The sequence below is a fragment of the Anastrepha obliqua genome, chromosome 4 (genome assembly GCF_027943255.1).
Source record: "Anastrepha obliqua isolate idAnaObli1 chromosome 4, idAnaObli1_1.0, whole genome shotgun sequence".
Taxonomy (NCBI): Eukaryota; Metazoa; Arthropoda; class Insecta; order Diptera; family Tephritidae; genus Anastrepha; species Anastrepha obliqua.
Window position 1 is genome coordinate 66,202,910 of NC_072895.1, and position 121,896 is coordinate 66,324,805.

A 121,896-nucleotide genomic window follows, 5' to 3' on the forward strand; every position below is an offset into this window, starting at 1 on the left:
CCATGCCGAATGTACAGTTCAAACTTCATGTCGATCGGGAAAAATTTATTCGATGATTGGTTCAGTCCATTTGAAAAATATAGTTTAAAAAAAAATACGCATTCAAAGTTTTCGGATCAGAATAGTAAAAAACTTAAATATTTACCTATTTTTCCCACCTTTATATTTGGAGTAAGGTTGTTTTAAGATATTAAGGCGATGCTTTAAACAAAAATATTTGATTTTTGATATTTCTACAGTGGCCCAACCCCTCAAGTGTCTCAAAATTATTACTTTAATTTCGAACTCGGTTATATTTTTTATGGAAAAGGGTTTTAGAAATAATGCATAACTGTGAAGACATTGCTCCCTTGGCATTTGCAGTAGCACTTGAAGCATTCATCGTAGCTGACAATTAGCGCGCCTTATTCCGAGCGGCAACCGTAAACAAAAAAAACCACCAAACCAATGCGCGATAATTAAAAACATTTTTTATACCAAATTAAGAAATTCCTACCTTAAGCGGACCGTGCGAGTTTGTATAATTTTCTCAACCTGGCATCGCTTAATGAATGAGCGGATTGATCGGCCTGCACCATACAGGTCGGCAAAACAGCAATTTGGTCGTTGAATTGCTCGTTTAATAATTGTTGTTAGGACATTTTCGCGTGCGAACGAACAAATTTACGTAAAAGCGATTTTTGGCACAACTAATTGTCACATAATTGTATTAATTAAATGTGAAAAAGATCTGTTTGCCGCTTTCTGCAAAATTTTAATCGCACCAAGGTAAATTGTTGCTTTGCTGATATCCCAGCGGGAAATTAAACTAAAATAAACGAGACTAAACTTTTTACAGAAAACAAAAAATAAAAATATCCTTCTTATGCAAAACTTAGCAGCTTAATAAAATTTGGTGTTTGTCTAATTAATAAAAATTTTAATTTTATAAGATTATCCCAAAAAAATTAATGAAAAGTTATCGCCTAGAAATTCATTTTTTTACCGCAGGAATATTCCAACGCGGCACACGCATATTCCCACACATACATATACATATGCATGCATACCGACATGAGCTACATATAACAGATCATTTGGTTGGCCATAAATTCGCTGTGCAGGCTGAGGTTTTGTCAGCGATTGATATCGTTATTTGTTGCTAATTAGTACTAATCACACAGACAGACGCACAGACGGACCAGCGCGTATAGAACAACTACTAGTGATTGGTAAGGCAAATACAGCTAGTTAGCTGGACAAGCCACAATTGCACACAATCACGTTTATTTACTCTCACGCACCCGCTCACGCATGCCAACACGCACACACCTTTGCCCATTTATGGACGTTGCCGAAGAATTGTGTGCATCCGCGGAGCGCAGCCTGGCCATAATAAATTTTACAGCAGCTGTGCAGTCATATCCACGCATACATATGTACGTCCTTAAGCATATATGTGCATACATACATACATCAATACATATAATAAAGCAGTTGGCAGTAAGTCACAGCTCTAAAAAGTTGTAATGAATGACTTCATAAATGGCATTTCTCCGACGTTTTACAGCTCTGCCTCTGCATTTAACGCTTCCCCCTAGTCTACCCGTTACATTCTGTCACAAGCGTACAGTTGAATTGAATGTTCATATTTTTTAATGGTTAATATGTATAATATATTGAATGCGCTTGTCAGGTCAGTATGCGTACAAGTATGGTTGGATGACATTAGGATGTTGTGAACACCTTTTTTAATTGCTTTTGGCGGAATTGCAGAAAGTTGCCCAAATATTAATATCAAATAGTTTCAACTCTTCCTCTCCCTTTTTCAGTTATATGTTAATCTGTTTATTTCTTTGTTGGCCTTTATTGTTGTGGTAGCCCGCGGGTGCTCGGAACTGCACATTTTGTGTTTCTTTCTCGGAGATAGGTGTATTAAACGGTCATTGTCTACTAGGTAAGTATGCTAGAAGGCTGGGTGTTCCATACTACGATTATTATAGAAGCCGCCGTAGCCGAATGGGTTGGTGCGTGATTACCATTCGGAATTCACTGAGAGGTCGTTGGTTCGAATCTCGGTGAAAGCAAAATTAATAAAAACATTTTTCTAATAGCATTTTTCAAACCTCCGAGTGTATTTCTGCCATGAAAAAGCTCCTCATAAAAATATCTGCCGTTCGGAGTCGGCTTGAAACTGTAGGTCCCTCCATTTGTGGAACAACATCAAGACGCACACCACAAATAGGAGGAGGAGCTCGGCCAAACACCTAACAGAAGTGTACGCGTCAATTATTATTTTTTTTTTTTTAATATATATAATACAGAAGAGAAAGAAACTATTAGACATTTCTTTTGTGAGTGTGAAAGATTAGGTAGAAGAAGACTTTTTACGCTTGGTAGTGCATTTTTAACAGACGGATGCAGCGCATCTTGTCCTAACGAAGTTAAGCTCGTTTATATTGTAAAAGCTGGTTGGCTTAAAATGAATTCCATAGTGTAAGCAGAAGTTCCAGTGACATCACAACGGACCAACGACACGTCGAAGTGAGTCCCATTAGCAGCCACCAGATCTAAACTCGCCCAAAAAGTAAACTTCGTTCGAATTTGTGAAAACTGTCTGTGAATTTGAATGAGCAACTGTTTTGTTTAAGAAGAAAATAAGATTGAAAATAACACTAAACAACAACAAGTAACCTTCACGATTCGTTTTGGGTAACAAATTGTGTTTTTGCATTCCAGTGCCTGTGGGCTGTTCACGCTCTATTGAGAGGACTTTTCGTTCTTACACCCATTTGCCTGTAACATACCCGAAAATGAAAAATACCAGGACCTATAACTGTAATCATTTTTTTTTTTCAAATAAACAATTGTTACTTTTTCAACGACACGTCTCGGTCAAACAACAAGGTAAAATCTAAATCTAAATTTTTTGTCAAAATAAAATTTTAACTTTTATATTTAACCGAAAAAAATAAAGGCAAATTTTAAATTTCATTATTAGCCGGATAATTAAAAGTTAAAGTTTGACTGTTATTTTTGTCTGTTTCTATTTATTTACTGCAGCTTTTTAGTTCACAAGTTTCAAATATGATTGACAAAAATTATAAATCTTCCGATAGGATATTTAATTTTATGTCACCTTATACAAATGTTAAATAAACAAATTCTTTCCGACTGACTTTTTGAAATGAAATTTCGACAATATCTAATATTTTCGATCCCTGACAAAAGAAAACAGATCTAATGTATCAAGCAAAAATGTGACAGATGAAAAGTCGTCGTATAAGTATTTGGCTTGGCAGAAACGTTAATATTACTTCCAAAAGTGGCGCCATTGTTTAATGGAAGCAGACAGAGGTGTACGGCTCTTCTCTTTGAGCAGAGACTAATTTGAAAACAGATTTCCGAAATAAGCGTATCGCCATTTTAAGCGTCAGTCAGGCGGCAGTCAAAACCGTGTCATCCTTTGAAGTTAAGTCATTAATAGGCCAAATTTCTTTAGACTTGAAAGCACCGGAGGACGTTGTCATAATGGGATACTATTTTTTGACTTTTATTAACTCTTATAAAACTAACTTTTTATTCAGAAAAAACAAAAAATTATATATTATATTATTACTCCACCTTAATGTACATATATGTAGGTGTATATCGGCGACTGCCGATCTGGCAAAACTTCACTTCACATTTTTATTTACGACTTTGTTGTTTTGACTGCGGCCAGTTAAGTTTAGTCTCTGTCATGGCTCTATGCAACAATTTGTTTGCATCCAAGTTTGGAAGTGCGAAAATCTACTACATTTAGAAAAACTTAACGAAGTCAAAATGGCATGAGCGTCTTTCCTGAATCGTTTTTATATCCAATCATTTATTTCATTTATCTTTTGATTTGTATGGAATTTCGCATTTTTGCGTTTGTTTGGCTGCAGTCTTTAATTACGCGTCGGTGTTTCTTTCTATGGCACTTTGTGGGTTAAATTTGACGCATTATTTGTAACACCACCGCAGCGAGAGAGGAGATTTGAAAATCACTAAACGAAAACTACTTTGACAGAGCGTGATAACATTTAGTTATAATGAATCACTAAAATATTTTATTTATCTCTACTTGAATGTGTAAGTTGAGGAAAAAAAGGTATATAAGTTCATATGCACATATACTTACCATATATATTTATGGCATATACATTTTTAAACGGCCTTTTTTCATAAAGTATTACAGTAGCTACTCACTCCACTACGACAGTTAACATAATTTTCATGCTCCAGTTTCTGTCACAAACATATTTTGAATGGATATTCATTCACCTCTATCACTGAATCCTCTGATTTTCCTAGATTCTACAGCAAAGGCGTAATTTGCCTAGTCTAGTACTGTTCCGATACTCGTTATCAGTACTCGTTAAAAGTATCGAAGGAAATTATCGATGCTACAAAAGTATCAAAGAGAAGAACTCCATACTTATTAGAATCGAACTCATTCTAAAATTCTCACCGAAAAATCTTTTTGCTATTTTATAACGGTTTGAAAATATGTCGTTAAGATTTCTCCATTCTTTTGGCCGGTTAGTCTTAACGAAAATTCGTTAAGATATTTTTTTATTTGGACGTTTTTCTTAATCAAGCACGAGATATCGGTACTGCTCTCAAAACACATAAGTCATCGCAATATATTTTTCAATCTTAAGAAGCCCTCTAATTTTCTGGGCTGCATTTTAATAATTTACGGGGTTCCTGAAGTAAATACTTTTGAATCTAGGCTCCAAAGTTGTAGCTATAGCATTGCTTCTATGGAACTCTACATCACTGAATCGTTTTTCGAAGCTCCGATGTACAATTATTGACAAACTGCTTAAGTAAATACTTTAATCACGTACTTACGTAGCTAGACAAAAACCAAAGGGATGAGGTTAGACAGATTTTGAAAGGAGGGTCAGAGGAGCTTAACAGCCTATGACGGCAAATGCTTTCTTACAAAGTGTCATCCATTACCAAATGATTAAATGTTTTCTGCAGCATTTGAAATATTCTTATATATGCCTTCTAGACACCGCCAGCCAATCAAATTATCTCGATACTGACAAGCTGCAAAACATTGTTGCTATGTTTGCTACAACAAAGTAGAAAAAATCGCGTAAATTAAAACAATTGACACCATTTAATATTTAAATGCGAGCAAACCCAACACAAATATGCTGTGAAAGATGATTTCGAAATGGGTTTATTCAATGATATTTGTGTGGCTCTTGACAAGTGTTTTAGCTGGTGTTTGTGCCTAAACACGCTAATGGCAGCAAACCCAAAAGTAAGCTGAGTTGGAAACTCCCACAGTGGGAAGAATTAAAAAAAAAAATTATAGAAACAAGCGACGAGTCGAAATCAAATTATGTATAATATATTTTTTTTTTTTTTGCATTTAATTTATTTTCACTAAAAAATGTTTTTCTTGTATTACTTTATTATTATTTTTTATTTAGAACATTGAAAGGATTTTATGCAAATCTAGTCCCGTAAACAATCTTGGTGTCCAACTTACAAAATGGGCAAGCGGTAGGCCTTCCATTTAGATTAAGGAACCCTGCCCTTGTAGGAAAGATCAGACTTGTAGAATAAGCAGACGCGTCGTCACTGAAATAGTTGAAGTTTGTAAGTGATAGCCCAGGATACTAATCGTGAGATGTAAATTTTTTGTTTGACATTTAGTTTTCCTATATACAGCGGAATATATTCGCTCAAGGAAGCGGAAGAAAAGGCATTTAGAAGCTCCATATTTAAAGTTTGCGAAACATCTTTTCATTTTTTAATGCGGTTTACACCAAGACGCAAAGTCTTTTTATCAAGAATATGCGGAAGTCGGTCATTTGGCAGTGAGTCATATGAGCTCCAAGGATGTGCAAATATTGGGGAAGCAGATTGGTTTCAATGTGGATCATGTAGTTCGGCGTGTTTGCAGGGAAAAAAATCAATTTTTAATAAAGGAACGCAAAAGTCTCTCTACTGGCTCATATTTTCTGTGCATCATAAAGCATAATCGATCTTGAGCACGCATCACAGATTTTAGTTTTTTAGAATCGGCAAGCTTGGTTTGTGGTTAATCAACACACCAAGACAGGCCCGTGCGCAGACCGGGATAAAATATGTAAATAAGCATCAGATTTCAATTTCTAAAAAACTAAAATCTGTGATGCGTGCTCAAGATCGATTATGCTTTATGGTGCACAGAAAATATGAGATCAGATGTAGGGGGGGCTCCAATTTTTGTTGCAGTCTAATATAACTTTGCTTGTGTTTATAAATTTATGACACAGTACACGCTTAAGTCACAGTTTTGGATATGATGAATCATTGATTGGTGATAAGGATAAATAATAATCAAAAACAGATTGGAATTAATTTATTTTATTTATATGCTTTATAATAACTCATCAATGTTCTCATGCTTTATTCGTATATAATTTGTTTTCGCTGTACAACAAATTACAACACAACGGAAGTCAAGGAAAAAAGTATTTATCTTGAAGTCAAACAGGCCTTTTCTGAATTGCCTATTTTTTGTTTGTTTTTCTACCGATTCATGTGAAAAAAATTTTTTTATGTCAAATTTTAATTTGACAGTCTCTATATTTTCATCGCCAAACTTCCAACTGTATGAAGCAGGAATTCTTGTACACGACCTAAACACCATACATTTAGACGTAGACAAATTAACTTTAAGGCCCCATTGAAAGCTATAATCTCATGTTGCATCTTCCATATTCTGTAGGTCAGTCGGACGATCGGCAGCAAGCAATAAGTCGCCAACGTACATTAGAAGTTTAATGCAACGGTTAGCTACATATGTACATACATAGGTATAGAGGACTGACACGAGCATAAACCAAAGGAATTCTTATCTCAAATGCATTTATGTATTGCAGGTATGGGGCCAGAAAACCACTCCCTTAACGCCAATGAATGCATTTAGTGTCACCAGCATTTCATTGTGTGCGTTACAGTTGAAAATGCGCATGTATGTACATATGTATACACAATATATTTATTTAGTTAGTCAGTCGTGACTCGCATTAAAACAGAGCAAATCAGCAAGTCGTATACGTAAAATGGCGTTTTAATTGGGGCGCGCAAACGCACGTTTACGCGCATACAGAGCCATTTTTAATCTATATACACATGATGTCATGATATATATGACACGTAAACATATACATGCATATTTGTATATGAGTAGCCATACAAATTGGTTACGCGAGCCTGTGTGAGAGCGATTTCACTTGCCACCTGCCTCACTGGTCAACGGTAAATCGATTAGCGCACGTATTAGGCGAAATATTATTGGTGATTAGTGCACCGAACATAAATTTTACAACGATTGCACCCTACAGTGCCAACTGACATTGCGTAATCTAAAAAAAAGCAGAGACAGTGCGTGGCGCGCAGCATTACCCGATCTCCCACTTGTACACCGCTTGATTGATTTTTTCCGGCTTAATGCGCCTTCATTCAGTCTACGCATTGGTAACGCGCACGCCCACCTACACTGTACTCTAGCGCCACATCGCACTCGCAAATATGGCCAAAGCCACAATAACGGCCGTGCATGTGGCAACATGCAGCACTTACTGCCGCCGCCGGTGTGTGCCACAAAAGCGCCCGCTGTGACACTTCGTTGCCGCTGCCAGGGGCATTGCTGTCATAGCCGCCTCCAACTCAACGCTCCAACCAATGTGCACCTTAGCAAGCCACCCGTCGGCAATGGTCGCCTACAGCTGCGTGCCTACTCTTGTTGTTCTCGGTCGTCATGAAGTTTGGTGACTGGCAGAGCCTTTGTGGACTGTAAGATCACTGCACAACTGACCGCCTGGCAAGCGTGCAATAATTGCCAATTACGAGGTGCAATGCCCAAAAAAGTGGCCAACGCATATGTACGTGCATGCGTTCGCGTAAGAGGAACATGACGCATTTTTCCAGATGCTCTCGTTCAGAGAGTGCATTTTATAGCCGCAACTGCATCGTTGCCGAGTTCCATAGCATTGTTGAAATTCTGGCCGCCGGCCTAGTCGCAGTCCAGTTGCCATATTTGTCACATATTCGTATTTAATATTTTCGCCGCGTTCGAGGATTTTTACGCATGCGCCTCTGCTGCAACGGCAAGTGTCCATGTACTGCAGAATATAAATTTCTAATGTGGCAACTATCAGAAATATTACATACCTACACACATACAAAGTTACCACAGCAGTGGCAGCCGGTGAGCACGTAACGTTGGACTACACCAAACATATCGACAGACTGCACTTGTTTCACTTGGCGCTTTGATGAAGTCATTAAAAATTAATTGTAAAATAAATGGCAAACTCTGCCGGCACTCGGCTTTGCGAAATTTTTTATGTTGTCTAATTAGACATACCGAGGCATATCGGCTAACGTACCTACATTTATGTATATTCTTATTTCTTCATTAATTCATATTAAATAATTTTCCCCTAAAAAAACAAATTGAATAATATTTTATGCTTGAAATCACTTTTTCACATTCGATTAAATCAGAAGCTCACAACCATGTCAACAATAAATCCGCCCACTCTAATTTTTCGTATAGTTGAGGATAAGCCGCTCCATATATGTATTAGTGTACGCGATTTCAATGACTCCCATTCACTGATTGCCTTCATCCACTGACTCAGTGGCCAATAGTTCCTCATGTTATGCCTAACGACACTGGCATGCTTGTAGAAAAATGCGTCGTTCAGATACGCACAACAATTTTTATATGCAAGTACATATAAAAGGGTTCATCAATTAGAGCATAAGAATTTTGTATTCAAAATATACAGGAAAAATTTTGATATTTGCGTTGAATTTATTCCATTAAAATTCATTATGGCTCATACGCAGGAAGTATTGATGATTTTAATTGATTCTACGAGGAGCAGGTTGTGGTCACGGTAGATAAATTATTGAAGGTGGCGACATCCGCCATCCCCTATCATTGATAATAACAGGAAAAGTGATTATACTATGCCGTTCTCTTTCTTGTCAGACTCAGAAAGTCTACATTTTCGATTAACTCCCTTTTTGATTAACTACATTTGATCCTTGTAACCGGGGATCTCTTAGAGTCACGCTTATGATAAAAAGCTTGATGCAATGCCTCCTAACCTTCGTGACTCAGAGGCGTAAAGAACGAAATATATTGGGGCAATACATGGTTGTAGTCCAAGAATGAAAAGAAAACAAGATTTGGCCATCCGAAGCAAAATTGTGAGAGTAATTTTGGCAGCTACGTCATAGGAGACTTGACGGCACAATTGTGCCCGCTCATTTCATACATATTTTTACACTCTTCGAATCAGTCGCTGTTCATGCGGCAACGTAGTAACATGGGTAGTGACTATATTGATTTTTCAGATATGACCAACGCAATATTACTTATAGGTTTCCCCAACCTCTGATGGATGCAAACCGATGTCATCTCACTGACTACGTCAGCAAATCAGCTGATTCCTTCGGTAAGAATCGATTAGCGGTTTGATGTTGATCACATCTTCGCAATATGTAAATATCGAAATTTTCTCGGGAAAAAAAGTGACACCACTAAGTCATATTTTTTGGAGGCGGTTCCGTCTGTTGAAGCGTATTTGAGACTGTTGCTTTTTAGTAATACATATTTAGCTTACTGACACACACATACAAAATATACAGAGGGTCAAAAATTAGAAAAAATAATTTTTCAATAGAATTCCGGATTTTCTTCAATATTTAGCAAAGTCCATTCAATAGCTTCACTTTTTGAGTTCATTCGATTTTTCTAGGGCGTAAGCCAAGATCGTGACGTGAAATTGATTAGAAAGTAGGCTGAGAGATTGCAAAATCCTCTGGAATGTGAGGATTGGGCACAGTGAAATACTTAAGGCTGCGTTATTTTCGATGCATTTTCTCACTACCATAGGCATATTCAATAGTAAATATGAGTGGAGGCTTATTAAGACACAAACTTAGAATAAGAACTCTTAAGGCTGCGACCACCGTCTCAGAATTTCAGTACTAAATTTTGCAAATTTCTAAAAAGGACACTTTGCGCATGACAGATCATTAAAGACATTTGGGGATGCGTTTCTATTTAAATACAAAATTTTGATGTCCCTATTGAAAACCCCTTTACGCACATATGCGCTTTTTCTGTTCGATATCTGCCGATTTGACTGATCGTGACATTTGGTAGCACTCGCCGCTGTTTGCCCTGTTAATGCTTTTTGGCAGTTGGGCTCATATTTTACTCAAACTGACACATTTCGTTCGCTCATTCATTCGTTAGCCTATTCGTACGTTGGTTCGTTCGCTCTGTCGATTGACTAGTCAGTCAAACATTTTGGCTTTTGTTATTCTACCGCAAAATTTATGATCGTCATTTATGGCATGAAAGGAGCGACTTTTGAAGTGATAAAAATATATATAGAAAAAAAAAACGAAAAGCAGTAAGCCAACTAGGCGATTAAGATAAAGCCTAATAGAATTTGAGTCATTAAACAATGAAAAGAACATTTCGAAAATGATTAATGTACATAAAAATATTTTCATTTTTCAATAAATATGTGCAATAAATTATTTAGAATTTTAGAATAGAGAATTATGTAGGTAAATGTTAATGCTGATGGGAGCATAATGCTCTGGTGAGAAGCTTATAAATGACTTAATGAAGACTACGCACATACAGGTTTGTTATTATAGGAACAGTCAGCAAAATCAAGTTACAACAGAGTATGGAGGGGAGCGAAAATTTGAAAAATCTGAAGAGTTTTAATACAATTAGGGAAATGAAGGACCACTTGTAGAGAATAGTATACCTGTAGAGCAATAGAATAGTAAAGTACAAGTGTTACGGATTTTATTTTTGCGTTTATTTAAGTTTACTATAATGAAGAGGTTGAGGGAATGGCTGTCACTGTCAAGTACTGTCACTGTCAACTACTGGAGCTGAAATAAAAAACCCATATTCAGGGACTTACTGTGAGCGCAAAGCGTACCAGTGTCGAGTAAGAAAAAGCGTCACATTTTCAAAAAACGAGACCGAAATATCTAAACGTGTAGAGCTTAAATTATGGAGGGAGCCTACTAAATGGTTGCAGCTAAAATAACAAAGACGATGAAGACTCCCTTCTATCAATCCACTATGACGGGATTGATCTCCCATTATCCCACTAATAGTAGACAACTTTTATTTAAACACAAACAATAATTATATCAATAAGTTATATATATATATATATATAATTGGCGCGTACACCCTTTTTGTGTGTTTGGCCGAGCTCCTCCTCCTATTTGTGGTGTGCGTCTTGATGTTGTTCCACAAATGGAGGAACCTACACTTTTAAGCCGACTCCGAACGGCAGACATTTTTATGAGGAGCTTTCTCATGGCAGAAATACACTCAGAGGTTTGTCATTGCCTGCCGAGGGGCGACCACTATTAGAAAAATGTTTTTCTTTTTCTTTTAATTTTGGTGTTTCACCGAGATTGGAACCTACGTTCTCTCTATGAATTCCGAATGGTAGTCACGCACCAACCCATTCGGCTACGGCGGCCGCTCAAAAAATTAATCAATTATATATTATCCGTTGCTGTTTACAACCTATTCCCACTTCTCAACCAATTTGTTGATGCCGCCAGTTCCGCCAAAAATCGACTGATCTGCTGACAAAGAACTTGTTGAGCCAGGTTTTAAGGACCTCTTTGTTAGCGAAGGAAACGCCCTGCATATGGTTTGATAGGAAGCGTAAAAAATGGTAATCGGTGGAGAATACGGTGGATGCTGAGGGAGGCCCCATTCAAGTTCTTGGAGTGCGGCTTTCACAACTTCTTCATCAATGGGTCTGGCGCTGTCGTGAAGGAGTATAGTTTGACCATGTCGATCAGGTCTTTCAGTCGAATAGCCTCATTCACTCAGTGTAGCTGGACAATGTAGAGCTCCTTGATGGCCGTGACATTCTTTTCGAACATTTCCCAGTGCACCACGCCCTTCCAATCTCACCAAACACATATCATGATCTTCTTTGTATGAAAATCTGGCTTGACTCTCGGCTTTGGCGTCTCTCCTGGAGCCACCCACCCTCTTCTTTGCTTTATACTGATCTCAATCTCCAGTGAGGGTTCGGTACAAACAGCACTGTTTATGACCACGTGTTGCTCGATAGCGGCCGAGATGCTAAGAAAAAATTTGAAGGCCACTTTCTTAGTTTTTTCGTTGAGATTGGCACCCAGACTCTCAATTTTTTTGAAAATCCCATTGAATGAAGATGATTGAGAATCTTTTTACGATCGCAGTTAATTTTTTCCGTCGATTCACGACTGGTTTGGCAACCGTTCTCCTTCGAAAGGGATTTGAGACGTTCTTCATCGAATTCAGAAGGCCTTCCGCTGCGGGACATGTCACCGACGTCAAAGTCGCCATTTTCGAACTTTGCAAACCATTTCCAAGCTGTCAACTCGCCTATGGCACCTTCTCCATAGACGCCGCAAAAGTCCCGGGCTGCTTCGGCAGCTTTTAGACCTCGATAACAAAGAAAATGTTGATTTTTGCTTCCTAGGTAATCTTTTTTTCCAAAAAAATTGGCTGATTTGTTATTGCAATATTAATAATTATTTAAAAAAAAAACTCTAGGAATACCTGGTGAATTCTGTGAAGAAGTGCTATGTAAAAACGACTGGCCTTGAGTTATAGCATGCACAGACTTCAAAAATATCAAATTTCAGAAAAATTATTTAAGGACGAGCAGATATAAATCCCGGCCTGGCGCTGAGGACGCTCAAATATATGTAACTTCGCAAATTTTACTCCGATCGTCTTAAAATTTCCACACGATATTCTTGATATGTATAACAATAAAAAATTTTAAATACCTTACCGCTCCCCCGTTCAGATGTCGTCTGTCTAATTTACGAGAAGGGTAATCTGCAGTCTGTGTCAGTAAATCAATCAGTCTTCTTTATACTGCATATAAAGTTATTGTTTTATTTGTCCTATTATTTAAATGGCGGGATAAAAAACCACAAATTGCCGAGGTATTCCACTTTATTTTTAACAACAAACTGTACTAGTCTGCCCGTTATTGTGGTAGCTTCTTCTTACCTTCTACTCAAATATGAACGAGACGTTATCAATAAAACGGTCCGCGGATGACATATGGCAAAAATAAATTTTTTGTTTTTTGGTAGGACTGTTATAAGCTTACACGGCAAATTTCAGCGTGATATGTCACAAGGTTGTTTTCTGTGGAAATTTTTTGGAAATTCAAGTTGAACAAAGAATTTGTTTGAAATTTTGTTATTCCAACAAAATTTCGGCTTCAGACGCCTTAAAACTGTTGCAGACAACTTATGGGGACTCTGCTCTATCGCGTGCACGTGTTTTCCAGTGGTACAAATCGTTCAAAGAGGGCCGTACATCAACCCAAAAAACACGCCAAAGTCGCTAAAAAATTAAGGTTATGCTGACTGTTTTTTTCGATTACGAAGGTGTGGTGCACTCGGAGTTCCTTCCGCAAGGCCGATCGGTTAACGCTGAATATTATTTAGACGTTTTAAAGCGTTTGCGCGAGAACATTCATCTTAAAAGGAAGGAATTGTGGGACAACAAGTCATGGTTCTTGCATCACGATAATGCACCAGCTCATACATCACGTCTTGTTCGCGATTATTTGAACAAAAATAATGTTAATATCGTTCCGCAAGCACCGTATTCGCCTGATATGGCTCCATGTGACTTTTTCCTGTTTCCCAAGCTCAAGTTGCCGCTCCGTGGAAAACATTTTGAGACAATTGAAGTCATAAAAGAGAATTCGAAGAACACACTCGAGCTTGACTTGTTTACACTAGCACAGAAAACAAACTATGTAACATATCACGCTGAAATTTGCCATGTAAGCTTATAACAGTCCTACCAAAAAACAAAAAATTTATTTTTGCCATATGTCATCCGCGGACCGTTTTATTGATAACGTCTCGTTCATATTTGAGCAGAAGGTATATTAATGAATCTTCAAAACACCGGGTAGGCGCGTACGTCATACCTGACTGACATATAAGCTTCGAATGAGCGTTTTCTGCGACAGACTTAAGTAAATCATCCAAAAACTGCTTGGATCTTATCAATGTGGCTTTAGACACAAGATATTCACAACACACCAAATGACCCAAAATATTTCTGTCGATTTCAAATCCGCTTTCAACAACACGAAGTGGAGTTTTCTTCATCTATTTTCATGGAGGACTGAATAATACCTATCATAATACCTATTTTTAATAATGACAATAAAAATCATGCTTTTTAAGTGCATATTGTGGCGATCACTGTCGTTCCCACGGCAATCGGTTCTACGTTATCTGAACGACTCGGATTAATATCCGCCCAAGGAGTGACAGCAGCAGCTTTGCACGTAATTGTACTGCTACAGCAGCAACATCTCTAATTTTGCAGTATTTACCTGGGAAGGCAGTAAGGCCTTTCATGATGGGTTCCAAAAGAATACTACTTATTTACGAGTGCACGGACTCCCCGAAAGCGTTCGGTAGAGTTTTAGTTTCTAAGTTAGCTTGGCTGAACTTAAAGTGAATTACATCATATCTAAGTAACCCACAATTTGCAGTTTACGCCGTTTTCTCAGCGGAATCTGGTGCTCCGCAGCGTATTATGCATACAAGGCCACTTCCTATTTATCTTATTTATTAATTACATTGGATCCTATTTCATCTCGTCTAAATTTATGTTATATGCAGCTGATCTCAAGATATGCTCTGTGGTAAAAAATGCTAGAGATTTAATAAGTCTTCAATAGAAATGAGACAATTTTCACTCCTGGTAGTCGTAGAATCGTCCGCAAATCTGAATTTCTTACGCCCGCAAAATTAAAACAGCTATATAACTAAAATGGCATTGAATTCTGAAGAAACTTTCCTAATCTTGTGATACCAAATAAGATTTCAGGCTAAACGGCTCCCTATCGTGTGACTTCTTTAATCTAAGGCTAGGAAAGATTGCTTCAAGATGAAGTCATCGTTCAAATCTCAGCGTCATACTTACATACCAATAAGACTTACAGAATGTGGCTTTAGTTCGTCGGTAGCAGACTTTATTGTCCAGTTCCCTACTTAGTCCAAAAAATAACTTGCGATCAAAAGATTGTCCGTTGGGCTTCAAGGCTGATGCTAAATTAGGTAGTCGGATACCTCAAAATTATAACCCTCAACAGTAATATGGAAGCCAACACGCGAATGCGCTACCTATTTTGATCTCACTTAAATAGGTATTTAAAAAAATGTGTTTACATTGTATGAAAAATAGGCTGATTAGAAATTTTTTAACTTAGTCATATTTTTACTGCATTCCAAGGATACTGAGAATTATACGAGTGAACTCATGAATATGCCTACTTTAATATTATTTTTATTATAATATATTACGCATTATGTGCACACATCTCAGCTCATACATACAAACATACAAGCAGCATGAAAGCTATAATAACAACACTTTCTGACCGCAACACTTCACATATGTTCTTACAAGCAGCTTTGAATGGAAATGCACTTCGGTAACTTTGAGTATATAAACTGTCTGTACAGTTATACGTGCTTATGTACAGTTATAATTGAATGTAAGTATACATATGCCATATTTCAATTGCTGGAAAATTCGTTGAGGTAAACAAGTAACCTGTTCATAGCTACACTAACCGAAATTTCTATGAATTGTGCAAAAGTCTGAAAATGTCTGATGAAGTACTGAGAATGAAAAACAAAGTAGTTAAACGAATTTCCGCATATGTAGAGAGACTTAACCATTTCATTAACGTAGCAGCTAGCTTACAAAAATGCAGGTAATTTTTTTCAGGTAGATGAAAAGTATATACATATGTATGTACAAGTATATTAATTCAAAAGTTAGTTAGATTTGGTAAATGATATTAAAGATCGAGGGATATATTTTGACTCTAAATTTATTTTCATCCCGCAGATTAATTATGTAATGTCTAAGTCTTTTGCAATAATCGGCTTTTCTATGACGCAGATCGGTATATTCTGAAGTTATTGTATTCGTCATATGGCCGTTCGATATTGACTATTTCTGTTGGAGGCCTTATCACCAAAGTCCTACATTTCTCGTCAAGAGAGCGGAGCCCAAACATAGTGAGCAAAGAAGTGGCGATTTCAAGGCGTCTTCAGTTTTACAGAAAATCAAAGTGCGCAAAAAATTTAAACATTACAGATGTGGACATTCTATCGATTAAGGTTTTTAAACTGTCATATACAAGCAGACACTTATATTGACAGCTTTTTTCCACCACTGAATTTTTCTGAAAAATATGTTCATAAAATATTTTAGAGCTGAATGCCTAATGAATAGTTTAATTTAGATTTAGTTCACATATAAAAAAATGAAGAAAAAACAATAACTTCCTAAAAATCCTATTTGAAATCACTTTTTGAGGTTTTCTTTAAAATGCGGTAAATTTGACCAGTAAAGTGGAAAGCTAGGATATTAAAATGATCATCGTGAATTTCTGCTATATATTTATATTTTCTTCTAATACATAACATAAAGATTTCTATGGCGAAAAACTGGAAACAAAAAACAATGAAAAAAAACTGAAATCGCCTAGACTATAACTTTGTTCTACAAAAACACTTTAAGGAATATATAGGCGCTTTTATTTTACAATCGAAAAAATGTAAATTTGTTTTACTATGTAATTTTATTTATGCTTAAACTAATTATATGAAATATTTTGATAGTATCTAATAAAAATTCTACGCATATGAAGCAGAGACATAAGTATGCAAAAAAAATTCATGCGTATAGGAGTTAAATAAAAAAGTTTCGTTTTTTTTTAATTTTTTCTTGTTTTTTTTTAGAGTTTCTACAGAGCCGTGTAAGCCACATGCTGCTGAAAAAAATATACACACATAAATTGTGTAAGTAAAGCTCACACCCTGCAGGCAAACCAGAAGCTAGTAAAAAAAATCTCATCAGTATTAGTACGAGTATAGTTTCGTTCAATTTAACAAAGATATCATCGCAGTGAGACAGGAATAATAACTATCATACACCGTTTTCATAGTTTAAGTCTGAATTTTTTTTAACCGAGAGTAAAAATGTTACCCCTTCTTGAAAAGAAACGGCGCATAAAATCACATGATTTTTGCATCTGAGGTACGTATAAAATATAATCAGCAATTTTATGTCGAGTACTGTGTGGATAATTTTTTTAAAATATATTCAGCAAAAAACGCGTCGTTATCTTGCTCATGCGTCGTTACCTTGCTTGAACTGCAAGCTAGAGCGCGGAACGAACGACAAAGAGGCACAATCGGCCCCCGCGTTCGGCAACGTTCGACATCTGGCTCTCTCCTACTTGAGTGAGCATATATATGTATGTATATGTATGTATATGCGCATTTGTATATAAATTCACGTATTTGTATTTGCATATGCCTTCTTCCTGTGTGCATGGTAATGAACTATTTCTCTATGAGGATTATTAATTTCATTTACTTGAAGAATTTAAAATAAAACCAATGATGATACATCATCCTTACCGAATTTTTAATTAGTGATGACTAGTTGTTAATAATACCTGTTGTTTTAATGTTTTTATTATTAATTTGTAGGATAGAATAGGTCGATGATAGGAAAAGTAGGAAATGAAAGGTAGTGTTTCGAGGGTAATGTGTCTTGAAAAAGTCAAATCGATGATGACGCCTCTTAGTGTTGTTGACTTATTAACGTCTGATGCACAATCGAAATTCAACATATCTTTCATGAATTTGATAAATGTTCCGTAATTTTTCACGTTTGTATAAAAGTAACTTGACCTATTCCATTGCGATTCCATTTACCTCCTCCTCTATATCTATCAAACAAATACAATTAAAATTTTGTTTTGAAAAATGCATCCATTCCATCAGTATTTTCTTATGACGTTGTCACGTTAAACTATTGTCAGTAAACCGACTTTACAGACAACCACTTTTTTTCATTGAAATGTCACGACAAAAGCAAATAGAAGAGGAAGAGAAAAGGACGAACTGTGGGGAACAGCCGACATGCATATGAAGCTAGAAGCATACAACGACAGATCGAATGGAACAGCTATTCGAGATAAAAAAACCCACATGAATTGTCACAGTCCTTGTAGCTATTGGGAATGTCTTTTATGAATTTTCCATCTTTACAGGGTTGAGACTAAACAAAGCTCTCTATAGAATCAGCCAAATTCTACAACTTCAATTAATTTAACAAAAAATATGTTCAAAAAAGTTATAAAACTTGTTATTATTATTACTTATTATTTATACTTATTATTAATCTTATTACTGCACTTTTTTATTGTTAGATTGTGCACTGCTCTCTCACACTATGCTGGCGAGAAACTTATTTGTAAATTCTATCATATTCTATCCTTTTCCCCCCGTTCATAATACCTACCTTTTCCCCAAAACACAATTTTAATTTTTCGAATTTCTTTTTTGTGAAAAGAAAGGAGAAAAAATTCCTTGACGCAATAATGTAATATATATATTTATTTTATTCTAGTCTTGTTCTTATTTTTATTGTTATGCACGAGCGAATTTCCCCTACTACGCCGTTCTCTGTTCATGTTTATTTATTGTTACGTCACAGCCAGAATTACTCTCACGGTTGTCGCAATCTTGTAATCGATCATTCTTGTCGGTATTGGGCAGATAAACCATCTGCCTCCTTCAAGGCATCCTTCTCAGCACAATTCTTCTCCGTAACTAGCTTTTTCCCCCTTCAGAGAAAATAGGAAAAAGAAATACATAAAAAGGTGTATAACGGTTTAAAATATAGCCTTAAATTGCTAGTCATAAAATTTCGGAACCTTATTTAAAATGTATCGAATTCACGTCCTAACTTACTACCTTCTAGAAAGGATGCAACGAAGCGCAATACTCAAGGACTTAATATGAAATTCACCAGTCTTAGACGAAGAAATGCTAACGAAGTAGTGTTTATTATAAAATTCACTAGAATCAATTCGTTAAGTTCGGATTTACCTGCAGGGTATGTACAAATCTACATATAATATATATGTATATCTGTCCTGCGCGTCAGGTGTGCGTGTTGACAAAGTGAATGTTGTGGATTAAAAATTGTATTTGCTTATTTGCGTAAAATGCGTTTAGCCTTGCTCGCCATACTCATTCACTGCAACTGGCAAACGCCAACCAGTCGATTGAACTGGTGTGTTGTACTAGTCGCCACCAGTCGTCAGCCATTTAAATGAGCCAATCAGCCAACCAGCGATTGAATACGATTCAATGTACATAATTGCATTTTCATGCGTTCAGCTCACGCGCTACGAGTATTGCACTTGACTGTATAGTATATTAACTACAGCGCCGTTTTCAAAAGTTGTTGATGTTTTATTGGCTTCACCGATTTATACTTTTGCTTGAGTTCTTAGGCAATCGTAAATACGGCATTAAATTCATATTAACACAATCCATTTTTTTTCACGCGCTTCACGACGTATAGGTTGTCCCTCAGAAGCGGTATATATATATATATATACGCATGTATGTTTTTGCAATAATCTTGAAGCACACAATTAAGCTGCGTTTCGGGTATTAACAACCAATACATTTGCACCACTCAAACATTCAAAGGCACCTCATTGAATAGTTGCATTTTTCTTAATTTGGCAGTTTTGCATTAAGAGTTCAACAGGACTTTCTTGTTTTAAAATAGACTTCATATATTTTAATTATTTTCCATTACACAAACACGTGTTCACTTCCATGGATTGAGTTGTAGTTGGGATTTTATTAGTTATACTTATATTTGGTCCCGCCTTTTCTGTGTCAATCGTTTACGCATAAGGCCATTGCAACTATGAGTTTTTCGGCTCCCCTCTTTTAAACTTGAATTTGTGTTAATAAACGTAAGTCTGTTGGTGAGAATAATATTAGAGATTTCTAATTAGTAAAAATATATGGTTCAGATTTATACCTGGTAAGAACTCAATAATTAACCTTATTTCAAGTTATTATTGTTTTATTTTTTCTTTCCTAGATGGAGTCATAACATTAGAAAGAAAATAAGTGCATTTGGACACTTTTCTCAAAAAAAGAGTTTGACAGTTGCCAAGTTGTAAACGTTTGATAACGTTGCCATATTGGAATATTTGGGAGATTAAGGTTTTGTAGATGATTAAGTTCCTCGTAAATAACAATTTGCCCTTCGGCGTCAGCTTAAAACTGCAGAAACTTTGTAGAACAACATCAAGACGCACATCAAGAACTCGGCCAAACCCCTAACAGAAGAGCGCCAATTATTTATTAATTTTTTTACTATAGTTGTACAGCGCCGGCCAAAATAATAGTAGTGTGACATATTGCCCGACATTTTGTCCTGACTATTTATTCTTTTTTATTTAGTTTTTTTTATTGCTTTTATAAAAATATAAGAAATACTACAAAAACCCATTTAACTCAATGTTTAAAGTTCTGTAAAATTTCTTCTAATATACACCCCGCTGAAAAATTATAAGCACACAACTGTTTGCTTATAAAAACATAGTTCAAACCACAAAAAAACTATAAAACGCAAAGTACAAAAAATTTGGCCAAAACTTTCAACTTTTTAGCCATGATTTAAAAAATTTTTCTGAGTATGCAGCTATATAGTACATTGAATTTAAAAAAGTGGAATTTTCAAGTTGATTTTTTTTTTGTTGACGGTGCTAGGTTTTTTCCCATATAAAAAATTCTCTAATACTTTGTATCAAGCATTTCCATTCATGTTCGGGGAATGCTGCTAGAGTGACAGTCCTTGGCCTGATATAAATCTGAGTCATTCCGGAATTGATTTTACCGAATCTTTCGCATTTTAGTAACAAAAATAAGTCTGGTGGTACCAGATCAGGTTTGAACTGCAGCTGTGACAACGTTGTCAGACCCATTTTTGCCAGCAACTCAAAAACACATCGCCACGATACAAGATCCAATTTCAGCGATTTCTTTTCGAAAATATAAAAAAAATATAAATCTACTTAGAGGGTTAGGCCAATGCCGATTATTCTTTCTTTTTTTTTTTTTTGTTTAGATAAGCTCTACATTACTAAACGTATACTAGGTGTTCTCCGGAATACTAGCAGAGAGAATCAGCTCGGTAGCGGATCAGACGTGCAAGATCTGTAATAGACCAAATTTTTGTCCCCAAAGAGAATCTAGAGCAATGCTATGAATACGATATGGATGTTCATATACTGTTCATAGATGACAGTATCATTCGAGAAAAAATCCCAGAAGCATTTACTGCACTTGGGGTCAACGGAAACTTGCTAGACTCGCAATCGTGTAAGAACACAAGAGCACACACACTCGGACACAAAATCAAAAGCCACAACTGAGCAGGAATGCCGCTACATATGTATTTAGCATTAGCACCGGAGTGAGGTAAGGTGACAACTTATCCCAAGTAATCTTTAACTTATGTCTGCACCATGCAATTAAAAACTTCACCACCTCCGGAAACGTACTCAATCGGTGAGGTTTAATAATTGCCTATTCGGATGGCATCGCCCTTGTTGCTCGAAGCAAGCGCTACCTTAACCACTTGATAACATAGAAACAACAGCAGGGAGAGTTCAAGTATTCAATGGCAAACCTCCGAGTGTATTACTGCCATGAAAAAGTTCCTCATAAAAAATATCTGCCGTTTGGAGTCGGCTTGAAACTGTAGGTCCCTCCATTTGTGGAACAATGTCAAGACGCCCGCCACAAATTGGAGGAGGAGCTCGGTCAAACACCCAAAAAGAGTGCACGCGTCAATTATATATATATAAATAATCAGAAACAACAATCGCGCTAGAAAGTGCATTTAGGACAGAATATTTGCTGCAAATAAAAATACCTTGGCCATATGCACCTACTTAAATCGACGATACTATCTAGGACTTGCAAAGTGAGTATAGATATGTAAAACAATACCTTTCCATTCATATGACTCGGAAGTGTGGTTCATGACAACACCCGAAGAAAATCTCTCAGAGAGAGAGAAAGAGCCCCAAGCTAAACCAAAGAGGTGAATACATTAATACGAACCAACGAAGAGTTACTCCAATTTATGCATGGTGAGAACATTGTCAAATTCATCAAAGCGCAGAGGCTGAGGTAGTTTCGACATGTTCTAAACATCGAAGACGCGCGTAAAACAATATTGCAGCGCAAGCCTATGATAACGAAAAGTAAAAGTCGCTCGCTTAGGTGACTAATGTATTGCATAAAAGAAGACCTACGAACGCTCAAACTAACCAACTAGAAATATCTAGCAACAGACAGAGAGGTCTGGAGGAATATCGTAGTGAAGGCTAAAGCCTACCCTGGGTTGTAACGCTAGATGAAGATGAGAATTAGATGCGAAAAACTTATAAATATTGATATTTGAATTTTTTAAGCAGCCTCTTTCTGTCTGATGCGTACCGTATCGAAAACTTTGAATACGTTTTTCTCGGAGCTAAATTTTTCACATCGGCCCGACTCTTAACTCGAACTCTATCTTGACCGATTGACTTGAAATTTTTGCTACATATTTAAAAAGTGTTGAGAGAAAAGTATTTTTTTTTATATTTTTTTTTTTAAATATTCAGTTTCTCTAAAACACCCAAAGTTGTTGCAGAAATCTTTATATCAAAAAATTTAGTGTAATCTTATAGTTAGTCACGTGTTAATCGATTTTTTACAAACAAAATATTACACGAATAATTACCTAAAAATCAGAGTTTTAGTTAAAAGTGGCGCAAAACTAATCAACCTGTCGAAAGATTTATAATACTTGCGAATGACGTTATACGTCAATCATATTTGCCACTTGTGAACTAGACAGTTGCAGTATACAAACAGAAAAGCAATGTAAAGATTAGGATTTTCATCACTAAAAACCATTTTTTTGTTTGCTTATTAAAAATTATTCAATTTTTATGATTAATTTTGCGCCACCTTAAAAACAAATGTATGTTATACAGCTTGTAACAATGGAACAAGTATAAAAAAGGACTTTTTTTAGAATTTTGATTAATTTCATTGTGCTGCTAAAATAAATTCCTAAAATATACCTAATTTTTCCTTCGCTACGGTTGCCTAACATCTTCATACGCAATCAGCTTCGCTTTAACGGCACAGCTAAATGGGTCGGAATTTTTTCTAATATATAAAATAAATAATTTAAACACCTTTGGAAACTTTAAACGCCAATTAACTGCCAATAGATCGAACGTTCTACGTTAGACTACATCATTACTCGTATAGCAACAATTTGGACAGAAAAAAACAGCAATTATGATATACACACAAAATGTAGCTGAAATTAATAATATTTTGGACAGGTCATTACGATTTGTTAGCCGCATACGCAAAGTGATAAATATTTACGCTACAAATACATACATATAGACTCCATATTTAACAACTTTAAAATTGTTTTGCATATCGCTAGTTGTCTTTTCTTTCCAATGACTAGAAAAAAATAAGCCATTTGAGTTAACGTCCGCATTTACCACTTGAAACTAAAATTCGAGCACTTCAATCAAGTGGTGGAATTCGGAATCTCTTCACTTGAATAGAATGCTAAGTAAACAACTGAACTCAATAAGTTGTTGAAATCTACAAAATGGCATAAGGTATGCTACGATCAAATGGGATTAGTAGCATACAAAATGTGAAGCAGTATCAACAAAAAAAAATGGTAGATGTGCATGAATGTATAAGTAATAGCTCAGCAGCAACAATCATTACCAAAACTATATTTCAAGCGATTTTGTATCTGCTCATAATAATATATTTTGCACAATACATAATTTTGTTAATAGTTCATATTATAATTTTGCGTATTTTCGTCAATCCCCATAACGGTTCAACGACATCTGACTTTGCTCTCGAATCGAAGCGACGTCAATGACCGAAAGTACCAAACGCCGTCAGATGCTGGTAAATTTTATACAAACCTACATATGTACGTGTACTTTTAAGCCGCTTCATTGCAGCCGCGGGTGAGCGAATACGTTTAGGCAGGGCTGCATGCTGACCTTCATCCGACAACTCAACACAGGCATTTCTGGTTTCCTCTTGTGTATTTTGCTTGTTAACTTTTTTCGTTTTGATGCTTTTTCTTAATTAAACCTTTTTAACATTGTATTCTGAAGCTTTTTTGAAATAAATTATTGGTGTGTATATTTTCACATACATACATACTTATGTGCACTCACATGCGCCTGCATGAGTACAGATATTTCTGTGCCCGAGTAGAGAGTGTATCGGAGCTCGTCCACCTTTGGCGATGTAGTTCATGGTGCTGCGTGATCGAGATATGAGATCCCGCAGATAAATAAACATTTTTATAGACGCTATTGTACAATGGAATTAAAAGCGAAAGTGTAAATTCGCCACTTTTCATTAACACTGCCCACCAACACCGGAAGTCTATACATAAACACATTTATGCGTAACTGTGCAGGTGCTGCCCATTTATAGCATCATATCTACTTATACATATATACATATGTATATGTTATGTATGTACGTGTGTATATATGTATGCATATGAGTACATAATTGTAATTGTTTAAATATCCAAGTAGTTTCATATACAGGGTATTGAGCGATTCCATGTCAAGAGATTCAAGTATTTTGGACATTGTCGTCAACTCTGCTCAAATTGAAATGAAACCATGCATCAAAGTTATCCATAAAATACAAACCTTGGTATGCTTTCGATTCAGATTAGCACATAAAATGGCTGCTCTTACACAGATCCTTCTATGAAGGAAGAGTTGTGAAAAGCACTTAAAAATAACAAAGAGTATCGAACAAAGAAGCAACCGGGTCCCTTTGCATGAGTTCCTTTTTTTTTTAAAGGAGGAATCATCGAAAGCCTAGCCCCGTCAGTATAGAATTATAATATATACCGATCCCCTCGGTACTAACGTTAGATATTTCGTCGGTAGACGGTTTAAACATTAGGCTCAAAGTCGAAAGAAGAATCTGCTTGCTACCACCCACTCTTTAGGTCATTTGATGAGAGAGTCATACCTGTCGTATCAATACCTCTAACCTGCCATAGCCCGGTCCATACCATAGGAGGTAAGTTTCTATATCTAGTATCGTCAGTTTGACTGCAAACACCTGTAGCACTAGTTGGAAGAAATAATCCTACGGCACAACCATTAATTTCTACATCGTAGGACGAGCGTAGACTATTGGCTACAGAACTTCAGGGATTTATTTACTGGTTCAAAGCTAAGTTTTCTCGTTTCATGGAGTACGAAAGCTGTCAATTCCCAATTCTTCAGACTGTAGCATGTGTGGAACAATTTCGTCTGGTGTTATTCGCTCTGCTATTTTGTTTTCTAAAAACTTTCGCTCTTCACTATATCTTGGGCAATAAAAGAAAATATGCTTTCCATTTTCATTTGCCTTGGCACAAAAAGAACATATTACTCCATCATCATGGCCATACTTGTGAAGATATTCTCTACAACAACCATGTCCCTTTTCTGCGTGATAACTGCGTCAAATAAAATTCAACATTGCCATGTTTTCTATCGACCAATACCTGCACATTTCTAATGAGTCTGTGTGTCCATCCCCTTTGGTTGTTAGATCCCAGCATCTTTACCATTTATCTAAACTCTCGTGCCTTTTTTCTTTGCCCTCCTCAGTTGTTATTTATGTGAGTAAAGAATTTTTAAAACAGTCTACGAAAAATGTCTCACAACTCTTTGAATACCTAAAAATATCCAGCTTATAAACGTAAAAAAATCGGGCACAGCACCCTTTATTGACAAATGGAAAATTTACAAGTACCTATAAAATCAATTTTATTTTCTCATTTTGCCACCAAATTCTTGAGCTTGTTCTTATTGACTCCCACTGAATTATTACATATTTTGCTCTGTTTTATCTGTTACGCTTAAATGTATTATATGTACGTATATTTTTCTCCGAATTATAATTTATGAATGTTGCTTATTTAGCTCATATTGTTGTTGCCCATTAATCCCTCGCTATAAATTTCTGAGTCTTTAATCAGCCATAATTTTTCAGTTAAAATTATACGCCTTTTTAATATTTGTGCATTAGATTGTTTTTAAATTGACTTTAACTTTTGTTTACTTCATGTAGTAGACAATTTTTTGTTCCATAAAAATATGCTTCAGTTTATTTGATGAATTTATGGCGATTCTTGCCAACCAGGTTGGGTATGTGTTTGTAATAAAATATCTATAAAAACTTTAATGAGATTTTTTAATAAGTTTCCGCCGTCGTAGATCAATAAGTTGGTGCGTAACTGCCACATGATAGCGTCCGAGTTCCAAACCCGTTGTATATTTACAGGAAGCACTAAAATGCTGAAATAAGGTTTTTTCTAATTGCGGTTGCCCTGATGGACAGGCAACCGAGCTCCTCATAAATACCATCTGCCTTTCGGTGGCAGCATAAAACTGAATCGAGGTACCGATTTTTCGAACAACATCAAGTGGAGGAGAAGTTCGGCCAAACATTCTGCAAAAGGATGTAAGCCCAGATCAGACCAACATTTATTGTTTTTGTGCTAGCCTTCCTATTTTTCAAGAATTTATGGACTTCGAAATAATTCTAGCTTGGGGTTTACCTTTGTGAATCCCTTAAACTCTACTAACTAGACTAATCTAGCTTTTCTTCGTCATCACGAGACTTAAGGGACGTTAAAGATCGGTATATTAGAAAAATTGTACAACTCTTTATTGAGATCAGAATAGGAATATTCTTATTTAATCTGGAATCCGATATATTCAATATATTTCAGCAAAATCGAAAGACTCCAGCGGAGCTTTAATCGTTTTGCTCTCAAACCACTTAACTTCTCTCACCCTTTGCCATCGAATAGTGGAGTGCTCATTGTATGCTTTTAGGGATGAAGGCACCAGAATTGAGAAAACCCAAGTTAATTAAAGCTAAGCGCCAATTATATACAAATATATATTGTACATATTGTATACATAAGTATATATATTATATATGAGGCATTCTTTCTGAACGTGAGACCCCCTGCCCCCAGAATAGATTTTGAAAAAAAGAGGTCTATGAGGGCTTAAAATGTAGGTAATTATGTTTACTTTCGAAAGCAAAGTGGCACTTCTTGAAATTCAAAATGGCGGATCCAATATGGCGGATTCAATATGGCGCAATTTTGCAGTTCGTGCATCAGATTTATGCTATTTCGTGTTTTCTTTATTTATTTTTAAGTAAAATTGTTGCATTGGATTTAATTTTACATATTTCCAAGTTAATTATTTATTTTTATTGGTCACTGATTATTCATCACATTTTTTATCATCAGTTCATAGCATAAATCTGATGCACGAACTGCAAAATTGCGCCATATTGAATCCGCCATATTGGATCCGCCATTTTGAATTTCAAGAAGTGCCACTTTGCTTTCGAAAGTAAACATAATTACCTACATTTTCAGCCCTCATAGACCTCTTTTCGTCAAAATCTATTCTGGGGGCAGGGGGTCTCACGTTCAGAAAGAATGCCCCATATATATATATATATATATATATATATATATATATACAGGTACAGTAGAAAGAATGCCCCATATATATATATATATATATATATATATATATATACAGGTACAGTAATACATTCTTAGTTACGTTATATAATCATAGACTCAATAAATGACAAAAATAAATAAACTGTCGAAGTCTTCTCTGACGTGGTTTGCTAGAAACCTGAAGCTCATTATTCAAATTTCATCGAATTCGCACCGACAACACATAAACAACGTTTTGCGAGGACTCGAAATCTTATATATATATATAATTGGTGCGTACACCCTTTTTGAGTGTTTGGCCTCCTTAGGGATAAAAATCGTTTTTTTTTTTGCATGTTATTGAAGTAAAATATTTCAAAAATACCGTGTTAAAATTGTAAGTCAATCCGAGCAAAACTTTTTAAGTTATAGAGCATAAAGCCGAGCCGCCTCAAACATCTGCCGAGATAACTTAAAACTTTAAACGCGGTTTTCTCGAACCTTTTTTTTTAAAGTGCGTAGTCATTGGCATTTGAAAACTACTCAACCGATCCTTTTGAAATTTTGCACACATATTTTACATATAAAAAACCTCCCCCCAACGTTTTTTTTTTGCCATTTTTTTTTATATTAAGGTGGTTTTACACCTACAAAATGGCGGCATTTTTTCATTAAAAATCACTTTTTACTTCAAACGACTACCAAATGGCTGAAAATGAAAATAAATCGTTAAAAGAAACGTTGGGGGGAAGTTTAACTCATACTTTAACTAAATTATTCGATTTTTTTGATTTCAGATGATTCTACGCTGAGATATGCTGACTACTGCAAAATGTATTTTGGAAAAGACGTCTACGTAAATGTGCTCTCATTCGCTCATTTTGCAGTATTTTTACATGAAAATTTTATCAAATTTTCTTGAAATGTTACTTTATAATATGCAACAACTTTTAATAAACTGACTTGAACCGTTTCGCTACAATAAATTCATGAAAAAAGTGTTTTTTTAGCGTTTATTAAATTGCGGTACCATTTTTGTCTCAATCTAACTCAATACAATGAATTAAACATTGCACCCACGGTTGAATACCCCCTTTGTAGTCCTCTGCAGTTAACCCGTTACAGTGGTTTCAGCTGTTTGACCTCCTATACGTCGCAACAATGGTCTCATGTAAGGGGCGACTTAATTTCAAGGCACCAGTGCGCCAGTAAAAAGTTAGTTAAAAAGGCGCAAACGTCGACTAGAATCCTTTTAGAACGTTAGCAGTTCCCAAACTATAACTAAATTCCCGGAACTTAATTGCCACACCTAGTATTTACAACATGTATTTGAATTTTGAAACAACAACTTTTCCTAGACAAAAAAATGTTCCCACACATTGAACCGACTGTTGTTGTTTCATTTAAATTTCGTTTCCTATCACTTTGACTTGGTCACCGTAAATATACGTATGTATGTATGTACATAAAGGAAATTGAAATTGCACAACATCTAAGGAACAGAGAACCGAATGCTTATTTCGACGAGGCCAAGAATAATAAATTTTTTTTTTACCAATTCACCTCAGTAAACAAGCGCGAAAATATACGAATGAAGGGAGAAAACTTGTTAAACGAATGAATTTTTTAATTTTCAAAATTGCTAACCAACAAAATGTATAAAAAAATGTTATTTGTAACTGATACAAATATTTGTATAACAACCAAATTGTTAGCGAACAGATGTTTAATTGGCAGTGCAAGTTCATAAAATTTGTTAATTATTAACGCTCAATGCTTTCCAACAACAATTGCAAGCGAAGCAAAACAGCGCATATAGTATGCCATTTTGAGAATATCTTGCCAGTAAGGGTATTCACACTGAATTCTTTGGTTTGTTGCTCAGTTGTTTCTTTCTTGGCTTACTAATTAGCTGTTGCGAATTATATATCGAATCAAAAAATAAGTCGACAGTACAACAAGTCAGTTAGAAAAATGTTACGAATTTCAACTGTAACGTAAAGATTGTGAATGACCGTACTATTTTTTCTTTATTTCCTTGTTTAAGTCAATGGTAACAACCTTACTGACTAGATTTACAGGATTACTGACAATAACCTAAGAACTAAATTAAATAGATAGTTTTTTTGATGAATAGTAAGACTCAATGAGTAACTTAAACCGAGGCCTTGGCAAGGCAAAATCAAGATCTAGACTTCTAGAAAGCCGGTTAAGCTCTTCAAGTCCTTTTGTAAAAGAAGGGAAATTGTGGTAATTAGTTCTGAGAACTTCAATATAAAATGGATTGTAAGAGCGAAGTACTCTATTAAGAACATTGAAACTTAATTGGCCGAGTAGATCTGTAATTTTTGTAAAAAAAATTTAACACAAGCGGTAGTTGCATTAGCTGGGAATGTTCACACGTTGAAGAAAATTTAGAATAAAAAAATTTGTAATGCGATATTATCTACACAGTTCTTTTTGGCAAAATGGGAGGATATGTTTTGTTAATCACATCACTGATATTGATTTATTTATTATTTTTTATCTATTTTAAGACTGCCATCGATTCGATGAGCTGCGCATAGACTCCGTCTTTAATATAGTTGCACAAAAAATAATCCACTGGGGTTAAATCGCAGGAAATTTGGTTTGTGTGTGGCATCTGGCACCGTCCTGTTGAAACCGCATGTCCTGTTGAAACCTATATCATTAATAATAAGCCAAAATTCAAGAGTTAACATCTCTCGATAGCGTAACCCATTGACCGTAACCGCATTTCCAGCTGGAATATCGAAATCAGGCCACATAGCGCAACAGGAAGTATTGGGCAAGAAACCATTCTTAGCAACTGCTCCTGCATTTAACTTAGCCAGACAAATGAAAATAAGCTTCGTCGAAAAATTTCATTTGTTCTATGGTCAGGTGAATGGTAGGTAGCCTCTTAAGGAATGGTAGGTAGCCTTTAAGGAACGTCGAGGAATTGACAATCTCGGATCTGGTTCAACTCTGTAACTCACAGTTGCGATGTTTTTACTTGAGCGACCAAGTCGAACACGCTCATATTAAGTACCAACCCAATCAACTCAATTTTATTGACCAAAGCACGATCTCGATTATGTTGACCGAATATATCAAGAATTTTACGAAACGTAACTATTAAAGATCCTCCATTTATGGATTAGTGGATAATCCATCTCATAGAGGATTTTATTTATTTTGCAGCGAAATTGAATTCATTGCGACTGCTGTCTGGAAAAACAAAGTTATTGTTATTTAAAAACCCTGTACTAGAAATCTCAGTTTTCAACAAAAACAAAAAAAGTACAATAATATAAAATCGAAGCAAAGCATCGAGAACTCCTCGCGGTTTTTTCGCTACCAGCAAGACTCCTCATAAATTTATCGTTTGCTTTGTTATGGGAGACCTTCTTCGATTTAAAACGAATATTTCAGAATTTTGAAAAACGTTTTGGAAAAGCTTACAAAAGATTAAATTCTTAAATCCATATCAATCATAAGCTCAAAGAAAGTAATTGCCGGCGAGACAAACAACGTATTGCCGTGGACATTAAAATTATTTCTAGACACTGTAATGTGTAAAAAATGCCAATTTTTGTTCTTTACTTCTTCTTTCTTCTTCTTTTTGGTTTTCTTCTTCTGTATGTGTTGCACATAGTCAAAAGTATTTACAAAGGCAAAAGTACAATGACTCGAAAAATTACATTTTTTTCGGTAACTCAGTGCAATTTGGAAATCTCAAATATCATCACTGTTATGAATACCACCGCTCCGCTGAAACGCTATTTTTCAATGGTTCCAGAAGTTATGGAAACCTCTATTATTAATAAAAAAAGGAAAAAATAAGAGGGTCAAGTTATTCTAAAAACATAACCAAAAGTAAAATATTCCTTTTTCAAAAATCAAATATTTTTAGTTAAATTAATTATTATTTTAATTAATCAAAATTATTTTTTTTATTTAGTAAAAAAGTTATTCAAAAACAAACTTGGATGATTAATTTAGCGCCACCATGTACTCGTATATGACTTCAAAAACTCTATACCATAATTTTCAACACTGAATTGGTCTACAAATTAATATAATATTTTTTTTTCAGATTACTTCTTATTATACTCAAACCATATACATATCTATGTATATGTACACCAATTTTTACAAGAATTGTAGACAATGTCCACAATACTTGAACTATTTGGCACAGAATCGCTCTTTCACTTTTACGATGTACAGACTTTTACATATAATCATACACCCTATGACTACAAGTATTATTCTGAACTACTATAGATTTTATTTTAAATTCACATTACACTTAATAAAGTACTAAGTTTATAAAATGATTAACATTATTTACTTTCACATTATTTTACTTATTCACATGAATTATTGGTTATTTTGAAGTCAAGCAAATGTTTAACGAAATTACTTAAATCTCTTACATGAAACTAATCACCAACCAATTACTATTTTGGCAAATAAAACGATTCTCAAATAAAACACATCCTGAACGCAGCAATTACATGATTTATCTGTGGAGAGTGGGCGCTTTGATTAGATGCGAATAACAGAACATTGAAATTGTGACTGGAAATTACTGGATGATTCATATTACCCACGTAATCCTCATTTCACACATTTGCTCCATATACCCAGAGTAGCAGAGTAGAACATCGGAATTATACAAAATTTTTTTTTTTTTTTTTGTATAGCGATAGCCTTCTTACAAGAACGGAAAACTACACAATGCATTTTTGTCAAAAAAAATGTTTCTCATAAAAACCCATTTCCTATTGGGAATAAAACTATAGATTCCTCCATGGGAGGAAATGGCATCATATAAGTATTACTATGCTTTTACACTACTAACCTAAAGTCAAGCCTTCTAGTTTTGAGCCACTAATTAACTTCTCAAATCTAGTAACTGGTATCTTTAACGTAGCGATGTCCTACGAAATGTTAATCAGCCTCTGCAACAGTATTATACCAGTTAATGAATTGGTTTAGAATGCACAAAGAAGCAATGTATATTCCATCAACACTTTTATTCGTCTAATCCTCATTGCGTGCATCTTTAAATTGAAGCCTTCTTATTTATAGTATGTAGAAAAAAATTTTTCGCAATTGGTACAATTTGAGAGCCACTCTCTTACTAGTTTCACTTCTTCCATCAAATAGTAGTTCTTAAATTGCGATGTTTACTAAGTACTTAGTATGGCTTTACGAAATTTTGGAGATCCTAGGTACATTTTTGAGCGAGCTGCTACCAAAGCTGGGTTCACACGAATGCACATGTTGTTTTTTTCGGCTTACATTCACGCACGCTTACGTAGCCTCGTTTTTTTAAACACACACGTGCACTCATGCTTTTTCACGGAACATTTCCTAGAAATGATATTTTAATTACATCAGTTGCATTTCAGATTTCATACAAACGGATTTTTAAAACATAATTATTCGTACAAGTTCCAGCTATAATGGGTATGGGAATAAGTTTCCGTCCTTTTTTAGCCAAATTACGAATTATTTAAACAACTAAATAATGCATTATATTATGTGAAGTATGTGCTATCGGAAGCTATACTTTACCCCATCTTTCCAGCAGCATATGGACTCCCCTGACGAAAAATTTGAGTTCTTTTGACTTGATCCAATCATCTCTAAGTATTTCTGGACCGTTTTAGCAACGTGTGGCCTGGCGTTGTCGTGGAGCAAAATCAATGTCCCATGTGTACCGTCCCATTCCGGCCGCTTTTCTTTAGGAGCTCAATTCAAACGCATGAGCTGCAGTCGGTAAGGATCGCCAGTGATGATTTCAGATGATTTAAGGGGTTCATAATAGATTACAGCCTTTTGATCCCACCAGATGCACAACATAACCTTTGAAGCATGAATATTTTTTTTTGCTGTTGATGGACCTGGCTCCAACAATTTCAACGCTTAGGGTTACCATAATAGGTACATTTTTCATCGCCAGTGACGATGCGACACAGAAAAACTTTTCTTTTATGCCATTCAGGAAGCATCTCACACATCACCGAACGTCTCTCGATATCCCTCTCCTTCAATTAACTGGACCATTCCCATCGCGTGCAAACGTTTACCGATGGTTGATCTGTCAACATTCAACTCTTTAGACATATTATTAAGGTATCTTCGAATTTGTTCAGTGCCCCTTCGCGATCTTTATTACTCACGTCGAAATTGCCAATTTGGTAGCGACGAAACCACTATTTACAAGTTGTATTTGATGGAGCCTGATTACCATAAAAATTGATCAATATACGACACGTTTCAGCTGCTTTTCTTTAAAAGGTAATAATGAAGCCTGACTTCACGCAAGAGCTGTTTTTTCGGGACGAACGTAGACATTTTTGACGTCAGATAAAAAAGGATCTTTACGCTTCAAACGAATATCAACTACCGCGATCGAGACCTCACATATACACCTCCAAATCACCAGTATATTACTAGAGCGAACAAAAAAATAGTATCACCAGCGTCACTTCTTTTACGAGGACGGAAACTTATTCCCATGCCCAATATTTTATATAAGAATTCATTGTAATACTCATTTCACCAAGCTTTATGTTTTTTCTAGAATTCTGTGATGAGCTAAATTGCCACCGATCTGGAAAAACAAAAACTTCATTAAAAATACCTTAATGAATCATCAAGAACATTTTAATATTGTCCAATTCATTTTTCTACAACTTTTCGAGGGAGGAGATAAGCGTCGTCATGTACATTTGTAGTTTTTTGTACCACACGTGGACAGCCTGCTCTTGGCTAAAATGTACATACATACATATATATGAAAAAAATTCGTGGATAATGAGACAAAAAAATGGCTCACGCACTTTCACGCCTGAAAAATTTGCAGTCACGCACAATCGCAACTCCCTTAATTTTTATTTTATCCCAAAATCACTTACGTTTACGAGTTAAAAAGCGTGTCACGTAAGGAATCACATATTTTACCCACCTCAAATCTCAACAGTGTCCAATTTCAAGAAATAACCTGATTGATTTCAAACTTGAAAGCGCCTATAATGCAATGCAACAGTTTTTTTTTAGAATAAGTGATCAAACAAAATGCAATTTAACACGTTTGGAATTTTTTTCTCAAAGCGAATGCCTTAAAAACCACAAAAAAACGCAACGGTAAGATAATTTAACGCAAATTTTTTTGATGTAAACAAAATTTAAATTAAGTTGTATGAAAATTTTGACTTTGAAGCAAGCAACATTTCAGCTGTCTGGCCAGTTACGGCCGTATTTGCATATCAGTAAACCGTTGGAATAATTACACAAGAAATTTTACCACACAGCCAAGTTTATGACGTACTTTATCCAACTGCATTAATTTTTACAATTTCAAAAGCCTTTAGCTCGCGACCATAAAATTTTAAACATATTCGATGTAAAAACGAAATCGGAAGAAAGTCTATGGAACTCAAAAGAAGAATATTTGTATTTTACGATGTTTTGTATCATTTTTTTTTATAAACACAAAAACGTCAAATATAGATTCAAAAAGATTTTTTTTTTTCACTTTAGGTTCCAATATCTCAAAAAATTGAGCCCGCACATCACGCCGCAAGCCTTTGGATAAGTTAACTCTGGTTTCTGGTAAAATATTATGGTTTAATTTATCAGCCCTTGTTATTTTTGCACCGCCATCAACTATTTTAAAGAAAATTAGTCTTTTTACAAAGAAAAAAATTGTTCGACCATTAATTCTCTCAAATTTCTTAAGCTACGAGTCAACTACAACACACCTTCCAGTTCGAAAAATGCCTTTATTTAACTATTATGGATTTTTTTTAATTAGCAATTTTGGAAGAATTGTTATTTAAAAAACCACTGAGGCATTTGAATGTCATTTTATAACCTCAAATCTACGTAGTACATTTTAGTAAATTGAATCGCTAGCATACGGTGCACGTTGTTATTGTTGCTGTATTGGTTTGCACCATTTTTTTTTTTTTGTTTTTCATTCCTTTTTTGTATTCAACTGCTTGATTCATTACGTTTTATTAATCCAGTTATTAGGAGCTCCTACACTCTAGTTTGACCCTTTAATACACTCGCCTATGCAATCACTTTTGCAAAAGGCAAATATTTAACAAGAAAAAATTGTAATTAAAAAACAAAACATCTAATCACCAATACTAAACGAATTTTGAAAAACAAAAAATCCACACGAGAACCTCGTAAATACTTATTTATACGTAGTAGTAAAATACAAATGCAATAGAATTCGCATTTGTTGCTCCAGCAATGGAGCTGGTAAGCACCTCATCAGCAACCGGACGTTCAGTACGTTTCAATTGTTTGTGCACACCGGATCCAGCGCAACAATTTATGTCTGTGCGATTATTCATTTTAATATAAATAATATTATTTAAAAACAAAACAAAAAAACGGCAGAAAACGCAGCAAAAATTGTATGCGCGCGTTTGTGTGTATGTGAGTATGTGAGTATCCCCACGTCAACGCGTATTTGTGATTATTCGTTTGCACCGAAAAGTTTTAAGTGTTAAGCCGAAAACCAAAAAAGCGAAGCGCATTACCTAACGAAAGCGCCAACGACGCGCACCAATCGTGGATCAACAAACGATTGGCTCCTTTGAGTCTCTCGTCAAGTCGTGATACCACCACCATTCAATCGGCTAGTGGGCTAATGGTGCGTTCGGTGTTCGGCAGTTAGGTTGGGGCCATGTGGAACCTAAGAAGTGCAACCTATGATCGAACAACTGCATTTCGACTCAAGCACGAAATTGAGCATTCTCAAATCGAGCTTAATATTTATTGTGACTGGCTCAATTGTTGTGAATGTGTAAGTGTTGATCGTTGGGAGGCCGGAACCAGCGCCAACGTGCGTGCGCTCTTGCTTATGGAATTGTGGAATTGTGAGTTCGTTTTCACTTTCAGTACGCTTTGGCAAGCTGCGCTGAATACGTGCGCGAATTCGTTTGTTCGATTTTTGGTTTTCATTGTAACGTAAAGTCATTTGTTTTTGCGTGTGTGTGTGCTGTTTTTTTTTTTACTATAGCAAAGTAGCGCGAAATAAACCTGTTCCTACACATCCTGCCCAAGGACGGCAGCGATTACGAGTATTACAGGAATATATTGAATGTATGAAATTGAAATGTGAAGAATGCGTAATGAAGTGCTTAAATAAAATAATAAAAATATAAATTAACTGATTTCAATTTAAATATTCTATTAAGTGATGTAATCAATAGTAAAAACAAATATTTCCAATTAAAAAAAGAAGGAAAATAATTTTTATTTTTTATTTTTTTTTTTAAGTATAAAGTTGAAATGTGAAAAATGCGTAACAAATAACTTCAGATAAAATTTAAAAAAAGTTAATTTAAATATTTGTAGTGCTATATTCCACAGTTTGTAAAATAAAAAAAAATTATTTGAATGTGATGAATGCCAAATGAAAAATTTGATTTCCATTAACAAAAAAATAAAGGAAAATACATACCTACTTTAATAAAAATATATTTTTTCGCACACATTGGTTTTGAAAGACTAAATTAATTATGCGATTTATGTGAATGCAAACAAAAAAAGTTATAAGAAATGTGAAATCAACTGAAGGCAAAATAAAATTGTGGAAAAATATGTGTGCAAGATGTGTAGTATACAAAATATATGTTGGAACTAATCAATACAATATTTTATGCGAATATATTAAAAAGAAACTATGTCCCAATTTTAACTATACTCAGTATGTAAAAGAGAGAATATGGCACAATTTTTCATGTGTAATGTCAAAAGTCTTAAGAATATCAGACATGCATTTGAAAATACTTTTTAAATTACCGATATGGAATTAGGGAAGTTCTTTCAAAATATAAATGAAGCATATTTTTTTTGTTTTTATGAGCGTTACCGATATGTGTGAGTTAGGTACCAACACTCTTCATTAAAAAAAACGTCTTCCGCCAAAATATTTCCGAAAAATATTAAGATTTACGTAAGCAGGACCTACTTGAGGTATGGTTTAGTTAGCTACTCAATAATTTTGAGTTATTGTGTCCAAATGTGTAACCCGATTCAAAAAAATTGTAGCACACAATTTCAAAAGCCTTCAGCTAGCGGCCGTAAAATTTTAAAACTTGTTCATGAAAAAAAGATATTGGTATAAAGTCCATGGCACTCAAAAGAAGAATACTTGAATTTTACAATGTTGTGTATCGTTTTTTTTTTTTTTGACAAAAAAATAAAAAATATAGGCCAAAACGGATTTTTCCCCTTTAGGTTAAAATATCTCAAAAAAACTGCGCCAACAGAGCGCGCTTAAAACCTTTGGATAAGTTTACCCTAGTTTCTGGTAAAATATTTTCGTTTAATTTATCGGCCCTTGTTATTTTTACAACTCTTCAACTCTTTGAAAGAAAATCGGAATTTTTACAAAAGACAAAAATTGTTCGACTATTAATTTTCTCATATTCCTTAAACTACGAACCCAACTGCAACACATCTTCCATTTTGAAAAAAGCCTTTAATTAAGGATTATGAATTTTTTCTAATCAAGCAGTTTTGGAAGGGTTGATATTTAAAATACCACTGACGGATTTGAATGCGCATTTTGCGACCTCAAATCTGTGTAGTAAATTTGACTAAATTGAATCGCTAAAATTCGTTGCTCTTTGCTATCGCTACTGTATTGGTTTGCTCACTACTTGGTTCATTGGGCTTTTTATTCCAGTTGTTAGAAGTTCCTGCACTCTAGTTTGATCCTTCAATACACTCGCATACAATCGCTTTTGCACACTTGTAGTGAAGAGTCGAAGATTTAATCTAAAATCAAAAATTTTTAAATTTCTTTACACTAATTTATTAAAAAACTGCATGTAAATATCGGAAATAAGCATTCATTAATTACCCCTATTCTGCCTGAATGCAACCAGCTAACTAATCAATTTGTATGTTCACATCCACCCATGTAACACATTTTCTATTGGTTTTGACTTGTTTTATTGCTTTATTCCTTTAGTGTAAACTAATTAATCGCAATTTATTAAATAATACCAATATGAAAACTACTCTTGCGCTTTTGATAGCAAATGCTAATTAAATGGTGGAGTTGAGCACCAAGCTCTTAAATATATAAGAAGAATAAGAGATAAAAGAGAGCAAGCAAATTTACAATAAGCGTTAATGACATCGGTATTTAGGCATCAGTATGAGTATTATTCGTTCACGTGATATGGAATTTTTTATAACAAGTTATATATGAACTAAAAGTAATATTATCTTATATTTCACCAACTCAAAGCTTTATTATTTTATAAAACAATATATTTTAATATACTGGATAATTTTTCCATTTTGTTCTGTTATGTCTGGATATCTGAGTGTAGTGCAGGCGCTAAAGGACATTGAGTATGCAAAATGTGAGGACCGCACTCTATAAATAGTTTTGAACTCAGAAAAGCTTGCAGATTATGATTCTGGATGTTGCCGGGAGATTTGATGGTCCATTTTTTTTTTACCCCACCCCCTTAGTATTCAAGTAAATGGACTGAACAAGTGCTTTGAAACCATTTCAATGATTGTTTTAGTGATAAAATTCAATTATTTCTTATGATTAAAGATAATTTTAGTTAGTCAATAAAAAAAAAAATAAAAAATAAAACACATATTTTTGATAAAAAATGATTTAATAGGAAAAAGAACATTTTTACATAAGTCATACAAAAAAATACAAATAATTAATCTCTTTTATTTTGGAAGTTATTATTAATACACTTGCACAACGAAATACAATTTAGTTGTAACTTTTTGCAAGAACAAGCCTTTGTTTGACAATTAGATGCACATTTGCAGGGTTGAATGAACAATTCCGGTAATGGTCGCTTCGTCAATTGACGTGGATACAATTTACCATCTTTTTTTTCATAGCCTAATAAGGTGTAATCAATAGGCTGTAGTACTGTTTGGTCAGAATTTATCCATATATATGTTTGTACTGAAGCTCTTAACAAATGTAAATGTATAGCATCTGATGTGCAAATTACTTTTAATAAATTTAAGCCGAAGCCGATATTTTGACAAATTAATTTATAGCGAAGTTCACCAGCAGTTAATGTTTTTTTGAGAAAAGATAGGTGCAAATGGTTTCTAATTCCGACAGTTCGACTGTTACGTATGGATTTCCTAAATGCCTAAGACCATTTTGCACAAAATCCAACGATGTAGCTTTTAAACTATTTTTTTTTTTTGAGCCCAATCTGCTAGTCGAATCGCCACCACTTAGAGAGTGTAATGCTGGCAAAATACGAGAAATGTTTTCGCCAATGGATTGAGAAGCTAAATGACACCCTGAAATGTATTTTTTCTTATAAGAACCTTCAAACCATAGACCTTTCTTCATTGAAATCATTATTATCTATAGCTCCATGAAGAAATAACGACGAATTTCGAACTATATTTTTAGGAATAAGTAATTTTCTGTCTATATCTTCACACACAATTGACCTTAGTACTTCTTTATCGATGTTTTTTAATGCTTTGTAATTAATGCAATGACCAAATTTATTCATCATATTGATTAAATTTTTCGATCGAGTCAAATGATGAATAGATTGAGCTAAAGCAATATGCTCTAGAGTCGGTTTCTCAGTAATCGTGAAGTACTATATATCATGAAACACTGATAACGCTCGTCGATCGTAATTTTCACTTAATTTTTTATTTTTAGCACTTGCATAAAAATTTGCCAATTATTCGGTAAATGATTTTTCTTTAAAAATTGTTAAATTAAAGTTTCATCACATAAAAACCCATTTGGTATTACTTCAGTACTTAATATTTCTTTACGAAGATGTTTTGCCACTTGAACAATGGAGTTTGTTGAAGTTATGGTACGAATATATTCAATGACTTGATCCAGTGATATGTTACCCATAAACACCAATGATGATTTCGATCGATCATTTGGATATGAAAATAAAACTGGTGAAAACGTTCTTAGTTATTATCTATTAGTAGTGATTTAATATCACGATTTTCTACAACTGCATCTTCTATGTCAGTGAGTTCAGCTAGTCGCTTAGCTAATGATGACACTTCAAAAGAGTGAGTTGTTAATTTATGTTTTATTTCATTAATCAGCTTCTCAAATGCCTCTATAAGAATGTCATGAGGTATTTTATTTGGAGGTCTACCTGCTGGAGTTGCTGAGTTTCTTGATAGTCGTAGATAACCACTATAATAGTGTTTATGATACCTTACTTCCATTGCAAATAAATCGGCTGGATGTTCGCAAGTGTCAATTTGTGTAAAAACATCATCTTGTCTTTTTCGGGCAATATTTAAGATTTGTTCCGCTGCTGACATTTCGGAGCACAAATAAAGTGTTTTGTTTTTATTTCTTGTTTGTTTACCCCAGATTAAACATTTTAGATCTTTATTAAATTTTAAATTTGTTCTTGATGACCTTCGGGTGCCTTGAGTCCTGACACACTAGCTTCTGCAGAGCAGGTAGAAATAGAAAAATTCTCCTGCTTTTGTAGTGCCAAATCTCGACGTCTTATCTTTTCTTTGCTAATGTAACTTACCATACAAGTTCGATGCCAGGTACATTTGTATTCAGTAAAGTCTGCATTATTTTTAATTTTCTCACTAATGTCATCTTTTCTCCAATCTGCTGCTTTCTGAATATTTATAAATGATTGTGGTTTTGGATTCATCACTAAATTACCCGTTTCATCACAAAACAAACACGAAATTTCGTATAGTTTTCGTTTCCTTATATTTATCACTTCTAAAGACATTGTCCATGTGTTTATTTAAACAAAACACTAATAAAACACTGAATTATAAGAAAACTTAGCTAAAATAATTATGTGATTACGAAAAAATAAACCGTCATGCGCCACGAAATATTTTCTTCTGACTAATACGAGTGCTATGACGCAATAAAGCTTGGACAAGGTGAAGGGCGGGGGAAAGGGAAGGGACCATCACAGCTGCCGGCAACATGTGTTTTTTTTTTGTGTAGGGTCTCAAGTAAAAGAATTTCAGAATTCAGAATTCAGAATTTCATTGTTGCCGGTCCTCACACTTTGCATACTCAGTGTCCTTTAGCGCCTGCACTATACTTGAATACTAAGGGGGTGGGGTAAAAAAAAAAATGGACCATCAAATCTCCCGGCAACATCCAGAATCATAATCTGCAAGCTTTTCTGAGCTTAAAACTATTTACAGAATGCGGTCCTCACATTTTGCATACTCAACTCCATACAGCCCCCGCTCTAGTGTAAAAAATATAATTAACTCTTTTTTTTTTGGTCTGTTCGCCAAATAATAAATAATAATAGATTTTCCCTGTAATATTTTTACGAACAGTCTTATTTAATAACATTTAATATAAAAATAAAACTTAAAATAAAAAATCGCTCGATGGTTTTAGCTGTCACGTCCCCTCCCCTCAACCCACGACTCCAAAATCAGTGTTAAAAATACCAAATCAAAATACCAAAAATCGAGATTTTTATTAATATAATTATAGTTTTAGGAAATGTTTACAAAGAATTTGTTATTTCTTTATTTACTTGTTATTTGAAATAATAATTTTATATAATTATATTACACAATCAAGGCAAGTATGTAAAGGGTTTTCCAATAAGAGGTGTTATTTTGATATTCAAAGAAAAATGTTAAATAATGAAAATAAACGTTGTCAAGATCAATACCATCCAATTCCGGCCATAAAAAATCGTTAATCACCGCTCCTACAGAAGCTTGTTTGTAGGGCGTTGTTTAATCCCTATGGTGATGATTCCTGTTGTTTAGCGACTGTTGTATACTTGCGTTTAAATCCATATACAAGTATGATAGGTAATGAGACTTTTTTGGACTTTTTGTGAAAGATAGGTTTAAGGACAACTTGAATAACTCAGCCACATGCTGACCGATTTTAACTTCTGAGGTATTATTGGAAAAGTTTTTTTTTCTCTCTTTTCTTTTCTTGAAAAATTACCCCATTACCATTACCCCATAATTCATTCTTTTTTTTTGCATGATTCTATTGATGAATTTATTTAACATTTTTATAAAAAAACTCGATTTTTAGAGGTATTTTCCAATCGGTCCAGCACAAGTAAATCTTAACATCTATCCCAAATATTTTGGTAGTCTTAAAATAACTAAATTTTATAATTCCGGTGTTTGTTATTTATAATGTTCATATTTATTTTGGGCAGTCTTTAACAACATAGAAAATGCATTTTTATCATCTGTTTCACTTATAATTTTTTTCTTTTTTTGTTCACTGTCAGGCGCAGCACAGAAAGTGATTTCGGGAAGTTTGTGAAATAACTTTTAAAAAAATATGGGTAGGAATAGAATTTATGAAAACAACGAAACAGTAGAAAAATCGGCTTGCAAGCTCATTTTCTGGATTTAAATTGTAGAAACTCACACTGAACGTACAATTTAACAGCATTTTAAAAACAAAGAATTTTTTATAATTAACTTCTTATTTCAAACAGCGACATGAAAGTTTAATTTTATGAAATTAATTTTAGGAAGCTTGCACTTAATACTTTCAACCTGTTTTTTTTTTAATTAATTGTAATTAGTACCCAAAAATTACGAATGACTTTTTGTTATTCCTCAGTTGCAACAAACAAAAACTGTGTAGTATGAAGTTGAAGACAATTGCAGTTATAGAATTTAAAATTAAATAGAAGTAAATGACTATATAAAGGGCAATTTGTGGTGAAGCTTTTTTGAAAGCGTGGTTCAAAAAATCCATACCACGTCTCACTAATGATAGATGTTTAAGCCAAGTTCCTTTAAAGTTTCTTGATTGTTTATATGAAAAGATGTTTAGTCAAAAAAAAAAAGTCACATCTATGCGTGTGGCCATCAGCATAGATGAAAGAGTTTCAGTGCTTTCAAATTTTGATGAGATTTTACACCAATGGAAAAAATTATGCCACGAATGGCAAAATGAAAGAATTCGGGAAAACAAACTGTGACCAAAGAGAAAGAATCCGAAACAAATGTACCACCTCAGAAAATGTTGACAAGCAACAATATTTATTGCTGTTTTAAACAATTTTTTGTAATATTTTTTTAATTTTTATATATAAACCACAACTTCTCAGGTAGACGAAACAGCGAATCTTGCAAGTTGAAGGAAGTTTTCGAAATCGATTGGATTTACCAAACTATGCTAGTTTTATTTTCTAAATGGATTGCCGCAAAGCTTAAAAAATCTTTGTGAAAATGCATTTGAGGAATGTAAAAACTTTTAATAGTTAAATAAGTTGCAAAGAACTTCATGAAAACACTTTCGAAAAAGAAAAGGCTTTAACAGTAAAATAAGTTGAAAATGCGCATTATTTGCATGTGTGAGCGCTCACTATGAATACAAGAAATTATTTTGTTATTAAAAAATATAAAATTAAAATTAATTAATTAAAAAAAATTAATTATAAATAAAAAGTGAATTCCTTCAAAGGCACTATTTTTTTAAATTTATTAAATAATTTATTTAAAAAAATTATCCCGAATAGCATGAAAATTATCATAAAATTAGTGCATAGTACAAACTACCAATAGGCAGAGAGGCTCTCTTAAAAATAAATAACATGGCAGATATATCATTCAATATATTTTCGACATACTCCAAATAGTTCTAAAATCTGTAGTTGTTTTCTACAGAATATTATATTTTTAACAAGTGAAATTAATGCTTATCATATGGTGTACAAATAAATTTGTTTAAATCAATTCAAAGCTAAATTAAATCTTTAATGGTGTGCGAGTTATTACAGGTGTCATTTGTATGTCTTCACCACTGCGGCTCCCATACAAACTTTTTTCGTGAAAATGTGTAACAATACTGAGCATTATATTCCCCATAAAAACAAGAACAAAAACGAATATTGAATTGTTCTGTAATCAAAAGCGAATTAGGATGTTCGGCCTTATAACAAAAACTGCTCATTGATATCTCGTATATTTATTCATGGTCAATAAAAGTAGTCAAAAGGTGTCAAATCACATAATATATGGTCAAATTATACCGCATTTCTTGATAAGATTTGGTCCAAAAAAGTTCATCCTAAAAAAATGATGCTTTTGCGCGCTTGGCATGCTGCACCAACTTATTAGCGCCATTTATTATTCGTTAAGAGGATCATATTAAACATTCAAACGCAACAATTCTGCTGATTCATTGAGCCAGATGTGAGCCTCACCGCTAAAAACAATTCCACCCTTTACAGTACATGTTTTTTACTGAACACTCGCTTTGCTAGTAAATTTCCAAAATTTGTAAAAGTTGTTCATTTGTAAATGCTTTGCCTGGTGTGTATTTATTTACTTATTTATTTAGATTAATTACAATTAAAATTATAATTAATTAAGCACCAGCTGCCAGGGCTATCGGCTTAAAATGTATGTAAATTATATGGAAGATTATTATTATTATTAGAAGGCCATTACACACTGCGACCAGAGCTGATCTATTGTGAAAGGCCTATTTTGTAACCCTAGAGTTTTAGGCTTTTTAGAAATTTTAGCACAGTTTTGGGTTTGTTGTTCCAAAGATTGCATGGAGATACTAGATACCACCAAGGTGGTGGAGTCTTTGTCTGCCCAACGCAGGACATTCACAAAGCACATGTTCTGAGCTTTCTATGTCCATTTCGCAAAAGTGGCAGACATTGGTCTCGGATAGACCAATATTGTTTAGATGGTACCTCAGGCTGCAGTGACCTGTAAGGTATCCGGTTAAAAGACGCAGATCTACTCTGTTTAGTGAGAGAAGTTTGTCAGATATTCCTTTGTTGGGACTTAGGAATAGTTTGGCTTGACGCTGACCGGCACAGTTTAGCCAGTGTGCGGCAAGTTTTCTTTCCTCCCATTTCCTAAGGAATTCATTAATGTGGCCTTTTGTCAGTCCACAGAAAGGCTCAGGACCAGTAAGTTGCATATTTGCTCCTTGTTTTGCAAGGTCGTCAGCCATTTCATTTCCCTCATGTCCTTCATGTCCCGGAATCCAACATAGTGTTACTGTGTCGAGGTTTCCTAACGTATTTAGAAGGTTTAGGCAATCATTTACCCATTTAGAGGTGATACTTGTTGATAGAAGGGCTTTTAGAGCCGCTTGGCTATCTGAAAGTATGTAGATGTGAGTACCTCTCATTTTCCTTCTAAGGCATTCTCTCACACATATTTCAATGGCATGTATTTCTGCCTGGAATATAGTTGGGTAGGATCCCATCGGAATCGATTTTTTGAATTTGGGCCCATTGATTCCTGCCCCTGTTCTACCATTTTCCAATTTGGACCCATCAGTAAACCATAGCTGGGAGCCAGGTTTGAAAGTGATAGAGTTAGTTCTCCAGTCTGTTCGTTCATTGATTATAACTTGGAAGTTCCTGAAGAGTATTGGTTTGGGTGATAGTATATTATCCCTATGAAGAATGGGACTATGTAGGAAGTCTTCTAAGATCTTAAGATATGGAAGATTAAATTAATTTATGAATATTTACAAAACTCAAAAACTCAAACATTGGTTTAATATTTTTCTTTTGTGCGAAAGTTAATAGTTCCAAGGGGTTGAGGTTGAAAAAAGAATGGATTTTTGATTTTGCAAGGAGAGGGCAATCTTTGAAAATATCTTTGATTGGTGATTTGTCCTGGGGAATTAAACCTAAGGTTGCTCATTGGCTTTACACTGCTGTCGTCAGACCCATTCTTCTATATGGAAATGTTGTCTGGTGGTGTGCTATGCAGAAAAAAACCTATTCTAATTTATTGAATAAGGTGCAGAGATCAGCGGAACTAGCAATATGTGGCGTCATGAAAACCACGCCATCCATGGCTTTGGATATCATACTACATCTGCCACCCCTAGATCTCTTCTGCAAATACTTAGCGGCCTGCTCCGCTGTAAGGCTCAAAGCGAGCTCACAATGGAAGACTGTCGGACAGGGACATTCAACCATCTTAGACTCCTACACGGATATACCCAGTGGCTGCGATTATCATCCTCCCATTCTCTGCTTCGAAAGGAATTTCCTAATGAAAATCCCTTCTAGACTGGAATGGTCTGAAGAAGATCCAACACCCAACACACCCGTTAAGATCTACACGGACGGGTCTAAAATGAATACCGGTGTAGGATCAGGGTTATTTTGCGAAGAGCTTTCTATTAGTGAATCCTTTAAACTACCGGATCAGTGTAGTGTTTTTCAAGCGGAAATAAACGCTATTCATGAAGCCTTAAAATGGCTAAAGATAAACAGAATATCATCAACGGATATCTGCATTCTATCAGACAGCCAAGCTGCCCTACGAGCCCTGGATGCATTCCAAACAACATCAAGGAGTGTCTTACGTTGTCGCCAATCTCTAAATGAGATGGCCAAACAATATCGTATAATCTTGTGCTGGGTTCCAGGCCACAGAGATATACCAGGGAACTGTAGGGCAGACCAACTTGCAAGAGAAGGTACCTGTTTGCCAGACATAAGTAATTTTATGGAGATACCTCTCGCAACTTGTAAGCTTCTCATTAAGGACGCATTAATCAGGTCTACAAATCAGAGATGGATTAGCGTTAACACCTGTGAAATTGCTAGGCAAACATGGCCAAGGCTAAATTTACGTCTGTCCAAGAGCATTATAAAACTGAATAGACTTCAAATCAGGACCTTAGTAGGGGCCCTCACAGGACATTGTCTCATAGGAAATCATGCAAGGAGATTAGGCGTATACACGCATGATTTCTGTCGTAGCTGCAGAAATGAGGAGGAGTTGGAAACAATTCAACACCTTTTTTGCACATGCCCAGCTTTAGCCAGAAGCAGGAACCGATTTTTAAAATCCTACTTCTTAACGAATATATATAATCTATACACTTTAGGTATCAACAACCTTTTACGCTTTGTCAAAAGCTCAGGATGGTTTAATATGGAGAGGGAAATGTAGCTCAGCCCCCGCGGCTTCACAACGGACCCATTTCGTGGTCTAAGTGGCATCGTTGTCTCTATGTGCGATGCGGCTGCCAAACCTAACCTAACCTAACCTTGGTGATTTGTCGGGCTATGCTGAAAATGATTTTCAAAGTCACGTGTTTATTTGGAAAGCTGGTTTGGCAGACATCAGAAGGAGAAACTGCTATACAACTACAAATACAACCGTTACAAGTGCTCAACGTAAAGTAAAGTGTTTGAAATTTAAAAAGAACACAAAATGCAATGGAAAAAGATTTTTTATTATTTGATTAAAGTAAACTAAAAAAATTGTTTGTTAAATAAACAAACTCTTTGTTCTGAGTGCTCCATTCAAATGCACTATTTTGTATAGACCTTACATTCGGTGTATGATCAAATACAGGCATAAAATACATTTGCTTCCAGAATTTTAATTAATTTATGCAGTATTATTCGTAAAAATTTTAGATTAAGCATAATCGGAAAAACCATTTACCGCGTAAGCGTTAGGATATAGGAGATAGGTATTTAGACGAGAAACACAAATTTCGTCGCTTGTGGTAGAAGAACAACTAACCTAATCTAACCTAAATTTGTCTAACGGTGAGTTTTTTTAGATGCAAAAATAGTCAATTTTGTTCGTAATCATACCCCATTGATGAACAAAATTCGTTAAGTGACAAAAATATTTTTTTTTAAAACGCTAACTCGCATTTACAACATTAATCAGAGATGAAATGGCAAAGGGACAGGTTTTTAACGTGGCAAACGTTAGTGAGAATTCTGCTCCTGAGCCCCCATATGGCCCATATTTTTTTAAGTAGTCAAATTGTTTATTTTTATGAGATAATGAAATATGAGATTTACTATTATGAGATACAATAAGGGTTTACATTTGATTAGCTTTAAATGACTTTCGCCATTTTCAAAATCAACTGAATAGCCAAAAAAAAAAAAAAAATATTAAAACAATAAAATATGAATTTCATTAAAACACAAATTTAATACAGAAATTCGCTCAAAATCAAACATCATAAAGTAATTTATTTCAATATTTATTGACTTTTAGATTCTTTAAATGTTCCTGAAAGATTGAACGAAATTAAGTTAGAAAGCCTTTTATTAGCCCATTAAGTAGCATTCGGTTTCATCAACATATATTTTGTAAATCTTATCCATTGAATTTTCATCCAAGAGACGGACTGGACCTTATTTTTTAATCTTCTTGACGTCGAGTTTTCAAGTAGTTTAGTGGAAATAAAAACCACCTGCATCACTCGTTTTACCGAAAATTATTATTTTTCTACATTGCTCTTTTTTTTTAATTCTTTCTTATTTTGACTTCTAAAGGGTTTTTCAATTGGCGCGGGTTGATTTGGGGCCCTGTGGCAGCCATTTTGTTTTGGTGACATCTGTCAAATCTTTTGTTTATTATTCAGTTGTTTATGCCAAATCATCAAGGCGAGTTACACGATTGAACAGCAGGTTCAAATGATAAAACTTTATTATCAAAATGAGTGTTCATTAACGCAAACGTTGCGCGCATTGCGCCCATTTTTCGGTAGGCGTAGTGGCCCTTCCAAATTCTTATGGCCCAAATTGAAACATATGGACCTAGACGACATGTGGTTCCAGCAGGACGGCGCTACGTGTCACACAGCAAACGCCATTTTATTCCATTTCAACATCTACCCGTCCTTATGGAAAAACCCTTTATTAATCCGAAACATGATCGGTCGGTAGAAAATAATCTCCAGTTGCTTTTCTGGTATGTTATAAATTTTAAATACTCGCTGTCTTGGTATAGCAGTTCATGAAGCCTAGCTAGTACTTTGGAGTCACCAATCGTCGTCGCCAGCCTCACCTACCGGTAAGTCCGGGAAACTTGTTGTTTCGACGTTTTGGGCCCAAAGAGAGAGGGGTGTTAGATGAGTGGGTTTATGTAGGCATATGAATAGGTGGTTAGTATCGTGCGGGATACCTTCACATGCCGGACATATATTGAGTATATCTGGATCGATTCTGAATTAGTAGGAGTTTAACCTGCTACAAGATCGAGAACGTGATTGAGCCAAAGTTACGTCCTCCTCGCGAGGCGATCGAAGCTCTGCATCTGTGATGTGATGTGTTTGGACTGCGATGGCAGCATTCAGAGGTCGAGAGCTTAACAAGATACTAAGAGACTCCCGATGAATGTCGTTTAATGTCTGTCTGTAAACTATCTGATCCAGTAGTTGCAGGTGTGTTTGATCCCTTGTGTGAATCTTATCAATATAGTCGAAGAGATATCTCCTGACGCGCTTGTAAGGTGGCTTAAGCTTCATCGAGTACCTTAGCGATAATAACCCAGCAGGAATTGCTTGCTGAACATCTTGCTATGCTCCTTAACCGGAAATATAGTAACCTCGTTGTGGAAATGGTGCAGAAAGACATCCGGAGGCATCCCGTGGCAATCTTGATGGCAGTATTCTGAAGGTTCAGAAGCGAAGCACTAGTGCCAGGCGGCCAGATGGGCGTAGCGTTATTTTGAACCAACACTTTAAACGTGCCAGCTACATTTCTTTACCTTTGTATCAAATGTCCTGGGCTAGCAACTTGAGGACCTTGTTGCGGTTTTGGACACTGCGCCGAGAAGGAGAGCAAACTGTCGAAGGTAACCCCTAAAATTTGAGGGTTGTTTACGGTCGATATTGGTGTAACGTACACTTTCACCTTTAACTGCAGTTTGACCTCCTTTGTCCAGGTGGTAAAAGGGTCCCGTGGATTTAGTGGGAAAAGCTGGAAATTCCTCGAAGTGAAAAAGCGCGAAAAGCTGGAAAGATAACATAATCGTTCATTTTGGAGCACAAGCTATCTATGTATCGTGTTCATTATCGATGTTGGTTGATTGCTATAACTTGTTAGTTATTATATAGTCATTTTTTCCTTGTTTTTGTTAGTTAGACCATTTTCATAATTATCCATAAACGACTTTCGTATACTGTTCAAATAACACTTACTTTTCACGGCTTTTAATTAACATTTTGGATTAAGGTCGGGTGATATGAAATAACTAATAAGCACGATTTTGCTATCATATTTAGTGACTTGAACCACTTCCAGAATTATAGGTAAAGTTCATCTTTCACAATATAAATATATTTGTTATAGAAAAGGATTTTTGGAAAACAAATTTGTTCTCATTATTCAAAACTCTCTTAATATGTTTACATAAAAGAAACATCAGACCTAAAGTTGCAGATTTCAGATTTGTTCATCCAACACATTGCTCCATCTAGCAATATATGTCAATTGTACCCCTCGTACTACACATCACAAGCCAATAAGGCTGTGCCTTTTTTTTGTTTTTTTTTTTTTTGCTTAATTTTACAGGGTACAGTATATGCAATTTTTCACACATTTGGCCCCGTATGATTTTATTGCAGCATTTATCTGTGATGCCTTGATTTTACGGGAAAACCCCTTGTTTTCAATGTGCATACCTACGTATGAATATAAGTGTAACGTAAGCCAGCCATTGTAATAAAACAAAAAACAAATGTGAACAAATAAATAAGTTCCAAATTAAATTGGAATAAACAAATTTTGAAACGCCTAATTGGCCAGCAATTCAGATTAAACTGCCCACAATAAAAATTGTTGACAGGTTTTTTGTTGAAACTTTAACAAAAATAAATGGAAACATGTAAACCTCCGTGTTGATGAAGAAATAAAGTGATATTGAAAATACAAATATTTGATGAAAAGATTTATTCACTTAATCTTCAAATATCGTGTAAGCGAATAAGAAAAAATTAATTTGGAGTGAAATTAATTTGGTGAAGTGAAAAAAATTCCAAAACCACTCGTTAGCGAAACGAGATCAAAATTAATATAAATAAAATGCCCCAATTTGTAAAACAACCATTTTAATTAATGCTAAAATATTTTAGTACACAATTTTATTACGGATTTTCTACTAATGTGTTTTGCTTAAAGGCAAAATGTAATAGAAAGATTTTCGAAAAAAACCAATTATTTCATTAAGTGCAGAACAAACATATTTTCACATAAAGTCACGTTCGAAATGTGCTAAATTTTTCAAGTATACTATACATACGTAGACACTACGAATTATGAGATATAATTATTTAATAAAAACTACAAATACACTCAAATTAGTTGCAAAAGTTATAAACTGAAATGTTACGTAAGAGGAAATAGTCATGAATTATGTTTAGACATAATATTAATATTTTTTTATATATTTTTTTTTTAATATTTTAAGAAAATACATATACAAGTAGGTACGTTAAGTGTGTCAGTCAAAAAATGCAACCTACTCCGATTTTGATGAAACTTGTGGTTGAAGTTGTACTACTCTAGTAGAACTAAGAAAATTAAAAAAATCTCCCGGGCGAGAGAGATTTGTGCAATGCAACATTGGCTGCAGATCGCTGCATCATTTGCCAAGCTGATCACTGCATCTCTCAAATGACTTATGAAATGGTCAATTTAAAGCGTACACAGAGTGCATACTACAGTCATTCATTGCACCCAATAATGATAGAACAAAATTGCACCCATCAGAGAGCGCGTGACGTCACCCTAGCCTAGTTGTGCAGTGTTGTCAACTCTTTGCTCTTGACAATAAATTTAATGCTTTTCCACACTCAAAATTCAAATTTTTCAGTTTGGTGTTTGGTTCTTTGTTTTAGTTTGAAGATTTCAAAATTGTAAGTAATAAAAATTATATAAATTATAAATAAAAATAGGTTCTCTGAAATCTTCTCTGAAGATTTTAGTGCTTTGAAAATTTTTTGATTCTTATAGAATTTGATGGTTTGAAAGTGCAAATCTAATTTTTTACTCCTTACTCCTTACGCAAGAATATTACATCTTCTTCCCTCAACCCTTCTTAATGTATAAAACATCTCTCCATCGTGCATTGCACCTCATCGCACCGATCTCTCTCCAAAAAAGAGCGACTCTATTCAAGCTGATTTGCATCACGCTCTACCTCTAAGAGCAACACTCATTCCAAGAATCCCCTTAAATTTATCAAAAATTGACGAGTACCTCAACTAACTTTTATTTTTATTTTTTTTGATGTTCATTTTGTTTTTATAAAAGTATATCTCATTGTCATAAAAACCATTGAAATCCAAATTTCAAATTTAAGACTAAAATTATAAAAACTCATTTAGGTTATTAGCGTGCCTAAAACATCGATTGAGTAGTTAACTTAAGACCTGGTTAGTCCTACAAAGCGGAACGCGAAATTTGATAGATTATATGACCTTAGCCTTCGTATAGGGCTATTAAAAGAAATTAACTCTATAAAAATGGCAATTAATATGATAAAACACATTATTGAATAAAATCTATTAAGTTAGTAGCCCAAATAATGGGCATCTACTTTTATGCTCTTACCAGTCCAATCCAGGCGGTGAGTAGTACATCCAGTAAAACGAGTCTGTATTTTTTCTACCCTTAAGGAATAACCGGTATAGAGAAGATCCGAAATAATGCGAAAATATTCCAGGTTGACCCTGACAAAGAAAAAGTGTAGACTTGTATGAATAAACAGATGCTACGCTACAGGGCATATGGCTACGGTATTCTTAACGGAAGTCTATGTAGCACTAGAATTTGTAGTACTAGAATTTGTCTATAGTAGTACATACTAGATGTTGTTGTGAAGCTGCACTGAAAGCCCTTGCTACTCTTCGAAATTAGGCGGTAAATGTAAGACAAACAGAACAGTGTTGAAAAACACATCAAAGTTTGTCTTATTTGGGGGCCTGGACATTGTGGAATGGCAGGGAACGAGTGGGTTGGCAAACTGGCTAATGCAAACTACCACTAGGCCTTGAACTCTTTTTAGGAATCAATTCTGCATCAATTCAACTATGGATTGACGATTTCATGAGGTCTACCTATAGAAGAAGTTGGTCTGAATTGTACTCCTGTAGAGTGGCCAAGTGCTTTGTGAAAGAACCAAACAGGAAATTCGAGACTTTTTTCTTAAAACTTAATAGGAAGGAACTGAGAGAACTGGAGAGTGTAATCACAGGACAGAATGCGTGAAGTCAGCATATGGCTATCATAGGAATCATTGGTGACTCAATATGTCTATCCTACCTTGAAAATGAGGACACTGAAGAGCATTTTCTCTGAAATTATCCGGCGTTTTCTAGAATCAGACTTAGGGTGTTGGGTTGTGATGTACTGAGTATGGATAAGGTTCATATTCTCCCTCTTCTGGATCTCTTAAGATTCATCAATGCATCCAAAAAATTTGCGGAAGAGTGACCTTAAACCAATATTGACGTCTTAACATCTATATAGTATCTATCTACCCTGTCCTCTGTTCTCTCTGCTGTAATCTATCCACAAATCTAATCTAATCTAAGGACAAACAAATAATGCACTTGCAGTTGTTCTTTAATACAAGTCCACTATACTAGGCATCCACAAATCCAATGTGCATGGGAACCTCTTTTTGAAATTGAATTAAACACGTGAGAGAGACGAATTGACAATCGGTTATTGGTTATTTATTAGATCCCTACATCTACGCAACGACACGTACTCGCAGTTGTCAGTAGGTTAGGTCGGTAGCGGTAAAAAATTGATCTCTAGGACGTGAGAAAACATTTTTACGTTATTAAACAGTACGATTCTGAGACGAAGTCTGAGATATCATGAAGTATTCTAGAGGTAACATAAATAACATCCTAGTTGGCAATGTTTGTGTGAATGAAATGAATTCTATCAGTCAGATAGTTCCCACGTTGTCACGACAGTCGGTTCGGCGTTAACGGAACGATCCGTATTTATATCCGGCCAAGGACTGCTGTCATGCTACTACAATAACCACAACAACAATACTTGAATGTGGTTAACTCTATCTATCGCTTTTGTGAAATCAGTAAATATGGTATTACACTGGTTACCATATTCAAGTAGTTTCAGGGCAAAATTGGAAGTTTTACCCTTTATAAAGCCATGTTGATGTGGTGTTAACCTTCGTAAACCTTCTCAAACATGCTCACCACAACTTACCCAATCATTGCAATCAATTAAACGATTCAAGAGTCTACGTGCACATGCATACCCTATATAAAAAGATTACTCAAAAATCAATTTTATGAGCATATTCACTAGCTATGAGACCTCAAAACAGTCAAAAATGCCGCTTTTGCCACATTTTATTAAAACTTCTTTAAAAACAAAGCAGAACAAACATTTACTCATTGTCTTAAGTTCTAACAACAATCACTTCTTCTTCTTCTTAATTGGCGCGATAATCGCTTACGCGATTTTGGCCGAGTTTAACAAAGCGCGCTAGTCATTTCTTTCAAAAATCACTTATCAGTAGACAATTTATGTCAAAGAAACAGGCAATAGACAATCATAACGATTACTGCCTTGTCTTTAGCATCTATATTCTAGAAAACAACAACACGAATTATGCGCGTAATGCTCCTATTGCCTTCGCTCTAAGAGAATTCAATGAGATCTCGAGCTCTACTCCGCTTGACTTTTCAGTGCCTAAGAATGAATTTTATGAATTTATAAACTCTTTTCTTACATTTATTTATTTAAATAAGCTCTAAGTAGCTTGTAAAAACTATAATTATGTTTTAGACTTAAATAAACGAAATAAACCAAAGTTTGCCAAGTTTCAACGAAATTGGAGAGAAAATTTTGAAAACAAAAAAATAGTCTATTAATAAACAAAGCAGTGTATAAAAAAGATATTTTTATAATAAAGCACCTTAACAAAATACTAGGTAGCGCAAAATTAGTCATCCAAATTTAGAAGTAAAAGAAATAAAATTATTTTGACCTTCATGCGCTCCAAATAATGTTCTTATGTTGCAGCTGCCTAGCTCAGAAGTGTGAAATATGATTGAGAGACGACATCATTTGAAAAAATATAAATCTTCCGATAAAGTGATTAATTTTGCGCCACCTTGCTAAAACTTTTTTCAAATAAAATGCATAAAAATTACAATAAAGTAAACAAAAAGAGTGCAGTGTTTTTATAAACAATCTTTTTCAGCTCGTCAACTAACTAAAAATCCACATAAAGTGTGTAGTATTATGAATTCAACCTCTTCAAACGTACAAAGGTACACAACTACTAACTCGTAAATGTTTGAAAAGTGAAGAATAAAATTTCGTGAAACGGAATAAATTACATAACCTAAAAATGGAACAGAATCATAAGAATCACACTTCTAATGACAATCCACGCGGCTCCGTGTCGTCCATTAAGTCTTTGGAAGTGCCACCCACACCAACGCGTTCACCTAAGAAGGTATCATTTTCAGATGAATTGCCATATAGTGAAACACCCGCCGAGGGACAAAACATTAGCACCAACAATAGCAGTGACAGTACCGACACCAACAGTCACAACGATTGTCACAAAAACAAGAGCAACAATAAAATATCCCCGCCAGCAGCCGTTACCGAGGAGGAACTAACGGCCGTAAATCACGTGTTGCTGCAAGCGGCACAGTACCTTGAAAAATTGCACGGCGCTCGCGATCAGCAACCAGAACAGTATGGCCAACAACAAACGAGCCAAAACGAAATCAACATAAACAGCGCACAAATAAATCTAAGGCAGCCACCACAAAAAGTAAGGCGCGTAGAAAGAGATGGTGGTGGTGGTGGTGGGGGACTGTCAAATGCCACAGCGAAAGAAATAAATATCAGCGATGAAATTGATAAGGTGCAAGTGCATAAATTGCCGAACATAAACACGAGTTCGATAATAGCAACAACACCGGCGGCAGCGGCAGCGGCAGCAGCAGTTAGCAGTGCAAGCGTATCACCTGCTGTGCTTGAATTAGACAACAGCATCGAGCAATCAACAACATCGATGGTACAACATCAAAAACAAGAACAAAAGCAACACCAAAACAAACTAGCCAAATCACAGCCATTAGTATCTACGAATTCAGCGCAGCCCACTGCAGTTGCAACACGAAAAACATTCACCACCTCCCTCAGCAACGTACAGCTAGAGGAGCCAACTACCTCGGCGCAATTGCAAGAGATAAGCGAAGAGCAATCTCACGTGGCCAGCTACATTGACCGCTACAACCTCAATTTAGATAAGAATTTTAGTGCGATGGAAGTGGAGGCAAGACGTGAAAAACTACGCTGGTTGCTCATATCCGAGTGCAGTGCACTGCTCGCTGAGGGCAAACACACGCGAGAGGCTTTCCGGAAATTGGTGCTGGAGAAGGTGAGTTATTTATTTGATAATAGAACTACAGCTTGTAGAGCCATGTGTGGGTAATGAATGTTTCGTTGAAGTTAGCAAGCAAAGTTGTATTCTTCTTCTTCTTTATTCAATTATAATATGTACATATATCGTTTTGCTTAGGGCCACTTGTGCGTCGTATTTTGAGATTTTCTCTAAATCAACTACATTTTGCATCAGCTCACATTCACACTCCGCACAATTACCGTATGTACATATAGATTAGTGTACATATACGAGTGTATATAGGTATATAGAGTCGAATTATCAACTTACATCCATACATATCTATACACATCATGTCGCCAAACCAAAAATTAAATATTTAAATGTGTCACACTGGTGATGGCAAAAGTCGAAAAATGTGTAATGAAGGGATTCCAATAAGCCGGTCAGTAAAGTGATATTTTCGAGTTATGTTAAGTGTTTACTGAATATTTTAAAACAGGTTTATCTGTTTTTTTCACAGTTTTTGCATTTCTTAAAAATAATCAATACAAAACTGAATGTGGTAAGCAGCAAATATAGGGTTTTCGAATAAGGGAGTGTCGAAATAGTATAAAACAAGTTGTGTGTGAAGTATTAACGAAATTCTTGTTGATTTATTTGATAGATTCATCCATGCCACTTTATGTGTAAGGTGACCAGAAAGCAGGAATAGTTTTTTTTCAATTGTTATGTTTCAGCAGTGACTGCCGTAGCCGTATATTTTGTGCGTGACTACCATTCGTAGTACCCAGGTTCGAAAACCTGGGCATGAAACACTAAAAACTCGAAAAGACTGCCTGGCAGCTGTCGCCCGCAAGTGTATTTCTGCCAAGAAACAGCTCCTCTCAAAAAAAAATTTGCCGTTCGCAGTCCGCTTAAAACTGTAGGTCCCACCATTTATAGAAAAACATCAATACCTGCCCACAAACAGGAAGGCGAGCTCGGGCAACACCCAAGTGGTCAGGCGGGGCCTATTTTTGGCTATATAAACAAACAAAATTTCCATTATTGCAGCGAACACAATCCACAGTGTTCAACCAAGCATCAATGCATCCATAAAGATGGAGTGTTTGTTGCGGTTTATGGCATGACGGCATCATCAGGCTTTATTTCTTTCATTGCTGGTCGGCCAGAGCTCGACAGCTTCGGTATACCTGAGCTGTGGTTCGAACAAGAAAGCGTTATAGGTTACACAAGCTATTCAACACTCATGCTTGTGAAACGAACGACTGGCGTCGAAAATTTCGCCGACTGCGTAAATCAATGCCAGTGAAGTCGAGGCAGCCATTTAAATGATGTACATAATGAGATGAAATTAGCTTCAAAGTAAAGGCAGAATCACATCTCAATCTCACATATGGGCACTCAAGCATCCTCAGAAACTTTGAGTTCATCCCCCCGTCGACGGATCAATGTGTGCCCCCGCTTAGTCCAAGCGGAACTTTCTCCACCCATATTTAATCAAGGGAGGAGTGGGCCGGGGGCAACACTTGGGGACAGGGCCTGGTTAACCTGTTCACGGATGGCTCAAATCTAGGATTGGAGGAGGAGTATTCTGCAAAGAGCTCCCCATCAAACTCAAATTCAGGTTACCGGATCACTGCAGTGTGTTCCAAGCAGAGGTGGCCGCAATCAAAGAAGCAACTGACTGGCTACTTCCTTGCATTATAACTGTTAAGAAGATAAATATTTACTCCGACAGCCAAGCGGCAATTAGGGCCCTACTCTTTATTATGATGCATTCGAAACTGGTCAGTGAATATCTGGCCTCTCTCTCGATTGCATCAAATTCTTCGATATAAAGATAATTTGGGTACCTGGTCACAGTGACATTGCTGGAAACTGCGAAGCCGACGAGCTGGCCAGACAAGGGACCTGTGAGGTATCGCGATCTCCTTGTGAGGTTTCGGGATCGCCTTGACAACGCGCTCTACTCCTGAAAGGATCGGCTTTGCACCAACTCAACGATCGCTGGGCAAGTACACGAACGTGTAAGGCCACGTTTGGATAGGAGGCGTTCGAGGGATATTCTGAGAATGACAAAATCTCATTTCTCAAATTTCGTAGTCATCCTCACGGGGCGCTATCCGCGGGGTATACATGCCGTGAAACTCGGAAATACTTCGGATCCTTTTTGCGTCAGCCGTAAGGAGGATGAGGTGGAGTCATCTCAGCACCTGCTTCTTAGTTGCCCAACTCTAGCGGGACTAAGATTCAAGCATCTTGGTTCCCACTTCTTTTCTGCGCCTGCTGATACAGCAGGTCTTGATATCAAAAACCTGATGAACTTCATCAGCAGCATAAAGAGGCTAACACAACCGCAAATTAGTCACCGTTCATAGTCCACAAATACCTAACCCTCCCCACCCCTTTCCTTTTCGCAATATCGTTTTTCCTTCACCTCTTTTCCCCCTCTTGCAATGGCATCACAAAGGATAAACCAAACTTCTTTCGTCCAAGTAGGCCCACTCTTTAGGCAACCATTACTACCTAACCTAAAGGCAGAGTCAATTTAATATCTCACACCGTTGTTGTTTTTATTTAAATTTCTTTCTTTTCTGATCTACCTATATAGTTATATACGGAATATCACTTCTTTCAAATGCCCGTTATGTCTTTAAACGGTGAGACGGGTTGCTCTACTGCAACTATCCAGCTGAATTTTACCAGAGTTTGAGAAGTTACTTTAAGGCCACTTGTCGATTGCAGCTTATTGGCATAGTATATATATATATATACATACGTACATCACAGCCTATTTAAAAGAGGTTTATTTAGGTGCCACCGCAATAGTTAACTCAAACAGCTGATTTTTGTTTACATTTGAGTTTTACAGTGAGTTTAACAGAGACGAAGCTGTTTGCCTGGCAGAATTAAAAAATACAATTTTATCTCTAATTAGTCAAATTATTGCTCTTCATAAGCAGCTTGAAGTACAAACTGCACGAGTGGACGCAATATATAATCTAATAGACTCAGTATGAATTCAGGCGGATCACAAATGCATATTCAATTTCAATTAAAAATAATTTCCCTTAATGTTAACTCGATCATTAATATAAATAGAAGAATAAAAGTGGGCAAATTCTTAACAGATAACTATCCAGATATAGTTTTGCTGAACGAACCCGAACTGAACACAAAGCATAAGCTAAAATTTATTAGGTAAAATTTAATCAGGATCTAGAAGAAAGAAAAGAAAACATGAAATTTGCCAAGGTTTTTAATTATACTTATAGGGTCGATTCCCTATCTTATTTAGAAGCTTGTATAATTAAAATGTATGTGCCCCCGAATAATATCGCATTTATGATTGTAGCCTATTAACCGGCAGAAAACAACAACAACGCATTGAAATCAGAACTCAGTGTAATCTTTAAAGCTCTCAACCTTCAAAACCCAAATCGTTACTATCATTACTACATATTAGCAGGCGACCTCAATAGTAATCACCATGTTTAAGCTAAGTAAAATTATTTGCGCAGTCATAGAGAAAAAAATGTACCAAAGGCCAAGGCAAAAAGTTCTACCAATACTCTTGTAAACTTCTATATATACAAGTATGTATCATTAGCGCATACACCTTTTTCGGTGATTGGCTCCTCCTCCTATTTATGCCATGCATCTTGACGTTCTTCCATTAATGGAGGGACCTACAGTTTTAAGCCGACTCCAGCTGGCAGATATTTATTATGAGGGGCTTTTACATGGCAGAACTACACTCGGAGATTTGCCATTGCCTGTCGAGGGGCGACCGCTATAAGAAAATACATATTTTTTCTTCATTTTTTGTGTTTCATTCAAGGAGATTCGAACCTACGTACTCTGAATGATAGCCACGCACCGACCCATTCGACTACGGCGACTACTTAAACTTCTTCTTCTTCTTAATTGGCGCGATAACCGCTTACGCGATTTTGGCGAGATTAACAAAGCGCGCCAGTCGTTTCTTTCTCGTGCTAACCGGCGCCAATTGGACACACCAAGTGAAGCCAAGTCCTTCTCCACCTGATCTTTCCAACGCAGAGGAGGCCTTCCTCTTCCTCTGCTACCACCAGCTGGTACCGCATCGAATACTTTCAAAGCCGGAGCGTTTGTATCAATTCGGACGACATGACCCAGCCAACGAAGCCGCTGGATCTTTATTCGCTGCGCTATGTCTATGTCGTCGTAAAGCTCATACAGTTCATCGTTCCATCGTCTACGATATTCGCTGTTGCCAACGTGCAAAGGTCCAAAAATCTTACGCAGAATCTTTCTCTCGAACACTCCAAGCGTCGCTTCATCGGATGTTGTCATCGTCCAAGCTTCTGCGCCATACGTTAGGACGGGCATGATGAGAGTCTTGTAGAGTGTTAGTTTTGTTCGTCGAGAGAGGACTTTACTGCTCAGTTGCCTACTTAGTCCAAAGTAGCACTTGTTGGCAAGAGAGATTCTACTTTGGATTTCAAGGCTGACATTGTTATCGGTGTTAATGCTGGTTCCTAAATACTCGAAGTCGTTTACAACCTCAAAATTATAACTGTCAACAGTGACGTGGGTGCCGATACGCGAGTGCGCCGACTGTTTGTTTGAAGACAGGAGGTACTTAGTTTTGTCCTCGTTCACCACCAAACCCATTCGCTTTGCCTCTTTATCCAGTTTGGAGAAGGCAAAACTAACAGCGCGGTTGTTAAGGCCGATGATGTCAATATCATCGGCATACGCCAGCAATTGTACGCTCTTATAAAAAATTGTGCCTGAGCGATTAAGTTCTGCGGCTCGTACGATACTCTCCAACATCAGGTTAAAGAAGTCACACGACAGCGAGTCACCCTGTCTGAAACCTCGTTTGGTATCAAACGGCTCGGAGAGGTCCTTCCCAATTCTGACGGCGCTGCTGGTGTTGAGCAACGTCATCTTACATAGCCGTATTAGTTTTGCGGGGATACCAAATTCAGACATAGCGGCATACAGGTAACTCCTTTCCGTACTGTCGAATGCAGCTTTGAAGTCGACGAAAAGATGGTGTGTGTCGATTCTCCTTTCATGGGTCTTTTCCAAGATTTGGCGTATTGTGAATATTTGGTCGATGGTAGACTTTCCAGGTCTAAAGCCACACTGATAAGGTCCAATCAGTTGGTTGACGGTGGGCTTCAGCCTTTCACACAATACGCTCGCTAGAACCTTATAGGCGATATTTAGAAGACTAATCCCGCGGTAATTGGCACAAATTGCAGGATCGCCCTTCTTATGGATTGGGCAGAGCACACTTAAATTCCAATCGGCAGGCATGCTTTCATCCGACCATATTCTGCATAGGAGCTGATGCATGCACCTTACCAGCTCCTCGCCGCCATGTTTGAATAGCTCAGCCGGCAGTCCGTCGGCGCCCGCGGCTTTGTTGTTCTTTAGCCGTGATATTGCTATTCTCACCTCGTCATGGTCGGGTAACGGAACGACAATTCCGTCGTCAACGATTGGGGTATCGGGATCTTCACATTCTCTATGACATGCGCAGCTGTCACCGTTTAACAGGTTCGAGAAGTGTTCCCTCCATAATTTAAGATTGCTCTGTACGTCAGTCACCAGATCGCCGTCTTTCTTCTTACAGGACAACGCCCCGGTCTTAAAACCTTCTGTAAGCCGCCGAACTTCTTAACTTACCTATCATAAAAACAGTACTGATAGAAAAAAGTAACATTCTTATACTAACATCAAAAAAACATATGTACGTCACTTCTAACAACCTTCAACTAGAAAAATGCAAAACTGAAACTTATAAATGACAATATAAAGATTCAATTTGATATCAACTCGAACACATACCTATTTCTCTTAAGCATAGCGACCCTTCAAAATTTTCAGTTATTAAAAGAACATTTCTAAAAAACGAGAACACACCAGATATTTCAAAAAGCTGACCTGGACTGCAATCTACTAGAAAAAAATTTGACAACATGCAATTTTTTCATCAAAACAGTGAGATTATACCCGACATAGTAAACTTTTATTTTGAAGGAATTCATTCTTCAAGCAGTGCAAACAGGTGCAATAATGCTTGAATAAGTTTTTAAAAACAAAAAATTTGTTCAATAGCTTTCGAGCCAAGATTTAATGCCTCCAATAATTTAACCGAAGACCAAACAGACAACCAACCTCTTTATTCATTAAAACTGAATGCAATAGCTTATGGAAACGCGGTAAAAATTTGCACACTATGTATCACTTCTTAGGAAGGTGCCCTGTACTGAAGGAAATCAGACAAAGATACTTAAATGCAGAGAAACTAAACGACGCTGAAGTAATATATATGTATACAATTGGCACTTAAACCCTTTTTGGGTGACTGGCCGAGCTCCTCCTCCTATTTGTGGCGTGCGTCTTAATGTTGTTCCACAAATATAGGGACTACAGTTTTAAATCGACTCCGAACGGCAGATTTTTTTCACTTGAATTTTTTTTTTTGAGATATCCCCACAAAAAATAGGTCAACGAAGTTAAATCAAGATAAGAATTTCGTTTAAATTAAAATGAATAACTTTTTTTTAATTCGTTGGCTGTGTGGAAAGTTAATACCTATGTCTCGCTATTGCAAAACATATTATACGTTAATGCTAAGCATCTTCCCAGCTACTTTTCCGAAGCAAAATGGCCCATTAACATTGCCAGACGACAATGGCGGGTCGAACATGGCTTTTTATGCCTTGTGCCGAACCAGTTGACTAAAAATTTTTAAATTAACTGTTTATTCTGGGAAATTTTTTTGAAATTTAGTTTTCACAGACCTCTCTTTTTGGTAGTGAATTTTAAACACTTTACGCGATACTCCAGCAAAATCGGAGTAATTTTAATAAATTTCTACCAAATATCTACTAGAAGAGGCGCCGTCGAACTGTGAAAGCTGCCGAGACAAATAATGCTAATAAAGCATTCGAGCTTGAAAGACCCTGCACGAGTACAAGTACATATAAGTGACTGCCACAGCTGTGCAAAGGACTCACCCTAATAAACATTGTAAACAAACCTTAAGTACAAACGTAAAAATATTTTTATTCAGTTAAAAAATCTGTAATGCAAAACAACTTAATTCGTTGATTAGCTAATACCTTCACGATTTTTATTATATTCACTTATCATAAGTAGATATGGTATAACGAGTTGCATATTTGCATATGTAATGATTTTAAAAATAAACATCTATAATTTTTTTAGTTCATTTGCATACAATTACTTACCATTTGCATATGTGTGTATGTGTGTATTCAAGCGATTAATAATAATGCAGACGCTCAGAATTCTTAGAAGCTGCAAGCGAATCAATGGAACTAATCACACATAAGTATGCGTGTAGCGGAATGGCTTATGAACTTTATGAAAAAATTACAGGTGCCCATGGCTTCGCTTACGTATAAAAAAATGCATTTAATAAAAACATTTACCAACTTTAAATTTGTGGAACGAGAAGCAAACTATTTCTGGTTTTAGTTGAATTTTTTTTAGTTTAAAAAATGTAGATACATACAGATATTTAGTAAAGTACTTCTCTGTGCGCAATGTTTTTATTATTGTTTGTTAACGGGTGGCACTTATGTACAAGGTGCCGCAAAATCAATCATCAATTTTGTTTTAGAATAACTTTTTTACTAAATAAAAATATGTTTTTGAGTGATGGAAATCTTGTCTGTTTGTATACCGTAGCTGTTTAGTTCACAAGGGTCACATATGATTGACGTAAGATGCCATTTACAATGTTGTACATTTTCCGATAGGGTTATTAATTTTGCGCCACCTTGTATAAATCTTGAGCTACTTACTCGGGAGCAGCCAACGCATAATTGATCGTGAAAAAAGCACTTAGTGCCCAGATCAATACCGATTTTTTAAGACAAGTTATTTGGAAGAACTAACCAACCATGGATTTAACAAGAAAATTAAGGATTAAGTTAAGCAAAAACTCAAAGATAAATAACCATGAACGGCCATGAACAGCTAATAATGCAAATTCGGCTGATTTGAAGCCAATTATTACAAAGGCTCAAAGATGTGAAGCCATTACACATTTTATTGAATATATTTCGTACTAGCTTTAACCCGCGGCCCCACTCGCGTAGGAATAGTTTTGAGGGATTTAGGATATGTATATAAAAGAATTACAAACAATAATTTCATAGAAAATATTTTTTTATTAATAACCATAATATTACAATACCCGGCATCCATTGCTATGCCTCGTTGAATAAAATCAAAACAACCAATCAGAAAAATATCAAGCAAAATTATTTTTATTAATTTTCTATCTCAAACCGTTTTTGAACTTTGCATTTGGGTCATAGTTGAACAGCTTATGCGGATTATGAAGTCTAGAGTGTGCTATAAATAGTGGGAAGCAGAAAAAACTAACATTTTTTAGATTAAATTTAAGCAAATATTCGATTATTAGTGACGAATGAGAGTGGTGGCTCGGCCTGGGGGCTGTGGCAAGGGAAAAAAACATCAAAACCATCATAAAAACATGCCTATAACCTTCATTGGGTGAAAATATGAATGTATAAAAAATTTTACGTCATTTGGTGTTGTCGTTTCGTAGTGATGCGCGGACAACGTACAGACATTCACCTTTATAGTATAGATAATAAATACTTTAAGCAGATAATACAATAAAATTTCTAATCGAATAGTCAAATAGTTTCTAAATTATGGCGGTGAGGCTTCTATTAGACGCACTGTACTTATTTTCTCACCAATACAATACCACAAACCATTCAGTTGGTATGGGAGCTACCACGTCTCTTTCTTCAACGCCGCCCATTTTTCTCCACGAGTATGGCACTGATTTTATATACATACTGGGTTCCAGTAAAGTTCGAATACTTCCAGAGATATATAGGATGAAAAATCCAGTTGATATGGGAGGTGCCACGCCCCTCTGGGCTAATCGAGGTATTTCATTATTATCGATTGGGTAGTTAAAGCGTCAAAGCATTGCAAATAAACGAGTTCTTTCGAAATTTTAAATATGAGTAAGGATGCATGGCATCCAGGCCATACCCAGTTAACAACAAAAGCTGAGGTCAAATTTTCGCCTCTTCCATTCAAGATATTAAATGCATTTTTCGAAGGCATTAAAAGTTTATACACTCACAAGTTCAATATTAGTTTTATGAAATACAGAGTGGTCCTATCCTGCGGAACTTTAACTATCAATCTTTTTTTACCCTATCAGCTAAAATAACATTGGAATAACTAAATAACTGAGGAATTGTTTGGTTAAAAATGACTAAGAAAATCTTATTTTGAGAAGAAGCCCAGCGTTTGTATTAAAAAATATAATTGTAATATTTGGGGGTCAGAAAATCCACAACTCATTATTAAATAGCTGACGCATCTGAGTCCGTCTACCAAACTTGTAACGAAAATAATGTTTTAGATACTTCAATTCATGTGCCAAATAAATCTTATACAGATTTAGGCAAAGATGGTTTCTTAAGGGTGAACAATATGATCACACAATGGAATTCAAATAAGCAATCATAGATTTTGAAACGTTCATTATTATATCAAGCAATAAGAGAAAAATGAAAAATAGTAACGTGAAGATGTTTTGGAGCAAATAGTATTGAATAATATAAGAATTCTTTTTCAGTTTTACATATTTTTATGCAAATCGCGTAACAAGTCAATTAGTTATTAATAATTAATTAATTTTCTTTCTACCTTTCGCAACAGGAGTTCCAACAAAAACTGTTCCATCTCTTCGATCTAGATGGCAATGGTTATCTGGTACAGGATCGTTGGATTGAACACCTAAAAGGACGTTTAACGTGAGTATTAGTATTTCGACTTTATTAAGAATATCAGTTTTCATGTACATTTCTATGCGATCAATAAATTAAAAATCATTTTTTTGTGCAGTCCTTTGCATACATCATATACAGATCCATGGTAAATATATACGACTTTACTACATTATCATATTAGTTGTACAACTGTTTTTGTGTTTATTTACATATGTATGTTGTCAAATTCTAACAAGGACGTACACGTTGTAACAAACACAATTAAATCCACTGCTGCGTGCGTGTACCCTGCAGTAAATCGAACTACCTCCAAACTAGTTGCGAACTGGACCATTTTTTTGACAGTGACTGAACTGTTCATTGCGGACGTGACAATTTCAGGGGCAATTGCCAAATCTTCATACATATTACTTCATACTGATTTCACAGTAAAACAATATAGTTTTTTAAGGCCTCAACCTCATTGCAAACACTGGGATTAAACTCTGCCAAAGTATTATTGTTTACATATGTAGATGGAAACCCTCAAATTACTTCCCAGTGCTATAAGTATAAAGCAAACGTATCAATAGATAGTACGCTGAAGAAATCAGTTATAATCTAGCAAACTAGGAAACTTTGAAAAACGGTGTCCAAATTTATCGAAAACAATATGGGACCAATTCTATTCTTGGGTTTCCTCGTCGGACAGGGAAAGCTTTTAGTTATATAAATTTGGTACAATTCTGAGGGTAAAGAAAATTAGCTATAGCTGTGTATAATCTCAGCTACTAATGAAAAAAACAAGAAAAAAATCTGAGGCGGCGTCTAACATTGCCAAAAAACAGTGTCCAACATTTTTTAAGTATATTTTATTTAAAATGATTTAAAAAAAAATTATAAAAATGTTAAAAAGCACCGAAGATATTTCACTTTAAATAACTCTATACCAAAATTTTCAAGATTGGATAAGTCTGAAAAATATTTAATCTTTTTCAAAATTTTTACTTCTTATTGTACTCAATCCCACAACTTTGACTTGCTCTTTGGCAACTGGTATAATACGAATCCATTTCACACCAATTTAGAAGCAATCACGAAGTGGGAGCATAAAATTTATCTGTTTATGAGGCCTTACAAAACTTTACTGCAGGGTCCAGTGCGAAATTTATGCATGTGTATGCATATTTGTATGTAGGTGTGTATTTTGTGGTACGTCAGTTTTCGACCATAATATCTTAGCTACTGCAGCAATGCTGCGTGCCGTGCTACACGATTTCCACCTACTGCTTGTGTTACGAACACAAATTCCTGTGACATGTACTACATACCATACATGCGCCACAGGCATCTCATCTCACTTAATAGTGTTAGTTGCATGCTGCCGCACGTCGGTATCACCTTTTGTTGAAGTTTTTTACAGGGCTTTTATGTATGTCGTATGTAATTTTTGACTTTGTACGCCGTCGTATGTTGCACGTATGCACTTATAAATATGTATTATGCAGATATCACTACATACTTTATTGTTTTAAAGTTCTAAGAAATTAGATATCATTTTAAATATCCTACAACTACCTCCTAAGCAAGTATGATTACTCTTAGATTGCATTGGCTCAAATTGTATTTAGATACAAGGGGGCGCAAAATTATTCACTATATCACAATCATATTTGACACTTATGAACTAGACAGCGGTAGTATACAAACAGATGTAGCAATGAAGCGCACAAAGTTATTCAAAAACAAAATTAGATATTGGGAAGACTTTTGTATGACAGGACTTTTGAAAAAAAGAGAATAGGAATTCGTTGTAATTTTCATGCGAACGATTATTTTTCAATCATTTGTAAAGGCTGTTGAGGCGTATATCTTTCCATGATTACTGAATACATTGAATGACATATGACTAATTATGATAGGTTAAATTTGACCGTAATTTGATGGCGAAGTCACAATCATTTATAAGGCATTTCCAGACTATCAAACCGCATTCCAGTATCGATCTGATTATTCATGCAATAACTCATCGGTCCTTGAATTTGTTTGGCCACCGTTTTGCAGATGCATGGGCACCTCTAGCCGTAGAATTAATGTAAAGACTCAAATTAGGCAAATATTTAGAAGCAATACTCAATTTAATTTAATTGCGCAATTTGCTGCTAGTAAGAGACAGTTGGAGGAAATCCGTAAACGACGTCTACTGAGGTTGCAAAAGATGATGGCAAATTCGATATTACATTTTATAATAAGCAATAACACGTCAAAGCGTCTATGTGACGCTAACGTCATGTTATTTTTCTGTAATATGAATGCTAAATTAATAATATCTAACAAAAATTTTAGTAGAATTATGTTTGCAAACCTCTTTTTTTTTTTTGCCGGCAACAATTTTATTTAGTTTTTACTTCACATTGGCAAGAGGAAAATCGTATTGTTGATTGAAGGCCAAAACTGTCAACAAATAGGAAGAAAAACAGGTAGGGCATAGATATTAGCTCAGATAATATAATAATTGAAAATGACGAAACTACCGGAATTATAACTTCAAGGCCAAGAGCAAAACGTCTTTGTTCATTAACAGAAAATGAAAAGCGCAGTATTATAGGGCTTGTTAAGATAGATGCAAAGATAACTGCTTCAAAAGTGAAAAATGAAATAAAGAATAAGTTTCTAAAATATATTTATTAGTACTTCAACTCTCAGCAGTCTTTAGAAAAACCGGCTTTCGCGAAAGAGTTGAAAAGGAAAGAAGGAAGCCCGAATATGATGATGTGGGTTTGTATGGCAGCTGGTGGAGTGAGAAAATTGTAGTTTATTGATTCAACAATGATAAATTTGTTTACTTAGATATTTTAAAACAAAATTCAAATAAATTCTATGCCCAATAGATCTTGTCCCTGAATTTATCTACTAAAAATATAAATATTTTTGAGAATTTTTGAAAATTTGAAGTTTTTTTATCAATGAGCGTAGACTTTTGGGATCTTTCATTTTGGCTTTTCAAATAAAATATCATACTTATAACTTCTGCTCAAATATGAACGAGACGTTATCAATAAAACGGTCCGCGGATGACATATGGCAAAAATAAATTTTTTGTTTTTTGGTAGGACTGTTATAAGCTTACATGGCAAATTTCAGCGTAATATGTCACATAGTTTGTTTTCTGTGCTATTGTAAACAAGTCAAGCTCGAGTGTGTTCTTCGAATTCTCTTTTATGACTTCAATTGTCTCAAAATGTTTTCCACGGAGCGGCAACTTGAGCTTGGGAAACAGGAAAAAGTCACATGGAGCCATATCAGGCGAATACGGTGCTTGCGGAACGATATTAACATTATTTTTGTTCAAATAATCGGGAACAAGACGTGATGTGTGAGCTGGTGCATTATCGTGATGCAAGAACCATGACTTGTTGTCCCACAATTCCTTCCTTTTAAGACGAATGTTCTCGCGCAAACACTTTAAAACGTCTAAATAATATTCAGCGTACGTTGTCTGCAACATTTTTAAGGCGTCTGAAGCCTAAATTTTGTTGGAATAACAAAATTTCACACAAATTCTTTGTTCAACTTGAATTTCCATCGTTAAATTCGAAGAACACACTCGAGCTTGACTTGTTTACAGTAGCATAGAAAACAAACTATGTGACATATCACGCTGAAATTTGCCATGTAAGCTTATAACAGTCCTACCAAAAAACAAAAAATTTATTTTTGCCATATGTCATCCGCGGACCGTTTTATTGATAACGTCTCGTTCATATTTGAGTAGAAGGTATATTATTTATTTGTTAAATGGTGTCATCGAAAATAAGTTATGCATTTTATTCAATAAATTTAATGTCTTTATAATAATCAAAAGTTTTATTTATTTGTTTTATTTTTTCTATTGCCCACAAAGAAGCGTAGACTTATGACACCAAGTGTATGCAAGTTGGAAAATAACATAAGTAGCAGAAAAAAGATTGTGCCTTCATTTAAACCTAATTAAACCTAAAAATTGTTGATCAGTATAAAAAAGCTGTACATCAAGTGGACCAAATACAAAAATATTGAATCAGCAAAACAGATTGTACTTACACAGTTTCAAGAAGAAACAGTTAAAAATTAATCAATGTAAATATTTTAAAAGAAAAACAAACAACTATCAATAATTTTTTAAATAAATGAAAATCTTTTTTAATTATTAAAAGTTCTAAGATCTCAATTAAAAATTAACGTTCCTAATTAACTACACACCAAAATTTAACATTGCCTGCTAATCTAACTTGAATTGATTTTTTTTATTTTTTGTTTTGTTAAAATGCGTATTTTATGAATGTGTATGGATTTATAAAATTTTAGTATTTTATTCGATTTAGTTGAGAATTAAATGATTTAATGCTCGATTTAAAAAAAAACAATCGATTTAATCAATTGACCTGACAATTAACGAAACTATTGTTTCTAAATCTATTGGTAGTACAGATTCTTCAGTGGAAGCGAATAATTTAAAAACAAAACTATATTACTTATATACTATATTCAGCTTCTATGTATATTATTTGCCTAAATTAAGTTTCGAAAATAAAATTTTTCAGCTAATAGCTATATACCTCGTCTGTGTTTTTATTTTAATCTCACCTTTTACTCACTCATAACAAATAGAATGCATGTTGTTGTGCAGATGTCGTGTAAACATTTAAATATTTACCTTAGAATTTACAAACCCCTGCTCTAAATATACATATACATGCATGCAAACTTTTACTTCAATTCACAGCGATGACAGGCAAATGGATTTCGCCGAACAGCTCGAGTCGGTGGCCTATGTGATTTGTGGCGAAAATAGTAAAATTACCCCGAAAAACTTTACGGAAATTTGGCAGGCGCGTGGTGTAAGTAATGTATACACATACATTGAAATAACTCATAAATTGTGCATATCTGTTTAAAGAAAAGAAAAATTAAAACTTATATACATGCATACATAAATACATAAAAAGCTATTACACATATAAAATTCACTTGTATTTCCCACACGCAGATTTTAGATAAATTGTACCGTCTGATTGATGTCGATGGCACGAATTTAATATCCACAAATCAAGTAATGGAATTCATTTCGCACCTGACCAACACACGGTAAGTATCCCACGACCGAACTAAACAAAACCGGTGGCGCATACGGACCCATTTCTATTGCATACGAATGTGCAACTCGCACGCAAATACTCGTACATACATACATACTGATGGCATTAAATTTAATGTACGAGTATGTAGTACGTGCTGAACGCTTACAAATTGCAAACAAATCGATTAACACGCCAGAATAGCACAAATGCAAGCGTCCAAGCATTCGAGCTGCATCAATGCAGCAGAACCTCTTCGTGCGTACAATCGCACAGCTTTCATTTCCATATTACCACTACTGTTACATGATCGTGGTAGGTACTCGTACGCGTTGCACATCCGACCGACCCATCGACTATACTTTAGTATCGTAGGCCGTAAGTGCAGCAAGCCAACGATTCGCTGCTCCATTAATCAGTCAGCGTCCAATACTTGAAATCTTTAATTAATCTATAATTTATTGCTCAAACACAACTAACCGAAAATGTTTTCTTCACCTGTGTGCTGACCGCTCGCCTATTGGTCCTCATGTCAGTCTGTTGGTTAATTTTTCAGCATGTCTGCGCCTACCCATAAACTTGTCTATGCTTAAGGTAGCGGTCACTATTAGCATTCAATTCCAATATATTTTCTTTTTTTGCCTTTCATTTCTTAGACCACGCACCGGTTTTGATAAGAGCTCTCTGGCGCGTCTGGAGCAACTCTTTCGCAGCACTGTGGGTAATGAGCAGGAGATACGCCGTGAAGAGTTCCAGAAAATTGTAACATCGAAAAATGTGAGGAACTAACAACAACTCTGCATATTTCACTTTTCTGCAAAGAAAATGTAACACTTTTTTATTTTTTATTTTACTTTTTGTCTTCTTTACGGCGTGGCGTGATTTTACCTTTGTGTGAATGTCTGGTTAAATCGCTGTTTGTACACAAATATCGCTCAATGCAGCCATTTTTTACTGAGCGTGTCTTTCAAATATTCGACAAGGATAACTCCGGTTCGATATCTTTGCAAGAATTCATTGATGCCATTCATCAATTCTCCGGCCAGTCAGCGGATGATAAAATACGCTTTTTGTTCAAAGTCTACGACATCGATGGTGAGTGTACATTTGCGAGTATACATACATATGTATGTGTGTACTCGTATGTATATTAACTATAGCAAACGTGCTGGTATGTAGAAGCTAAAATATTACTGTCGTGGACATTTTTATTATTCTTTAAAGCAGTTAATTTATAACATTGAACGATAAAGTCAAACTCTTTCCAAAATAACATGGTTCTGGCAATGCATTTTGGTAGAGGGGACAAAAAAATATACGTAAAATGTTATCAAAACAATTTTTCCAATACACGCTTTCGAAATCAAAACAAAAATTCACTATGCATAGTCTAATAAAACGAAGTGTGCCAACCATTTTGATGTGCGCACATTTGAAGTTTTTTTATTTTCATTTTTGCAAATATTTTTTGAAAAATTAGGCAGAATGAAAGAAAAATTACTGCTTAACTGCCAAGCCTGCTTTCTGCAACATTGTTGCTTGGCACACTCTGTAGCATTACACTATGCAATATATGTACATATGTATGTACGTATGTATGTAATATGTAAATATGTTAATATACATACATACATACATATTTTCCGTTTTGACTTATTTCTGGGTTTTAATTTGAATTTTGAGCTTTAGCATATTAAGTGACATAGTAGAATTGTACGGCAAATATTTTTGTCTTATATTTTCATGCATATCTCTTAGGAGTATTTGTTGTCCTTTCCGCACAAAAGTGACAAGGAATGTCCAACTATTGAGGAGTTGGAGGGTTAAAATATTCCACAAAAATGTTCCCCGTTGTGTATTACATAAAACTACTCAACACATCTAAAGTGTAATAATCAACTGATTTATCATAAGAATGTGCTAAGTGATGAAAACTTTGACCTCTCCAGAAATAAAATTCAGACATAAACTTTTGAATCACCGACACACGTTCGAAGGTTGCCTTTTATATTTTGGAAGCCAATACTCTTTTGCATTCGCTTGAACCAATTTTCAAAGCTCTTTTGCCACTCTGAAGTAGATACCTTCAAACCGGGCTCTTTAAAGACTTCAACAGCTTCTTCAAGCGTTGCATAACGTTGGCCCGCATTTTATTTTTGATGTTCGGGAACAAAAAAAAAATCACAAGGTGCCAAAACAGGGCTATAAGGCGGAAGACCCATTAAATCGATCTTTTGAGTGCTCCAAAACTACCTTGTGCGAGCCGATACGTAATAGCTCGAAGTGGGTTGGTGAAGGATGTTTCGTTTCGGCGATTGGTTTTCCATAGCTTAAAACTACAGGTCCCTCCATTTGTGGAACAACATGAAGCGGCACCCCCCAATAGAAGGAGGAGCTCAGGCAAGCACCGAATAAAGAGTGTAAACGCCAATTATATGCAGTCTGTCTAACAAAAGCGTGACCGACAAAATTCAAAGTTCCGTTATACGAAAAATTAAATGCTGCTAAATAGGGGAAACCTTGTCACAATATGCGTTGTGCAATTTGTTAGTTCTGTGAGAAATTTAGAAAGCGTACGTTGTTTTTGGAAAATGAACGAGTTGAAGCAATGTTCCTATGTAAACATCCGAAAGGTCCAAAGATATCACGTGCATCTGCAGCAAAAAATATACCTCTCCAAAGCAAAATCAGTAGATCATTGGTTTGTTTAAAGCAGCTTTATGGAAGAGGGTTATTAATGTATCCAAATATATACTTGTTTTTTGTCCTCTCTAGCAAAATCCTTTGACGAAGAATTGTTTTTTTTTTTGTGATAGTACATCCTGAGTAACCGATTTTTGTAATCATTCCGCGATAAATATATATTTAATATTATTAATTCTGAATATTATAATCCAAGGTGACGGCTTGATACAGCACAAAGAGTTGCATGATGTGATACGCGCTTGCATGGAGGAAAATGGTATGGAATTCTCTGAAGAACAAGTAAGCAAGTAACCAACCGCTTGTTTTTAATGAGGCATTGATTCGAGTTTTTTTAATGCATAGATTGAAGATTTGACAACCGCCATGTTCGAAGATGCAGATCCATATAATCGTGGTGAAATCACTTATGAAGCATTGAAGAACCAGATAAGCAAACACGGCGGCTTATTAGAGAATCTCAGTATAACGTGAGACAGCACTCTTAACTTATGTATTTAGTAATTGAATGTCTCAAATTGTTTTTATCAATATGCAGCATAGATCGTTGGCTAGTGCCCATGACTCAGGAAACACCTAAACCAAAGTCCAAATGTCCGCACTGGCGTGGAGGCTTACCACATCAACTCACACTGGCCTACATGAAAAATAATCAAGCGTACGTTTCGTATCTCTTCATTTATATCGCCATAAATATGTGCCTCTTCATATCACGTGCCATACAATATCGTGCTAGTAACGGATTTGTAATTGTTGCACGTGCATGTGGTAAGTATAGCCGTAGATAACACGATTTCACCTATTCCACAAAATACCTATTAAGGGGGTCTTCTGGTCTCGAGGCCCTGAAATGAAGGGTTTTTTTTGGGGATTGATTGTGACAAATCCTGTGAATATTTAAAAAAAAATTTTTTTTTATTTTAAAGGTACATGTCTTGGCTTTTAAAAAATGGTTTTGACTTTGAAAAAAATTAACACCCGCGACCTTGAAATGGCGCTGAAGACGTCCACCTCCAAACGAAACAGGTCTCTATTTTGGTCACGGTTTTTCCACCTGGGTAATCAGAAAGCAAAAATTAGATATGCGTTGTCTTCAGAGTTGCCCTGGTTAAGTGTTCCCGTGACAGATTTTTTTTTTTTTTAATTTTTTTCAAAAGTTATGCAACAATTTGCAAAAAAAATTTTTTTTTGCTCATTTTTTGAACTTTAAAAGGTTATAAAAATGGAATGAAAAAAAATTTCAAAAATCCAAAAAAACCTTTTAAGACCAAAACCATTGAAATCGGAGTATAACTACTATGAAAAGTGTGACCAAAATGCTTAAAAAACACGATTTTCGGGGAAACGCGTTTAAAGATAAAGTTTATGATAAAACGGCCGGAGGAGGGTACACTTCGGTGCCCAGAAAAATGTGAAAAAATGCGATTTTCAAAAAATCCTTTCTGTGGCGTATTCTCGCATACACATACAACAAAATTATGCAAAAAAAAATCGATTTTTTTTTTCGCTGGAGACCAGAAGACCCCCTTAAGACAGTTAAATGATGCACTCATATAATTACTGACGAACTTATGGACTATACTAAAGGGTTACCAGATAGCAATGATAGTTTTTGTAATTGTTATGTTTCAGCAGCTGTAAAAAATCCATTTAGGGTTTGCAATTTCATCATGCATTGGTTCATTCATTCATCATTGCCGAACGTATGGAAATTATTGAAAAATATTATCCAAATTCCGGTTGAATTGAAAATACAAGAATCCGAGGTTTGGTTAAAAAATTATCTTCACGAATCTTGTACGAAAAGCCTTTATGGCTCAGCGGCTTTATCAATAAAGAAAATCGACATTATCGGAATGAACACAATCCGCTAGTGTTCGACCAGGCATCAGTGCATCCAAAGAATTATGCAATATAGGTTGTTATAGCGGCATCATCGCGCCTTATTTCTTTCGAAATGAGGAAGGAGACAGCGTTACCGTTACGGTCCTCGATCTATCCTATGATGTTAACCAACTTTCTAAGGCTAGAGCTCAACAACCTGTGCTTCTCACAAGGCGGCGGTACATGCCCTACAATCGACGCAATGCTCGAAGTTGTAGTAGCAGAAATTTGGCAAATGGGTCAACTCACGATTAGCGGCATCTCAATTGGGCGTCGTGGTCGCGCGACTTGACACCCTCGATTATTTTCTCTGGGACTACTTCAAGTCCTTAGTTTACGTTAACAAGCTAATCTTTTGGGCCAACATTGCCGCACATATTTGACTGTGTCATCAAAAACCGACCGCTTGAAGCACTGTCATCGAGATGAAAGTCGCCATTTGAATGTTGTGTCATTGCAAGCATAATAATATAAATGTAGCCTTGCAATAAAGGCAGAATCAATTTAATATCTCCCACCGTTGTTGTTTTATTGAAATGTATTTTCCTTTTGTTTTTATCTGGTCACCCTATATAATGCATACATATGATAGCATACGTATGTGATAGTCTACTTTTCTAAATTAAAAACAAACACTCATAATTTTCACCCCTTCAGGACAATGCCTTAATTTCAACTGCGCCTGGATATTGGTGCTAATGTTGCGGCACTCACTCACATATCTACGTTCTCAGGGCCTCTCATCATACCTACCCTTGGACAACCACATCTACCTACACAAATTTACGGGCATCGTAGTATCCATTTTGAGTCTTATCCACACCATTGCACATCTTTTTAATTTCTCTATCATTGTTGTGAATGATCCCAAAATCAATGCCGGCCACTACACAATAGGCGAATGGCTGCTGACTGATCGTCCGGGATTGTTCGGCCTTATTCCAGGCTGTGCCAACCCCACAGGTTTGGCACTACTAATAATTTTGCTAATCATGTTCATTTGCTCGCAGCCATTTGTCAGACGCAAGGGTTCCTTCGAAGTGTTTTATTGGACTCATCTGTTGTATATACCGTTTTGGATATTATTGCTCTTTCACGGTCCAAACTTTTGGAAGTGGTTTTTGGTACCGGGACTAGTGTACATCGTAGAACGTATATTACGTTTCGTCTGGATGAAAAGTGAACATGGAAAAACTTACATCAGTTCCGGTTTACTTTTACCCTCAAAAGTCATACATTTAGTCATCAAGCGTCCATTCAATTTCAATTTCCGCCCTGGCGACTATGTTTTTGTGAATATCCCGGCTATTGCCAACTACGAATGGCACCCTTTCACCATTAGTTCGGCGCCCGAACAGGAGGATTACATGTGGCTACACATACGCACTGTGGGCGAGTGGACCAATCGATTGTATCGGTATTTTGAAAGAGAACAACAAAAATTGCAAAACGGGGAAATCGTACAACATCGTCATGCAATCCCAACCGAGCTGGTGCGTCGAGTTGATAAAAGTGAGACAAAAGCATCGCCAACGCCACAAATCGATTTCCTAGCTCAAAATCTTGCACGCTTGCATAACAAACCGAATGCACACGATGCAGCGCTGCTTTCTAATAGAGGCATCAATCAATTGCAAAATGTTCCGCTCAAACCCGCACGGAACATTCACGTACCTTCAAAATTGGCCACTGAAAACATTATCGTTCACGATGAGAACGAGGCCTCTTCGACAAAACGCACAGACCGCATACGCAGTATTAAAAAGTCATTACAACGCACTTTCTCCCGAAAGGATGTGCCAACAAAGAATGATGTTAATGGTCATTGGAATGAAGCTTTTGTTGCCGATAGTGTGGATCCAGTGAAACAGGCAGTGGATAAACGCTTGCAAAAACTGAATTCGCGTAAACCGCCGCTTGAGAAGAGTGTCTCACTGCCAGATATTGCAATCAAGACCAAAAAGAAGGAGCGCCTCAAAGCGTAAGTGTTAGAAAGCATTTAAAAACCTTACAATACATGGAAATAACTACTACTAAGATCCATACTTATATATGTACGCAAATGTGGCGTAAAATTAATCACCCTATGGGAAGATTTTTAATTTTTGCAAATGGCGTTGTACGTCAACATATTTGACACCTGTGAACTAGACAGCTGTGGAGCGCATAAAGGTCAAAATAAAAAGGTTATTTCAAAGCAAAATAGGATGGGTAATTTTGCGCCACCTTGTAAGTTTTAAGCCAATTGAAGCAACCAGCATAAGAATTTAAATGTGAAGTTGAACATTGAAGCTTTTTAGTTAACTCGAATTGCACCCTCGATTCCCAAAAACAGGAACTTTTTACAAATAGCCCTCAGTTTTACATATTGTACATATTTCAGTAATTTAGAAAAAAAGGACCGCGATGTTATTGTATTTCCTTTAAAAACCCCACAAATGGGCTTTCTTTCTATTTATAAAATATGGGTTTTGTTTGTCAAGATTGAATTTTACTGATCAAGTGCCAAAACAGTTTACGCATTAGATTTCACTGTGCGACAATTTTATAGCAACTCAAATCAGCCCGGACTTTACGAATATTTTCTGAAGGTATACCATTCAGTAAAAAACACACTCGTTGAATTTGCATAAGTTTCACCTGAGAAAACTCCTAATAACATTTTGGGAAGAATAATTGAATATTTTAATACTCTAAAGGCTTACCAAATAAGTTTTTTCAAAACGATCCTTGTAGGTCGGAGCTAATGGATTAAAATCTTAAACGAAAATGTTTCCCGTAAATTTTACTGTACACATTAAAACCTTTCATTTCGCTTAGGCATATATAATATTTTAAGCATTTTTTCCACTTTTTTAAAAACAACTTAGCCCGAGACATGAAAGCTACAGTAGACTGTAAAAAAATCAAGCTAACTTTTGCAAATCTTTTATTAGTGGATAGCTGCACTGAAAAGTGTAGCAAAAGAAGACAAAATTATAATTAACAACAATCACGTGGACGCCGAGATGTGAGTACGCTGACTGTTTATTTGATAAGAGTAGGTCGTCTTTACCTCGTTCACCTCAAAAACCATTCGCTTCATTTCTTTACAAAAGTTTAGAATAGTCAAAATTATCAAAATTAAAGGCAAGATTGTTAAGGTCGATGTTTTAATATCGTTGGCACGTGCCATTAACACTAGTTTACAGTCAAGAAAAAAAAAATTCATAAATAAAATAGGTCGCTGAGTCCCAAAACCCAAATAATAAATTTTTTTATTTATTTAATCTACCTTTTTCTTATTTGGTGATATCTCGAAAATCGGTTTAAAAAATTATGTGAATTATCAGACTTCACATAGGAATCGGGATCTCGTTCCTGTGTAAAAAATCATTAATTATTTGTAAACCAGTACCCTCTCATAAAATATGATGCAGCTGCAGCTCAAACAATTTTCTCCAGCATCAGTTTAAAGAAGTCACCCTGTCTAAAACCTTGTTTGGTATCAAACGGTTCAGAGAGGTTCTTTCGAACTTAGTTTGAACTGGTACAATGGATCAATGTCAATTTAGATGAATGTTTTAGTTAGCGGCTTATAGGCAGCTCCTTTTCATGCTGTCAAAGGCGGCTTTATCAAAAAAGAGTGTCGAGTTTTTCTTGGGACTTTGACAAGGCTTAGCGTGCCGCGAAGTCAATCTGAAATCAAAATTGTATTGTAATACAAAAATCCTTAGTAAATATAGCTGAGTAATTGGCAATGTAATTGGGTGAGTAATATCAATCTATGAAATTGAAACATGGGATCACGAAACTTAAGACAAGCTTTATTAATTAGTTTCCGAGTTCCAGAATTTTAATAATACCATTTTAGCTCACGTTTACTTTATTATACTATGATTCAGTATCCTTGCATTTTTTTTTTTTAATCATACATTGAACACTTGTCTTTTACACTAATATTTGAATCGTTATGTTTCTTTAAGTTTACGAGCGCTTGGACGTTCGGAATCAGAGCGTTCATTTGATGAATCACGAGTCAGACGAGCGCGACTCCATAGCGTTGGTTTGGCGTACTTGAGCCCACAAAATAAATCACTTGCACAGAGTTTTCGATACATGCGCAACAAGCCGACAATAATCGCTTTTAAAACACCCAGTTTAGATGAAGCAGAGCCAGTTTTCCCAACAAATTCAGGAGGTAAAATAGTTTAATTTTAAAATATGACACACTCTGCTGCAAAATTATAATACCAATGAACCATTGCCTCCTACTAAATACGAGCTGGTAAGTATCATATTTCGAAGAAACCTGTGTACTGATAATTCAACGTGTATTGGTATCGTAGTATTAGTAAAATGGCATTAACTTCTGAATCTCCGCACTGCACGAATTCCGTCGACGTGTTCCCTTCAAGGATTTTTAATTAAGTTAATATTTGTTGAAAATAGTCCAAAGCACACTCGAAAAGTACAAACAAACTTTTTAATCAGAATTTATAATAATTAAAATTTGATTTTTGGAAAAAAGAAAATTACTGTCGTCCTTGTGCATTTTCTCCATACAATTAATGCTCAACAATTTTTTATATGAAAGAAAACATCCAACAGTCAGAAAAAATAAATTAGAAAAAAAATTTTAAATTTAACACGATTTTTTAGTCACTTCAAACTTGCTTTTTATTCAGCCAAAACTCACTGGGCTATAAAATTGCATACTCTAAAATTTTCTAGAAACTCTGATTAAAGAGTTTGAAATTTTGATAAAAATTTGGTGACGTTTTTATTATTTTAATTTGCACAAAGTTTGAAAATTGTATTTACTTGGTTTTTGGAGAAGATTTTCATTTCATTTTCATGAAAACTTATGAAAGTGAAATAAAGAAAATAAAAATAAAAATAAAAAAGGAAAAACATGCCAAAGCGCGTCAATAAGAATTGCCAATATTCAAGTTTCATATAGTAGAAGAAAGTTTGAAAGTTTCATCGAAATGCTTACTGGCTAGTAAAAATTCAGGTTTCATCGTTCTTATAATTTTACAACAGAGCGATATTTTGTTGCTTAATATTTTCATTTTCTTTCATAACAGGTAAGACGGACACATTTAAGGAGCTGGAAGAAGGAAAAGGTACGAATAAATTTGTAAAATTCATCAATTTTTAGGGTAATAATAAACATATTGAATGTACGTTAGGGTGCATTTCGCTCCATACAAAAAAAACCGATTGGAATTTTAAAATTTATTATATTTCTGCTATTTTCGGAATTTTAATTATACGACTCCTAAAATATTTCGTTAAAATTTTAAGATTTGCTTGAGTTGGGCCGATTAAAAAATATCTTAAAAAATCGAGTTTTTTATAAATAAAATTAATTTTTAAAAATACTTTTCCAAAAAATTGCGTCAAATAATAGAAGGGTTTAAACTTAAGATGCCTGCATGAAAATGTTTAAGGCTTTTATGAATTTAATTAAAATAACAAGATTTTTGGATGTTATTTCAAATCGGCCCAGCTCACCTAAATCTTAATATTTTCCAAAATATGTTGGTGGAAGTCTTAAAATATAATAAATCGTATATATCCGAGCGAAAAACCGCAACTTTTGTTGGAGAGGCGCCCTAATGTACATATATATATATGTAAACAAATGAGGGTGTTCCTTATATGAGGCGATAATTATGCGCTCGTTTGCAGGAATCAGAATTCGAAAATTTTATTTACTAAAGTATTCAACGATAACCACCAGGTCAACTTGCTATATAAAAATTTAATAATTCAGGTATTTCAGAGCAGTATCTATTAACGGTATCTCAACGTTAATCAGATAGTGTTAATCCGTGTCCAATTCGCCGCAAAACAAGTAATTCGATATGAATATATACATATAGTAAGCATATTGAGAGTACGGAGTTTTGTTTTTTTTTTTGAACAAATCAAATTTCTTATTTATTATGTTTTTCAAAATAATTTACGGCCAAATTGGCGGCTACATAGTTTTTTCGTACGAAGCTTCCACTTGTTCGATCGCGTTCGATATTGGTTACCTGTTGATGTTCTTAATTTGTTGTAAACAATTTTTTTTTTTTGGTCACATATGTACAAAGTCGCTTGATCATCGCTAAATTGTTGTTGCTTTCAATTAAAAAAATTTCGTTATATGAGCAGCGGGATTCTCTGGCGAGCAGAGAAGCGCTGAATTAAAACCGGCTATTATCACGCCTTTGATACGGTACTATGTGCTAAAGGTCACATACTCCAAAGAATCTCAGAAATTCGAAATTTTTGTTTACAAATTTTCGAGGCTAGACCCTTCAGCATTAAAAATATAAATGTATAAATGTGTACAATTATATTTTTGATCCACCTAATTTCGAATTGGTTTCGGAATCGTTTAAAATTTAATTTAGTATCGATACAGTTTTCAATTATTTCAAAGTCCTTTGGATGAGCCTAAAATATAATAACTGATAATCAAAGTAAGGGACACTTTTATATATAGTACAAATGTGCACATAAGTATGTATGTAAGTTTATCTATAATTTTCATCTAGGTAATGGAGTGGATAAGCCGGCCGATACGACCATTGTAATTTCCAATTCAAGTGTATCCAAGCCTTTAGATGTAAGTAAAAACAAAGTCAAGTTCAATTAACAGCTCTATTATGTAGTACTTATATTATATATACATAAGTACAGTCTGTCTAATAGAAGCGTGACCGGCAAAGTTCAAACTAGAGTTCCGTTAGAAAAAAACATGTAAGTGCTGCAAAATGTGCTTATCCTTTTCGTAATACGCGTTGTGCAATTTGTTAGTTTTATGAGAAAGTTAGAAAGCATATATTGTTTTGGAAACTGAGTTTCGCGCATGGAAAATAATTTGAAGCAGTGATTCTATGTAAACACCCTAAAGGTGCAAAAATGTTATAGGTATCTGCAGCAAAATATTTAAAGAAGTCAAAAAAATTCATCAATAAATTCGTGCAATGGTATACCGGTCGAGGAAAAAAACAAATACTTATCCATAGCAAGATCGGAAGATTATTGATTTGTTTGTGACAAAGCCAACTTATCATTGCGTGAAGCTAAATCAATTTTAAGGAAAAGTGCTGTTAATGAATCCAAAGCCACGTTTTGTGGGTTTTTACGTGCAAAATACCTCGAATTCCGGAGTGCATTGAAAAAAGACTTGCATGGGCGTAGGTAAATTCAGGACGTAATATTCATGGACGAATATTCCTTTTGGGCAAATAGTTGCATTCGCCGGTCCTGGTGTACTCCTGTTAATTGACAACCTCCACTGTTAAACATACAGTTAAAGTTCATCCTTCGGGCTGCTTCTCTGAAAAAGAATTTAACCATTTATTTGTGTTTAATAAAATATACCAATATTATTGTTGTTAGCTGCGAAGATGTTTGGAAGAACTAGCCAAACTTGGAGTTAAAAAAAAAGCGACGATTCCAAGATAGAAGCCGAAGGTATGTAAATTGGAAACAATAAAATGGGATTGAAATGTTGGATTGGCCCTCACAGTCGCCTGATGCCAACTTTATTGAAAATGATTGGGTTAAATTAGGCAAAACCTCAAGGGAAAGCATATATGGAGGGTCAAACAGTTATCAATGCGAATTCGACTGATTTGGAGCCGATTACTTCCACAACTTGCGCAGAAATAAACACAATGCCTGGCTCGAAGATATGAAGCCATTATAGCTAGTGGTGGTGACCATTACATTGTATAAAATATATTGCACTCAATAAAAATTATATTATAAATCCATACAATGCAGTTTTTTACAATCAATTTGGTCAAATATTTTCCAAGTTATGGCGGTCACGCTTCTATTAAACTGACTGTAAGTATATTACACATGTGCTGAGATGTATCACTATGCGGTCAGAATTATATTCATTGTCCAAAAACCGAAACCCGCCGACAGCTGTTTGGTTTAACTTTTTTAGACCTATTATGTATTGGGTGAAATTAGGTAAAATTTTGTTTAGTATCGTTTTGATATACCGTTCCTCCCCCTTTTTGAGGTTTTTTTTAATTCCAAGTATAATCGAATCAATTCCTTGCATTGCGACAATTCAAAGGCAACACTGAATCGGAATAAAGAGTGAATTCGTGTTAAATCGAAATGCATATCAGACGTTAGAGTATTTTGTATTTTTTAGAAATTTTCGTTTCGATTTTTCGACATTTTTAAAATGTCAAGGTTCAAGGCACAATTATTAAAGGCACTAGGCCAACAACAATGCTTGTACGGAAAGGAATTGGCGAATTTGCCTTGTTTTATTCTGTGCTGACAGCCTCATGGACCCATCGAAAGAAAAAAAAAATAAATCAGCTGATTTACCTACACCACCTTTAATAGATTCGCCTTGCCAAGGTTTCAGAAAATTTATTTAAATACACAAATCTAACAAGGCGAGTTCACACAAGTGGTGCAGCTGATTTGTTTATTCTTTGTTATTTGTTTTAGCCTTGCCATTTGATGGTTTGAATATCAAAGGAATCGGTTTTTTTTTATTTTTTGTTTGTATTATGATTGAAATTTTGACACTCAAACTGCCATACAAGGGTTACTATTTATATTTCTGGCCTTGAGCACTTCTAGTATTTTCAGGCGCCATTTGGCATTAGAAAAGTTGCACATATTTTACCATAAACACAGTCAGCATTTTTATATGTAAGCCTTTTACTTGTTTACAGCGGCTTTAAAATGTCATTTAGGTAAAAAAAATGAAATTAGACTGTTTGTTTTTCACAATTTTCAACATGGATTAACAAGACAAGAATGCATCGAGGAACTAAAATCATTATACAGCAAGCAAGCATCATCCTTTAGGACCGCAAAATCCCGGTAAAATGAATTCTCTCGTGGTAGCTCTTCGTTCACCAACGAATTCCGGGAAAATCACTTGTTGTGCCAGGAAATATCGTTGCTGTGTGCGGAATGATTGGGCAAGATCGTTATGTCATATACCAAGAGATTGGGGCTATGGGCACTAGTATGACAAGCATCAATAAGATTTTGCATGATCACCTTGTGGTAAAAAAGGTGTACTCCAGTGTGGTCTCACACAATTTATAAAACTTACTAAAAATGCGACTAGACTAATTGCTTCGAAAATTGATTCAAACGAATGTAACAGTGTATTGATCATCATGGAGAACTTTCGAGAAACAAAGAAAAGCCGCTTGCAGCCAGTGTTCATTTTTCCATTATCAGGCCAGAAATGTAACACAAAATGCATGTGTGTGTTAGTTTTTCTCGGGTGACTCCCCTTGTATAGCCTTGATATCTAGCAAGAAATTTTTGGTAATTCAGATATGCCAAATGAAATTTTCAACAGAGTAAATTCTAAAAAAATATTTTCACCTGCTTTTAATAGAAAGAGTATTTGGACTTGTAATTGTAACTTTTACAAACAAAAAAGCATTCACAGAATTAGGAGTCCATGATTTTTTTTTCTTCTTTTCAAATAATAAAGCTGTGAGTAGGACTCACTAATTGGAATTTTTCGTTATTTGCGATCATAGCCCACTAATTTTTTAAGGGGAGGCGTATTTGACAGTGGTCTACCAGAATACATTAAAAACGCGATTTCGAAAAAAATGTAGATACGCCTTTTCTATATTAAGCCATCGATATATATACAGGGTTGGCCATATTAAACTGACCCATTGAGTAACCCTATAACTTTTTACTGTAATTTGAAATCTAAGGTTTACGTCAACAAGCCAAAGACACTAGGCGCACTTAAGGCCAATATCCGACGGGAAATAGCCGCCATATCGGCCGAGACGCTGGCCAAAACTATGGAAAACGCCGAAAAACGGGGCTATACGAGCTAAGGGCGACCACTTGCGCGATATCATATTCAAAAAGTGATGTAAACGAATCTCCTTGAACTAAATTAAATGTTTTTCACAATGAAACACAAAAAAATGTTTCTTTTTCCATATTTTTTTAATAATCACATGGGTCAGTTTAAGATGGCCAACCCTGTATGTATATTTAATTGGCGCGTACACCCTTTTTGGGTGTTTGGCCGAGCTCCTCCTCCTATTTGTGGCGTGCGTCTTGATGATGCCCAAAATATTACTAGTGAAAATATCAAAATACTTGGAGGACTCATCCCATTATTTTGTTTTTTAGTTTTTTTCAGTCCGAAATAGGTTACCTCAGTTATTTCGTATTTCATCTATAAATACATCAATTTTTTAAAGCGGAATTCGTGGCAGTAAAATTACTTTACTGGAAATTACTTAAATTCATAAATTTTTAACAGTTTTTAATTACAATAATTTAATTTGCAAACCACCGGTTTCAGAAAAACTTCAATTGCTTATTCTAGCTTGTGAATGTTTGAAATTATGTTTACTTCACGAATTTTGCCCGATGTCTTATAATTCTTCCGCACAGTAAAATTTACTAATTTACTCGCACTAATTGCTGCTCTAATACCTAGTCTAACTACCATTTTTATTTATAAATACAGAAGCAGGCTAACATTTTTCATAAATACACTGCATTCCAAAATATTTTTGTACTTTAAATAAGTACACTGCTACTTTAATATGAACTTATGTAAATGCAAACATTCTAAATTTCTAATTGGCTATGAATTGATAAATTGAATTCAAAAATCATGTTTCGAATTTCCATTAAAAGGATCCATCAGCACGCACTAAAGTTGGTCGTTTTCGCAGACCGACATTCTTGCGTTCCCTTTCGACATCCATCAAAAATCGCGGTAGCAATGGCAGTCTTCCCCTACATGGCAAAACTAACTCTGGTAGCAAGGTTACACTAGATGCAGGCGTACTAGAGGTTTGGGATTTGAACACTTGTTTACCAAATATGCTGCATAAAGCATATATGCATTTAAAACATTCGTTATTTATTTATATTTTTCGTTTTGTATAGATTTTTATCGATGGCCCATACGGTGCGCCGTCGAGTCATATATTTGGTGCTCAGCATGCTGTCCTTATCGGCACTGGTATTGGCGTTACACCGTTCGCTTCCATTTTACAATCAATAATGCATCGCTACTGGAAGGCGCGACACACCTGCCCCCGTTGTCATTTTGAATGGGCAAGTGATATACCGAAGACGGTGATGAATCTGCGAAAGGTAGATTTTTTCTGGATCAACCGCGATCAACGCTCATTCGAGTGGTTTGTTAATTTGTTATCACAACTGGAAATCGAACAGGCCGAATTGGGCGGCCCGATGGAGAGGTAACATTTTAATTTTGAATGCATAAAAAACAAGTATGTCAAAAGAATTATTTCAGATTTCTCGATATGCATATGTACATAACGAGTGCACTACAGCGTACCGATATGAAGGCGGTCGGATTGCAATTGGCTTTGGATTTACTGCATGAAAAGGTAGTTATGATGCATACTTTAAGATTTTTCAGTAATTATTTCTTTAATCATACCTTCCTTGTGTTTCAGGGCAAACGAGATCTCATCACTGGCCTTAAAACGCGCACAAATGCAGGCCGCCCAAATTGGGATAAAGTTTTCAAACAGCTGTTGGCGCAGAAGAAGGGCAAAGTCACGATTTTCTATTGTGGTCCACCACAACTTGGCAAAACGCTGCGCTACAAATGCGATCAGTATGGTTTTGCATTCCGCAAAGAATGCTTTTAATTCATAAAGAAAAAAATTTTTTGTTTTAATTTTTTATATTTAAATTTTTATTGTTGTTTCTTTTTTTATGCCAGTTTAATTACTTGTTTAGCAGTTTAACAGCTATGGTGGTTTTGGTTCAGAAATGTATTACTTAAAAAGTTGTTAAGTAGTCTTAAATGCCTCATAACGGTACTTTGCTGTGTGTTTAAGAACGTTTATGTGCATGTACATATATGCTTATAATTAATTTATTTAACTTAAAATATTGTTTGTTTGATTGAGTTATTTATTAGAAATGTAGATATGTAATTTTTACGAATCAAATATGTATGTATCTATGTAGAAAACATCATTTGTCCAAAATCATTAAATATAAATAAAGAAGCGTAATTGATTAAAAATAAAATATAATGTTCGCTCAGCCAGCAAGCCGTTATTACTTTTGTTGTTGTTGTTGTCGTTATTTTAGCTCACTAAATCCTGCTTAGAGCAGATTTGCCTACTTCACATTTTACCAACTTCTACCAACCCTTACCATTTCAATGACGTTGCCAGACGGCGAAATTCATAGTCGTAGGCAACGACCTTCTTTCGATAGTTATATCCTCATCCGTCACATTTTCCACATTGTAAAACTCACGTAACTCTGATATTGCCAATTCTTCAATTTGCGTCAGTGCTAGTGATTTGCTGCGCATGCGCTCATAATAATCCCGCTGTTTTCGTTCGTCAGCTAGAATTCGTGAAAAACTATTATCTGCGTTATTCGGCGCACTGCTGCCGCCACTTCGCATCATATTTGCGAAAGAGCTCGTATCACCAATGCTGCCCGTGGGCGGAGACACTGAGCATGCGTTCGGTGAAGTCTGTGATGAAACTCCCCAGGCGTTCGTTTGTGGAGCTGGTACATTGACGGGTTTGCTATCCGTTGTTGAAGAGGCACGCCATGATGTAGTTGATTCCGAAGTGAGTCGTTTACGCTGTTTCTGTGAAAGCTTCTCACGTGACGGAGGAGTAAAGTCTGCTAAATTCAAACTGTATCCTTTCACTGGTGTTCGAGCAGTTTCCTTCTCTGGTAACGCCACCTCAGATGTTTTAGGAGACTTTGGGATAGTTGCCATTGTATCGGAAGTTGTCTTTGTTAATGGCAATAGTTCAACCGTTGGCTTATCTTCTCCTTTTAATATTTCGTTAATTTTAAGCGAATGATCTAGAGCTTGTCGCTTCTTTTGATCTTTTTTATCGGCCACTTTCATCCAAGTACGCGCCTCCGCTTGTAGTTTTTCTGCAACCTCTGCAGCTTCTTTCGCCACTTTCGATTGAGTGTCTTGAGTTACTTTAACATTTTTTTCATTTGTATTTATTGACTCCAGCATTGAGGATATTGCGTCAAGCTCATATTGCCGTTTTGCATTCATATTGTTTCTGTTTTCCTTTAACTTCAACTTGGCTGATGTTTTCATTAAGACTTCCTGAAAATTTCAGATAGGAGAAAACAATAGCATTAATTAAAAAAAAATGTTTAAAATTATAAGTGAAGAAAAATATTGTTTTGGCCGAATGCCTTCCATGTTATAATATTAATTAATAACAAAAACATAAATAATACATAACTCACTTCGTCTTCATTCATACGATAACTTAGATCAACCCGAAAATCATCCACAAAGCTCTTTAATAATTCATCATCAACAGCGTCTGAATCGGGTGTTATCATGCGATAATCAAAGACATCCTCAAACATTTTTCTGTACTGTTCGTTTATGCACTTGAGCGCCTCTGGCTCACACATATCCAAACTTTTGCAATTCAATACTCGTGCCAGATTTTGGCAAATGAATTCTAAGCATCCCTTCTTCAAAATATCACAATTATACATGTGTGCAAAGTCCAGCATTTCTCCACACTTGCGTATGGTTAACTTATCCAATATCAGAATTTCGCAAACCTTGCGCAAGCGTTCTATAAAGAATTGATCGCAATACACAATCATATTGTACAAAAAAGTTTCTGTAAAATTTTGCTTTCGAAAGTTCTCCACATCAGAGCTGTATAAGAACTCCACAATGGGGCGCATATACTCTGGCGGTATGGTGCTCAAATTGACGCTGCTCTGTTCGGCCCATGTGTGCGTAAACATCATGTTAAAGTATTCAAGACGCGCTACTAGAATACATTTATGTGCTGGTATAACAACATCGTCACCGCAAATGATGTTCACATCGTAGAGTTCCGGAAAATCACTATGATATAAGCGGTTAAAACGGTACTTAGATACATCCATCATTTGAGGCAAGTGGAAAGGAGACTGCCGTAAAACGCTATGAATGGTAGAGTTAATTAATTATTGCCGTAGTAAATATGCTATTTGAATTTTCTAACAAACCTTTGCAAAAAATCGGCCAAATTTTTTATTTTAAACTTTTCTACAAAATGTAGGAACAAACGGCAAACGTCAATACGTTCGGCTGGACAGTCAGGACCTAAACTATGCTGAATATTGTCCAAATCTGCAATATGACATTATGAAGTACAAAAAGCTTGCATATCCATTATTTTTCACAAAATTCTCAATTGAAGTAAAATACATCTGCCCCGCTTACCATTTTCATTTGGAAATTGATTCGTGTAAATGTGCTTAAGCATCAGTTCGAACATCTTTCCTGTCATAAGTTTAAAATTTAAGTAGATGTGTTTCTCATCATATGTCTTTAGAATGTTTCGTAGGCCAGGTGCTCGAGCATATACAAACAGTTTATGCGCAGCGTATGTCTCGCTATCGACATGAAATACTACATCATGTATGGCATCAAATTCGTCCATTTCATTGTAGAGTTTCTTAAAACTATATTTTTCTGGCGTCAAATTGGGCGTTTTAAAATATTTCAGATGCGACTCCTGTAATACAGCAAATGATGTGAAATCGTCATCACAGAGTATATCAACGGCTCGATCGATACTAGAGATTCTTTGCAACTCGATACGAATCGTGTGATCCTTGGACACTTCCGTTCTATTTTGATCGCAACTACTCCAAATATTGGCCGTAGATGAAGGATGTTTTTGATTTTCCTTTTTTGTCATATACGTCGGCACCGGCACCTGCTGGCATTTGCCTTTATAGACATCACCTTCCGACAGTATGAACACTTGATTAGCTTTGTAGAAAATTTTATCTATTTGTGAGATGCGAATATGCGAAAAGTTGCACCTAAAAGAATAAAAAGATTGCATGCGACTGAAACTTCTCATTTCATACCATATTATATATACTATATACCTGTAAAAGTGTTGGGTCATTTCATACCAGAAAAAAATTACATTGGTTTGTGTTAACATAAGCAGCTTCAAAGCGGTAGCTGTCCCTTTACCAGATTTTGATACGTCACCACCAACAACGGATATGCTCTTCAACGCCTCAAAACTTTAATAAAAATATGCAAAAAAATAGTGTTAAAAATGGTGTAAAGTATTAAGAATCGGTTTCAGACATATTTAAAAACTTATATGTGACAAGAATAAGGAATTGGCTAAAAAACATTGGTCAACAGTAGGATTCAGTAAAACATTTTTTTATATTTAACAACATTTACTTTGGTGGTTTGATTAATCGCATTTTGCCATTGAAGAACAACAAAATATTGGCATCTTTGGTGTAAACAACAGTTCCGTAATTATTGCCATCCACGAAATCGATAGTGGTTTTTGGTGGCAATTTTATCTGAAAATTGGTGGATATTTATTTAGAAAAATATTTAAATTCGAATTATACTAACTTGCTTTGGAATAGGCACAGTCTTTATACCGTCATCTAAGTTCATTTGGCCATGGTTTGTACCCCACATGTAAATACATTTATCCGAGTAGGCAATTGAGTGATAGTCTCTAGCAATTACACGTAATAGATCTGAAACATTCAAATCGCGCAATGTTATCACTTCCCGAAAACTAGACAGTTTATCGCCAGCATCACGAACGCCTAACTGTTTGTCTTCATTCAACCCACATGCAAATACGGTGGAACGGTTTGTCAACAATAATGAATGTTTTCGGGAAGCGCTTATACATATTACTTTCTCTCCAACGTTTTTTATTGGAACTTTAAGTTTTTTTGGTGTTGCTAAGCTATGCTCACCACCAGTACCTGTAAAAGCCAAATAAAACGTTTATTAAAATAAATTCGCAATAACTACTTACATGCCTGAGCATAAATGTGTATTAAACGTACCTAAACGACCACCCTCTCCGTGCCCTACCGCGTAAAGCAATCCCTTCTTATCCAAAAAGAGACTATGATAAGCGCCTAGAGCTACAGAATCAATTGAAATGTGTTCCTTGCGAAAAAAGTCTACCGATTGTGGAGTATTAGTTGGTTCTGCATTGCCAGTGCCTAGGTTGTAATTTTTATTTGTACCCCAAACTAAGATTTCGTTTCTACTTGGTCTGCAATTGAAAATAAATTTAAATCCGATTTTTGAAACTTTTCAAAATCATATAGAGAACTAATAAGTTACTGTTACGGAACAATTCATCTTTTACTCTCATCAATAAATAGTAATATCACTTACACACTCGCATATTTGGGAAAATCAAGTGCTCGACAAACATTCTGCAGAGCACAACGCTTGTCCTCATCTAGTAACTCCGAACTAGCACCATAACGTAAGAGCAACACTGCGCAGTCGATGCAACCGTAATAGATAGCGCGATGAAGCGCGCTGCTGCCCGACTCATAATCGCGGCTGTTAATAATGGCTCCCTGAAAATACACAAACAATAATATGCGCTGCAAACACAATGCCAAACATACCTGATTAAGCAGCCACTCCAATATCGCATAACGATTCACCGATGCTGCCAAATGTACAGCCGACCGACCCTATAGGATGCGTACAAGTGTTTAAAAATTACATAGAAAAAATAATTAAAAACTGTTTCTACCAAATCATCTACAATATCCATGTAGTTAGCGCATGTCTTAGCTATAAATGCTCCAAGTTGATCATCATCTATTGACCGTTTAGTTAATGCTGCAGTAATCCGGTTTCCATGCTCTACACAACGGCACTTGCGAGTGCAATCATACTCGTAATTTTTAGGGGTGAATAAAGATATTTTGGCCGTCGCCATCTCCACCGTTAAACTTCTTCTCGTATGACAAAATTTACAAACACTCTACTAACAGCACCACGTATAAACAGTAGTCTAATTATAATTTTTTTTTGGGATTTGACTTAGTGGACAAAACATTCAAGCTTACACACCAAGTTATTCTACTTTGTATGTTTTATTCTCGTTTATTCATTTTGTCCTGTATTCAAATTTTCGTAAATCATTTGTGATACAGGGTAATGCACTCTCCATGTATGGAGAATGTTATTCTGCTACAACAACAATGCACAAAATAACGAATATAAGGTTAACATTGTGACACGTATATCCTATTGAAGCCAAATGTCACCTTTATCATTCTCTTAAATTTTATGCAATTAAAAATTGGCATGACGCGCTAAAAGTACTTTCATATGCCAGATTACCTCCAAAATTGACCAATCAGCTGTCAATACTGTTTTAAAAGGTTTTTCTTTATAGAAATTGCTTTGGAGTTTATTATTAACGATATGAAGACAAGACAAGGAGAAGGAATAGCTAATTTATTTGCGTAGTTGGCAGCTGTTAATAAACAGCTGGAGGAAATCCGTGAACGACATTTACTGATGTTCCAAAAAATTATGGCCGCAATACGCATGCGAAATTCGATATTACATTTTATAATAAATAATAAGAGGACAAAACGTTTAAGGGCACACGTTTTTTTCTGTCATAAAAATGCATAAATAATAAAACCTAACAAAAATATTGTTAGAATTATGTCTACAAAGATGTTTTCTTTGCCGGTATCCATTTTATTTAGTTTTTACTTTGACGTTTCTCTTAACATTCGTAAAAATAATTATCTATGTCACAGAAAATATAGGGTTGTATGTGAAAGAGTATGGTAATAATCTAGGATTATTTTATAAACTCAAATTTCGGGAGAGAAATTTTGTATGGGTAATCTCGCTTTTTAACACGTTGAGTGCCATGTGAGTCCAGGTTGGTCTCACAGTGCGAAGAGACTTTCAGGCCTCGTGGTGACACTTGGTCTCACGGTATAATGTGTGAGATTTCGGTTTGTGCTGATGCAGCTGCTTCATAGAGGCTATTAGTAGTAGTGTATTCACGCCATACTAGAGCCATTGCATTGTTTATGCTGCTTGGCCTATGGGTATGAGACCAATGTGGCATCATATGGCCCACATTTTGTTGAACAATATTCTATTGTATTATGTAAAAAAAAAATCGTGGCCGGACGAACCCCATTTTTTTTGTTGTATGGTGGCACTCAACGTGTTAATTTCGGGTTGGGAGTTAAGAACTAAAAAGTAGATAATCTACATATATGTGAACGTATTATAAGCTGTCAAAATAAAAAAACCTCAATAGTTCTAATTCCATACGTACGATGAACCACCCTTTACTTACTGCAATGCAAACAGTGTTGCACTTTCTTTACAATAACACCTAAAAACATTATCATTACATTATCCCTTGTTGTTGAAACTGAAAGATGTATCCTGCTAGATTTTCCAAACCGTCGTGCCCCGATGTTAACCGAACAATTTATAATCGATTTAGTTCCTTAAGGCGAATATCGAACAAGCCATTCGTAAGAGAACTATACACCGTCACTAATAATACGTTCACATATAGGTAAGTAGATGATCTGCTTTTTCGCGCTTAACTCAAAATCCGTAATTAAAAAGCGCGATTTCCCATACAAAATTTCTCTCCCAAAATTTGAGATTATATAATAACCCTAGATAATAACGATATTTTTCGACATACAACCCTGTGTTTTCAGTGTTATCGAAAATTATTATTACGAGTGTAAGAAAACAGGTCTGTAAACATAATTCTAATAAAATTTGTGTTGAATATTATTAATTAGGGATTCATTTTACAGAAAAAAGCGTGTGTCCATAAACGTTTTGTCCTCTTATTACTTATTATAAAATTTAATATAGAATATCCCATGCGCATTAGCAGCCAATTAATTGCGCCATTAGCTATTCCTTCTCCTTGTATTTTCTAAATGTCGTTAATAATTAAAGAAACCAAAAACACCGAAATATTCCACCAAAATAATTTCTATGAAGAAAAACCTCTCAAAGCAGTATTAATAGCTGATTGTCAATTTTGCAGGTAATCTGCCATATGTGAACGGGTAGATTAATTTGGTGGATTTGTAGGTGATTAATGCATATGTGAACGTATTATAAGGTCTTGGAAAACTGGGTTAACACTCTGTTGATCGGTCATGAGTTAACTCGTGTTTTCATGCCCAAACGTTGTGACCGATCACAATCTAACTCGTATACTTGCCAATTCTGTCAGACTATTTATTATTTATTATACGATCGATTCATTGCTACATGCAATATTTAATTTTCTTTCCCTTTATTGGAGGTTTGGCCGAGCTACTCGTCCTATTTGTGGTATGTGCCTTGATATTGCTCCAAAAATGAAGAAACCTACAGTTTTAAGCCAACTCCGATCGAACCTGTGCTCTTGTGAATGATAGTCACGCACCAACACATCCGGTTAAGGCAGCTCTAGTACTTAAAAAAAGTTATAATCCTTATTAGATTTTATATTATACTCCGATTATTTGCAAGAGCTGGTCTATAAGGAAAAACAGTTTTATTTGGCTTTTTACAGAACTCAGAAGTTTTTATATCCGGGGCGCACTAATCCTCTAGAGCTTATACCACATGGCGGCTATTTAAAACAGCGTAACGATATCGATAAGGCTAATATGTATGTCCATGCGAAATAATTCAGAATGACGAGAGAATCAGTTTATGCAAGTTTATTCATCGAATAAAATAGCCACTTCTCAACCACATTTATGGCCATAATTGTTGCAATAAGTACCATCAAAGAAAACATCCATTATAGTAATTTCTATAAAATTTGGTTCATACGTTGCACTAAATAGAACTTTCTGATTAGCAGAGCGACGAATTTCAACAAGAAATCAAATTGATTCAAGAACGACTCACAGGCAAATCTCATAGCGCAAACATCGCTAGGTATGTTTAAGGCTTTAGCACTATTTGATCTCACTAAGCTCTCATGACAAGCAAAATGTCAACAACTATTGTAAGGAGTGATGGGAGCGGATCGAAGAGTCTTATTCAAAATTTAACTCTTCACAGATTACCACCTTTTCTCAAACATCGAATATCTACCGCCTGAAGATATTTCGATACAAAGACACCTTATAACACCCTTCAACTTTGGAAACAATTCGGGAACACACCGTGCTTATTTTGTTAAAAACATTTTATTGAGCAGTGTTGTATGTGAGAATCTTTTTAATTTTTGAAGGTTGCTATCTGAAAGGTTGTGTTAGAAAAGTGGTAAGATTCAGGCAACATCTAATAATTCATTATGAAATAACAGTAATATGAAAATATATTAAGTATTTCTTACCTTACAACAGTTATAATTCGAGTAATAGCACTTTTGTGTTTTGCAACTTCATAATAAAATATTAGGCGAATATTCATATTCATTTGTTTATGTATGTAGCAGTATGCAGTCTTTGCATTTTTATTATAAATATTCATGTAAATGAAAAATTTGTCATATAACTAAACGAAAATAAAATAATATAAAGTAAATAATACGTTTATTTTAAATTATGGAATTGTCAGATATTTTGGTTGAGAACTAAGCAATTCGGATCAATGATTACAATTAACATAATTTTTTGTAATTTACAATCTTCGATACGTAAGTAATTTCCGACACATATTTGCATATGTTGTAACTTGCAATTTTCATAATTGTTTTTTAAGTTTCAATCAACGTTATGTTTGTATTGTATATGGTATTGTGTAGCTATTGTAGCTGAAATACAATGTTCGCATGCGTAATTCAATTCCAATAATTGCGACACATTTTTATACAAAAAGAAAAGCTGTGTACGCAACTCAACGCAAATCCATTTCTAAGCGAAAAAATATTTAATATTCTTAATGAATAAAAATCATTCTTGTTGTAAATAAAATTATGAGTACAAAATCTGAGCAAACACATAAACGGCATAATGATGAATGAGTAATTTATCAACTTCGTTTGAATTGTTCAACGGGCCACGCCCATATATCTAATTATGTCTAATTTCCATTATTATGGCGAACTATCATATTCTCTTACTATATGCATCATATATATTTACGTATATATAACAACGGAATACATTGAGATTAAGCAAATCTATAAATCGTATTAACGATTTCAGTATAAATTGTATCGGGTCAGTAGCTAGCATTCCGTTATTTATCTAATACACTACGCTTGAGTGCCTCCTGCAAGTCCAACTCGAATGTGTCGGCTTTAGAGTAATCAGCAGCAAATTTCTCTGAAACTTTAGTTTCTACTTCCGGATTTGACACTTTCGATAGAGTTGTGAGATTTTGTACTTTCATCAGTGATGTTGCGCCTGTTACAACCTTCGAGGACTTTGAGTCTTCGTTATTAATTAAGTTGATCGAATTATTTAGAGCAGTAGCAAAATCATTAGTAAAATTGTGACTATCACCAAATGCATCAAATTTAGCAAAATTGTTTTCTTTAGTTGTCAGTTCAGTATCAAAATTGGTCGCATTCGCATTCTTATCTTTTGTTTTAAAGAAATCATCTTCAAATGTATTGTCATTGAATTCGTCAAACATTTTAGAAGATTTTGTGATTGCTAAATTTCCTGTAGATTCTAAAGTTGTAGCGGCAACACTTTTTGAGGCACCAAAGGCATCAAATGCATCCAAATTTGTCTTGTTATCACCAAAAGCATCGAAGACATTAGCGTTTGACTTTCCAGTGTTCGCGTTTGTCTTCACATCCCGATTAGAATTATTGTCAAAATTATCATTAAATGCATCGAAAAAGGAATCACTTGTATTGGTTGTGGACTCTTGAGAGCTATTACTTTTAAAAGCCGCTTCCAGCTCACCAAATGCAGTCAATTTTCCTGCCGTTTTCGATTTCGGCGCCCCAAAAGCATCAAATTTGGCAAAGTTATCAAATAGACTGCTGGAATCACCACCAACCACGCCTCCTGTTGGAAGTGGAGGTGTAATGCTTTTTGACTTCTTACTTGAACTACTAATACTACTGTGAGTCCCAGCGCTAACACCTAAACCTGTTAAACCACCTGATATTGACGACTGTTGTGAAGGTACCGGACTGGGATTCAAATTGATTGCGTCGAATCGATCCAGAAATTCAGCACTAAGTGGGGTTGTACTTTTATTAATAGCTCCAAATTTTTGCGTATTTATGCTGTTGGCTAAAAAGGTCGTACTGGAGGTCTTAACTTTGTCATCATCTAAAAGAATAACCTTGTTGAATTATATTCATATCGTATGAAAAGCTCAGGAAAGGAAAGTATGTACATATGTAGTTAATAAGGATGAATAAAATTTAAATTCAAACTACAAAGTGCAAAAGTAAAATGAATTGAAATATCACCTGATATTTCGTCCTTAAAAACCTTCTCCGGATCTGTATCATCCTCATCATCATCCGCGAATGGGTCTTTAATACTAAATGGATCCTCATATCGATAGTCCTTGAAGGGATCATCTGAGAAGTCTGTTGGACCAATAATAATAGATGCTCGACTCTCACGGGTACTTTTACCCGCTGCTGTACCGGTTGTTACTTTGGACGCCTGTTGTAGCGGTGTGATGGAACGCGTTAAATGATCATTTAGAGACGAGGACGTAGTGGATGAATTGTTGGAAATGTTTGCAATTGCCGTTAACGTGGACACTGGCGTTGATGGTGATGCGCTTGAAACTGATACTGATGGCGATGCAAATGCGGTGGTGACTGATGTGGCACTCTTTACCTTGGCGGTGGGAGTGGTCGAGGTGGTGACAAATGAACTACTACTGCTGTTGTTTGTACTGTTAAGCGACAGGAGTGCAGATGTTGATTGTGTAGGGAATGCTATAGGCGGTGGAATGTTCGAGACCTGAAGCCGAGAAAACACCAGTTCCATTGTGCATGTGCGAATTTTTATTCAACAAAACGGATGTAAATGGAAACAAAAGAAATAAAAACCAAATCATAATAAAATACAAATTTGTTAATAAATTATAAAAAAAAGTAATAAAAAGAACATTAAAATGTAATGAATAATTCATATGTACATACATTGGCATAAAATATATACTCGTATATGTACATATTTGCAGATACATATAAGAAAAAACTACAGAAAACAAGCATGACTTTCTAAAAGAATCCAACACCGCAACTTACATATGTGTGTATGTACTTACTTGTATACACAACTACTTACGCTTATAAGCAAATTTCATTTATCGTACATACATAAGTACACAGTAATCCAATAAAGCTTGGAACTTCGTTTGACTATGTTTTTTTTTTAGTATTAATAGGACTATGAATAAGTTCGTGCGGTTTTACAACAGATGGCGTAACTTGATTATTATTCCATCGATCCACATTTCCAAACATTCATTGGAGAGCTACTGTCGTAAGGCACAAACGTCAGTATAAGTTTTTTATTTGAAGCGTAAACAACAATATTTTTACCACACTTGAAAATGTCGAATTTCGTGCCAAATAATGTGTTTTTGCGGGGAATTCTTCTTCATTATTTTAATATGAAGAAAAAAGCAGCCGAAAGTCATCGTATCTTGGTGGAAGTTTATGGTGAGCATGCTCTAGCTGAGCGAACGTGCCAGAAGTGGTTTGCACGCTTTAAAAGTGGTGATTTTGGCTTGGAAGACGAAGAACGCGAGGGTGCGCCGCCAAAGTTCATGGATACCGAATTGGAGGAATTGCTCGATCAAGATCCGGCTCAAACGCAAGAAGAGGTTGCAAAAACTTTGGGAGTTGATCAATCAACCATTTCCAAACGTTTAAAAGCCATGGGAATGATCCGAAAGGTAGGCCATTGGGTGCCGTATGAATTGAAGCCAAGAGACGTTGAACGCCGTTTTATGGCATGCGAACAACTGCTTCAACGGCACAAAAGAAAGGGTTTTTTGCATCGAATTGTGACTGGCGATGAAAAGTGGGTCCATTACGACAATCCAAAACGTCGGGCAACGTATGGATACCCTGGCCATGCTTCAACATCGACGTCGGCGCAGAATATTCATGGCCTGAAGGTTATGCTGTGTATCTGGTGGGACCAGCTGGGTGTTGTGTATTATGAGCTACTGAAACCGAATGAAACGATTACGGGGGATGTCTACCGACGACAATTGATGCGTTTGAGCCGAGCACTGCGAGAAAAACGGCCGCAATACGCCGATAGACACGACAAAGTTATTTTGCAACATGACAATGCTCGGCCACATGTTGCACAAGTGGTCAAAACATATTTAGAAACGCTCAAATGGGATGTCCTACCCCACCCGCCGTATAGTCCAGACCTTGCGCCATCCGATTACTATCTCTTCCGATCGATGCAACATGGCCTGGCTGACCAGCACTTCCGTAATTACGATGAAGTCAAAAAATGGATCGATTCGTGGATTGCGGCAAAACCGACCGAATTTTTCACAAAGGGAATCCGTGAATTGCCAGAAAGATGGGAAAAAGTAGTAGCAAGCGATGGACAATACTTTGAATATTAAATTTGTAACCATTTTACGTCAATAAAGTTTCAAATTTCGAAAAAAAACCGCACGAACTTATTCATAGTCCTATTATATAAGAACTAAACTAACGCAGTAAACATCTTCACAATCGATATTTTATTGCCAATCAAAATCGAATGCAATGAAAAAAATTCGAAGAGGAATTTTTCATTAGTATGATTTATTTCTTTTATTTTTCATATTATTTTGTGAAATGATACCATCAAATGTATTTTTACATCATTGCCATTGTCATAGTTATATTGAATTTTTATTAATAATTCCATATTCACCTCAATTTTTCATATGCTTATTAGGGCAATTTTATTTTGTTCCTTATCCCCCCCTATATATTTTTTTAATATGCGGCTATAGTTCGTCTTGTAACATACAATACAATACAATAATAAGTAATGAACGCCTTCAACGCTTAGATAAGTCTTTGCTTGCACATTCAAGGTATTGTGTGGATGCAATGTAGTCTATGAGGGAGTGTTCATTTTGCAAATATGCAATGTTGCTTAAGGATAACTTTGATGAATGTGTGAAAACGCATGAATTTTAATTTGTACATCTTTACTAAATATATAATTATATGTATGCACACATATACAATCAGTGCAATAAATGGGCTGAGCTCGAGCCTTTCAACAATTTCGGGCATTTTTGCTGCAATGAATTAAGTTTTCGAAGCGAGACTGAAAAGTTGCAGTAATGGTGGATATTTACTATGTGTGTATCATTCATTGATGAATATGAAGCATAAATGTATTTATACAGAACTCGGCAAGTTAATTGTTACCTATTCAACAAGCCATAACTTCTTTGTGTTCGATTATTTTTTGCGAATTTGAAAGCGAAAAATATACGAAAATAAGTCAAAAGTTCAGGATTCATTTATATCTCGATGTAACCACCTTTTGCCTTAAATATGGTCTAGGCCGATATAAAACGAGTGTCGTGGTGCTCGATTGTGGTCTTACGGTATTATAGCTCGTATACTGGAATATTCTTTTTTTCAAATCCTGCCCTCCAAAATGCACAAAATTTAAAAGTTCATCAGATTTACGTAGGTGGATTTCGAAAGCCATTGTGTCGAAGAAATGAAGTGCGGAACTTTGTTTTTTTAGCTATTCTTGATTCACGTGCTTTGTGCGACGGTGTCAAGTCTTGTTGCCCCCATAGCCCACGACCGAAATGTGTGTGGTGTACCCACCAGTGCAAAGTAGCTTCCAAAACATTTCCCCCATAATTGTGAGAGTTTACAAATTATTCTTTTGAGGCGAACTTTTTTTGGTGTCGTGTAATTATTGGAACTTTAAAGGCTCATTTTTGAGTATACATCAAATGCTCCGTTCAGATATCTTTAGTTCTTTGGCCATTTGATTCTCACTGCGTCGAGGTTTGCGCTCAAGCCATTTCTTCACTTTTTTAGGTCCACTTCCACTATTTTTGACAATGCTACCTACATCGTTATAACATTTTGTGTGAATTAGAAACATTCGATTCCCTTAGATGTGACTGTCCTCCTGAACAACAACTGATTGCGATTTTCTAGCCAAATACAACTCAATCACACTATTCAGTCTGAATTCCATTTGATAATTCTTATTCTAACAAATTAGCACGCAAATGATTTCTGCGGCTAATAACTAATTGTGATGAGTGCTATAGTAACGGATATTACTAGTGTAAGGTTGGTAGCACTTAATATGCCGAACCCTGTATATATAACTGGCGCATTCATCCTTTGTAAGGTACTTTCCCCGAGACGCTTCTCCAATTTACGGCGCGAGATGCTGCCGCCTCGATAGTTATCATGAGAAGCTTCTCTTTACAGAATTGCACTCGGAGTGATCTATTAGAAAATAACCAACAGAATGGTAGTCAAGCAAAAATTCAATTTAAACAATTTAAAGGTCACCTTTGGAGACTGTAGGAGACTAGAGGGATCTGGTTTTTATAAGTTTTCAATCGTTACTTAAGCGTAAATTAATACTGAGTTCTGCGTTCCCACGGCAGTCGGTTCTACGTTAGCGCAACGACCCGGATTTATATCCGGCCAAGGACTGTCACTTCCCCATATATGTATGGGAATGATTATGCTGCAACAACAACAACAACCGAGTTTCTGCCATCTTTTATTATCAATATCATCGAAGAAACTTTCTAAAGTCGTTAAGTGTTTATTTTTATAGCAGCCTTGCCTTAAACCGATAAGCCAATTAAGCGTGCTTTTCGAAGTCATCTAACGGTAGGCCGCCGATAGAGTGACTGCGAAAATATGTATATACACACGTATATACTTCTGGATAAAATGCGTTATGGTATTTTTTATTATATTCCAGAAATGGTATCGCTCTCAAGAAGTCAAGTCTCATCGTCTTAAAGCATAACCATTTAAATGCTACCACGTTTTATAAAGCGCTCCCAGCTTGGCGGACAATGGCAATTCATAGCAAGCAGCTCTCTCTTGTAAGACACAATTAGAGGAAGAAACTAGGTCAGTTCATTCATAAATAACAATCTAATACATAAATTTGTTGTAGTGAAGTGAATCCTACTTTGTCAATGCAGAATTTTGCAAACGAATAATTATTGAAAATTGAATTAATTAAATTCTTACTGCAAAAATCAATGTTAAAAGCAATCTATATAACTAATGTCAGCACTTGCGCAAAATTACAGTAGGTTAGTTGAGGCAGAACAAGCCTGTCGGGTTAAGCACTTAGCCGACTGGCTGAAACTTCTTCAATTGTTTAAAAGAATTTGCTTGATTGTACATGCATCAGATTCTATGCAAAATATGGTCGGATGAAAGCATGCCTGCCGATTGGAATTTAAGTGTGCTCTGCCCAATCCATTCGAAGGGCGATCCTGCAATCTGTGCCAATCACCGCGGGATTATCGCCTATAAGGTTCTAGCGAGCGTATTGTGTGAAAGGCTGCAGCCCACCGTCAACCAACTGACGGACCTTATCAGTGTGGCTTCAGACCTGGAAAGTCTACCATCGACCAAATATTCACAATGCGCCAAATCTTGGAAAAGACCCACGAAAGGAGAATCGACACACACCATCTTCTCGTCGATTTCAAAGCTGCATTCGACATTACGGAAAGGAGTTACTTGTATGCTGCTATGTCTGAGTTTGGTATCCCCACAAAACTAATACGGTTATGCAAGATGACGTTGCTCAACACCAGCAGCGCCGTCAGAATTGGAAGGAAGGACCTCTCCGAGCCGTTTGATACCAAACGAGGTTTCAGACAGGGTGACTCGCTGTCGTGTGACTTCTTTAATCTGATGTTGGAGAGCATCGTACGAGCCGCAGAACTTAATCGCTCAGGCACAATATTTTATAAGAGTGTACAATTGTTGGCGTATGCCGACGATATCAATATATCAATATCATCGGCCTTAACAACCGCGCTGTTAGTTCTGCCTTCTCCAAACTGGATAAAGAGGCAAAGCGAATGGGTTTGGTAGTGAACGAGGACAAAACGAAATACCTCCTGTCTTCAAACAAACAGTCGGCGCACTCGCGTATCGGCATCCACGTCACTGTAGACAGTTATAATTTCGAGGTTGTAAAAGACTTCGTTTATTTAGGAACCAGCATTAACACCGATAACAATGTCAGCCTTGAAATCCAACGTAGAATCTCTCTTGCCAACAAGTGCTACTTTGGACTAAGTAGGCAATTGAGCAGTAAAGTCCTCTCTCGACGAACAAAACTAACACTCTACAAGACTCTCATCATGCCCGTCCTAACGTATGGCGCAGAAGCTTGGACGATGACAACATCCGATGAAGCGACGCTTGGAGTGTTCGAGATAAAGATTCTGCGTAAGATTTTTGGACGGCGAATATCGCAGGTGATGGAACGATGAGCTGTATGAGCTTTACGACAACATAGACATAGCGCAGCGAATAAAGATCCAGCGGCTACGTTGGCTGAGTCATGTCGTCCGAATGGATACAAACGCTCCGGCTTTGAAAGTATTCGATGCGATACGAGCTGGTGGTAACAGTTGGTCGGCCAAAATCGCGTAAGCGATTATCGCGAAGATTCACACAATCGCGAAACTTCTCAGCGGAGTTTAGCCCAAAATTGCTTGAATATTATATGCATACATATGTACATATATATATTTAGTCAATATGTATAAATATTATAGAATTTTTATATTCGGACAAGGACTGATTTCAAATTCGGTCAAGAACTGCCTCATCAAAAGCATCCGCAAAAATTATTGTGAGTGCTTGATAACAACAAAAAATCAAAGTTTAAAAAAAATTAACTGTTTGAAACAATAGGAGTTGCTTTTGGGTATTGTATCTTACTTTTCTAGCATAATATTTTTCATAACACTGTAACCATAATTTAATTCGAAAAAATAATGAGTTGTAAATGGCAATTTTCAGTTTTTATGGAAGAAAACGTTACTTATAACGTTTTTCAAATCATCAAATGAGTACAAAAAATGAAGTCTAACCTATGCTCGACATAAATTAATTAAGCAAGGCTTAGAGTACCATAATAGAACACATAATTTTATATATGTAGTTAAATACTTCTTTCAGAGCTAACACATTTTTTTTTTTTGTTTTTGTTCTTTGTTATAAATAATACATTTTGTTAATGGAATGCTTGTTGTGTTTATAAATACAAGTTCCTCTATCATTACCCTCTTTCTCAAATGAGTTAATAAATGTTATATATGTGTGTATGTATAAAAGAAAAATATTATTAGTGCATATATTTATGCGTACTTCTATTCGTTAACTACGCAGCATAAATTTGCGAAAAAGAAGAAATATGCTTACAACACTCAAACGAAAGCTTTCCTTTGTTCACAATGTATAGCAGTAGATCTGGTTAGGTACGAGAACGAATGTAATATTGTATGTCAAATACTAGTGGGAACATGATAATATCGAATTATAATTGTTATTCATTTTCATAATGCAATTTACCTATAGTTTTGGGAATTTTCGAACTCTTTTCATTATTATTTGTATTTAAATTAGCTAAGAGTATTAACGATTTTTTTTTTGTTTTTGGTTTTTTTGTTTATCTTATGTTTCACTTCCTTTTTCTAAGTAGATTGTTAGGTTAATGCGTGAGTAATGGTATGCAATTGTTTATCTTTTTGTTGATAAGAAAAAACACTTATAGTTAAATAACTCTTTCTTAATATTTATATAAACGTGATTGATAATATGATGTTCACTGAAAATAGAGTTTCAGAAAATGGAAGCGCACTGTTAGTCTCATCGGTAAGTTGAACACAAGGTTGAAAAAGTTAATAAAAAAGTTTAACTAGGAAGGCTGACTAGTAAACATCTTTGTATTGTATTTTACAGTAACAGCAAAACGAAAAACAATACTGGCAACCAAAATTTAAAGAACTGATGAAAGGTGCTTGAGTAATTTCTTGGATTTATACACAAGTATGTATGTATGTATGTGCGAAATTTGGGCATACCATGTATGATTTATATTAAAAAAATAAGTTATAATATGTTATAACGAAATTAAAACATAAAGTTTTCGCTAAGACTTGCAGAATGCTCTTCGCACATTTTAAATGAAAATACTTTGTTATTACCTCTTTTCTTTGAATAATAATTTCTATCGAAAAATAGTGTTAAATTTTATTTGTTAGCAAAATTTGTTAAGAACAAAACATAAGGCATAAAACATAACTAACCACTACTTAAAAGAAATCAAAATATTATTTGTACAACTGATGTTAAAAATGTTAAAAGCAAATAACAAAAGGTGTTGTTGGGTTATGTCTAAGGGATATGTTAGTGGCATTGTGGTTGTGTGGCATGCATGCATTACCAACGATCCCAACGTACTGTAAAATTGCTACCAACCTTATTGTCGAAATCTGCAAAGTCAGCAAAGCCACCACCTCCGCTAGATGTATTTGATCCGAAAGCATCCGCAGATGGTTGAGCAGGTCGTGCGGGTCCCTACAATAAAAAAATGCTCAGTAATAATGACCCTCGTGGTAAACTTTACCAATTCATGAGAATATGGATGTCTTTTTTTTATTGTTGTGATAGCCGTATAAACGTTTTTTCGAGAATGCTACTAAAATGGCAGCCTATGTCCAGATATAAATCCAGATTGTCATAGAATACTTAGTCCTGCCATAAATTCTGTTACACATTAAGTCCGTTATACATAGATATGAAATTATAATACTTTTTTTTCAATTTTATTTAATCATGTAAATATTGAAAAACAAAATTTTAAATTTTCATTCGAAATGGTCATCATTTGCTTTTACACAAGCCTTCAAACGATTAGGCCATTCGGGTATTGCAGCACGCACGGTTTCCATGGATTTTGACGTTGCTGCTCGAAACAAGCATAGTTTGCGACTCTCCAAATTTCTCTGAGCTCTTCAAATCGCCAAGTTCTCCGATTCTGACCACAAACTGTAGCCCAATGGATTCAGATCTGGACTTCAAGACGGCCTATCTTCTGCGGCTATGAACCCAGTAATATTATTTTTTAGCCATTGCTGAGTGGCTTTCGCCTTATGGACTGCAGTGGAATCTTGATGGAAGACTGCTTCTTTTCTCATCTGTTAAAGGAATATGGCCGTTGACCGCCTGCCACCAAAGAAGCTGCTTACATTGTCGAGTCTAATTTTCTTCAAGCGTGTTGTCAAAAGATGACCAGTTGAGCGTCGGAAGGCTTTCATGTGGAGATCATCTCTAATCAGTCTTGACGTCCATCTGGTCGATACATACATTTCCCTAGACATGATTTTCTGCTTTCTATGGGGATTTCAGTGAATTCTTTCTAGAACGGCTTTTATGGCTGCACTGGTTCGAGCCACGCGAGGACGACCACTTCTTTTTCTGTCTGTCACTTCAGGCGTTTGGGAAAAACGATTGATTCGGTGGTAAACAAACATACTCGAAATATTAAGTGTTTTCATCAATTCGTAAATCTCACTTGCACTTTTACCACACTTTTGTAATGCCAACTCTGCAATGCGATTTACCTTAGCTTCTCACTCCATTGTTAATAAGCGAAATTTTCCACGAAACGAAGGCAATGCACACGAAGAAAAGCAAAAAATAACGGAACTTTTTTGTGGGAATTTGTTTTCGCCGTATGCATTGTAAAATTTGTCACAGAATTTAAGGCAAGAACAACTATATAGAGGTGTAAAAGTTTGACAATCTTCGAAACAACCAGTGGTTAGGTGCCAATTTAAAATGCGGGCATACATACTGATAGTACTACAACTAGTAGAGGAAAAGCTAAGGAACGTTATCATAAAAATAATTTGGTTAACCTGCATAGTAGCTCTTGGTATGCCATTTTGAGGACTTTTGGCAAAACAACTAAAAACCAGCCGTAAGCTGCAGGGCTTTAATGCAAGTTGAAATTATTAATCTTTCAAAGCTGCTTCTTCAGAGCCCTTCTTAATAAAAGTTGAATTCAAATATTTAATTTTTATATGAAAGATCAAAGTATGATGAAGTGCAATGGGTTGTGCTTTCAAAAATCCACAGATAGATTTACGCATAATTTCAACTACTGTGTTAAGAACATGAACATATAACTACTGATTTCAGTTTACCTCTCTTGGTTTTGGCTTTACTCACTTGCATTGGACGAGGTGGTGCTGGTCGCGGTGGTGGCACCTTCGATTTCTTTGGTGGCAATGCTGGGCTTGGCGATTCAGGCCTTGGAGGTGGTCCCGACTTTTGAGTATTTGGGCTTAACACCTGTCCTTGGCCCGTAGGTGCATGCAATGCGGCAAACGGATCACTTCCAAAGTCATCTTTACCCGGCTGCTTAGATAGGTAGATTACAAATTTGTATAGAAATATTTTATAAATAAAATGTGTAAAATGCTATGTAAAATATTGTAATTAAATAAGAATATACCTCGGGCGTTACAGCATTGCTAGGTTTATTTCCACTGAATGCATCACTGCCAAACGGATCGGTTTGTGGCTGATTGAAGCCGCTGTTGTTGCCAAATGCATCGAATCCGCTATCGCTGAATCCAGTGTTGGTTGTAAAGCTGTCATTAAATCCACTTCGACCAATATTAACATTATTAGCCGCAAACGGATCATTACTGAAGCCATTACTGACAAATCCGTTTGTGTTCGAAGTTTTCGTTGCCGGTGCTGCAGTACTATTTTCATCAAATGGATCGTCCGCTTTAGGTTCTTCAACTTTCTTTTCGAGCGTTTGACGAGCTTCGCTGAAGTCTGGTTCGATTTTTAATTGATACTCTGAAACTAACTCGGTGTCTTGATTTGAGATGGCCGCTCGACACATCAGCAATGCATCAGTCATTTGCCGCTGAGTTTCCATTAATTGTGTAACCATAGAACGTACCTGTGGGGTTAATTGATAAATAATTGTGTGAAGTTTTTTCCGCTAATTTTCCTTTTTTAGCGCACATACCGAACTTATTTGTAATTGGGTGTTTTGTAGGTGTTGTGTTAGTTTTTGTAATTCGCGATTATTTTGGTCATACTCTTTCTGCAACGCGGCCTCCTCATCTTTTAGCTTTTGCAACTCAGATCGCTTTGCATTCAGTTCACCCTCTTGCTCGTTGATAGTTTCCTCCTGTTTCTGGCATTGTTCGCGTATTTTATTGACCTGCAAGTAAGATTTTCTTATAAATAACTTCTTATAAATAGACTAAAAAACAGAACAAACTATGTACATGAATATATAAGTACATGGAGTAGTGCATTTTACATTACCAATTATGCAAATCTCTTATGAAATATTTAAAGGAACACATCGACGATGCACGCTCAAGGTAAAAAATATAATATATAACGAAACCCAACAAAACAACAAAACATAGCAGCAAAATCATAAATAAAACAAACAAACCTGATTTCTTAATTGAAATATATCTAAAGTCATGTTTGCTAGTACCGTCTGGTAATCAATGCTCTAATTAGTAAAATTGTTTAGTTTATACCCATATGTGAGCAAGGATGCCAATGTTTGGTAGGATTTGGTAGTTAAAGTGGTTGGATGGTGCAAGGGAATGAGGAGCAATAATGTGGAGCACACACGTACGGCGAAGATACATATGTAATAAAAATGTGTGCACCAATTTTAACGTTTTTCACATATGAAAGAAATAAAAAATAAATTTCAGTTTAAATTAAATATAAAATCATACTTTCATATAAAATCATTCATTTGTGAGCAAACATGTTTTCTTATACTTATATCGGCATCAAAATTGGTATATAAGATTTAGTACTTGCCTGCGCTTTCAAGTCGTCCAACCGTTTCTGTGCTTCCCCGCGTTGATTCTCTAATTGCTTTAGTGTGGCAGACAATGTATCTAATTCGCTCTGAAATCAAATAATACTGTAATTAAAGTATTTTATTTAAAATTATTATAATGCCAACCTGTAAGCTACGAACTTCTCCGGATTTTATGCGTATATCTGCCTCTTTCTGTGCGATTTCTGTTTCCAAAGCACGGCGCTCTTTGGCAAGTTCTTCGATTTCCTTTGAAATCATTTCTAGCTCAGGATTAGAATATGTCGGTTTTGGTTCCTACGCAAATGAGTATGTTTTTATCAATAAATGAGTGCATTTTTTGAAAATAAGTTTACTTGTGGTTGCAAATCCACGCCAGATACAGTGCTACGCATAGACGGTGGTACCATATTGGCTGTCAGTACTTGCGGAGGCTCAATGTTTTTTTGTTTACGTTCCACCATCCACATTGCCAAGGCAAATTGCTCGAATGTCAACTTGCCCGATTGATTTGTGTCACAAAGCGCCCTAAAAATTTTATAATTTAGTTTCATTAAACGGAAATTTACGAGCTAGCAGAGCAAAACGAAAAGGCCTAGCGTTATTACAGCTTTTGGGCTTTCCAATCGCAATGCAACTTGAATAGACTTAACATTTATCACACTCAAGCGCAAAACTTCTTGGTTCCAGTCTGATGTTTAAATAAATAATTAGTAATAATTATAGCTTCAGAATCCACTATAATTAAAGTTGAATTAAAATACTAACTTCTCTTTTATTAACGAAATTTGCTAATGTCAAATAAGTTATTTAGTCGACTGATCACCAATGTGTAATATACTCGTATAAATGTGCACCATTAAATAGGATTTTACTAATTTACTTTTTACTCAACCGTGTAAAAGAACATCACTTTACTCTTACTATTTGCCGCTTTTGTTCATCATTAGAATAGATATAAACTTATAATGGAATTATACCCACCAAATATGCGCTAAACAGTTTTGTGGCACTCCCGATTGTAAAAACACATTCTTTACTTCGAGTCCTGATACAAGCCCATCTTTGTCTCGATCTGATTCCCGGAATGTTATTTCAAAGCGTTTCAATTCAGTTGGGCTAACAACCCAATCAGCGCTAGCTGTTACTGAAGGTGGCGCGCCAATAGGTATAAGAGGATCTGTTGATATAAGAGGCTGTGGTTGCACACCACTAGCACCTACGGGTGGAACACGTGTCATTGTTGGTATCGCAACAGGCAGCGGCGGTATAGCTGGTGGAGGTGCTATATCTTTAGGAAAGTTGGCTACAAAACCACCATCGCCAAACCCTTCGCCACTAGGTGCACGCGGCATCGTAGCATTATTACTTGCAACAGACGGCGGAGCTGGTTTTGGAGGTGGACCTCCGCCTGGCTTGCGCAACTCTTGTGGTAGCACATCTGGTACAGTGCGCTTTTCCAGTGTCTGGTAAACTAGGTGCATGGCTACGATAAATTCGTGCTTGTCCAAGTTACCATCTTTGTCCTGGTCAGCTAAATCCCAAATTTTCCCCAAAGTGTCCATTGGGAGTTTCGAGTCCATGAGTACGCCTTTGACTTTGTTTCCAGCCAACATTCCATTAACAGGTTTCAGGGTCTCGAACAGTTGTTCATACTTCAAACGGTCAATAACACTTATGGACCAATCGCCGCTTGTAATACCACCACTCGAAACTGGCACAGTTTGGATGCGAGGTGGCATAATTTTTGGAATATCGCCCTATATAAACAATAGTTATTTAGTAAATTTAAAGTTTTTCGATATCTTATATTTATTAAGCAACATTAAGTTATGTTAAACGAAATACTCGTAAGCACATATGCAAAAAAGGCACATATATACATAACGAATTGCAGTGACGTCAAATTCGCTTACATATTTGGCACAAAAATTCTTAATTAGGACAGCTAACAAGACAGAAGCAATCTAATTATATGTAAAAGTTAAACTCATCAATATCATCGTTTCCATAACCGCGATTGTGTAATCTATTCAAATTTAATCAATTATGATTATTACTATAAGATACTTACCACTTTCGGTGGATTCAGTGTATCTGTATAGATGTTGCTCATATTAATTACTTGACCTGCTTGAGCCAGAGAGACAAGTTTTAATGCAACGAAGAAACCAGGCTTATCCAGAAACCCCTTTCCGTCAGGATCTGACAAATCCCAAACCCGACTTAGCACCACATCACTAAGACCAGATTTTTTCAAAAATTTCGCTGCCGTCATCGCTTCAATAGCACCAGAACCTTTAGGGTCAATCTACCCAATTAGACCGAACAAGCACAAGAACACAAACACCAATTAATTTTCGAAGCATAAAAAAGTAAAAATCAATAGGCGTATCCGCTACACACTGTAGTTATACGCAACAGAACACCGTTTTTCATGTATACCCCTATACCATACCTGTTTGTAATATGCCTCATAAATGGCACCGTGCTTGCCGCACAATTTCGCGAAGTCTAAATTCATTTTTTAAATCCAGTGCACTGTTCCTCGCTCGAAAACAACTTCAACGGCAAATTTATCAGGATTATGAAGATACGCCACAATTTTTGCTCATTCAAGAATAAAACTTTTCCAAATTCTCTTATCACAAAATCGATAAACAGAAAAATTCTGACAGTTGTAAATCGATTTTGCGTTAACATACATAATGCAAAGATGCACCTAGAGTAGAGTTGCTTCGGAATACATAAATCTAATTAGAAGCGAATTTGAATTTAATCGAATTGAATATTGTAGCATAATTAGATTAAAAAAAAACTATTTAAATCATTTTTTTTTTTCTTCTTTAATTTTTTTAAAACATCAAGAAGTGCGACTATGGATATTGTAGTTTACCTCAATACAAAAAAAAAACACAAAATGAAATAAAGGAAAAAATATGTTAATATACATACTTCTAATGGAATATGCAACTCTGAAGCAAAACCTGTATTGTACTTTTTGCTAATTTATCGAATTATTTGCATATGATATTACTCAATATAATACTCAATACATCACTTCATTCTTCAAATTTACTTTGTTTAAAAACTTTAAATCTCATTTCTTTTCAACCTTGTGCCTTTTTTTTTTTCTTCGTAATATTTACTGAAATGTCAGCAGCGAAATATGCAAATGGATTTCTATGGCAGCATTGTGAAAATATTAGTGCTTCTAAATTTTAAGAGTACTCAATTAAGCGCGCATCACTTCATAAACTCTGCAATTTAGTACCTAAAAAATTAACTACCAAACTACTCTTTTTTATCAAATTGTACAATTCGATCGTAAAATTTTAGCAGCATCTTCTCGACACCCGTTATTTTGCTTTAGGCTGGGTGGTTGTCGTAATGACACACCTTTAGCAGGTCCATTGTGAGTTATTTTGCTTTGTTTTATTTTAAATTTTTGAATAACTCTATTACACAGCGTCAATTAACGATTTTGAAAAACTTTTAATGATATTAAAAATACTGAACGGAACATTATGCCAAATATTGTACAGAGTATGCATATAGGCATACACATCGTATGAAGTTGATCATTTCGCCAAATAAGAAATTTTGGTGGTAGATGGGGAATAAATTCGATACTCATTATATCAAGCGACAAAATACCTAAATGCATATAAAAGTGACCATTTGCAAATGGAGCAATGACTTAGACTAGTCCCTGCAGAAGGGGTGTGCTGAGTTGGTTACCCTGTCTTGGTTTGCATGTTATTTTTGTTCTGGCCGGGGAGGAAAAACAGGTTGTTTTTCCTCCTTCCTTGCTACACGAACATTTAATTAATTTCATTAAGTATTTATTTTGGGCTTATTACTCAATATCGTCTGAATAAAGACTCATCTATTATATATATATTGAATATAGTGATATGTGAAAATAGCAACCAATTCTTGCCATTGTTACCATACTTTTAAACGATCTTCTTTTAAACGAAACTTCGTGAACCGACTGGCGACAATACCGAGCGAATGAGATAGATGGATAGATAGATATATGAGGTTTGCACTTCGACCTCATGGTCTTTTGTGCCCTTTACTCATCACTGTACCTCGTCCAATCCCAGTTCCCTTATTAAACTCAGGATGGAGCTGGGTTGGATTGACGGTACGTGCCTTTCTTCTGACTGCAATTGGCCATGATGTCTCAACCTTCTCTGCATTCCAAGAGAAGGTGCATTGGAGTCTCCGCAGTCCGCAGTGGTCTGTGAGGATGCCCGTGGAGCGGATAAGATACCAAAGTAAAAAAATGTCGCCTTGACCCCAGATGGCGCGGCAGAAGTCGACAAAAGATACGAATTGCCAAATCTAGAAATTACGATAGTTATTGCGACTCCCTTATTCGCTGTGTCTTCAGGCTTCATGAATAAACAAACAAAAGGAAGGGGAATTACTTATTTGTGAAGAGGAAGAGTAAATGAAAGAAATGGAACTACTAAACTTTAAGAAATTATACATACACACTTTTTTGCCTCGCCACCATCCATATATGTATAAGCATTTGGAGGCTTATAATAACTTGAACTTTCACAATTTAGCATGCGGCACTTCATTTTCATTAGTTTTTGACGTGATAAGGTCTTATAATTTGATTTAGCCGGCTACACGCACGAAAAAATGTGTCGTTTCTTGCTTATGCGTCGTTACCTTGCTTGAACTGCGAACTGCAAGCGATTGCTCGGAACGAACGACAAAGAGCACAATCGGCCTCCGCATTCGGCAACGATCGACATCTGGCTCTCTTCTACTTGAGTGAGCATATATATGTATGTATATGCGCATATGAATATAAATTCACATATTTGTATTTGCATACGCCTTCTTCCTGTGTGCTTGGTAATGAACCATTTCTCTGTTGAGAATAGGACGATGATAGGAAAAGTAGGAAATGAAAGGGGGTGTTTCGAGTGTAATGTGTCTTGAAAAAGGCAAATCGATGAAGTTGCCTCTTAGTGTTGTTGACTTATTAACGTCCGATGCACAATCGAAATTGAACATATCTTTCATGAATTTGATAAATGTTCCGTAATTTTTCACGTTTGTGTAAATGTAACTTGATCAATTCCATTGCGATTCCATTTACCTCCTTCTCTATATCCATACAAAATATCTATCAAACAAATAAAATTATAATTTTGTTTTGAAAAATGCAACCATTCCATCAGTATTTTCTTATGACGTTGTCACGTTAAACTATCTTCAGTAAACCGGCTTTACAGACAACCCCTTTTTTTACCGTGTATATGTTTGACAGCAAATATCACCCATCTGTATGGCAACGCTTGTAAGACTTTTGTTTATGCGGCTATTATTTTCCGGAAAGTTTTATGTTATTGGAACAGCATAAGGAAATATATATTGAATTAATAAAATTCAGTGAATTTTAAAATGTCTGACAACATCGAAACGAACGCAAAAGACACAAGCACTGCTGGAACAATTTCTAGTAAAAAGGCACAGGATATAATCAATGTAGAGAAAAATGGCGAAGGGGTGAATACGCATGTGGAAGAGGCTGAAATCATAAATGAAAATATTGGTGAGAAAATAAGTTGTATCAGTGATGCAATGGAAACAGCAAATGAGAATACTTTGGTAGAAGTTATAGAAACAATAGACGGAAATGCAGGAGAAATGACAAGATCAACGCCCGAAGGTGTAAATTCGAACCCCGAAGAAATGCACTACGAAGATGTATCCGAAGTAACGGAAGAACCAAATACGGCATCCAATAAAGAAAACAAGCAACCAAATAGGTCTATTAATATGGAAGTAGAGAATGAAGCAACTGAACATATAGCCAACCCTTCTCCGTATATCGGTGCAAGTAACTTGCCAAATTGTTCAGAAGAAGAAATAGATGCACCATTGACCGAATTGTCGTTACCAAAAGAGATAGTGAGTGATAGTCCAGTAGAACCAATGGAAACAGACAAAGATATACTAACAAAATCTGGAAGTACGGATGCCAAATCAACAGATTTATTTGAAGGAAACGACGATAGTCAAGAATCATTACCACTTGTAATCGATGAAAAACCAATTGAGACTCCTACAAAATCGTGCCAAATAAAAAATTCCGAGGATGACGAAAAAGATCACAAAGGGACTGCAAACGATGCCATTGAAATACCTTCTGAGACACAAATTGAGTCCAGTCATCAGGCGGTAAAGAACTGCGAGTCCACACTTGAAAATGTTATTGAAATAGACGATGACATTGAAGAAACAAAACCACAAGAAGAGGACCTAGATGTAGAAATTACAGAGACAAGAAGTGCATCCTACATTCCAGTCATTGAAATAGACGACGATGATGATGAAGAACCTCAAGGAAGTAATGTGGTACAGAAAAATGAACTAAATGGAGAAAAGGGTGACCCCTCTACTACATTAGAAACATCACCCACTGTTGCCGAAAATATTAGTGACAGAATCGTGCCAGAAGAAAGAGCCAACGAAACAAAAGAGGATACCCAAATGGAAGATGCAAGTACTGAGAAACTAGAGTTGTTAACAGAAACTGCTATGCAACCAGAAAACGAAAAGCAAACAATATCCGACGCAGATGAAAGCGCGCTCAAAGACACCTCCGATGAAATATTTTACAACCAAGAATGTATTAACCATGATTGTCCACATAATCATAAGCAATTTTTCCTAGCACCGCAGTTCGCTTTAAGCCACTTTAAAGTAAAGAAAAGGCGTACCCAAAAGCAATACGTGTGCACAGAATGTTATGACAGCGCTCTCGACGTTTATGAGGTAAGCACTTTCTTCCGCCATATCTATTTCTTTAACGACACAAAATAATTTTTCCAGGATTACTGTAGTATATTAAAAACAAAACAACCTTTACTCTTAAAAAACATCACCGTGCAAGGACCAGAGTTTGTGGAAATTACAGACAGCAGTGAGGACGAGGAAGAAGCGCATACAACAACACAGACTCCAATAAGTAAAACTATTTCTTATAGTATTTTATAATCGTATATATAGATATTGTAATTATACAAACTATGGAAAATTTAATCAGAAGAATTTGTAGTACGAATTTCTAAATATTGCGACATCAAATATCTGTTTTAGCAAAAAGTTCATTTTCTAAAGTGGATTTGGACCTGATTAAAGCAGAATTGGAGAGCTCTATTAAAAATGTACTTGAGAATCTGGAAATTCAAAATCAATTAACTTGGTCAAAGACAATTTTGACAACGCGTGCTCGCAGACTAGAGGAAGAATCAAATTTAAATGATGAATTGTTGCGCTCATTGCAGAGGAAAGCGGATCAAATGTACAGCTCACTTTATCAATGTCCAAAAATACGTTTACGACAGTTTCAGCCTTTAGATTTGAATACAGGCTTACCTTACACTTTTCCTGAAGTAACTGTAAGTACTGCTTCATTGAATTTTGTGCCGACTAATCGTAGCCATATTTATTGACTCATCATAGCCTTGCCCGCCAACTGGGGAAATAATGCGTCCGTCTATAGAAATTAATCAAATATATTATGCAGTGAAAAACAAAGCAATAGCTAGCTGGGTGCCTTGTAAGGTGGTTGAGCAGGTGGAACCCAGCGTAGTTATAGGTGCACACTCTAAGGTGCCTCATTATAAAGTTAAATTTATGAAACTACAGTATCAAATGGTGAAAACAGTCTCAGCAAAGCATATAGCCTACTATGATCCACCTAAATTTCGGCTTCCAATTGGTAAAATTGATTTTTCTATAAACGTGCAAAACTAGAACATTACTAATAGCAATATTTTTGTTTAAGGATCACGTGTAATTGCTTACTTCGATGCCACTTCCTTGTCGCGAGGCAAAGAAAAGATGATGATACAAAGTGCTTTCTATCCAGGAATTATTGCTGAGCCTTTAAAACCAAACAATAATTACAGGTAAATGGTCTCATTGTACATTTACTATATTATATTATCACTTCGACAATCCACAAAATCTTATAGGGAGTATTGTATGGGCTTACAATTATAACTATTTAGAAATAATTACACAAAATCATTTTAGGTATTTGATATTCTATGACGATGGTTACACTCAGTATGTGTCACACAAGGATGTTCGTTTAGTGTGTAACGTTTCCGAACATGTTTGGGAAGATGTTCATCCAGCATCTCGAGAATTTATACAGAAATATCTAACTCAGTATTCAATAAATCGACCGATGGTGCAGACACAGAAAGGGCAAAGCATGACCACAGAATCGAATGGCAAATGGATTTACGCGCGTGTCGTAGATATTGATTGTAGTTTAATACAAATGCAATTTGAAGGCCCCAAAAGTCATACAGAATGGATATACCGTGGATCTTTGCGACTAGGCCCAGTATTTAAAGAGTACCAGAAAACACTACAAAAGGATACGCTACCCATACCTCGCTTAGCCAGGGTAAGTGTATAAAAGTGTGCGACACACAGCAGTAATAATTAGTTGTTGTCTACATTTTGATTAGCGAACTGAACCATTCATACGGTACACCGCTGATGAAGAAGCAACAACAGCACAGCACCAGCAGCAGCAACAACAAGCGCAGGAGCGTGAGCGTGCGTCTTCTACTGAGCCACGCGCTGTTGCCAAAAAGAGCGTTAGCCGTTTGTCATCAGACCCAACATCATCAATAACTAATACACAATCTGCAACACCTTCAGTACCAACAGTGCGGCATTTGAACAACTCTACTATTTATCTTGAAGATGAAAACAAACCAAAAGGAAAAGTAAGTGCAGATACGGTCGATGATGTATTGAAATATAATTTTTATTGTTTTTAGGTTGTATATTACACCGCCAAAAGAGATTTACCTCCATTAACCTATCGCCCACACAAGTGCTCATCTTCATGTCTATTTAAAATACCACATAATCTTAGCGCGTACAGCCCCCTGTCGAAACCCTTACTTTCAGGTTGGGAACGTCCAATATTGCGTTTAAAGAACAAAAAAATAGTTGCCTATCGTGGACCGTGTGGCAAAATTATGCGTAACATGGAAGAAGTGCGTCGGTACCTTCGTGCAACAAATAATATACTGAATGTGGATAACTTTGACTTCCACCATGAAACCAGCTGTTTGGCGGAATATGTAATTGAATCAGCGATAGTTCAAAAGCGCGATATATCCGGCGGTCAGGAGCGAATGGCTATACCTTTAGTTAATTACTACGACAATACTTTGCCACCCGAGTGTAAATACGCAGCCCAACGTATACCTACTGATGGAGTAAATATAAATCTTGATCCAGAGTTTTTGGTTGGTTGCGACTGTGAGGGGGATTGTTCGGTAACTAACAAATTACGTGTTTCGCATTTATACTTCAATTAAATATTTAAAAACCCATTATACCCTAGGACAAGGAGAAATGCTCTTGTTGGCAACTAACTTATGCAGGCGCCAAATATGGCAATCCAAACACTCCAATGGAAGAAATTGGTTACCAATACAAACGTTTATATGAACATGTTCCAACGGGAATTTACGAATGCAACTCGAGGTTAAATTTTGAAAATTTTTTTACAAGCTTAAATTTATACTCATCTCGACATTTTCATTTAGATGTAAGTGCAAATCCAATTGCTTAAATCGTGTAGCACAACAACCATTAGCTATGAAGTTACAAGTATTTAAAACATCAAACCGTGGATGGGGCTTGCGTTGCATAAATGATGTGCCCAGAGGGAGTTTTGTGTGCATTTATGCTGGCCACTTATTAACTGAAGCAAAAGCAAATGAAGTAAAACTATTAGCATATAAATTGTTAGCCATACCCATTACCTTCGCTATCATTTTTACTAGGGTGGTCTAGACGCCGGTGATGAATATTTTGCAGAACTGGATTACATAGAAGTGGCCGAACAAATTAAAGAGGGATACGAGTCAGATGTTGAGCCACCGGAGGTTGAAGAAGAGGAGGTTTGTAAAAGAGTAGCTATAGTAGGTGCATAATGTATTATTTAACTATTTCGCATGCATTGGCGTTAGGATATTTATGCACCAGACCCAGAAGATGATGACGAGTTTACTCCTAGTAAATCATTTTTAACTCGCGCCAGAAACAAAGCGCAAAAGCTTACACGTAGCAGTTCGTGTCAAAACACTGATGAAGATTCACAGGAGCGTCAAGTAATCAATTTCAATCCAAATGCGGATATGAACGAAGACTCAACACGAGAATCGTAAGTAATTACTGATTTTCCTAATATTTATGATATTTAGATTTTCGGAATTTTTTATTATTTCACCAGCTCTATACGTAGTCTATTTGGAAAGGATGAGGCTTGTTATGTGATGGATGCGAAAATAACAGGAAATCTTGGACGTTACTTCAACGTAATTACAAATTTTAAAGATTTAGACATTAATTAAAAACAGTTTTTTTGTTTACAGCATTCGTGTTCTCCTAATTTGTTCGTCCAAAACGTTTTCGTTGACACACATGATTTACGCTTTCCTTGGGTGGCATTCTTTTCTTCCACGAACATTCGGGCTGGCACGGAGTTAACTTGGAATTATAATTATGAGGTTGGTGTTGTACCCGGAAAGGTTTTATATTGTCAATGTGGTGCACCAAATTGTCGGTTGCGACTACTTTAAGAAAGACATACCATTAATTATAGAAGAAATCGTTCTCTATGTGGAAAAATAAAAAAAAAAATTGAAGATCACTTTTCAGCATTTGTTTTTGTACTCTTATGCCATGATACAATAAAAAAAGTGATTATTTCATGCTTTCCTAAATATATATATTTCGGAGTTTAACGTCACTTTTCCATGTAAGTCAAGCGTCATTTTCTTCGGCATTCGCTATACGTTGTAGATGCAGTTTTAATGTATTGTCTGGTTTTAAATTAGCCTTATTAATAGGCCGAACATTGCCACAACCAGCAACAGGGCACCTGAAAATGGGGATAATTAATATTTTCCATCGGATATAATTATTTCAAAAATACCGTAGTTTTGGATTTATCGCTAATGCGTCTCTAATACTGGTATTTTCGTAGACATGCCCACAAATTGTATTCTTTACTGGATCAACCATCCGTCTTTTTGTAAGGGGATCAAATAAGTTCACTTGCATATCCATTTCAATTAGCCCACCGTCTTTCGATACATTCGACGATCTTGATGCACTATCACTTGAACCACTCATATTGGCATTAGCTATTTCATTTAACCGATTGCTGAAATCTTTATATTCACGATCTTTTTTACCCTGACAATATTTCCTATTTCCATTTAATTCCCGCTGAAAGGTAGATTCAAAATCAGTTATGGTACGTTCCTCCATAGCCAATTCTAAAGATCGTTCATTCCGCTTAGAATCCTCTCTTATTTGACATATGCGTTCCATTAGGTGCAAATATTTGCTAGGGTCTTTTTCCTCTATAAATTTCAATTATTAATTTCATACTTAAAAAAATCTATGAGTATTGTTTACCATTGTCTCCATACGCAGCAGCCAATTCATAAGTTTCCACCAGACATTGTTGCGCATTTACAAGTTCGGTCCGAAGGAAATCAGTCATTTTGTGTTATTACTGCAGGATATACAAACTTTGGAATAAAGTATTTAAAAATACACAGGAGAGAGTCTTCATAATATGTCTACACAGGCTATTGTTCATTTCTTATTAAATGTTATCGGTTCTCATTGATAGTTTTTTGCCAGTAAACAACCGATTGTTTGCGATGATGTATGGTAAAAGTACGTTCACATTACACATATGCATTTAACAGAAAAAAGGGTGTGTCCATAAACGTTTTGTCCTCTTATTATAAAATGTGATATAGAGAATATCCCATGCGCATTGCGGCCATAATTTTTTGCAACCTCAGTAAACGTCGCATACGGATTATTACCAGCCAATTGCGCAATTATATTAGCTATTCCTTCTCCTTGT

At 35.6% G+C, this 121,896-nt stretch overlaps 5 protein-coding genes across 10 annotated transcripts; 2 read left to right on the forward strand and 3 right to left on the reverse strand.

Annotated features, from left to right (window-relative positions):
- The first annotated feature begins 36,534 nt into the window (after positions 1–36,534).
- On the forward strand, positions 36,535–87,983 carry LOC129243576 (uncharacterized). Of its 3 annotated transcripts, XM_054880693.1 has the most exons (19): positions 36,535–36,718; positions 55,613–56,809; positions 66,524–66,618; positions 66,710–66,739; positions 71,339–71,453; positions 71,603–71,700; positions 72,347–72,467; positions 72,635–72,785; positions 74,590–74,675; positions 74,739–74,863; positions 74,932–75,161; positions 76,935–78,258; positions 80,243–80,457; positions 81,347–81,385; positions 82,811–82,881; positions 86,940–87,098; positions 87,195–87,511; positions 87,568–87,664; positions 87,734–87,983. In XM_054880693.1, the coding sequence occupies exons 2-19, from the start codon at positions 55,763–55,765 to the stop codon at positions 87,929–87,931; spliced, it is 4,518 nt and encodes a 1,505-aa protein (XP_054736668.1). In that variant the 5' UTR covers positions 36,535–36,718; positions 55,613–55,762; the 3' UTR covers positions 87,932–87,983. The 3 variants fall into 3 exon arrangements, with proteins under 3 accessions (XP_054736668.1, XP_054736671.1, XP_054736670.1); XM_054880696.1 differs by lacking the exon at positions 86,940–87,098; XM_054880695.1 differs by lacking the exon at positions 66,710–66,739.
- A 266-nt stretch (positions 87,984–88,249) lies between these two features.
- On the reverse strand, positions 88,250–93,195 carry LOC129243577 (inhibitor of Bruton tyrosine kinase). The gene is made up of 11 exons (XM_054880697.1): positions 92,855–93,195; positions 92,724–92,792; positions 92,482–92,672; positions 92,142–92,356; positions 91,690–92,057; positions 91,507–91,634; positions 91,194–91,337; positions 90,517–91,124; positions 90,300–90,423; positions 89,532–90,234; positions 88,250–89,385 (listed from the first exon to the last, which is right to left on the reverse strand). Exons 1-11 carry the CDS (start codon positions 93,041–93,043, stop codon positions 88,453–88,455), a joined length of 3,672 nt encoding a protein of 1,223 aa, XP_054736672.1. The 5' UTR covers positions 93,044–93,195; the 3' UTR covers positions 88,250–88,452.
- A 3,438-nt stretch (positions 93,196–96,633) lies between these two features.
- On the reverse strand, positions 96,634–112,604 carry LOC129243661 (epidermal growth factor receptor substrate 15-like 1). 3 transcript variants are annotated; one of them, XM_054880852.1, is made up of 13 exons: positions 112,390–112,604; positions 112,006–112,242; positions 110,916–111,691; positions 110,288–110,459; positions 110,079–110,228; positions 109,931–110,020; positions 109,545–109,607; positions 109,104–109,301; positions 108,573–109,034; positions 108,287–108,475; positions 106,532–106,630; positions 98,495–98,696; positions 96,634–98,351 (listed from the first exon to the last, which is right to left on the reverse strand). In XM_054880852.1, the coding sequence occupies exons 1-13, from the start codon at positions 112,453–112,455 to the stop codon at positions 97,300–97,302; spliced, it is 3,756 nt and encodes a 1,251-aa protein (XP_054736827.1). In that variant the 5' UTR covers positions 112,456–112,604; the 3' UTR covers positions 96,634–97,299. The 3 variants fall into 3 exon arrangements, with proteins under 3 accessions (XP_054736827.1, XP_054736825.1, XP_054736826.1); XM_054880850.1 differs by having other exon boundaries at positions 98,495–99,002; positions 112,390–112,603; XM_054880851.1 differs by lacking the exon at positions 109,545–109,607 and having other exon boundaries at positions 98,495–99,002; positions 112,390–112,603.
- Positions 112,605–115,173: 2,569 nt separating this feature from the next.
- Positions 115,174–120,670, forward strand: LOC129244009 (histone-lysine N-methyltransferase eggless). Of its 2 annotated transcripts, XM_054881584.1 has the most exons (15): positions 115,174–115,515; positions 115,576–116,741; positions 116,799–116,934; positions 117,066–117,367; positions 117,432–117,690; positions 117,757–117,880; positions 118,008–118,389; positions 118,454–118,717; positions 118,772–119,278; positions 119,347–119,489; positions 119,552–119,729; positions 119,792–119,908; positions 119,978–120,171; positions 120,241–120,325; positions 120,383–120,670. In XM_054881584.1, the coding sequence occupies exons 1-15, from the start codon at positions 115,365–115,367 to the stop codon at positions 120,587–120,589; spliced, it is 4,215 nt and encodes a 1,404-aa protein (XP_054737559.1). In that variant the 5' UTR covers positions 115,174–115,364; the 3' UTR covers positions 120,590–120,670. The 2 variants fall into 2 exon arrangements, with proteins under 2 accessions (XP_054737559.1, XP_054737558.1); XM_054881583.1 differs by having other exon boundaries at positions 115,175–116,741.
- On the reverse strand, positions 120,651–121,625 carry LOC129244010 (E3 SUMO-protein ligase NSE2-like). Its single transcript, XM_054881585.1, has 3 exons — positions 121,434–121,625; positions 120,946–121,378; positions 120,651–120,891 (listed from the first exon to the last, which is right to left on the reverse strand). Exons 1-3 carry the CDS (start codon positions 121,519–121,521, stop codon positions 120,774–120,776), a joined length of 639 nt encoding a protein of 212 aa, XP_054737560.1. The 5' UTR covers positions 121,522–121,625; the 3' UTR covers positions 120,651–120,773.
- Positions 121,626–121,896: the final 271 nt, after the last annotated feature.

Excerpts from the sequence above, each read along its gene's own strand:
- LOC129243576 (XM_054880693.1), top strand. The coding sequence starts at position 55,763 with ATGGAACAGAATCATAAGAATCACACTTCTAATGACAATCCACGCGGC. Across the intron at positions 66,619-66,709 it reads CACCTAAAAGGACGTTTAAC|TCCTTTGCATACATCATATA; the intron begins GTGAGTATTAGT and ends TTTTTTGTGCAG. Across the intron at positions 87,099-87,194 it reads TAGATGCAGGCGTACTAGAG|ATTTTTATCGATGGCCCATA; the intron begins GTTTGGGATTTG and ends CGTTTTGTATAG.
- LOC129243577 (XM_054880697.1), bottom strand. The coding sequence starts at position 93,043 with ATGGCGACGGCCAAAATATCTTTATTCACCCCTAAAAATTACGAGTAT. Across the intron at positions 91,635-91,689 it reads CTGTGCCTATTCCAAAGCAA|ATAAAATTGCCACCAAAAAC; the intron begins GTTAGTATAATT and ends ACCAATTTTCAG. Across the intron at positions 89,386-89,531 it reads ATCGTATGAATGAAGACGAA|GAAGTCTTAATGAAAACATC; the intron begins GTGAGTTATGTA and ends TGAAATTTTCAG.
- LOC129244010 (XM_054881585.1), bottom strand. The coding sequence starts at position 121,521 with ATGACTGATTTCCTTCGGACCGAACTTGTAAATGCGCAACAATGTCTG. Across the intron at positions 121,379-121,433 it reads TGCTGCGTATGGAGACAATG|AGGAAAAAGACCCTAGCAAA; the intron begins GTAAACAATACT and ends TGAAATTTATAG. Across the intron at positions 120,892-120,945 it reads GCGATAAATCCAAAACTACG|GTGCCCTGTTGCTGGTTGTG; the intron begins GTATTTTTGAAA and ends CCCCATTTTCAG.
- LOC129244009 (XM_054881583.1), top strand. The coding sequence starts at position 115,365 with ATGTCTGACAACATCGAAACGAACGCAAAAGACACAAGCACTGCTGGA. Across the intron at positions 116,742-116,798 it reads GCGCTCTCGACGTTTATGAG|GATTACTGTAGTATATTAAA; the intron begins GTAAGCACTTTC and ends TAATTTTTCCAG. Across the intron at positions 119,279-119,346 it reads ACTGTGAGGGGGATTGTTCG|GACAAGGAGAAATGCTCTTG; the intron begins GTAACTAACAAA and ends ATTATACCCTAG.
- LOC129243661 (XM_054880850.1), bottom strand. The coding sequence starts at position 112,455 with ATGAATTTAGACTTCGCGAAATTGTGCGGCAAGCACGGTGCCATTTAT. Across the intron at positions 111,692-112,005 it reads CACTGAATCCACCGAAAGTG|GGCGATATTCCAAAAATTAT; the intron begins GTAAGTATCTTA and ends TTGTTTATATAG. Across the intron at positions 109,608-109,930 it reads TGGACGACTTGAAAGCGCAG|AGCATTGATTACCAGACGGT; the intron begins GCAAGTACTAAA and ends TTTACTAATTAG.